Below are 138,428 nucleotides of genomic sequence, written 5' to 3'. Positions count from 1 at the left end.
CAGGCAATCGCTGAGCTGGCTCCAGGGTGACTCGGGGACTCGAGTGTGCATGCAGAGTGTGACATGGTGCCGTGGCCCATCTGTGCCTTGCTTGCCGCTGGAGCCTCCTCATTGTCTCCCATTCTGGTTCCTTCCCAGGCATGGTCCCACTGCCCGATACCGCCATCGACTTCTCTGACCTGCGCAGCAACACACCCCACAAGAGCGAGCGGGTGAGTGTTCATGGAGCTCGGTGCACTAGCGCAGGAGGGGGCAGGTCTAGCCGCTGCCCAGGATAGTGAATCCAGGAGCTTAGGTGCGTGGATCAGCGTAGTAGCATTGGGATGGGATTAAAGTGGCACAGCTGCTGGACCTCATGCAGCTGGCGTAACCTGTCCAGCTGGTGTGAGGGGCTCCGGGAGAGACGTCCTCTTGGACAAGCTGTGCAGTTGGGTTGGCTCAGGGAATTATGGGTGGAGGATTACTCTGGGCTCTGGAGAGAAGTGCGAGGGGAGAGCCTGTTGGCCTGTGCTGCAACGGCAGTTCTGCTCTCAAATGACCCCGTCTCTCCCTGTGGCTGGAGACAGTCTGAGCCTGGGGTAGCAGGAGACTCGCCCTACATGTTCAGCTGCCCCTAAGCACCTTGGCAGCTGGTCACCCCCCCAGGCAAGGAGAAGATGCTGAGCTGGTACGTGGCCAGGTTACAGCCTAGGAATGGCAGAATCCTGGCCTGACTGCCCAGCCCTCCAGCCCCGTGTGCTGGGCTGGCAACCAAGCCCCCCTCCCCATGCAATGGCTGAGCCACAAGGGTTGCTCCCTGCTGGCTTAGTCAGTGCAGGAGTCAGTCCCAAACCTTCCAGGAGACCCAGTGTTCCCTTTGCAGCTGCGCTGGCTCTGGCTGGCTGTGGAGAACCCCCCAGGCTGATGCAGCTGTTCTGGGAAGTGGAGTTTCGTGTCTCGTTGGGGGAGATGGCAGGGGAGCGTGCAGGCTTGCAAATGCCGGAACTGGGCACGCAGTGATCCCAGTAACTCTGCCAACAGCCCTTGCTGCGCGTGAGCCCAAAACTCCCCAGTGGAGAGACTTGCCTGGGGAGGGCTCTGAGATGCTGGTGACGGACAGGCCTGATGGTTAGTTCCCTGCCGAGCTGGGACTTGTCCCTCAGTCCCGGCCCCAGGGCTTTAGCTTGTCCAGCTCTGAGCATCTCAGGGGCTTCTCCCACGTTCCTCTCCAGGCTGCATGGCCCTGGTGCTGTATATCCTCTGTTACCCTGCCCAGAGGCGCCCCCTAGCGGCAAAAACCCTGGGGTATTTCCAGCCTATGTGGACCTGCGTGGGGAGGGAGCCAGACTCCATCTTTTGCTTTTATATGCAAACTCCAAGGGCTTATGGAAGTGCTGGGGCTGTCTAGGCTCCCTCCCCTCCCCAGCTCCGCCTGTCACTGTCTGTCCCATGTAGGGTGACCAGATGTCCTGATTTTATAGGGACAGTCCCGATTTTTGGGTCTTTTTCTTATAGAGGATCCTATTACCCCCCACCCCCGTCCCAATTTTTCACACTTGCTGTCTGGTCACCCTAGTCCCACGGCTCTTGCTCCTCCAGTGCTGGGCTTCCTAGATGCTCTGATGCCGCTCGCTGCTGGCCCGCCTGTCCTCCCAGCCCCCTGCATTACCTCTGCCAGTGCCTGCTCCGGCAGGTCTCCAGGATCCCAGGGAGGGCTGCAGCTAAGAGTTCTCTTCTCTGCTCCCCAGAGCAATGAGGACTGGACGGTGTGTAACCGCTGTGAGACGTACCGCCCGCCGCGGGCGCACCATTGCCGCATCTGCCACCGCTGCATCCGCCGCATGGATCACCATTGCCCCTGGTGAGGCGCCCACAGCTCGGGCTGGGGGCCTGGTAATAGCTCTGGCCCGTGAGAGCTGCAGGGAAGAGAGGGGGGCACATGCGGAGACCCTGGCTCCCCCTGTGGGCCCTGCCATGGCTGTTGGGCTTCCGCTGCAGAGTCAAACTGCGCAACTGTGGTCTGTGCAGTGCAGCCCCCTTCACCCTGTGTGTGCGCAAACACCCCCCAATGCGTGTCCTGTATGGGCCAGGCACTCGCAGTGCCCTGCACTGCTGGAGCTGCAGGACTTCCTTCCTCCCCCTTCCTTGCCTCCAGGTTGAGGTGTCCCCTGTGCTGGGGGCGTGCACAGGCCCTCACAGATGGAAGCAGAGCTCTGGGATCTCTCCAGGGATGCGCTGTTCTAGAGGGGTCTGCGAATCTCAGTTCTGTCCCCAGTGCTGTGGCACCTGCCAGAGTCCTCTGGCCACACCAGCTGAGCTGGGGAGGGCTGGGCGCCACCTCAAGTCACTGGGGATGTGATGGGGGAGGCAATGCCTCCAGGTACACTAAGGGGTGCTGTGTTGCTGCTGGAGGAGCGCTTGGGCTTGTTCCAAATCCCTGAGTGCCCTTTGGGAGAAGAATGTTAACCCCAGGGTCCCGGTTCAGCTCAGCGTGCGTCCCTGAACTTCAGGCAGGTATGGGATTCTCCATTGCCTGCCCTGAGCTGCCGTCTTCCCAGACAGGACTGCCTGTCCCTGGCAGGTGGAACTGACCCTCCAACGGGGCTTCGCTTTGCTGTCCTTGAGTGCAGGTGCTGGGGAGGGTGAGGGACGAGGCACCTGGTATCTGATGCCAGCCATTGCTGGTGGTGTCCAGTCGCTCTGCTGACCCCGACCAGACCTGTGCTCTCTCTGTAGGATCAACAACTGCGTTGGCGAGTTAAACCAGAAATACTTCATCCAGTTCCTCTTCTACACTGGTACGTGGCTGCCGAGTGGGGGGGAGCTGCCCATAGGGAGCTCTGATGCGGGCGTGGTGATGCAGCAGTAGGTGGCGCTGCAGCTCACAGCACCAGCATAGAGCTGTGCCCTCCCCCTGTCTGCGGCGGTCCTGCCAGCCCCCTGCCTTTCTGCTCTCCCTCCCTAGGGGGAGCTCTGGTCCCACAGCCCAGCACGCAGGCAGCTGGCCAGCCGGAGAGGGTGTCTCCCTGGCGCCTCCTAGGGCCCTTCTGCAGCAATGGCCAAGGGGAGCCTGGGCAGGAGGACCCAGGAAGCCCAGCTACACGCACCAGCTACCTGCATAGCCCCTTCTCCACTCCCTGCCCCCCTCTGCTCTGCTCCCTATGGGACCCCCAACCCCTGCCCCCTCTGCTCTGCTCCCTACATGACCCCCAACCCCTGCCCCCCTCTGCTCCACTCCCTGTGTGACCCCCAGCCCCATAGCCACTGCCTGCCTCCTCTCTGCTCTGCTCCCTGCCTGCCAGCCCCTGGCCCCCTCTGCTCCGCTCCCTGGGGGACCCCCAACCGCTGCCCCCTCTGCTCTGCTCCCTACATGACCCCCAACCCCTGCCCCCCTCTGCTCCACTCCCTGTGTGACCCCCAGTCCCATAGCTACCGTGTGCCCCCCTCTGCTCTGCTCCCTGTGGGACCCCCCCAGCCCCATAGCCACTGCCTGCCTCCTCTCTGCTTGCTCCCTGCCTGCCAGCCCGTGGCCCCCTCTGCTTCGCTCCCTGGGGGACCCCCCAGCCCCATAGTCACTGCCTGCCCCCCTCTGCTCTGCTCCCTGTGGGACACCCCCTGCCCCATAGCTACCACCTGCCCCGCTCCCTGCTCCCCCTTGATGTCTCCATGTGCAGAAGCTGAAAGGACCCTGGGAGAGAGGGGGCCAGGACTGGAAAGGGTGGTGGTGGGGAACTTGGCTGTCCCACCCAGGGGTGAGCGTGAGGGTAGGGTGGTCAGTAGTGAAGCACTTAATGGTGGGTGGCTAGGCCCTGGGCAGCCCTCGCAGGGCAGGTCGGGTGACATCAAACAGCATTAACTAGGGCTGTGACTCCAGAACTCGGCTCTGCAGCAGCTGGCACCTGCCTTTTCCCCGGGGCTGCCTCCTGGCCAGGCGCTCTGGCCTTAGCCTGGGTGGGGGATTTTGAGCCTGGCCCAAGCCCGGGTCCAGGGCACTCGTCTCTGGCCTGCGCTGACCTGTGGCTCTGTCTCAGGGCTGGCTAGTCTCTATGCCATGGGGCTGGTGTTAACCACATGGCTGTGGCCGGTGGACAGGAGCTTCCCTGGGAAGATGGAAGGTGTGGCCGGAGGCATCTCTAACAACCACATCCAGATGTAAGTGTGCAGGGGTCACAGCCAGATTCACCCCCTCCCTTCAGATCCCAGCCTGCAGGCAGATCCCAGCAAGGGGAGGAGAGGTCCTAGAGGCAGGACACCTGGGTTCCATTTCAGACCTGCTCCCTGTGGGTGACACTGAGCTTCTGCCCCATAGAGCTGTGGGGGAGGGAGTGGCCCTGAGTCCCTCCACGAGGTGCTAGAGGAGCAGGGTGTTGTACCAAGCCCATAGCCAGCTGGAGGTTCAGGCTGTCACTGCGGCGTGTCAGGGCCCTCTGGGACTCTGCAGCTACAGGGCGTCTCTGTCTCCTGCCCCCAGAGCCTCTTTCCCAGTGTGGAGGTCAACTCTCCAGTGGGTGTCATCAGTACAGGGCCTATGACACACCAGTGGGTGGTTCTAGGCCAGAATCCTCAGTAGCAAGGCCTGAGCCTGCCCCTGGCCACTCCTGAGCAAGCTGAACCTGACCGCTCCCTTCCTCCCAGGGCTCACTGCATCGTCCTGCTGGTGGAGTCCATCCTCTTTGGGGTCTTCGTCACCGTCATCTTCTATGACCAGGTTAGTCTTCAAGGGACACCACACCAGGCGGCTTCACGCCTCGTCCCCCACAGCACCCCCTGCTGGGAGAGGCCAGGACTGGAGTAGCTGGGAGCTCCCTCTACAGCCAGTGTCCCTGCCCCACTCTCTACAGCGCCCCATGCTGGGAGATTCTAGCTCTGGAGTAGCTGAGAGCTCCCCACAGCTAGCACCCACCTCACTCTATACAGCGACCTCCACTGGGAGAGGCCAGGGCTGGAGTAGCCGGGAACTCCCCCCACAGCCAGCGCCCCTGCCCTACCTCCCACAGCGCTCCCTGTTGAATGAGGAGTGTAGCTGTAAATCCATGCGCCTCTCTCCCTGGGAGGGCTGGGCAGTGCGTCAGGCTCCCCTCTTGTTTCTCAGGTGGTCTCTATCATCACGGACGAGACTCCGATCGAGCAGCTGCGGAACCGGCTGCTGAAGGAGGCGCGCCGGGAGGTGGCACACACCCGGAAGCCGAAGATCGCGCTGCTGCGGGAGGTGTTTGGCCGGGGTACGTGACCGGGGCAGGTGGAGAGTGGGCTGGGGCCCCTCTGGGGGGCAGTTACTGGGCTGCCCTGAGGGCTCGTATTTCCTGGGGAATTTAGACTGGTGTGAGCCAAGGTGTGACCATAACCTAGATCCCACGCTGATCCCCCACCAGGACAGTTGTACCTGAATGAGCACCCCCCCGGGGTGACACCAGGGTAACTACACCCGAACAGCCTGTGTGGGCCAGGGAAGGGCCCGAGGCTGAGCCTGTCTGGGCCAGGCCGCGCCTGGTGAGCCAGGGCCCGAGACTGAGCCTGTCTGGGCCAGGCCGCACCTGGTGAGCCAGGGCCCGAGGCTGAGCCCGTCTGGGCCAGGCTGTGCTGTGATGCCCTGTGGGTCCCTGCCCACACTGACCTCCCCTCTTCTACTCTTTCCTCTTGTCTTCTAGGCTTTGTGATCTGCTGGTTTTTCCCATGTAACTGCAGCCCCCCATCAGGCGGGGCCCCTGCCTACAGCTACCTGCCCAACTACGATGTGTGACCTCCATGGCACCTCTGCAGATGCTACCTCTCCAGCCTCGGGGAGGGGACTTGTACTGCCAGTGGCTTTGCAGAACTTGCCACCAAACTGCTCATTTGGGCCTGCTCACCTGCTCCCTGTTGGCAGCCTGGGGCCAGGGTGTGGCTGCAGCGCCCGGCTCTGCTGGGTCTGCCTTGCCCGGCCCTGTGACTCCTCCTGGGACATGGTGCTCCCGCGAAGCTGAGATCCTGAGCTGTGGAGGGGCACTCTCCAGCCCCCTGCACCAGACTCCCTGCAGCGCCTGGCTGCCCAACGAGTCCCGGCGCCCAGGGCATGGGGAGCGGTCATTTAGGCAGGGTGGGCCCTCTGCATGACGTTTCTCCTGGATCAGTGTTAGTGCGAGGGGGGCTGCCCCCCGAGGCTACAGTCTGACATTCCCCTCTTGCCACAACTGCATCTGGATCCTAGCTCCCTCCCTGGAGCTGGGCACCCTGCCCCTGGCTGCCAGCACCTCATTGCCCAGGGATGGAGCCGGTTGTTCTCTGCTCCTGGCCAGGGAGGGATGGCACCACTTGTACATAGCCTGTGTGGCATTACCAGTGTGTTTGGCTCTGGGTGCCTGCTCTGTGTGTGTGTGTGTGTCTGTCTGTCTGCTAAAGCTGAAGTCGCTTGTGCCCAGGCAAATTAGAGCTCCTGTTCTTGGCCCTGGCAGCAGCCTCTGCTGACTTGGAGCCCCTCCACGCCGTCCCCAGGGGGATGGTCCGCTCCATGTTGTGGGAGTGGGGGAGAGGGTGCTGGCACCCCTCACTGGTGGTCCCCTCCAGCCCAGCAGGCAGTGTTACTATTTATTAGGTGTATTACGGTAGCGTCTGGGAGCCCCAGTTGGACCCCTGGTGCCAGGGGCTGTACAAACACAGAACAGATAGATGGCCTCTGCCCCAAGGAGCTCGCAGTCTGAGACAGGAGCTGGTGCGACAGGTGAAGGAGGCAGCAACTAGAGCACTGGATGCGGGGAGCTTGGGTAGGTCAATTCCCCTTTTGGTGCCTCAGTTTCCTCATCTGTAAAATGGGCATAATGATAGCACCTCCCATTGTAAAGCACGTGGCCATCTGCTGATGGGAATTGCTAGACAAAAGCTAGGTAGTGTGATGAGGACTGAGGCAGGGCAGTGGGACCAGCAGTGCTCTCCACACACCATCAACGTAACCCAAGTGTTTTCTGCAGGCATCACCCCAAAGGGGGTTTGAAGGAGGATGAAGAGGGTATGGATGTGTATGGGGAGCTCCTCCTCCTCCCCCCAAGCAGGAGGGGCAGCCTGAGGAATGCACCAAGGAGCTTGCTTGAAAATGGAGCAAGTGGGCGCTGGAGGCTGGCAGCACAGGCTGATGAGAGGCGGGAGTGACTCCACAGCGTATGGGAATCGCCTGGTGGCTGGTAACAGGCTGGGAAGGGAAGATGAAGAAGGGGGTGCCAGGGAACGTGCCCAGCGCAGCCACGTGACTCCTCTCGAGGGAGCTGGCATTGCCGTTCCCCAGAGGATGTTTGTGTTGCATTGGCTCGTTGGCTGGGGCTGGCCTCCTCCCCTGGGGCTGCCTTGGGCAAGCGAGAGCGGGGTTCTTGGCTGCGGGATGCCATGGAGCAAGTGGGGAGCCAGCCATACACCCAGAGGAGCTATGCTGTGTGGCAGTGCCCTGGAGCCGCCTCCCTGCTCCCTGGCCGGCAAAGCGGTTCCTGGCTGGCTGTGCCAGGGGCGCCAGAGTCTCTGCTGACTGCATGCTGCCCTGTGTGTCTGCCCCGGTGTCCTGTGTGCGAGGCCTCCAGCACGGCTACTGCATCCCAAGGGCCTGGCCGCCCCTCTTCCTGGGGGTCTCTTTGACCCTGGTGTGTGGCATACAGGGGTGCCAGGGAGTGGGTGCCCTGCTGCCCTGGCAATTGCTGGCGTTCCTGCTGCTGCCCCTGAGTGACGGCTCTGCCCATGGCCCTGTGGGTGGTGAGGCTTTTCCAGGGGCTGCTCGTCTGCCCTGCTGCCTCGGTTTCCACTCCGGGCTCCCCTGTCCAGTGGCACAGGCTGGGCCAGGGCAGGGGGCTAGGTCCCTGCCGAGGGAAGGAAGGTCCCTGGCAAGATGTAGGCAAGCCAGCCTGGCACTCAGGTGAGGGCAGGGCCTGTGGTGAAGCATTGCCCAACTCCTGGCTGCTCCCCCAGGCTGGCCTGGCTTTCCCCAGAGCCTACCTCTTGGTGGGGTGCTGATGACTCTCCTTGGGCTGGGTGCACTTGGGCACCATTGCTGGGGGCTTAGTATGCGGCAATCTGCACTGGTGTAACTGGCCAGCCCCCTTGTTCCCTCAGCCTGGTGCATGTTAGTGGGACGCTGCCGGGTTCTGACAGCCCTTTGGTTTGACTTCTGCAAGCTGTGAATAAACCTTGCCTGGGAACTGCTCGATATGGCTGTGACTCTGTCTGCTTTGTGTAGTGACTGGGAATGGGCTGCCCGTGTGCTTGGTGCTGTATGTCCCTGGAACTCAGTCCTGCCTCCTGGTACCTTGCCCTGCCTGGGCTGCCCGTGTGCTCAGTGCTCTATGTCCCTGAACTCGGCCCTGTTCCCTGGTGCCTTGCCCTGCCTTTTCTGCCCGTGTGCTCGGTGCTGTTTGTTCCTGAACGTGGCCCTGTCCACTGGTGCCTCTCCCTGCCTCGGCTGCCTGTGTGCTTGATGCTGTACATCCCTGAACCTGGCCCCTTCATTCCCTCTGCTAGGTGTGTTGATCACTCCTATATGCCAGCTACAGCGCTCAGCCCTTGGGAGCCCTCAGACCCCACCCAGGGAAGCCCCTGTCAGGTGCTGGAGGCGGGAGGATGGCAGCGCATCTCCCTGTGTTCCTGAGATTCTGCCCCAGCAACCTGTGCTCCCCAGGCCTGGGCTGGACTTCGAGGACCCTGGCCCTGTGTGTGCCTAGCCTTGGCGGGGAGGGGCTGTAATCAGTGCCTCCGGCACCCCTGCCTCCTGCTTGCACCTGGCAAAGGGTCCAGCTGGGGACCTGGCCTGTGCCTGTATTGGGCCTGGGCTTGGCTGGGAGCTGCCCCCTCCCCTAGTACATCTCCAAGGGGTGCAGGGACCTCCCCAGGGACACCCAGTGTGGGTGGCTGTGTGGGCAGCAGAAGCCTGGGGTCACCTGGGGGCAGGTGAGCTGTGCCCCGGCTGGGATCCCCAGACAGCACTGGTCAGAGCTGTATCCTGCCGCGGGAGAGCAGGCTGTTTGCTGCTGTCCATGGGAGTGTCCCTCAAACGGGCCTGTGCCCCTACCACAGCATTGCACCCCTCTGCTGACCCCCACAGGGGACTGGGATGGGGCTGTGACCCTCCCCCTGCAGCCCTGGTGCATTTGTGGTGATGGTGGGCTCCCTCTAAATCCAGTGGGGCCCAGAGGGGAGACACCCTGCCCCCCACTGCAGCTGAGCTGCCTTTAGTGCTGGCAAAGGGGAGAGCGGCGGGGTGCCATTCCGGGTGTGCTCCCTGCAAGCCCAGCAACTCCCGTGTCAGTCCCAGCTTGGTGCAGCCAGCAGGAACCAGCACCACGTGGCCAGCAATGCAGGAAACTGCCCATGCCTGCTTCCCCCTCCCCGGGGAGGGCACCTGGCCTCAGCAGGAGGAACCACTCCTGCCCGCTGGCCCCGGGCTCCCTCCAGGGCCGAGTGCGGGGTCTCGTCCTGGCCACGAATGTGAGAGCTGCCCTGTGGGCCTGATCCTGCTGGGCCAGCCCCCTGAGCTTCAGTGTGTGCCCTTGGCACTGGGCGGGGGGAGGGGAGGTGCTAGACAAGCCCTCGTCTTCTGCAGCTTTCCCCTGAGCGCCCACAAGCTGGTCATAAGGAGGATGGGGGGTAGGGGCAGAGCAGCTGTGGAGGGGTCCTGGCAGGTCTTAGCCCTCTGGCCCAGGATCAGTCCTGGCAGCCTGGACCCCAGCCCTGGCAGCCTGGACCCCAGCCCTGGGCTAGTAGATCTCGTCCCATCCCCAGGGCTCTTGCTTGGTCTGCAGCCCCAGGGCCAGGCCATACACACACGAGCTGCTCTTTGCCGAGGCCTGGCACATGCTGGGTTTGCATGTCCAGCTATTGCAGGGCCTAGCCCTGTCACGGTGGCTTTGGGCTGGGGCTGCATGGTACCAGTGTGGGAGCCTGTAGGGCACAGCCTGGCTGCACAATGAAACATCAACCGTGCCAAGGCTTGGTGCAGGGGGAGCCTGGTGCTCGGTGGGGCAGGACATGAGTGCCCAAGGGCACTGGGCCTGCATGGAGCCGGCCACCTGGGCAAGGCCAGTTCAGCCTGGGTCGTGCTCCATGCAGCCAGCACAGCTGCACTGTGGAGAAGGGGGGATTCGATTCCCAGCTGCCCTTGGGCCCATGCAGGGAGTAGTAATGGGAGCCGCGTGGGCCTGGCAGCTGGTGCAGAATGAGCCCCTCAGGCGTGGGGGAGGGGCTGGCATTGCTCCTGCTGTCATCGAAGTCTGGCATCAAAGCGGCTCTGGCAGGGAGAGCCATGGCGGGGAAGCTCCCGCAGCTTCCACCTGTACCACCATGCAGCCAGACTGGGCCGGACTCCCGGCAGCAGCCAGAGACTCTGTCCCGTCCGGCGCCCTTCCTTCCCCTGGCTGCAGCGCGGCAGGGCTGGGCCGAAGCAGGGACCCCTCGGCGCCTGCACAGCCGTGGAAGGGAGACACTGGGCAGAGTGAAGGGCTGCAACGGTCCCGGAGTTGGGCAGGAGCAGGACGATTGACGCACTGGGCAGGGCAAGAGGTACCAGCTATAGTGCCAGGGGCAAAGCAGGCACTGCCAGGGCAGCAACATGCAGTCGGCCCTGTGCATTATGGGGCCTGGAGCAGTGATGGGGTGATGGGCTCGATTCCATAGCACAGCTCCCAGGGAGGGTGGCTGGGTGAGGACACAGCTGGAGGGGGTGGTTTGTCAGCCCCAGCAGAGCCCGGACCCCCTGCACAGGGCATTAGCGAGCTGGAGCTGTGAGCCGAGCTCTCCAGGGGCAGTAGCTGTTCAGCTGTGTGCTGAATCCCTGGGGGAAATGGCTCGCGGAGGCCTCCTCTGCCCCCGGGCACTGGAGCCCTCCTGGCTGCAGTGGACGGAGGCTCTGCCAGCTTAAATGGCTGCAGGAAGCTGAGGTGGAGCCAGCAGTCAACACCCATGCCCAGGGTGGGCAGCCTATGGCCACAGCAAACTGGCTGAGCGGGGTCTGGTCTGCTCCGTACCTCACTGGACCTCCAGCACTGGGTGCCTCGCTGGTACAGGAACCCAGGGAGTGGGTTGGTGTGTGTCTGTCCCCCTCCCACCCAAGCTGGTGCTGCCCTGGGCACTTCACTGCCCCACCACAGCCTGTCCTTGGGCGGGAGCGCTGACCTCCCAGGGGGCCAGGAGCAGCCACAGCCTCCTCAGCAGGGCTCAGGACTCCCTGCATCCCGGGGCTTAGCGCTTGCCCCTTAGGTGCTGGGCCGCTGGCAGGAGCCAATGACAGGCCAGGTCAGTGGATATCGCCGCCCAGCTCCTTGCCCCATGCTGGGCCTTCTCCAGCCACATCACCCTCCTGGGCTCTGGGGACAGGTGCCTGCAGCAAAGGGGCTGGCCTGACACTGGACAGCAGTGAGGATGGGGGCACGCCATTCTCTCCTAGCATGGGTGTTGCAGAGGTAGGGCAGAGGCATGGCCTTGGGAGGTCCCAGCTCCGGTCCTGCTCCAGCATGCTGCCAAGCGTGGCGTGACAGGGTGGCGCATGGCTCCCGCGGGCCCAATAACCACGTGCCACTTGAGTGTGGTCTATAAATAATTCAGCAGATTTTTATTACAAAAAATAATGACAATAATTAATAGAAAAATGCAACTGGCGCAAACTGCCAGCAGCCATGCCAGCAGGGACTTGCCTGGGCAGCGACCCTTTGCTTCAAATAGACAAATTATTACCCGCAGTCCTGCCTGGGCTTCGTGGGCAGCTGCTGATCAAACGGGCCGGAGGAGGCTGGCTCTCTGCTCCTGGGCACTGCCAGGCTGCCATGATGCCAGCGCAGCACCAAGACCAGACAGTGTTGGGATCACACACAGCAAGGCCTGGCCCGCAGCCCTGGAGGGCCCTAACTCAGCCCTCATATTCCTCTCTGCAGTGAAGGGGGCTGCATCCTGCCTGCCCCCGGGACCAGGCAGTCCTCTGATGCCCAGCGCGCCAACGAACCCTGTTGAGACCCAGCTCTAGTGGGGATTGCGGGAGGGGGGGACTGAGGTAGAAGCTGATTCAAAATATACTTCGTGGCTCGCGCCTGGCGGCACATGGGTCGAGTTTGCCAAGGCTCAGCCAGGCCAAAGGAAGGTGCTGAGTGATGTACCATGGACAGTGCCCATGGCCCCAGCCACGAATAAATACCCGAATAAATAGAGACCTGGCACACGCAAGTGTCCCCGCCAAACAGGTCCCTTCAGGAACGCCACAGCGGCTCCTATTGCAGATTCCCCTTCAAATGGCCGGACACAGAGCTCTGTTCCACGGAGCCCTGGCCTGGCAGGGGGAGCCCCAGGGGGTAGCCTGAGCCGGGGGCTCCAGCATCTGATTCTGTCTTTGGGACGGGCTCCAGCCCATTGGTCCCTGGTACCAGGGGAAGCTGCATCAGGTGCTGCCACTCCAGCCTTGTGCTAAACAGCTAATGCTGTGGGGGTTCCTTGCGGATGCGCCGATTCTTCAGGATCTCCAGGATCTGGGCCTTCTGCTTCAGCCACTGCTCTGTCGTCTGCTTCTGCTGCGTGGGTTTGAAGAAGGTGTATTTGAGCCGGGGGGCTTTTTGGTCGCTCACCACCAGTGCCTGCAGGGTGAGCGGCTCGTGGAGTGGCCCGCGGCCCGTGATGATCTCTGTGGCCTTGGTGGCACCGCTGTAGTGCAGTGTCACGCTGCCCGCCAGGCTGACGTCCAGCTCCGAGGGCACCAGGACATAGTTCCCGTTCAGGGCGTAGGTGCCGTCCTGCCTCCGCAGCGCCAGGTAGATGCCATCGTTGGCCGTGGCAGAGCTGCTGCTCTGGCGGATCAGGATGTGGGTGGCCCCAGCCGGTATAGTGACCACATCATTGTAACCATAGCTGAAAGGCAGAGAGATACAGGCATCAAGACGCTGGAGGGAAAGCAGAGGGAGGGACCTGGGGGCTGGCCCTGAGCAGAGCCCTGGAGATGTGGGCTCCAGCACCTGCTCCAGCACTAGGAGAGTTTGGCATAGCTCCCCCTCACGCCTGCGTCTCAAACCGCCCAGCCTTGTGCACCCCCACTGCTCCAGGAGGGGAGAGGACTGGGAGGCTGCAGGCTGGGATTGAGTAGCCCAGAGCCAGGGGGCTGAGGAGCCCAGAGCTGGGGGTGGGGAACCTGTCCCTGCTAGGGCTTGGCAGTTCTCGCTATTAGCGCCTCGTTACCATAAGCTGGTAACGACCTGGGCATGGGGGCCCTGAAGCTGCTGCTGTGACGATCACCCCCTGCCTGCTGTGTGCACACAGCCCCATGCCCAGGCCCTGCCCCCGGGTCAGCCTGCGAGGTGGGGTTGGGACTCACCGGGGCTTGGCAAAGGAGCCGTAGGTCTTGGAGCAGCGGGATCCATCTCCCCCGCACACCATGCACTTGTCAAACTTCTTCTTGGAGCCGATGACATGGTCGCAGCCGGCATGGATGCAGCGCCCCTGCACGCAGACCGAGGTGCTGTCGGGGGAGCAGGGCGTCCCATCCGCCACCTGGAGACGGGCACAGAGTCAGTGAGGCCTGGGCCACTCCTCTCCCACCACAGCTCGGCTCTACAGGCCTCTCCCCCCCAGAGGTGGCTGCATTGCAGGGTCTGGGGAGCCCTCACTCACCCTCGGTTCCAGCACGTAGTAGTAGCCCAGGGCCCTCGACTGGCACGTCAGCTTGCACTGGTCCTTCTCGGCCACGCCGCTGTAGCGGGGCACCCAGTCCATGGGCGCGGGGTAGCCCTTGAACAGGTCTGAGTGATGGTTGTAGGCGGCGCATTGCTGCTCCCGGAAGGTGAGGGCTGGAACGAGACACGGGGGGCGGGTGCTGCGTCACTGCGGGCCCCGTGCTGGGCCCTAGCTCCTGGGGAGCGACCCCCACCTGTCACCACAGCCTCCCCCCTCCCTGTGCTGGCTTCTGGGCGACGCTCTCAGGGCCTTCCACAGACTGCCCTGCCTGACCCTTTCCCTGCCCCAGGCCCGCCCCACCCCCCGTGTCCAGCTGGGGCCACGGACCCTTCCCAAGGGGTTCCCCCTTTGTCACCCCTGCAGCAGCTGCAGCTCTGGCTCAGGAAAGGGTATTAGTGCCAGTGCACAGCCAGGGGTGCAAGGGCCTCTCTCTTAGTTCTACTCAGCCTGCCCTCAAGAAGGGTCTGTGCTTGGAGCAGGAGGGACGCTGCTCTAGCTGGCCAGTGGCTCCTGGGTCCTTGGTGGGGGGAGGGGAAATGCTGGCCCCCGGTGACATGCTGCCCCCACTCACCCGTGCCATCTGGGCACTCCTGGGTGCTGCAGGAGCGGTACTGGGTGCGCTTGCCCTCACAGTATTTGCCGCCGTTGCGTGGGACAGGCTTGTTGCACTCGCGGGTGGAGAACTGCACTCCCCCGCCGCAGCTCCTCGAGCACTCGCCCCACGGGCCCCAGGGCCCCCAACCGCCGGGGGTGGGAGTCTGCAGGGAGAGACAAAGCAAGGTTAGAAACGGACAAGGGGGAGTCAGAGCCACATGACCACCAGGAGGCGCCCTGGACCCAGGCACCCAGTGCAGTTCTGCAGCTGGGAAGCATAGAGGGGGGTCTCCATCCCTCCCAGTCCCCAGCCACCCCCTCACCTGCCCCACTTCCTCCACACTCTGCCAGTCTCTGAGCCCCGCCCTCACCCCTCTCCTGGCTCCCCTGTGTCCTGTTCCGCCCCAGCAGAGGAAGGCAAGTGCTTTGCTCCCTGCCCTGCCTTGCAGGTGCCCAGAGCCCACAGGTAGCTGGACACTCACGTTGAAGGCCTTCATCTCCACTCTGCTGATGCAGCGCCCATTCATGCAGGCCTTGCCCTGTCCGCAGGCGGTGCCATCTGCCCAGGGGAAGTGCTTGGTCTGGCACATGAAGTGCCCATTGATCTTGCCTGTGCACCACAGGGAGGAGCAGGGTGGGTGCAGGTTGGGGCAGTGGCGGGAGTCCGGCCCAAAGGTCAGCTGACACTGCCGGTCCACGTCATAGTTGCTGCCCGGGAAGGGGGCTGGCAGGCGCAGGGGCTCACGAGGCTTGTCCAGGAGGCAGTGACCTGTGGAGAGGGAGTGGGTTGGCATGTGAGGGGCCTGGGCATCACAGAAACAGACAGGCTGGGGCAGAGCTGGCTCAGGGTGCGTGGCGTCAGGCCCCCCCCCCACTTGGCAAGGGGGCGGCTGCGACAGGAACACTATGCGGGGTGGGGGGATCATCTGCAGACCAGCATGGGCAGCAGAATCTGCCTGGGCAGAGATGTCCCCTCCTTGGGCCAGGGCAGGGACCCTGGTACCCAAGGGGCTGGCTCAGTTCCAGCCTGACTGGCAGGGGCTGGCCGAGGGCTGCTGGGCCCGGAGTGATTGGGATGGGTGACAGCCCTGTTCCTAATGCACAGCTGTTTGCCCCACAAACCATGATCCCTGCTGACATGGGCTGGCCAAGGGTCTGACAGGCGAGGGGGGCTAAACTGTAGACCCATAGGGGGAGAGCAGGGCTGGGACAGCAGGAGGCTGCAGGTCAGGATTCAGGGGCACTGGCAGAGCTGTTTTGGAGAAACTTGCCCAGTCCTTGCCCACCCTGTGCCTGGCTCTGGCCAGCCGTGTTGTGGCTCTGGGCTCCCAAGAGGGGTCCTTACCATGGCCGTTGTCCAAGAAATCTGTGATGAAGCGGGCGCTGCAGGGTGACCATAGCTGGTCAGGGTCCACATAGGACATCACTGGAGCCATCATGTGCCGGGTGCCGCTGGCGTGGGAGTTCAGATCCTCACAGGCCTTGGCGTTGTCATGGAGCATGTTGAACACGTGGCCTGCAGGGGGGAGATGAGTTGGAGTCAATGTGTGGCATAGGGACCCGGTCTGTGGGGGCCGCCACGGGGAGGGCATGAAAGGGGGGCCCTGGGCTGGTGGGGGGGCATGGGCAGCGGGGGCTCTGTGGGGGGAATCAAGCAGCTGAGCCTGGTGATACTGGGACTCTGATCCCATGTGCTGTGCAGGGGAGGGGGAGATGGAGCGGAGAGGTCGGAGTGCAGTGGAGGGAGATGGGGGGTGGGAGTGGAGATGGAGTAGCTGAGCCTGGCCATGCTGGACTCTGATTCTGGGCCTGGCAGGCCTCTTGGCTCTTGCTGCCTCGTGATGCCCAGCCCTGCCCTGCCCCTGGCCGGCAGCACTTACCGAGTTCGTGGGCAGCTGTGAAGGCCGATTGCAGCCCGTCATCCTCCACGATGGAGCAGCTGCGGGTGGGGTCGCAGACGGTGCCCACGTCTGCCATGCCCAGCGTGTCGCAGGTGGAGATGCCGCACAGGTTCTGCGGGAGAAAGAAGACGTTGGGGCATGTGGGGCGCTGCGACGGGAGGCCTGCTGTGCGGTCCCAGCCCTTGGGCATGAGGCACACTGCTCTCTCATGCCAGTGGGGCCAGCCCCACCTCCCCCAGCTGTGAGCCAATTTGGGGGTATTCAGGGCTATTGCTGGACTGGCCAAGCAGCCCCTCCATGGGCCCCCTTCCCCAGCAGGGGCCTGTCCCCCACATGAGCCTCTCACTGGACATTGCTGATGTGATTTGGGTCCCCCAGAGCCCCCATGGCTGGAAGAGGCACTGCACTGGGGGGGCCGCACTGGGGAGAGGCTGTCCCGGGGTGGGGGGGAAGGGACTGTCCCGGGGGGCACTGTACCTGCCGGGTAAAGAAGATGGCTGTGTCGAAATGCTCCGAATCCGCGTCGTCCGGCTTGTTGAGCCCCTTTTGCCACTGGCAGAAGTTGCGCAGCATCTGGGCTGCGTTGGCCGTGACCTGCAGCCCGTCCTCACCGGGCCCCAGCACCACCAGCCGTGTGACCACCAGCGTCACCGGGTTCTGCAGGCTCGGGTGGCGGAAGAACTTGGCGGCAGCAGCCATGACGGTCAGCAGGTAGCGTCTGAGCCCGGCGCCGTGGAACTGGGCCATGGGCTCGTCCGCCACCACCAGTGTCTCCACGTAGCGCGGCACCGAGGCGAACCGCTGTGGGGAGGGAGATGGTCAGAGATGGGGTGGGGGCACCCAGGCAGCCTGCCTCGTGGCAGGTTTTTCAGTGCCATATGCAGGTCCTTGGCCTTTGCCCAGGGCTGTTCCCAGGATCCAGGCTCTGCCCCAGGGCTGGACCTGGTTCTGTGGCAGGTGCTGTGAGAGGGGCTCGGGGGGCTAGGCCCAGTCACTGCCTCAGCCTGGGGGGCAGAGGGCTCAGACAGAGTGTGCTCAGCCCCATTTTATAAAGGGAGAAACTGAGGCACGGAACAGAAAAGGGTCATAATGTCTGGGAATAGCACCCAATCCCCCCACCTTCCCCCTGCTCTATCCACTACACCCCACTTCTCTCCCAGAGCTGGGAACAGCCCAGGCATCCTGACTCCAGCCCCTACTCCACCCAGGCTCTTCAGTCAGCCCCAACCAGAGACTAAACGTGATCTCTGAGCTCTGGCCCAGGGGGCCTCTGCAGTTTTCAGCTCCTCTAGTGCCAGGTGATGGGCCAGGGGCAGCTGGGAGCCTGTGCCAACCCGCCTGCCCCTGGGGCAGCTCCAGCAGTGGGGGTGGGGGTGGGGAACAGCTGTTTCCATGGCAGCGAGTCACTCTCCCAGCTGGATTGGGAGGCAAATGGCCAAGGTAGAAACAAAGAAAGAGGGTTGGAGGAGAGGTGGCTGGCTCAGGGAGGGGACAGGGCTTCCCACAACAGCCTGGCCCTGCTACAGGGATGGCAAATAGCCAGGATCCCCCTTCCCCCACCACTAGGAACAGGAAACTAGCTGGGAATCTTACAGGTGCCAACCCTCTAGAATTGTCCTGGAGTCTCCAGGAATTAAAGATCATTCATTTGAGATGATGTCATGTGATGAAACCTCCAGGAATATGTCCAACCAAAGCTGGCAACCCTAGCCAGGGTCCCCCTGCCAGCCTGGGATGGGAAACTAGCCAGGATCCCCCACGCCCAGGAAGGGACGGGAAGCTAGCCAGGATCCCCCACCCCCGGGAAGGGACGGGAAGCTAGCCAGGATCCCCCCTCTCCCCCAGGCAGAAACGGGAAGCTAGCTGGAATCCCCCCTCCTCCCGGGCAAGGCCGAGAAGCTAGCCGGGATCTCCCCAGCCACCCGGCAAGGACGGGAAGCTAGCTGGGATCCTCCCCCTGACAAGAAGCTAGCCGGGATCCCCACCCCCACCCCCCAGCCAAGGCTGAGAAACTAGTTGGGACTTCCCCCTGCCGAGAAGCTAGCCGGGATCCCCCCGACTCCCCAGGCAAGGCTGAGAAGCTAGCTGGGATCCCCCCCTGCCGAGAAGCTAGCCGGGATCCCCCCGACCCCCCAGGCAAGGCTGAGAAGTTGCCTGGGATTCCCCCCTGCCGAGAAGCTAGCTGGGATCCCCCCGACCCCCCAGGCAAGGCTGAGAAGTTGGCTGGGATTCTCCCCTGCCAAGAAGCTAGCTGGGATCCTCCCCACCCCCCAGGCAAGCCTGATAAGCTAGCTGGGATTGCCACATTCCAGGATTCCCCCTGCAGCAGGAACAGGACTAGGTCACCAGGCCAAAAGCAGCAGGCACGGGAGGAACTCTCGTCTGGGGCACATGGCCAGGGGAGGCGGGCCAGCCCTGCCTGCCAGTAAGGACCCTGCCCCGCCCCGGTGGATGATGCCAGCAGCCGCCCCTACCTTTGCTCTCCTCGAGGACGCTGCTGCGGCATGGGGCTCCCTTCCGCTGGCTGGAGCCGTGCCCAGAGCCTGGGCGCCCACACTACACATGGTGCTATTGGCTTTCTCGGGTATCTTCTTCCTGAGCACGTGGGCACCGGCTCCATCTGCGGCATTGGGTGCCCCCCCTTGCAGGGGCTGCACGTGGTACTCCGCGCCGTGGTACTGCAGCACCCCCAGCAGCGACACCCCGTCATAGTTCACTGCCGCGACGGAGTCCGGGTCGGAGTTCACCGTGCCGGTGTAGTAGCTCCCCGGCTCGGTTGACCCATCAACCGCGGCTGGCTGCCCGCTCCTGCCCAGATACTGCACGGTCAGCCCCTCCGCCAGGAAGCTGGGGTCCCTTTCCAGGTCCAGGACCAGGTCTTCCCCCAAGGCGCGGATGCGGTAGAGAAGCTGCTGGCTGGGGCTGCCGCCCAGCCCCTCCCCAGACACGCCTGCCTTGGCTTCGCCCACCAGGCGCTCCGGAAACACGATTTCCTCCCTGTAGCCACCAGCACCGGCTCGCTCCCCCGACGCCAGCATGAGGTGGCAGCAGGCAGCGATGAGGAGTGTCAACATCGCACAGAGCGGGCTTCCCATGGGGGCACAAGGGTAGATGAGGAACAAAATACGATCCCAAAAGCTCTGTGATGTTACACTGCCGTGGGGAGGCCCTGGGCCTTTCCCTTAACTAGCAACACCAGCTGTAATTAACGACAAGGACCCGGGACTCAGGCTCTGGAGAGCCGCTCCGTCAACTGCTCTCAGCAGCACCTAGCACAGGGCAGCACCTAACAGCAGCTCCTAGACGAGCCACCCATTGGCAAGCGGGCTGTGCGCTCGGGGAGGTTCACGGCAGATGCTGACCCGGAGCCAGAGGAGGCGCACACGGCCTGGCTGGCTCTTCAAATAGTTTATAAAACGTCTTCTCAGCTCTTTTGTTTCAAGTCCCAGACCTTCCCCGGAATATTCCTTTGGCAAACTGCAGGGCGGGCCAGATGCTGGGTGACTTCGCAGAGTCCCAGCAGGACGGGGCTGGCTCTACTTTTCAAATCTTGTTTGAGAAAAAAAATAGAGAGGGTTTTTCTTCTCCTTTTTGCAAAGAAATAGCAGGAAAAGTGCCCACTGGGAAGAGATCAAGTTATTCCCTCTAGAAACTGGCTCCCAGTTCACAGCCCTCTCTGCCAATCCCTGCAAGTTTGAGATTAGACTTTCTTTCTTTCTTTCTCTCGTTCTCTCTTTCTTTCTCTCTCTCTCTCTCTGTGCCGAGTTTCTCTGGCTGCTCATCTGCGCGCTAGCCCCTTTTAACAGCTGTCTCCCAAGAGCGGCTCAGCCCCCATTGGCTGTCACATCCCGTAAAGCTGAGTACACGTTTTTGCAATCTCTTCTGTTGCTTGACGCAATTGTCCCTGTCAGAGCTTTAGTCTTTTATTTTTGTTGTTGTTGTTTTTTTTAATATTAAAAATAAAGGAAATTGGGAGGGGGGTTGGAGGTGGGAACAGAAACAGCTGGCGGCCGGCCCAGTCTTCCGGCATGAAGTTGGCACTTTGCCCCGTTTTTTCTACAATTTGTAGCTTTGTTTGAGGAGTATTTCTCCTCTTTGTCTCTCTCACCCACTCCATGAGAAGAGAGGCTGGATACTGCGGTGATGGGTGCCCTGCCCAGGACATGCAGCCAGTTGGCTCCAGATTCCGTGGGCTCAGATCCTCCTAGAGACAAATCCATGTGGCCCTGCCAGCCCCAGACATTCAGAAATCATGAGTCAGGCCACAGAAAATCATGACACTGCAAAAAATAATATCCTAACTGTTGGGTCCTTTCCTCTGCCTCCTGCTTCATGCCCGTGGGCCTCTCTGCAGCCAGAAGAGCTGGAAAGTGACTCTTACTTTAATCCCAAACCATGTGACTCCTGGAGCTGAGGCTTTAAGAAAAACACCAAGTATCGCCAAGTCCCGCTGAGACCAGGAGCGTTGTTGACCCCGATTTCCTGTGCTCCCAGCACTCCTGTTGACTCCACTGTGTCAGGACAGGGAGGATCGTCTGGGAAAGCCAAACTCCCTGTCTGACCTGGGCCAATCCCTGCCCCCTTTTGCCACAGCTTTCTCCTCTGTACAGGCCGGCACCTGGTACGGAGCAGGGCTTTTCCTCCAGAGATCTTAAAGCCCTTCCTGAAGGTGAGGCAGTGTCACCACCCTCATTGGAGACGTGGGGAGACCGAGGCATGGAGATGGGCAATGACCTACACAAGGGCACAGAGGAACTCAGTGTCAAGACTTGGAATATAACCCAGGAGTCCTGGTTCCCAGGCCGGGCCTCCATCCCAGCAGCTGGGGACTGAGTACATGAGTGCGTGCAGAGCTCTGAGCTGGAGCTGGGCACAGCAGAGTGGTGTGAGTGGGAGGCTGGCTGTGCTAGGAATACAGGAAGGGGCCATCAGAGCTGGCTTGGGCAGGGGCAGATCGGGCGCCTGCTTTTTGCCATCGCTGCCCCATGGGAAACCAACACATATAGAGGGAATTTGGGGTAAAGCCTCATGGAATCAGGCTGGGTGAGGACAGGCCCTCTGAGGGCAGTGAGAATAGGGAGGGGAGAGGGCTGCCAGCCCCCTGAGGGAGATGGCCTGGCAGCCTGGGCTCCCCCGAGAGCAGGGGCTTCCCCGTTTCATCCCCCCAAGCCTGTCCCAGACACTCCACATGCGCTCGTGTCCTTGGGGCTGAAGCTGGCACGTCTGTGACCTCTTCCGTCCCAGGGTGCTGCAGTGGGGCCGGACACCCCTCTGCCAAAGCCTGGCAGGTCAGAGAGGGGCCTGTCCCCTGCGGGCACTGTGCCCAGGGGGAGTCTGGGCCAGCCGAGCTCAGCCCGGGCTGGGGGCGAATCCCCTCCGTGACAGAGGAGATTTGGGCTGGCGCAGGCCTTGGCAGCTGGACCCTACAATTACAGCCCAGAAGCCTCTCCCTGCTGGCCTCCCTTCCCTGCCCCCGCTCTTTCCCCCTTTACCCCCATCCCGCGCCAAGGCTCTGGGATCATGCGGTTGTGGGCGAAGGGCGGGGAGGGCTGCTGGCGCCGAGCTGCAAACGCAGGCCGAGCCGCGCGGTGTCTTGCTTGGCCTTTTGCAGCCTTTGCTTTTTCATTGGCGCCCCCCCACCCCCACAACTTCTCCCTCCTTTCTCCCTCCTGCTCTTGGCTTTTCATTTTCCCTTTGATCTTCCCCAGCAGCCCCACCATCGAGGGCCTTCCTTCTGCCTTCGTTCCCTTGCGCCCCTTCCCCTTCCCCTCCCCCTCACATCTGCTTTCCCTGCACTGCGGCGCTACACAGTCTGAAGCTCGCCTCCTCCAGCCCTCTCCTCCCCTGGCCTGGCGGCGTACTCAGCCCAGAAGACAAAAGGCAGACACGGCTCCAGCCCTCGTCCCTCCCAGCCACGCTGCACCAGCGCCTCCCAGCTGCTCTGGCCAGCGTGTTAGCCGCATGCCTTACCCTTGCATTTCTAGGAAAGGCCAGTTGCACCCTCTTGGATCCTCTGGCCCATGCCTGCCCCTCCCTGAGGTGCCTCAGTTTCCCACCCTGCAGGTTGAAATTCCAGTGGACAAATGTCCCTTTAACTCACCTCTCTGCTCCACTGCACCCCACAGGTTGTTGTCTGAGCTCAGGGGCACCCCAGCCTTCAGGAGTGCATTCAAATGGGTTGGATACCTCCATTGCCACTTTTCCCCACTGCCTCCCCTGCTGCTGTGTCCCCAGTCTGGGTCCCCCAGTCACACGGCCACCACCACCTCGCCCAGCTATCAGCATCCACAGCTCTCGGGTTGGCTGGGTAGAGGCCGCTCCTCACGCTGCCCTGGGCCAGGCTGCCCTGTCCTGAGGCACCACTGCCAACCCAGTGCTTAGTAATTGCTCTGGGTAGTGCTGGGGAACCTCACTGCTGGCTGGTGTCTTTTCTGTTTCGTCTTTCCTGTCCCCACACAGCATCCCCTTACCCGGCTGTGTCTACACTTAAACCACTGCATCTCTGCAGCCTCACCATCAACCTAGCTACTGCCTCTCAGAACCCCTCCCATGTGTTTTAGGTGTAGACATGCCCTGCGACAGCCCCCCAGACCGGTTTAGCAGAGTGTGTCTACACTTAAAACGCTACAGTGCTGCAGTGTAGACGCTACCTATGCCAACGGGAGCGGTTCTCCCATCGGTGTAGGTAATCCACCTCCCTGAGAGATGGTAGCTAGGTTGAGGACCTATGCTGTCTACACGGGGGCCTTGGTCAGTATAGTTATATCTCTCAGGGGTGTGGATTTTTCACACCCCTAGATATACTGACGTAAATTTCTAGCATAGACCAGACCTCAGTGAATTTGTTTTTAGGGGTCAAAGACTACTCAGTTTCACTTTTAAACACTCAACCCCCCATCCAATCCCTTAGAGACAAGCCACCCCATCTCCCTCTCACTTGGCTCACTAGCCCACACTTAGCAGGAAGACCAGGTCAGGGTGACCTCTCAGTCAGGACATAGTAAGAACCATTCTGCTACCCTTTAGTTGTACGATAGGGATAGCAACATTTAATTTCCCCGTATCCACGGCTTCAGTGAATTTGAACCCAAAACAGCCAGCACTGAGCACCGTGACAAAGGAGGTGGGCCTATGCAAATAACGCTGGCTCAGGAGGACTTTTCCTCCGGTTCATCAATAGATGGCATGAGAGAGCTCATTAAGGCCTTGGCTTACGGGTATTGCTCTGTGAGTATGTCTACAGCGCAGTGGAAAACCCAAGGCTGGCCAGCTTGAGGGGCTTGGGCTAAGGGATTATTTCATTGCAGATATTCATAGCATCCCAGAGCCCATGCTTCACACTGAGCCAGATCATCTACACTGCAATTAAACAGCCCCTTAGCCCAAGCCCCACGAGCCAGAGCGAGCTGGTACGGGCCTGTCGCAGGCGTCTAACTGCAGTGTAGACATACCTCGAGAGCTCCCCTTCCGGGTCAGACCTTCACTTCGCAGGGGTGGGATCCTTGATTCACCCACTCTCAGCCCTGGCCCTGGGCTCCAGCCCCCCATGGTTACCCTGCAGGTCTGATGGGGTCCGGCCCCTGTTGGGAGCTCTGCCCAGAGTGACCCCACCCAGACTTCTGGACCCAAAGCAGTGCAGGATCTGAACCATGGCAACCCATCCTAGCACAAGAGAGGGGACTGAAACAACAGTCCGTCGGCATGTGCCTCACCTAAAGCTCAGGCAGGCCTGACTTACCACCAGCTGAGCTGCTCTCCAATGGCCTGTGCCTCAGTGTCCCCAGTAACTGTCCGACTGCTCAAGAGAATGTCTGTGTCTTCAGACCCATTTGAAGTGTCTGACTCCCGCTCCCTCTGCCCCCGGGGAAACTTGTCTGGCAGGTCCAGGAGGGGCAAGTGGGGAATCAAATGAACGTCTTTCTCTCCAGTTTCCCTACGTATTGGCCAGGAGATGTGTCAGCCCCTGCCCAGGTGCTCATGGAACATGCAGCAAGGACCCCACTGAGCCAGCGATGGCGGAGCATTACAGGCAGCTCCAAAGCCATCACAGCTGCACAGGGAGCGAATTGTGTGTGTTGTCACTGTTTGTACGGGATTGTGTGTGTGTTTGCATGGGGAATGAATATATAGGGAAGGGTTGTGTGTGTGTGGATAAGAGTTATGTGTGTGTGTGTGTGCGCAGGGGTAGGAGTTGTGTGTGGGGAAGGGTTTGTGTGTCTGTGATGGCTGGAATTGTGTGTGGTGGTTGTGTGTGGAGGGAAGTGTGTGTGCATGTGGGTGGGTAGGAGTCATGGGGGGTTGTGTGTATGTGTGCAGGGAAGGGTTTGTGCATGTGAGTGTGTGTGGAAGGGTTTGTGTGTGTGTGTGTGTGATGCCCCTAGTGGTTCCCCAGAGAGAGGATCCTGGCCTTTCCTCTTGTTCTCGCCCTCTGCGAGTGGCTGTGGGTTAGTGCCTGAAGTTCAGGGTTCTAGTCCCAGAGGTTGAGGGTGTTTTGTGACAATAGCTGCCTGGCCCCTGGCCCCATGGCAAGGCTGGCAGCATGGATCGTAGCTCTGCTCTGGTGCCGGGGGGACCCCTTAAGTATGTCTACAGGGCAATCAGACACACATACCACCCTGTGCCAGCTGACTCAGGCTCAGGGTCTGTTTAATTCCGGTGTAGCCGTTTGGGCTGGGTTCTAGGACCCCACGAGGGGGGGTGGGTCCCAAATGTCTGCACTGTAATTAAACAGCCCTGTAGCCTGAGTCCCTTAGCCTGAGTCAGTTGGCCCGGGCTGGTGCAGGGGTCTGACTGCAGGGCACATGGACTCTAGAAGCCGGAGCTGGGTGCTGTGTCAGGAAGGCCCAGTTCCGCTCCCAGCGAGGCCAGCTGATTGCTGGTGGCCGGCCGCCAGGCATTGCTTCCACCACTCCTGCCATTGTTGCCGTTTTCTCCATGAAAGGGAGGACGGGAAAGCATGACTCAGTCATGGGAGCGGACGGGCCCAGCACCTGAGCCCTGACCCACGCCAGTGAGTCCAGCTTTGTGGGAGGAGGTCAGGACCAGCAGTTCGTTTTACTAATGGGAAAAACAGTCTGCCCAGCTGTCATCAAATCCTTGGCTGGATCACCCACGTTCCAGGGAACAGGTCAGTCCTTCCCCAGGGGTAGCAGTGCAGAGCAGAGGGTCCAATCATACACCGAGTGCATCAAATATTCCAGACAATTTTCCTATTTGCCATGCTGCAAGGCCATGGTAATAGAACCCAGGAGTCCTGACACCCAGCCTCCCTGCTCTAACCATTAGACCACACTACCCTCCCAAACCCAAGAATAGGACCCTGGATCCTGACTGCAAGCACTAACAGCTGTCCAGCTTCCCCTCTTGGCAGCAGGAGGTGTGAGGTGGACAGACCCGCTGACCTCGTCCCTCCATGTGTAGAAGGAAGCGTTTTTCCTTCCAGTAGCTCCAGAGCCCTGACCCCATTGCTACTTGCTGCCTTGCAGGAGCTGAGCCTGCTGATGGGCCTGTCTGTCTGTCTGTCTATCTATCCCCATGCACCCCATCTATCTATCTATCTATCTATCTATCTATCTATCTATCTATCTATCTATCTATCTCCATAACCTGCATCTAGCCATGCATCCCTGGCACCACACCCCCTTTACTGTAGAGTCAGGCATGACACTCCTGCTTCCCCAGCACTAATTGCAGTGGATCTGGAGGCTTTGCAGTCTGGGCCTGCCCTGGGATCTGCATTTTGCCGATAGGCCCTGTCTCTCTAGGGCAGGTTGAACAGAGTCCTTGCTCTGCCCTCAGGACAGGCCGGTGCAGTGCCATTGAAAGGCTGAATGGTGGGAGATAACTGTGTGGCCACTTCCAGGCCCTGTCAGCATGCCCGAGTCCCAGCGAGGCAGAGCAGAGCAGGCCACAGTAGCGTAGCTAGGGGAGGTGCAGGGGAAGCAGCTGCTTCCCCTCAGCACATTTTCCAAAAGTGGTGCCTTAGTTAGGGGTTACCATGGTGCCAGTGGGTGGGGCCCATGCTCAGCTCTGAAGCTTGGCCTGTCGGGCCAGCACTGGGCTCCTGCAGGCAAGGAAGGGTGGCACGGCCAGAGGAGCCATGGGGGGGCGCGGGGGCAGCACAGTGTGACCAGAGGAGCCATCGGGGGGGGCGGCACGGCTGGAGGAGCAAGGGGGGTGCAGCATGGCAGCCCGCAGCATGGCCAGAGGAGCCATGTTGGAGGGGAGTGGCGCGGCCAGAGGAGCCATGGTGGGTGCTGCGGGGGTGGTATGGCATGGCCGAAGGAGCCATTGGGGGCGGCCATGGGGGCTGCACGGCATGGCTAGAAGAGCCATGGGGGGGCATGGCATGGCTGGAGGGGGTGTGGCCAGAGGAGGAGCCAAGGGGGGCACCTTTTTAATGTTTGCTCCCCCTGCTCTTAGAACCTGGCTACGCCACTGTGCAGGGGTCCAGGGCAGGCCAGCTCCACGCCCAGCTGCTGGTCATCCAGCCCATGGTGCATTGGGCCTGGCTGGTGCAGAGACCCCTCCACAGACCGTGGGCCATGGGAATGCTGCTGTGATGGCACCCAGCACCTGCTGGGCTGGGGCACTGGTGCCAGGTGCTTTCAATGACCAGGCCCCTGGCTGGGGATCAACCCTAACCCTAGACAAATTAGAGGATTGGGCCAAAATAAATCTGATGAGGTTCAACAAGGACAAGTGCAGATTCCCATGCACTGCTACCCACTAGGGACCGAATGGCTGGGCAGCAGTTCTGCAGAAAAGGACCTAGGGGTTACAGTGGACGAGAAGCTGGATATGAGTCAACAGTGTGCCATTGTTGCCAAGAAGGCTAATGGCATTTTGGGCTGTATAAGTCAGGGCATTGCCAGCAAATCAAGGGACATGATCATTCCCTCTATTCGGCATTAGTGAGGCCTCATCTGGAGTACTGTGTCCAGTTTTGGGCCCCACACTACAAGAAGGATGTGGAAAAATTGGTGAGTCTAGCGGATGGTAACAAAAATGATTAGGGGGCTGGAGCACATGACTTATGAGGAGAGGCTGAGGGAACTGGGATTGTTTTAGTCCGCAGAAGAGAAGAATGAGGGGGGATTTGATAGCTGCTTTCAACTACCTGAAAGGGGGTCCCAAAGAGGATGGATCTAGACTGTTCTCAGTGGTAGCAGATGACAGAACAAGGAGCAATGGTCTCAAGTTGCAGTGGGGCAGGTTTAGGTTGGATATTAGGAAAAACTTTTTCACTAGGAGGGTGGTGAAGCACTGGAATGGGTTACCTAGGGAGGTGGTGGAATCTCCATCCTTAGAGGTTTTTAAGGTCAGGCTTGACCAAGCCCTGGGATGATTTAGTTGGGAATTGGTCCTGCTTTGAGCAGGGGGTTGGACTAGAACCTCCTGAGGTCCCTTCCAACCCTGAGATTCTATGATTCTATGCGCCGGCCGGGCTCCCTCCTCTCCCAGGGCTCACATTGGTCAGGCTCCCGAATGGCCACCAGGGCAGATCGAGGGCAGCACAGGTGAGCAGAAGACGGTCAGGAGAGGAGGGTGAGGCTGATGTCACCCTGGTCAGCGCAGGGGAAGGGAGCACTGATTCGCTCTGCTTCCAGGGTGTGTGATCAGCCACCATAGGGTGACCCCAAACTGGCTCCCTCCCCATCTAGCTGGGACCCGAATTCAGCTCTAGGCATTTCGGCCTCCATCTCAGCTCTCCAGCTGGCTCCTCTGCCTGGCTGCTTCTGGCCTGGCCTGGCCTGCAGGGTGGTGCCTCCCTGTAGGGGCAGCTGGAGGGAAGGGATCCTTGCTGGGGGAGGTGCTGGGTATAGGGTGGCTGCGTGTCCCCAGGCCTCGCTCCATCCAGCTACCGCCTGCTTATTTAATTATTGCCAGCAATGCCTTGTGCTGGCCAAGAACAATAGATCCGGCCTCAGTGGCGCTGCAGCCCATGATATATTAGCCAGGGCAGCCAAGCATGCACTGGGCCACGGAAATCCCATAAATCCTTCTTCCGCCCAGGGGAGGGGACAGTGCAGAATGGAGACTGATGCTGTGGGGGGTCCTGCGTGCTGTTGGCATGGGACGGCGACCAAGGGAAACACAGACCCTGCAGGCTGTGGGGGAGGGAACTTTCCTTTCTACTTCTGGTGAATGCTCCTGGGACAAGCCAGGTGGGCAGCGTTTGCCGGGGCTGGGTGCAGGGGTGGGGTGTGCTACCCAGAGGCTGCAGGGAGGTGAGGACTGGAGGCAGGCCTCTGCCTGCCAGGAGTGAAGCCCTAAGACCCGGTACCTCCCAGTGCCACAGATCCCGTCTGGATGGGACTGGCACCATGCCCATCCCAGCACAGCCTGCTCCCAGCCTAGCTTAGAGGAGCCGGTCCTGTGCCCATTCTTGTTCCAGAGTCCTGGCCGGGATCCGCCTGGGACAAAGGGAAGCTAAAGTTCAGCTCCCAGACCCAAATCTGGGCCCCTGAAGAGCCAGCTGGTTCCCAGGGCTCTGAGCGCCCACAGCTCCCCTTGGGTCCCTGGAAACTGAGGTTCAGTGCCCCTGGAAACCAGCAGTTTACTGAGGTGTTTAAATGCAGGTGGAGGAGCCACCGAGGCCCCCCTGACTCTGTGTGCTCTGCCCAGAATCGTAGGGCCAGGACTAGTGATCAGCGCTGATGGGTTAGAACATGGGCTGGGCCTAACAGCGCGTCCCAGTGTGTCTGTCCTGACTAGAAGGGCCTGGGAACAGCCAACAGGTGCAACATTGTTGGTACTAATGTTCTAGTCTGCAGCTAATTGTTGACTGTATTTCAGTTTGACGCGGGGTCTAGTTTTTCCCCCTCCCCCCCGAGTGACTGACTTAGGCTGTTTAGGGTACTAGCCCCTGGCCCCGGGAGACTCCCTGCTGCATCTTACAACAGCCAGTTGTTGCTAATGGGGTCCAAGGAGATGCTTGTTGCTTCCACAGACCCTGCTCCCCCCAGCTGCGGGGCCCTGGAAGCCCCATCCGCCATCTGGGCTCAGTGGGCTGGGCTCTCTCAGGAAACAGGCTCTGCTCTCAGATGTCTCCTGTGAAGGGCAGGAAGCTGAGAGCTCGGGGGAGGTGGGGACAAGGACTGGCCCTCCCATTTGCCAGCCCCACCTGTCCTTCAGCCAGGCTAGAGCCCTGCGGACAGGTAGAAGGGCTGAGCCCCATGGCTATGCTCCCCGTGGTGATGGTCAGCTCAGCACTTGCCTTGCCAGGAGATCTAGGCTCTATTCCTGGCTCTGCCCTGAGCTGCTGGGTGACCTAGGGTAGGTCCCTTCCCCTCTCTGCCTCCATTTCCCCTCCTGCCCATGGTCCATTAGACCGAGAGCTCTTTGGGGCAGGAAGGTCTCTCATTCTGTGTCTGGGCATCACCCGGCACCCCAGAGCTGGGCCCGCGCCTGCGTAGTGCCCGGCACAATGGGGGTCTGATCTCGGTTGGGGTCTGCACAGCAATGGGGCCCTGAGCTGGATACAGCCCCCGTCTTGTAAATGTGACTCACATTGTTGAGTCCCAGACGTGTGACCTTGCCTTTGGCTGAGTTAATAAGCATGTTGTTCTAATGTTCACCCAGCTTACCAAGTGCTCCAGGTCCCCAGGTCTAGTCCTCGGCATTCTTCACCACTCCACCAGTCTGGGTCATCTGCACAAGTTACCAGCAATGATTTTATTTCCTTCCAAATCAGCGCTCAGGCTATCGAGGAGCATTGGGCTGGAACAGAGCCCCGGGGAACCCAACCGGAAACCGCCCTCTGCGGGGCCAGGATCCCCCATTTACAGTTATCGATTGAGAAGCTCTAGCACTTAGCCAGGTTTTAGTGCATTTAATCAGGGTTATGCTGATTTTGTACAGTGTTAACTTTTTAATGATAATGTCACGTGGAATTGTGTCAAATGCCTGACAACTTTCTTCCAGCACGGTTACCGGTCACCCAAACTTGTCATCCCAGCAAACAAAGCTGTCCCTTTTATTTAAAGAGACCTATCTCCCATAAACCCAAGCTGAAAATTAATTACAGGGCCGCCCAGAGGAGGGGGGGACAAGTGGGGCAATTTGCCCCAGGCCCCGGGCCCTGCAGGGGCCCCGCGAGCCCTGGCCTGGAAGCAGTCCGTGTCTTTGGTGGCATTTCAGCAGCGGAGGCTCTTCAGTGCTACTGAAGATGTGGAGAGACTGAAGGGCCCACCACCGCCAAAATGCCCTGCGAGCCCTGGCCCAGGTCTTCAGCCACTCCAGGTCTTCAGCAGCATTTCGGCAGCGGGAGGCCCTTCAGTGCTGCCAAAGACCTGGACAGCTGCTGGGTGAGTACAAGCACTGCCACTCCCCTGCTTTGCCCCAGGCCCCCTGAATCCTCTGGGTGGCCCTGATTAATTATGCTGCTGTCCTTTACCTATGTGCAAGGAAGGATGGCCCAGTGGTTAGGGTGATAGCCTGCAACTTCGGGGAGCCAGGTTCAGTCCGCTCCCTCTGTTGCTTAACTTCTGAGGGCTCCAGTTTCTCCTCATATAGTGGGGCTCAGAACCCTGCCCTGCCTTACAGGCGCTGTAAGGAGAAATAGCACCAATGACTGTGAAGCACTTTGAGCATTACCCATGAGAAGCGCCGTATCATAGCTAGGGACCCTCTTATCCACATTGCAGGTACATGGCAGCACTGGCCACCGACAGTCTCCCAGCGTTGTACCTAAGTGGGCAAGCACATTATACCATTTGTGAAACGATCTCACAGAGGAACACACTGGAACCAGCCCGGCTCTAACCTTTGGCCCACGGCTAGAACCTGGGAGGCCGAACTCCCACTCTCCTAGACACTAGCTACGCAGCCGGACACTGGACACCAGACCTAGGGAATTGTTGCAAGGCAATTGGATTATTATGATTGCCTTAAAATGTGACCTATAAGCCAGGCTGGGGACCCCATGCAGCACAGCTGATGCCCCTCAATGCCCTCTCGCAGCCCCCCACCCGTCTGGTCCAGACAGGGGCCATGCACAGCTCCTCCGACCCGCCTCGCTCCTAGCACACAGCAGTGGGTCTCTCTGGAGCAGAGCAGCATTGGGCAATGGGCCAGGCTGGGCGCTGGGCTCCAGGTCACCGAGTGGCCAGGTGGGGCTTGGCAGAATCACTCGCACATCATTGCACAGTGAGCAGAGCTGGGCATGAAGGCTGGTCCGCAGGGGACACCAGCCCTGTGCTCCCCGCCTCAGGATGCATGAGCAGGTTCCTTCCCTCCTGCTCCCTTCCCATCACTCGCTGTGTCACAGCCTAAGTGAATCACTGCCAGTCCCAGGCTGTGGGGCATCCTCTCCCAGCCCTGCCCAGGGGCCATGAGCAGTTCCCCTTCCTGGCCCCCGCCCCACCCCGCCGGCCCAGGGACAAACTGAGCACTGGAGGGAGGAAGCCCCGGAGTGGAGCTGGAAGCTGTGAATTTCCTGCTAGTGAGCTGGCTTCCTCATCCTCTCCCATAACCGGGCCTGAGCTGCCTCTGACCCTGGGGAGTTGTCAGCAGGGCAGACGCCCGACGGAAAGGGATAATCCCCCCATTCCCTCCTTACCCCCCACCCTCAGCTCTCCTGCTCCCCCCTCCCTGCTCCCCACCCTTTCTGCCCCCACCCTTCACCCCTCCTACTCCCCACCACTCTGCTCACCACCCCCTCCCTGCCCCCCACTCCCTGCTTCCCATCTCTCCTACTCCCCATCACTTAGCCCTCCTGCTCCTCACTCTCCTCCACCTCTCCCTGCTTCTACTCCTCAGCAACCCTACTTCCCACCCCCCTGTCCTCCACCCCCTCCATTTCTCGCTGGCCCTCACTCCCAGCCCTCCTGCTGTCCACCCCTCCTGGCTGTCCCACCCCTCTTGCTCCTTCGCCCCCTCCATCTCACCCCCCACTGTCAGTGCAGAGCACAGCTGAGGACTCCAGGCCCAGCACCCCAGACTGTGAGTGCCCCACGCCCAAGGTCTCCAGGACAGCCCAGCCCTCCCCTCCAGAGTCCCCAGGGTCAGAGCCATGCTGGGCGTGGGTCCCTCTGGCTGTTCTCCTCCCTCGCACAGCATGGGGGGCTCAGAGGGCACTGGCAGTATTGCTGGGAGTGGGGGGTCCCTACAGACCCAGCAGCGAGGAGAGGCAGCAGGGGGCTTGGCTGGGCCTGGCTGCACTGCAGGGGAGCTCTCACAGGTTGGTAGGAGCCGGCTCTCGGCAGCAGACGGGTGGGAGAGGGAATGAGGCCGTGTCAGGAGGAGACATCTCTGCACCCGGGGCCAGGAAAGGACAAACAAACCCGTGTTACAGAATGAGAACAAAGGAGGGTGACAAGCACCCACAACAAAGGGCCTCAGTGCCCCTGGCACCGCGTGGTCACTGAGCCAATGGTGCCGCCCCCCAGGCAGGGCGAGTGCATACCAGCCCTGCTGCAGCTGGCTCACCAAAGGTGCTGGGACCCCATCAACCACTGTGTCCCCCCGGCTGCAACAGACAGAGCATGGCCCCCCCATATCCTCCCACTACCCCAGACCCTCTCAGGCCCCCACCCCATATCTCCCCGCTGCCCCAGACCACAGCATGATCCCCCATATCCTCCCACTGCCCCAGACCCTCTCAGGCCCCCACCCCATATCTCCCCACTGCCCCAGACCAGAGCATGAACCCCCATATCCTCCCACTGCCCAGGACCCTCTCAGAGCCCCGCCCCGAATCCTTGCTGCCCCAGAACAAGGTCCCCACCCCATATTCCCTGCTGCACCAGACCAGAGCCCCCCGCCCCATATCCCCCGGCTATCCCAGAGCACAGTCCCCACCCCATATCTCCCTGCTGAACCAGACCAGAGCAATACCTCCATCCATATTCCCCCGCTGCCCCAGACCAAAGCAGTGCCCCCCCCGCCCTATATCCCTCCACTGTCCCAGAGCAGTGCTCCCCTACCCCATATCTCCCTGCTGCACCAGACCAGACCCTAGTGGGCTCCCATTGTATCCCAGCTGCCCCTTCCCTCAGAGTCCTCCCTGAGCCTGTGACTCAGGCTTCCCCTCTGTCCGGGGACAGCAGCTGTGTGGCTGTTTGGGCCTCTCTTCATCAGGAGGTGGCAGAACTCTTACCCTGGGACCCCAACCCAGCCCCCTACTCCTGATGCTCAACCCAGGAGGGTTTCCCAGGGACAAGCCTGGCCAGCGGCTGGCGCCTGGTCAAGTTGGTCTCTGGCTGCCAGGGTTGGGAGGAGCTACCAGGGGACAGGCCTTACAAGGCTGCCTGGTGCCACTACCCCTTCACCTCACTGCCTAGTGCCCCATACTGACAGCTCCTGGGATCCAGCCCCACGGAATCCAGACCTCTTGCTGGGGGACCCCTGTGTCCCACCACCCATGGGAGTGGAGTCAGAGGGTCCCTGGTCCCTGTTGCTGCTAGGGGACCTGGTGACCAGGGACTGTGGGGAGCCTCAGCATTGCACAGGGCTCAGCGAAGTCCCACTAGTGCCCCGTGGCACGGCAGGTTCTCCCAGCACGACGCCCCCTGCCCAGTCTCCTGTCAGCAGTTATTGTCCAAATGTCAGCAGACCACCAAACAAAGCCCAGTCCCTCAGCCCCCGCTTTGTCCTAGGAGTTCACGGCCTCCCCGCCAGGGATCTCTGATCATCCTGCTTCGGGCAGCTTCCCAGGCCCAGCCTCTTCCTTCTTGGCCAGTCCTCACTCAGCAGCTGCATCGCTCTTCTGGAACAGCAGCTCCAGGGCAACCTTCCTGGGCACCTGGTCTGTTGCTCCGTTGCCCACCTTACAGCAGCTCCATCTAGGTTGTATTTCCCTAGTTTGTTTATGAGGAGGTCATCCGAGATAGTATCAAAAGCCCTACTAAAGTCAAGATATACCATGTCTACCACTCCCCCCATCCACAAGGCTTGTTAGCCTGTCAAAGAAAGCGATTAGGTTGGTTTGACACGATTTGTCTTGACAAATCCATGCTGTTACTTATCACCTTATTATCTTCTAGGTGTTTGCAGATTGATTGCTTAATTATTTGCTCCAGTATCTTTCTGGGTACAGAAGTTAAGCTGACTGGTCTGTAATTCCTGCGTTGTCTTCATTCCCCTCTTTATAGATTGGCGCTATATTTGCCCTTTGCCAGTCCTCTGGAATCTCTCCCGTCTTCCAAGACTTTTTGAAGATAATTCACTAATGGCTCCGATATCTCCTCAGTCAGCTCCTTGAGTATTCTAGGGTGGATTTCGTAAATGTTCCCATTGCCACTTTTTGGGGGATGAGTGGGGGAACCACATGAGGAACATTAAAGACTCTCTCACTGATGGGGAACACCACGCATGGAGCTCCACAAAACTTTACTTCCCCCCAACAGTCAGTGAATGCCTCCTACCTTTTGTGGCCCTAGTAATGCCTCATATCTTGCTGCTTTCCTGCAGGAAGCCCTCACTCAGGGCTGGGAGATGCAAAGGGAGATGATGGGATCTGAACTCTGCCTTGCTCCTGGTCGGAAGCAGCAGCTGTGCCCAGCGCAGGAAGGAAAACCCTGGGGAAATGAAAAGGAGGTGCCAATGGAAGCTGAGTGACCCGGGCAGCACAGTTCCAAGCAGCTGCCAGGGGAGGCGATGTACAGCCAGGGCAGACGGGGTGTATTGAAGTGGGTTCCCAAAAACAAGGTGCACCCCAGGGCAGCAGGAAGAGGTGGGGGATGGAGGGCTGCGCCAGGGCAGTGGGGTGAGATGACAACGGGCAGAGAAGGTTACCTGACGGGGGAGCCCCTGCTGCCCGGGATGGGCTGACATCTGGAACCTCTCCTGCCATGGCTGATAGCGATTTCTACGTAAAATGAAGCCTGGCTCATGATCTCAGGCTAGAACTCATGAGTGTCAGGATTTGTTTTTTCAGCTGACATTCGAGAGTTCTCTCGCGAGCTCCCGAGCCAGGCTTCATTTTTCTTAGAAATTGTGTCTCTCGCGATGAATTGGCCAGAGTTGGCATGTCTGAGCTAGCGAGCCAGGAAACTGCCGGACGCTGTTGGTTCCTGCTGTGTTCAGGGAAATAGGACTTTGCGCATTCTTTGTAAATAGACAGCACTTTGCACCCAAGCAATACCTGACGTCGCATCAATGTCTCCTCCTACCAGAAAAGGCTCAGCAAGGGCCCGGAGACTGGCTAACGCTCAGCCTAAAGGACACCGCATTTTTCTGCTTCTCCCATACAGCTTCTCATTCAGCGTGAGCACAAAGGGACTCTGTGAGCTGGTCGCGTGGCCACAGGCCAGCGCCAGCCGGGTGCCTGGGGAAAGTCTCCCAAGGCCTGGCAGGGTCAGTCCCCGTCTGTGCTAGCGAGTGCTGGCGGATCCAGTCACAAAGAGCTGTCAGTAGCCACAAGAATTCCCAGCACTGTTCTGATGGCCCAGCTCCGAGCAAATATCCCAGCCCCGTGTCCCACGGTTCTGTCCCAACCACCACAGCGCGAGAGAGGGCAGGACCACATGCTTCACAGCTACACTGGGGTAGTTAGTCCTCCCAGTGCAGTCCCACAATGCACCTGCTTGCTGGCCAGGCAGCACTCTACACCAGTGGTTCTCAGCCAGGGGTCCGGGGCCACGAGCAGGTGTCAGGGAGTCCGCCAAGCAGGACCAGTGTTAGACTCGCTGGGCCCCAGGGTGGAAAGCCTAAGCCTTGCCGTGCAGGGCTAAAGCCCAGGGCCCTGAGCCCTGCCAGCTAGGGCTGAAGCAGAAGCCTGAGCAACTTTGCTTCATGGGGTGGGGGGGCTGTGGTGTGGGACCCCAGGAAATTGCCCTGCTTGCTACCTCTTAATGCTGGTCCTGGCTTTTATCTGCAGAAAACAGTTGTTGTGGCATGAGTGGGCCGTGGAGTTTTTATAGCATGTTGTGGGGGGCCTCATAAAGAGAAAGATTGAGAACCCCTGCTCTAGACCAAGCTCCTTCACACTCCCCCTGCACAAGGCGTCCCGGAGTAATGGGCCCCTCCTCTGTAGACACTGCAGGAGGCGCTGTGTGTTGCTAGTGTCATATCTCTGTATATTGCCTAGTCCCTCAGTCTGTGGCAGATTCTCCCACTAGCTTCTGCTTCAGGGATCTGTGCCGGGAATGGCAGGGCTGGTATGTGGTACATACTGCACTGGCGCAGTGACGGTGCGGAGGGTAGTGTGTGCACCAGGCAGGCTGGCTCATGCGGGAGAGTGCACGCTGGCTCTTGGAGCAGTGCTGGACATGGCTCAAGCTGCAGAGGTGGGGGTGGGGGTGGGGGGGAATAGGGCCTTGCCAACCCCAGCCTGCGTCGAGAGAGCTGCGGTTGGGGGCTCCGCTTTGATGAAAGTGAATTTTCTGGTGGGGCAGTATAGCACCTGCCTAGAGCTTTCGCCAGGCCCTCTGACCTGCTGCCCATTGGAAGGAACAGCACACGCCAGCTCCTGGCCCAGCCGGAAATATTGTCAGCTGTAAAACTACAGCCCAAACTCTAGGGTAGATAGGGCTTGAAGCCCAGAGAAACCCAGGTTTAGCTGCCTAGCCGCCCGACTTTTCGGCCTGCAGGACTGACGTTAAGTTCCTAGTTAGAGTCCTGGATTTCCATTCTGCCCCTGCCGGCTGACTTGCAGCACCACCTAGCCCCAGGGGTTCCAGCATCTCGCCTGGCTCTGATGGCCTGGCTAGTTTGCTTGTGATGGCATTGCACAGCTGCCTCATGGTGGGGGCGTTGGTACATGACATCACGTCACCCCTCTTCGCAAGGGTCCCTCAGTTTGGGGACATCTCTTATTTTCAACCCAAAGCTCCCACAGATCTCACCCTCATCCTCTTTTATGACTAAGCGTTATTTGCATCAGAAAGGCCAAACCCTGGAGTCGAAGCCCGAGCGCCATTTGCTACAGTAGTTGCAGCTTCCTGCATGAGCAGCGCTTGTTCCTCATTTGTGCCCCACGCATGGCTGGGCCATCCAGGATGTGCCTGTGTCCTTGAGTAACACCCCATTGCAGGGCCAAGCGTCTGCACAGCGTCTGCATTGCCGCATGCCACTGTGCTGCTGTGCGACCTCATTGAGCCACCAGGTGAGGTCACTGCACCACAGGGTGATGTCATCATCTAACCCACTACTCAGCATGGGCCATGTGTCCCCTGCAGTGCCCACATCACACAGGAAGTGACTGGCACAATTCACCGGTGGCTCTTTAGCTCAAGCTGAAAAGATGCCTGCTTTTAGCTCTCAAGGTGGCCAAGGGCGTGGCCAGTGCAACAGCATGACTGGGTGATGTTGCTGCAGCTTTGAGTATTGTAATCTGTGCTGCTGAGTGATCTCATTACAAAGCTTGGTGAGTTACTGCAGCACTGAGTGATGTCATTACATGGCTTGGTGAGGGCACTGAATGGAGTCATGCCCTGCTGAGTGAGTCATTGTGTGATGTAGTCGCCACATAAAGACCAATTTTTCTCCAGGAAGTACCTGTGGAAGGTGAGCCCTGCCCTGCCCCCGGGCTGCTGCCCAGCAGGGTGGCACTCTGGGATTTCTCAAAGGGCCCCATCACTGTCTGATAGGTTGATGTCATTGTTCTTTGACTTTCTCTCTACTTCTGAGTGTCTTTACATCAATGTGAGATCATCATAGATCAACCCTCAGCTCATGCTGGGACAGCTCAGTGCGGCCCCTACCAGCCCTGCCAGGGGGCTCACAGCTGGGACCAGCTCAACGTGGCTCCTACCAGCCCTGCCGGGGGGGTCTCAGCTGGGACTGGCTCAGTGTGGCCCCTACCAGTCCTGCTGGGGGGCTCTCAGCTGGGACCGGCTCAGTGTGGTCCCTACCAGTCCTGCCGGGGAGGCTCTCAGCTGGGATCGGCTCAGTGTGGCTCCTACCAGCCCTGCTGGGGGGCTCTCAGCGGGGGCTGCTCCGTGTTGCCCCTACAAGTCCTGCTGAGGGGCTCTCAGCTGGGACTGGCTCAGTGCGGCCCCTACCGGCCCTGCCGGGGGTGCTCACAGCTTGGGACTAGCTCAGTGTGGCCCCTACCAATCCTGCCGGGGTCCTCACAGCTGGGACTGGCTCAGCGTGGCCCCTACCAGCCTGGCCAGGGGGCAGGTCCCATCTCAGACTGGCTCAGCTTGTTTTCTTTTCCTCTGTCCAGTTCTCCGGCTTTCCCAGTGGCTCTGTTTTGAAGCTGGGTGAAACCAAGTTAGGGGTGAGATTAATGCCTCATTAGGCCTTGTGGGCGTGAATGTCCCTTGGCTCATCCTACAGAGCAATTAATCTCAAGTCCCAAGGAGGGTGTGAACCCACCCCGGAGGTTTGGGCTGGATGGGTGGGGAGGGCTTTGGCTGAGGCTTGTTTTGTATGGGTGTGGGGCGGTGAGTGGGGGGAGGCAGACCATAGCTGCTGACTTTGGAAGAGATGTGTGTGTTCGGCCGGGGAAGGGGCACTCTGACTGATTTTGGGAGGGAGGCTATTTTCAGCATAGTTATACACGTCTGTCATATTCTAGTTACTGAATGTGGCTATCTTCGTCACATGTCGTGCGCTGAGCTGGTCTCCATCGGGGCCGTCCCTACCGATTATGCTGCCCTGCGCAGCTCGAGCACCTGCTCCCCCCTCCACCCCGGGGAGGTTCTGGGCTGCGCTCAAGGCCTGCGGGGCCGCGGAGGCAGGAGCTGTCGGGAGCCGCGGAAGCCCAGAGCGGCCCAGGGGATTAGCACGGGGGACCTGGCACTGGGAGGAGGAAGCGGAATGACTCAGCCCCCGCCCGCTCTGCTACCCCCATCCCAGCCGTGTCGCTCAGGGGAAGGGGTCCGCCCCCGCTGCACTCACTGGCAGCAGGAAGTGGAGTGACACAGTGGGGAGCCAGCAGAGTGGAGTGGGCTGGGGCGCTTTGCTTCCGCCACCACTGGTGAGTGCCAGAGTAGGCCAGACCCTGCTGCCAGCGCCAGGCCCCCCTTCTAATCACCTGGGCCACGTCCGTCGCTGGGGGGAAAGGGGGGCTTGGGAGAAGGGGGGGAAAATGGCGGTGCCCTGGGGACAGGTAGAGTTGGGGTGGGGTGGAGGGAGTTGTCCCGGGCCCTGCACCCTCCTAGGAATGCACGAGGGGCCAGCTGGGGGATGGAGCTGGCCACCGGCGCTGCCACATACGAAGCACGCAGCTGCATAGGGCACCATGAAATTTGGGGCAATTTGGTGCCCTAAATTTCTTGGTGCCCTACACAGCTGCGTATTCTGCGTATGCCTAAGGATGGCCCTGGTCTTGATGCACGGTAGGGACAGCTACATGCTTCATTGTGTCTGTCCCACTGATGACTGGAGATAAGTTTTAAGTCTTCTGAAGCTGCAGAATTTCAGGATGATACAGGCACAGGGAGAAGGAGTCTTATATATTTGCAATACTCTGGAAACATAGTGCTTCCAGAGTACTGAAAATACGTCCAAGATCTCTTTGTTGATGGGTAACAGCTAATTTAGGCACCATCATTTTGTATGTGTAATTGGGAATGGGTTATATTTTGCAGTGTGCATTTCTTTGCCTTTAACATTGAATTTCACCTGCCATTTTGTTGCCTAGTCACCCGGTTTTGTGAGATCCCTTTGTAACTTTTCACAGTCTGTTTTGGACTGAACTATTTTGAGTAATTCTGTATTAGCTGCAGACTTTGCCACCTCCCTGTTCACCCCTTTTTGCAGCTCATTTATGAAATATGTTGAACGGCCCTGATCCCAGACCAGCACAGACCCTGGGGAAACACCTCTATTTACTTCTCTCCATTCTGAAAATGGGCCATTTATTCCTACCCTTTGTTTCCTCTCTTGTAACTGGAGTGCCTGGCAATGCTTTCAGGATCATCTAAGGGTCCTTAATTTAATTTAACTGGCAAGTTTTTTATCTTAATCACGCTGCTTCTGTTTATAAACAAACTTTCTGCCCCAAGAGTGGGAGTTGTTAGCAGCCCGGAATTCATCACATTCCACACTCAAGCTCTGCCTCCTTGGTGCCCCTATTTTTTGGTGGGTGCTTAAGCCCCCCCCCAGAGCACCATAGAATCAGACAAGAGTAGAGACAGGCAGGGACAAGGCCGAGCAGTGGCCAGGAAGCAGGGTGTGACGCTGGGAGAAGCGCAGAGGAAGGTTTGGAGCTGGGGAATGGCTGGCTGAGAGAAGCCTGAGTTGTGAGCCAAGAAGCTCTCCCCAGGCTGGGGTCCGCCTGCATCCTTGAGGACTTTGCACGTTCCCTGCTGTGCATCAGCCAGGCAGCACCAAAGCAGACATCAGACTCTGTTGTCGGTTTCTGCTTCCAGCTGGAACATCCCCAGCATGGCCCGGCTCGGGTCGGAAAGGGGCCACAGCGCTCCCCTGCCCTCTGCCCCCTCCCCTGCCTTTCTCTGGCACTGCCTGCTGCTGGGACATCCCGTTCCACTCTGGGGACTTCCTCGTGGAACATCGCTGGGACACAGCAATGAACCCCACCTGTGCCACCATCTTTGTGTTTCCAGAGCAGAATCCCATAAAGGAGCAAGGCAGGCATTTGTTCCTGTCACTGGGGAACTGGCATCGCTCAGGGCTCCGGGCCAGGATCCCAGCTGTTGGTTACATCAGAACTTGCTGCAACTCAGTTTTGCAAATTGAGATGTTCTTCCCCTTTGTAACGGAAACTAAAGGACACGGTGAATCTCCTGCTGGTGGTGGGAGCAGGGGCAGTGGGGGGAAGCCAGCACTGGCGCAGTGAGGTCACTGCAGTGCCCAGCACAGAGTGCTGTCTGTGCTGAGGAATGGATCATGGAGCCCAGCTAGATCTTCCCAGCTCCGGCCTGATGCAGTCCATGCTCCTCCCCAGCCAGGGCAGCAGAACATGTCCTTTAAAATGAAAAGTGAGAGTCTCCCGTACCCCTCGCTTGCTGGAGCTATGGGAAACACCCAAGCCTGCAAGAGCAGTAATAACATTGTGGGAGTTGGTGACACTGCAATGGTGACACACATGTGGTCACCCCAAGGAGATACTCACATCTCCTCTCTCTCTGTCTCTCGCTCTCTTGCTCTCTCTCTGTCACACACACCCACACACACACCCACACCCACACACACACACATATATCAGTGACAGGCACATATTCACATGGAAACGCCAGAAAGAGAGACATACAACTTGCATACACTCCTGGACACATCAGATACACACGCACACTAGAACCTGAAGATTTTGTCCACACACAAACTGGAACTAAAGCAGGTGATTTGTTCCTGATTTAAGCTCAGTTGAAATTGGAGGCTCTTAACCAGCTGTATAAGAATCAACACCCAGACCAGTGTAGCAACATGCCTGGAACATGGAGAGAGCAACACAGGTTCAGAAGGGAAGAGTTTGGTGGAGGCACCAAGGAGTCAGTCTGTGTGCACATGACTGGAATGTCAGTGGCAGCATCTCTGTAAATAGTTATCTTAATAAAAGGTCTGTTTAATTTTACAAGCACTGTTATTATCCAGCACAAGCTACAGGAATTGTGGTGGTAGTGGCCAGGCTAGTGAGACGCACAGCAAGGAATGGTTAACAGGCAAATAAAGCAGCATCTAGAACCACAGCAAACAGGCAGCACAGAGGGACTCAGTGGACTAGGAATGTTGGATTTTGAGACAAAAACCTCTCCCAAGTCTTGGAACAAGAACTGAATCTTTGCACAGAGCTGCTTATGGGGGAGAAAATTAAGGGAAAACTTTTGTACCTTATCATTGGGGAAAAGGAGGAGAAGTGAGTGAGATACATGCCAGGAATAATGCCCCAAGCACTGGTAGAGCTGATAAAGGGGTCTGACCCCAGACAGACTGGAGAGAGCATAGATGGCTGGTGCCTTCCCATACTGGGGGGCACCAGCTAAAGGGGAGAACATGCAACCTCCCCATGTGACTCCTCCCTTCCCTGCCCCAGCCCGGGGCCCCTGCACTCTCTCAGTCTCTTCCTCACCTCATGGTATCTGGGGGGCTCTCCCTAGCAGACAGACCCCGGGGCCACTTCTGATGTTGCCTGGTGCAGCACAGCAGGTGCCTGGGAGAGTGCCTGGCTGTGGTGACAGCGGGCTGCCCCTGTCTAGCCTTGGCTTCCCGGAGAGCGGCTGAGCGAGTCGGAGCTGCCCCTCTCGGCAGGCTCAGAGTCAGCTCCTGTCCCCAGAAGCTGAGCCTGAGAGACTGCTTTTTTACACAAACCCAAGAAACAGATGAGGGAACATATCCTGACGTTACACAGCTGAGAACTCTGGCATGCATGTGTAACTGGAGACATAAGAGATTCCCTAATTAGAGACAGGATTGTCCATGGGGCGCGGGAATCCTGCTTACGGGAAAGATTGTTGAGAGAAGCAGATCTTAGCCAAGAGAAATGCCTCCAAAGAGCAATGGCAGCTGAACTGTCCAAGGAAGGATCAAATGCAGCCAGCCATTAGTGCAGGCTCAAGCACATGGAACCCAGAATACAGGAGCAGGAGCTGGACTAAGAACGCAGGCAGCATAGGCCAGTGCTGTGGAAAACAGCCCAAAAGGCTGACAGACAAATGCCTCCCTCAGGGGAGCAGCACAAGGGATGTGGGAAACAGAACCACTTAATGCCCCCGGGCTGCAGCTGCCCCAGACCGAAAAGGCTGCATGGGAATTTGAGGTTTTGTGGGTTAGAGTTTGTGTCTGCTTCCCGTATGTGTGTTGTGTCCCTCAGCCCCCCAGGCTGACCAGAGCCTTGATCACCAAGGAGCCCCAGTCCCTGAGGGATCCCTTTCCACCCTGGGCAAACGCTGACTCAGCGCTGGCACCCCGCTCCCTGCTCTGATGCACTCGGAGCCTCGCTGAGTGGGAAGCTGAGTTACGTTGCTGTGGCAGCGCGGTCCCCGGAAGGACATGCTGAACGCTGGCCGTGGAGCGGCACGCACAGCACAAACGTCAGTCCCGTTCCGACGTGGCTGCCGTCCAGAGCCTGGGCCTCTGGGAACGTGGAACAAAGTCAAGAGGCAGAGGGAGGGAGAGGAGATGAGGAAGGGATGGGGATGGAGAGCTTGGCTGCAAGTCGCCCTGACTGAGCCCCTCCCTCTGGGGAGAGATTTGCTTCCCCTGGGTCACCGCATGCCAGTGGCTTCCTCTGCACAGGTGAGGCAGCTGACAGGGCTCCTGCTTGGGCATAGGAGTAGCAGCTTCCAGTCTCCTGTGAGCTGTCCCCACGCAGCCCAGTTGGGGTAAGACACGGACGCTCTCCCGGGACCCAGGCGTGCAGGAGGAGGCTCCCTGGAGGGCGGTGCTCGGAGTGCGCGTTGGCCCTGAGACCCTAGTGTGGCACTAACTGCGTGATAGACCAGGGTGAGAACTGCCCGGGCTCCACGGCACAGACGCCGTTCCACTTTTGCCAAAATGCCTTGGGCTGAACCCCAGGAAAGAGGGACAACAGCACGCTGGACTGGACTGGTGCGGGCCTGACTCTCCTCTGCCTACCCTGGTGTAAATCAGGAATGCCTCCCCGGCTCAGTGGGGCTGATTCCCTGTCACATACATAGTTTTAGGCCAGTGTAACTCCACGAATGGGCCAGCTTCTCACCTGATGTCAGTCTGCATTGCTCCTTTGAAACCAGTGCCAATTTACACCAGCTGAGACTCTGGCTCAGTGGAGTTACTTTAGATTTCCTCTGGTTCCAGGTCAGAGTTGGGCCCGTCAGCCTCCGTAGGTGCAGCCCTGGTGCGAATGAGAGGAGAATGTGGCCCAGTGGTCTCTATGCTGTTGGGCACTTGTTTGCATTCAGCAGCTACCCCAGGCCTTGGAGACACAATTCCTGGCTCGGCTGGTGCCGGGCCCGTGGCATGTGAAGTCAGCTCTGCTTGGCTGGAGACATTGAACTGCTTCCCCTTGGCTTGCCAGCCGTTTCCTGAGTTGCTGACTTGTGCAATATGAATGGAAGTGCACTGGCCCACTGTGGCCAGGCCGGCACAGAGCCAGGCCAGGACCACTCAGCTAGACCTCCTCAATCCCTGAGGGCAGCCCCTGGTGGAGCTGGGGCAGAGTTTGGGCTTAGTTTAGAAATTCCCATCTGGTTTTGGGTTAAGCAGAATTCCTGCCATGGCTCTGACATAGTTGCAAGAAACATCTGCTCTGAAACCACAGGGACTGGACTGACAGGGAGCAGCAGCAGTACAATAACTGGGTCAGGGCATGAGCTAGCCCCATGGAAAGCAGAACTGACTCAGACTTTCTGCTGACTTGACCCAAAACCCCAGGTCACACACATGGAGCTTAGAACCAGGTTGGCTCTGTGGTTAGAAGACGCGGCTCTGAACCAAATCTTTGGTGCAGGTCAATCCGACAGACCTCTCTCCACAGAGGGAGAATCCAACTCCACCCTTGGGGAAGTTCAGAGATTAATATGGGCCTGAATGCTTCACATTCAGGAGAGCTCAGATCGATCTCTTTGTCCCCTTACGGAGCTGAGGTTCTGGGCCAGGTTTGGGTCAGGCTCATGACAGAGATGAGGGTCAGCTCCAGAACAGCCATCATTGCAATATTTCTGCCTCCTCCAACCAAGGGTTCCAGAGAAATTTCTCAGTCCAGTTTTGCAAACTCTAGTTGCCGTGCGAGCTTTCTAATGCTGATCCAAAGGAAACCTCGACCCTATTACCCACCGAGAAGGGCAATGAAAAGGACTGGGGGGATGGAACAGCTTTCACCTGAGGAGAGATTAAAAAAACTGGGACTGTATGATAGAGGCCTATAAGATCATGACTGGCGTGGAGAAAGTGAATAGGGAAGTGTTATTTACCCCTTCGCGTAATACATGAAGCAGGGGGTCACCCAATGAAAGGTTTAAAACAAACATAAGGAAGTATTTCTTCACACAATGCACAGTCAACCTGTGGAACTCATTGCTAGGGGATGTTGTGAAGGCCAAGGCTATAACTGGGTTCAAAAACTAATCAGATAAGTTCCTGAAGGAGAGGTACATCAATGGCTATGAGCCAAGACGGTCAGGGATGCAACCCCATGCTCTACGTGTCCCTAGCCTCTGACTGCCAGAAGCTAGGACTGGATGACAGGGGATGGATCACTTGATAATTGCTCTGTTTTGTTCATTCCTTCTGAAGCACTGAAGGGATTGGCCACTGTAGCACTGGCTAGACCCAGTCTGGCCTCCCGATGTACTTGTGTACTGCTCTGAAATCCTGGTCTGGATGCCCATGGCAGGGACATGGCACAGGGTCTGGCTGCACTGCAGGCCGAGGGGTGACTGCAGCTTGGGCAGGTGTACGCATGCTAGTTTTACCCCTGCTATCATTACGAAAAATAGCCGTGAAGCTGCCTGTTTGTGTTTCTGAACACATTGCCACAGTTACACTGTTATTCTCAGCTATGCTAGCGGGGTAAAGTTAGAGTGAGCGCGTCTGCCCGACCTGCACTCACAGTGCCGACTGCAGGGCCAATACTCCCACAGCCCCAGCCCATTAAAGAAAATCCTCTCTGGGCCTATGCCCTTATGAGTATAATATAATATCTCACTGAAAGGTGACAGGGCCAGAAAGAGTTAATTAACTCACCTCACCGACTGGCCTGACCCATGGGGGAACCTTAAGGACTGGTTAGCAAGGTATGTAAATGAATAGAGCTTTGAAATGCAAGTCTGCAGTGTTAGAGGTAGCAGGGGAGGTGTTTGCTCAGGTCTCGTGATGTCAGCAAACAAGTCGTGTCTATTGCTATAGTTTAAATTCAAAGACCAAAAACGCAATATTAACATTTAAGATGATACTTGAGTGAAATAGTGTTACTGTCTATGTGTCTCTTTGCAGGTTGTGGTCACCTGTATCTGAACTGTTTAATGGATAAATGACCCTGTGCTAATTGCCAGGGTGTTTGGGAGAAGGGGTTAAGCCTATTGTTTTCTCAGGCCAAAAGGCTGCTGGAAATGTATAAAAAGCCTGGGACACGATCCTTCTTCATCTCAGATCTGCTTTGGGTTTCAAGAGGGGGAAACCTTAAGCCACAAGGATTGAGATCCCCAGTCATTGACTGGAGCCACCCTGAATATAAACATTCAGCTATAACCTATGGACTAGTTCTAGAAGGACTTTTGGCTACTACAAGCTCACCTCTACTATATATCTGAACCTCAGGAATTGAATTCAAGCCTGTATGTATACGGATCTTTTAACTAACACTCTCTCTATTTTCTTTTCTAATAAATTTTAGCTTAGTTAATAAGAATTGGCTGTAGCGTGTATTGTGGGTAAGATCTAAGTTATAATTGAACCTGGGTATGTGGCTGATCCTTTGGGATTGGAAGAACCTTTTCTTTGATATGATGAAGTAAGATTTTCAGGAATCATCATCATATCTGACAGGTGTGTCTGGATGGAGGCCTGAGGCTGGGCACTTTAAGGGAACTGTGTTGTTTGGACTTCTAAGTGACCAGTGAGGTACTATAGAAGCTCTTTTGTGCTGGTTGGTAAATCTAAGTATTGGAATAACCACCAGCGTTTGGGATTTGTCTGCCCTGTTTTGTTTGCAGTTCACCCTGATTGAGTGACCTCAGCTGGCTCCCACAGGCAGCACCGTCACAAGCGCGTCTGCCCGACCTGCACTCACAGCGCCGATTGCAGGGCCAATAGTCCCACAGCCCCAGCCCATTAAAGAAAATCCTCTCTGGGCCTATGCCCAGTGTTCATGTCCACTCAGTGCAGCCAGGGTCTCATGGTGCATTGATTCCCAGGGGGCCTGGAACCAACATTTCCTCAGCATCCTGCTCCAAGCTGCTCTCCCTCACGCAGGGCTGTGGGGTAGGAACGGAGCCTTCTGTCTGGGAGCCCAAGGGCAGTGCTGCAGCTGGCTGGCTGGTGCCTGCTAGGTGAAATTTTTCATCCAAAACTTTTCCTGTTGAAAAATTCAGCTTTGTTGATACATGTAAATTAATGTAAAACATTCTTTAAAAGTTGAAACATTTCAACAATTTCTAAACAAAACATTCGACCTTTTGGGCCAAAATGTCCTTCAATGTCATTTAACAAATGTTAAAGTATTTTAAAAATCCCACTCAAAATCAGCACAAAATGTTTAGTCTGGGGTCAAATAAAATGAAGGACATTTTCTCCCCAGCTTTTCGATTCACCAAAAATTTCAATACATTTCATTTTCAGTTTGACTGGAAATGTTTCCCCCGCAGTTTTTCAGAATTCCCAGTGAAGCAAAAACCTGTTTCTTGCCCAGCTCTCCTGGTGGCTTGCGCCCAGTGGCAGTTAATTCAGAGTGCTCCTGCCCTGCAGCCTCTGGGTACCTTACCTGTCAGAGTGAGTATCCATCAATAGACACAGCAAGGGCTAGGCAAGGCATGAGCATCCAGAAATGAGCTTCACACCAAGCTCATGAACTCAGGCCCTGAAGGATGGACGGCCAACAGGCCCCTTCCCTCGAGCGCCTGGCCTCCCGAGCACCGTGCTGGATGGATGCTCTCTTGTGATTTCAACGCAAGCCTCTCAATCTTGAGGTTTTACTGCAGGGCTTGCAGCGAGGTGGTTCCTGGAAAATCGTGGCTTTCAGTAAAAAAAGCAGTACGTTTCTAGCCCTTCTGGGGACAGAGACCATCTTGAAAATGTGGCCTCTCTCGGCTGCCAGGCCAGGACACGAATGACAGGCCTCATGTTTAATAGTGGTCAAAGCTCACGATTTTTGAGCCAATCTCTTGGTCTTGGGGGGAGCCTGATCTGCTATTTTTAGACGTATGGGGTTGGCCATGCAGCGAGGGAGTTGGCAATGGTGAGGGGCATGTGGGAGGGGGGCCGCGGTGCTGATCCAGGCCAGCCCTTGGGGAACCCTGGGTACTCCACTCCCTGCACCTTGTGGTGTTGTTACACCAGTGTGAAGTGCTGGGGACTCTCCCCACTCTTCCTTGTACCCCTGTTTCAGGCTGGGGGCCTCTACTTGACACACTGTCTGCGGGGGGAAAGGGAACCCCCAGAGAGGCAGAATGGGGGTGGTTAGGTGGTTCCTTGCTGCATTTGACTCCAAGAAGGGGGAAATGGCTGCAAACATCTTGGAGGACTCAGGTCCTGGCGCCGGCTGCCTGCAGAGCTGTTATCTCCCAGCTGTGGGCTGGGGGTGCTGATGCTACCCAGATGGCGGGTTCCCCGTTAGCAGATGTTTTCTTAATTTACAGCTAATTTCTCTGCTTTTCCCACATCCTCTGGCTGGCTGGAAGGTCCTGGGCTCAGGCCAGCTGGAGGCTGCTGCCAGGAGCAGGCCTGACGTCACATCTCACTTCACCGAGAACACTGCGAATTCTCGGAAGATTTCAAAAGGGGGTTCTCTGCTTGGCCCGGCCGTAGGGAAAGGGGTGAGAAAACCCTGCAGCTTCCCCAGGGCTGTGTGCACACTTGCTCTGACCCACACTCACTCATGGGCTCCCAGATACTGTCACACTCTGACCCAATCACACACATTCATGGCTCCCAGAGACTGTCACTCTGACCCAATCACACACACTCATGGCTCCCAGAGACTATCACATTGGGACACAATCATATGCACTCACAGCTTTCAGAGACAGTCACAATCTGACAAATCACACACATTCATGGCTCCCAGAGATCATCACTCACTGACACAATCACACACGCTCACCGGCTTCCAGAAACTGTCCCACACTGACACAATCACATGGACTCACAGCTCCCAGAGACCATCACACTCTGACACGATCACACACACTCAGTCATGGGCTCCCAGCCACATGCACACATCCTCTGTCTCGCTGGGGGCTGCAGCGCTCCTGAGGCAGAGATGGATCCCACCTGGTCCAGTCAAGTCACCTCCCAGCTAGTGTCCAGCCTCCAGGTCCTGACACAGTGCAGAACTGGGAGGCCAGTGGTCACAGCCCTGCCCCAGCTGCAGGTCCATTGAGGTCTCCTCTGAACATGCACCTCATCTTGCTGTAACTCTCCATGTAGGATTACAGTGGGACATCCCCCGGTGTGGAGGCAGCTGCTTCCCAGCTATGTGTGTGGGTGCAATGTCCTACAGGCAAGGTGCTGTCTGCTCCTCACCGACCAGGCCCCAGCTTCCCCCAGGAGTCAGAAAGTCCAATTTGGAGTGAGCCTCCCTCCCTAAAATCCCACTGCACTTTCCATGGGATATCAGAGTCTCCTTCACTTCCTGTCTCAAATTATTCCGTGTGGTTGTTAAACAGCTGCTATGCCCACCCCAGAGGTGGCTGCAGTTCCTCAATGGGTGACGTGATCCCTCTGCATAGTTCATGAGATGCTGTGGGATTCTTCAGGGTGGGGGGTGGGGGGAAGGTGCTGTGTGACATTTAGGGGTCTGGACCATAGAGACGTATCTCTGTCCCCCTCCCCCGGCTAAATCTGTCTCCTGAGGGCTGTGAATCAGCTGGCTGATGCTTACAGCTGCCAAATGGGTTCCCACATGGTCTCGCTTTGACTAGCTGGATGGGGCTTCCTGCTCAGGGGTGACAGAGCTTCGTGGAGCTGGGTGAGCCGAGGACCAGGTTTTAGACATGCTCTGCTCTCATGCTCTGGGACAGGCAGGGTCCCTGCACCCATGCTCCCCTGGTTGACCTGGTCTCCTGTAAACCCAGGGGCTCCCAGGAGTCCAGCCTCTTGGCTCACGCTCAGGACCCTGGGAGTGTGATCCAGCGTCACCCGGCCCTGTGCCTGCTGGGAGCTGCTGGGTGCGGAAAGAGGTGCTGAGAGCTTGGCTCTGCCCAGGGGGATTTCCGTTGGGCGCACTGATGTAGCAACGGCCTTAGCAGGCTGCTTTTGCCTTTACCCCATCTGCAGCAAGCTGGCGGGTTCATCTCCAAGCCTGATGTCGATGCCCGGCCCTCCCTGTGGGACATGCAGCCAATGGAGCTGGGCGCAGCATGCCAGGGCCAGCATGCAGCAATTAGCCCTGAGCTGCGGCTAACATGTCTCTCAAACATGGCTTTGCCCTCTCCCAGGAAAACCTTCCCCTTGCACAGAGGGCAGATCCCACCCCCCAACCTCCAGGTAGCCTCTCTGCAACCATCTTTGTCTGGGCACCAGCAAGGCAGCATCTCCCCAACCCCATTTGTATAGAACCACGTGGGATTCGCAAACTGCGCCCCACCCCGCAAAGGCCCAGGATACCCAGGCGATTCCCCTCAGGCGGTGCGGGGGGAGGATCAGACTTGTGCTGGTAACAGTCTTGCACCCAAGCCAGGAGAGGGGAGCCGGGCCTGTGGCCTTGTCATCAGCCTGGGGGAGGCACCAAGACAGATCCTCATAGGAGCCCAGGCCTCTTGCCAGGCCAGCAAGCGGGGTCGGGCTTGGGGAGGGGCAGACAGAGACATGTGGAAGAGACAGGGAGAAAGGAACTGACAGACTCCCCCTGTCTGGCAGCCCCCACCCTGCATGCCGGCAGCCCCCCTGTCATCTCCCTTACCCCCAGGTGACAGCCTTATCCCTGCCCTTCCCCACCCTATCCCCTGGCTAGCAGCCCCCTATCCTGCATGCTGGCAGCCCCCCGTCATCTCCCTTACCCCCAGGTGACAGCCTTTTCCTGCCTCCCCCACCCATCCCCTGGCTGGCTGCCCCCCACCCTGGCATGTGGCAGCCCCCCGTCATTCTCCCTTACCCTCCAGGTGACAGCCTTTTCCCTGCCCCCCATCCCCTGGCTGGCAGCCCCCACCCTGCAGGCTGGCAGGCCCGTGCCCTCCCTGGCATCTCCTTCACCCGCAGCTGACAGCCTTATCCGCTCCTTCCCTCACCCTCCCCTGGCTGGCAGCCCCCATCCTGCATGCTGGCAGCCCCCCGTTATCTCCCTTACCCCAGTGACGCTTATCCCTGCCCTCCCCCACCCTATCCCCTGCTGGCAGCCCCCACCTCAGGTTGGCAGGCCCCGTGCCCTCCCTGGCATCTCCCTCACACCCCAGCTGACATCCTTATCCCTGCCCTCCCCCACCCCATCCTCTGGCTGGCAGCCCCCCACCCTGCAGGCTGGCAGGCCCCATGCCCTCCTTGGCATCTCCCTCACCCTGCAGCTGACAGCCTTACCCCAGCCAGCAGCCCCAGCCCGTCCCCTGGCTGGCAGCCCTGCGCCAGATGCTCAGCTGCCCCATCAGTGACACCTTCTTGTGCAAACCCAGGCACGTCTGAGTCTCATTAGCAGCTTTTGCAATCTGGACTCGGGAGTTTCTCCAGCTTTCCTGGCAGGAGTGGACTAGGGCAGGGCAGCTCTTGCCCTCCCCCACCCGTCCCATCCTGCCAGCTGCCCCCGCAGAGTGCTATTTACCCATGTTACAGGTGGGGACACTGAGGCACAGACAGGGCTTGACACCTGTGCTAGTGAGACTGAGACAGGGCTGGGAATGGAACCCAGGAGTCCTGTTTCCTGGGCTCAATGTACTGGGTGGCCCATATGATGCAGGAGCCTCCTGCTCCTGGTGTGGCCTGCCTGGAGCCCGAGGCACACGGCAGCATGCCCTTGCTGGCAGCTGTGCCCTGGGCAACAGAACCAAACTTCCCCTCTGGGGCTGGGGGGCAGAGAGAGGAGACACCACTGGGGAATGAGGGGACGATACCCTTGCCCTGGCATGGGGGTGTGATGGGGGGGAAGGAGGAGTGCTCTAAGGCCTAGGGTCGGCCAGCTGTGATACTAAGGGGTCTCCTGGGAGGGGTCAGGTGATTGCCCTGTGATGATCAGAAGGGAGCTGGGTGTGTGGGAGATTTCTAGGAGAGGGCTTGTAGCAGGGTGGTCACCCCACTCCTGCCCTGAGGGGGTTAAAGCAGCCAGGTTTGGGAGGTACGGCTGAGACATCCCTGCAGTCTGGGGGAGCCTCGGAGGAGGAAGAGGAGGCTGGGGGCGACTTTGTTCTGGGATTTGGGGGGCAGGGTTGGCGTTTCCCATACAGTGACAGACCCAGGGCTGAGCCTGGCTCTGACAGCTCCTTTCCTATCCTCCCCTCAGCCTGGCCTGCTGGGGTCTGGGCCAGTCTGGGACTTTTGTTCTGTCTGGGTCTGTTGGCCAGACATACCCACCCTCCCACAGCATCTCCTCTCACAAAGGCTGCAGGCTCCTTTCCAACAAGCGGATTGTCCTTCCCTGGGGCTCTGAGCTGGGAATTGCTGGGGGGAGGGAACCTTCCCTATGCCCGGGCTGGGGGCAGAGGTGCCAGCAGAACCTTTCACATAAGAACTATCTGATCCTGAGTCAGCTCAGCAATGGGGTCACTGCTTCCAGCTCCCAGCCTGGGGCGGGATTCCCAGAGTGTAAGGCCAGAAGGGACCGATGTGGTCACCCAATCTGGCTCTCTGCTGAGCACAGGCCAATCACTTCCCCAGTTACTCCTGCCTGCAGCCCAAGAACTGCTGTTGGACTAAAGCTTTTTCCAGAAAACCCCCAGGCAGGATCTGAAGCCGTCAGGAACTGGAGAATCCCCCAGTTCTCTTAGCAGCTTGTTCCAGTGGTTAATCACCAGCCCTGCTCGATTACTGCTAGAGCTGAGCCAAGCTGGAATTTCCAGCTGGCTGAGGGGCTGAGGTTTCGACTCATTTTTGCTCTGAAGTAGGACAAGCAGTTGAAATATTGAAATTATTCATGGAACATAAATGTCCACGAAATGTGGCTGTGGGGGTGATGGCCTGGAGCCGTCCGTTCCGGCGTTTTCGCTCCAGCTGAAACTCGCCGAGGGGCCCAACGCAAAACACTTCGTCTGGAGTCTGTTCAGCACCAGGCTGCATTTCCTTGTGGTGCATCCTGGGAGTTGTAGTTCAGGGGCCTGATTCCCCTTTTCCCCACTGGGCCAGGCTCCCTGGCCAGGTATTCCAAGAAAAAACACCCCAGCGTTTTCGCTGAATGGGCCCAGCTCGCCAAGCGGTGCCGCTCAGTCTGTATGCCCACCCTGTCCTCCTCTTCACCCCACCAAGCCTTCTGTCGGCAGTGATTTTTGCAGCTGCTCCCAGCTCGTTAGTGAAAATACGGCCCAGTGCTGGGGCTAGGACCAGTAAGAACCATCTCTGACCAGTACATGTCCTGGGAGTGCTGGGCCTGTTAAACACACACGGACTCAGCCACGCAGTCTTATGGGAGGATCAGCCCTGGCTTGCAGATACTACAGTGAGTGCAATGCACACAGAGAAGCTGTGGCACGGAGTGGGGCAGTGTCTTGCAGTCGGTCATACAAGGAGCTAGTGGCAGGGTCAGGAATAGAACCCAGGAGTCCTGCCCATCCCCCATTTGCACCCAACATGGAAGCCACATCACCAGGACCAGGACAGCCTGCCATGTGAGGGGTGAGAGGGGCAGGGACGGTGCCTGCGGCTGGAGGGATGGCTGCCTGGTGGGGATGTCTGCCCGGGCTGGGCCCTGTATTAAGATGTGGTACAGGCACAGGTGCAGAGTCACAGGAGGATGCCGGCAGGTGGGGATGGCTCTCCTGGCTCTGGCGAATGGCTCTGAAGCGACGCTTGCAGGCAGCTGTTCGGGGGAAGGGGACATCCTCCAGCCTTGTTTCCCATCTAGTACAGGCGGATGTGAGTCATGCAATGGGATCTGGGCGCGGGTGCCCTGTGAATGGCCAGGAAGCAGCTGCTGCGGAGGCCACCGGACCTGGATTCACTGTGGCTGGCACCCCTGCAGCTGGAAGGAGCAGCTGCCTCTGACTGCGGGTGCTGGGAGCGATCCCACAGAGCATCTCCCAGCCACATCACCCTGACGCCCACTGCTTGGGTTTCACAGCCTCGCCTCCTCAAGCAAGCCATTGGCCTGTGACGCCTGCCCAAAGCCTGGCACCAGTGCCCAGCAATGCCCCAGGGGCCTCAAAGGTGCAGGCTGCTCTGGGGTTGCTGAGCCTAGAAGCCAATCAGTCAGGTCTGCCTGAACCAGGGGCTGCTCCATCCCCAAATGCCAGGCTTCCCGCTGTCCAGCAGCAATGCCAGGCATGATGAGACCGGTGCTGCTGGAGCCCCAGAATGCACCACGGCAGCCGTAGCTGGAAGGTGGCTCCAGCAGAGCGTCCGCCTGGCCTGGTCCCTCCCCGCTGCTGGGAGTAGCTTATGGTGCAGGGCAGGGGAGAGCAGCACCAGGGGAGAAGGGCTGTAGGGAGGGCTGTAGGGAGACACCCCAGCCCAGGGGAGTTTCAGGGGGAGGTTGGAGAGGTGGGGCCGTCAATGCCCGTCTCCCCAGGGCCGGGCAGGATCAATCCCGGAGGAGCTGCTCTGCAGCCTGTTTGGGTCTGTGTGTGAGCCGCAGGCTCTGGCTGGTCTGGCAAACAGAGCTGCCCCCTTCCAGGAACCCTGAGACCCTGCTGGATCCTGCCCCAGACAAGGAGAAGGAGGTGGGAACGAGTCCCCAGTGACTCATGCTCTCCAGCCAGGGGGACAAGAAAGACTGCTGGCTGCCAGGAAATTCCTCAGCTGCTCCTCAGACCTCCCAGGCTCCTGCTCTGAGGTGACCTCGCTGACAGATGGGCCCTCATGGGGTGTGGCTGGACTGGGTCAAGATCTGCCTTCTGGTCAGCACGGGCGCCAGTTGCTGACACAGTAGGGCCTGGGGGCAGGCATGAGTCAGGCCTAACGGCTCTGGGTTTCCAGGGCCTGGGAGGGTGCCGTGGATCCACAGGCCTGGAGCTTCACCTCTGCTTTGGAAGAGCCCGGGGAGGAACCCTTCAGTGTGTCTGTGGTGAACCATCGCCCATGCAGACTCCTGTCTGCCAGTCCCAGGGGGTCTCTGCTGTGTCTCGGGGACCTGGCACAGCTGGGTCCATTGTCCTCCTCCCGCAGAGCCCTGCCATGGCCACCCGCCGGAGCTTCCCTGTGTGGGGTGTCAACTGTCCAGTACTTGGGGGTCCTGCCAGCTCCTCCATCGACAGGGGCAGGTCTAGCCAGTCCACAGTGAGTCTCATCTGGCCAGAAGCTGCCCTTTAACCCTTTGGTACCCTCTGGGTACCAATGCCAAACCCAGTAGGTCACGCCATGCATGGGAATGTTACAGGCCTTTCACCAAGGGCGAGTGGCCCCTCTGCACACTTCCGTGGCCCCTCAGCAGCCTTGTGGCGTGGAAGAGGTGAAGTCTGAGTTAACACCCCCTCCACACCCACCAGGATAGACCTGCGGGCACTGGCTACCTTGGATGAGGGAAACTCAAGAGCTGCCAGGAGAGGGGCCAGCTCAGAGCCTGCCAGAGAGCCCCTCGGCCCCACCATCATCACCTGAGTCTCCCCTGTCCTGGCCTTCTCTGCACCCTGCTCATCGGGCCGGGCTTAGAACCCTGCCCTCTCTGCTTGCCAGGCCTCATCCTGCTTCTGGGCAGGGTCCTCGCAGATTGGGGTGGGGCAGGGCGGGATCCTGGCCGAAGGAAAGCTCAGCATCAGCTGTAGACCTGTCCAGCCAGTGGCCTCTCAATTTGCCCGCAAACAAAGGCGGAGCTTACTTTGTGGGTGGAGCTTCAATGAGCCCCTCCCCCGTTTCCTACCGTCAGGGGCTCCAGGAGCTTGGAGGTTCTGACAAGGGTGCCCGAGGCTGGGAACACCTCATGTCTGTCTGCAGTACTGGGGTGGTGCTTTTGGGATGCGCGCCCTGGAGGATCAGTCCATCCCCTTCCCCTGCTCTGCTTTCCTCAGAGCGCAGAAGTGGCTCCCTGGGGGTAGACCCCAGCCCAGATTCCTATGGCAGTCCAGCATCTGTCTGCCTGTGCAGCACACCCATCACTGACGTCTGGGCGCCAGTGAAGCGGGGGGTTCTGGATTCCCATGCATGCAGGGAGCTGTCAGGCTTGGCAGGATTGTCTCTCAGTTCCCGGGGCCCCGGCTGCAGAGTGTGGGGGAGAACGGCAGGAAGGGAAGGAGGAGAGGCAGGAAAGACAGATGAATTTTCTTCACTAATTACCTACAGCACTTGCTTGGGAGACAGAGAGGGAGGGGACCCGGGGCCAGTGTTTTGCCCCCTTGGCACTGCCTGTGCAGGCTTGTCTCCAGCCTAGAAGCTGCAGCCCATCGCCTGAGCCGCCCTGCCCCACTGGGCCCAGCTGAGTGGGGCTGTGGGGTGAATTTATGAGTCTAAACGTTTGCGAGTCCCACTGGGCCTTTCAGCAGCAGATTCCCAGGCTTGGAGCTGCTGACAGCAAGACATGGAGCAGGAGGGAGGGAAATGCTGTGTCAGGAGAATTGCTGGCCCGCGTATGCCCTGCTTGGCTGGAGGGGTTTGGCAGCAGGAGCCGGGAGGTCAGACTGTGGGGTGCCTGGGGCCCAGTGGGCTGATTGCTCTTTCCCAGGGCAAAGAGGCGACCAGCAGCACCCCCTGCTGGCCACTGCAGGAGCCATAGCTCATCAGGGAAAGTTGGTAAAGCACTGAGGAAATGTGCAATAGAATAAGGATTTTTCCTTATGTCTGGGCATTTCATTACTGTCAGTACTGGTGCATTGCAGGGAGGGGCATCACCCCTATCTTATAGGTGGGGAAACTGAGGCATGGAGCAGGGAAATGACTTGCCTGCGTTCACACTCACAGGCACACTCAGGAATAGAACCTCGGAGTCCTGACACCCAGGCCCCTGCTTTGCTTCCCATAGAGTGACAGAGGTAAAGGCCAGAAGAGACAACCGCTAAATCTGGTCTGACCTCCAGTATAGCATATGCCGCCAACTGCACCCAGTTCCTCTCAGTGCTGAGTAGCATTGGCTGGAGAAGCCCCTGCCTGTCTGTGCTGGTGGGGAGCAGGCGGGGTCTGTTGTTGGGGGACAGTATGTGTTGGATTGGGGAGGGCCTGGGAACAGATTCTTCTGGGAGGCGACAGATTCTGGGACTCGGGATCCTGAGCAGGGCCCTGATCCTGGCTCAGCAGGGGGTTCCTCATACCAGTTTTACTGAGCCGCTTGGCTCCATGCCGAGAGGGAGCCATGATGCCATGGTGAGGGGCAGGTGCCTAGTTCTCTCCAAGCGGCTGCACACTACAGAGCCGGTCCCCCCTGGAGGAACAGCATGGTGTGTGGGGGGGAAGCTTGCCCTGCGCTCTCTGTGCCCTCCCGGCCCCTGCCCTGTGTTAATGGGACAAGCCAGACCTGAGTTTGCTATTTAACCCCCCAGCACAGCCTGGGCCTCCTAAACTGGAAGTCGGGCCCCATCGCTGGGATTGGTCAAATCCCCAGCCAGCTCGAGACCCCCATTGTGAAATGGGATGGCCAGAGCCCCAAGCGTGCGGAGACTCTGCAATCCCAGACCAGGCTTCATGACCTCTAGTTTTGATAGGAGAGTGAGGGGCCAGGCCCTGGTGTGGGGATTTCCCTCGTGTTGCCTTCCCAGGCTGGAACCCAGGCAGCAATGCCTGCCAGAGGCTGCAGGGCAGATGCCCAGAGCCGGCAGAGCAATTGCTCCCTGGAGGTGTTCGCTGACATAGCCTGGCTGGGGCACTGCAAAGCCACCTGCCCACAGTCCCCAAGTCCCCGCTCAGGGTCTGGTGCTGGCTGGAGCCTTCACAATCGCTCCCCATTTAGTCCAGTCCATTTACCCAGGGCAGCTGCTGCATTGTGTGACTGGTGCCCACAGCCATGGAGGGCTGAGGATGGAGCCGGAGGTTGCTGGGGGACCCCTGGCCCTGCTGTCACCAGCAGGTGGGATGCTCCTGCACCAACAGGGTCTGTACATCCCATATCTGGGTGCATGGGTGGTTCTGCAGTGCACAGCAAGCGAGCTCCTGGGCCAACGGGGTCTGTACGTCCCGCAGCCGGGTGCACAGGCGGTTCTGCAGTGCACAGCAAGCGAGCTCCTGTGCCAACGGGGCCTGCACATCCTGTAGCTGGGTGCACGGGTAGTTCTGCAGTGCACAGTGAGTGAGCTCGTGCGCTGACGGGTCTGTACGTCCCACAGCCAAGCACACGGGCGATTCTGCAGAGGGAATGTACTGGCAGATAATGCGGCCTGAAATAAAATGAGTGAGAGACTTGGAAGAGATCAGTGTCCAAGAAAGAATATAGAGCGCATAGAATCATAGAATATTAGGGTTGGAAGGGACCTCAGGAGGTATCAAGTCCAACCCGCTGCTCAAAGCAGGACCAATCCCAACTAAATCATCCCAGCCAGGGCTTTATCAAGCCGGGCCTTAAAAACCTCTCAGGATGGAGATTCCACCATCTCCCTACAGAACCCATTCCAGTGCTTGACCTCCCTGCTAGTGAAACAGTGTTTCCTAATATCCAGTTTAGACCTCCCCCACTGCAACTTGAGACCATTGCTCCTTGTTCTGTCGTCTGCCACCACTGAGAACAGCCAAGCTCCATCCTCTTTGGAACTCCCCACCCCCCTCCCTTCAGGTAACTGAAGGCTACTGCAGACTAAATAACCCCTGTTCCCTCGGCCTCCCCTCGTAAGTCATGTGCCCCAGCCCCCTAATCATTCTTGTTGCCCTCTACTGGACTCTCTCCAATTTGTCCACATCCCTTCTGTAGTGGGGGGATGAAAACTGGACACAGTACTCCAGATGAGGCCTCACCAATGTTCAATAATCACTTCCCTTGATCTGCTGGCAATTCTCCTACTAATGCAGCCCAATATGCTGTTGGCCTTCTTGGCAACAAGGGCACACTGCTGACTCATATCCAGCCTCTTGTCCACTGTTATCCCCACGTCCTTTTCTGCAGAACTGGTGCTCAGCCCCGCCCAGCGCAGCGAGTGGCTAGAGAAATCTCTCAACATGGACACCCCTGTGTGCCCAGCAGCAGGCCAGGACCTGCAGGGTGCAGCACCTCTCTGGCTGGTTAAACTCTCTGCCCTCCCTCACCTCCCAGGCTAGGGTGACCAGACAGGGTGGGAGTGTGGGGGGGTAATAGGCACCTATATAAGACAAAACCCCAAATATTGGGACTGTCCCTATAAAATCAGGACATGTGGTCACCCCACCCGAGGCCTGGAGTGCTTGCTGCATGTTCCAGTAATAACTGCAACCTCCAGGCTTGTCTCTAGTACCTCCTGCCTGGGGATCAGTGACTCTGCTTAACAACAACCCTGGGAAGCAGGGCAGGAGTGTCTTGGGCCGAACACAGGAAAAAGCGCCAGGACACCTGGGTTCTATCCCTGTCTTTGCGACTGACTCCCTCTGTGACATTGGTCAAATCCCTATGCTTCCATCTCCCCAGTGGGAGCCACCTCCTTGCAGTGTGAGGCTGCTGAATTCACTGGGGTTTGTAAAGTGCTTTGAGATCTGGATGTGGTCAGAGAAGGGCCATGAAAATATAGAGATGGGGAAACTGAGGCAGGGAGCGAGGCAGGAGCCAGCCACACTACAGAGACAGCCATGTTTGTCTAGCAGCAGAGGTGGATTATGGGTTTCTGGGGCCCTGGGCCAGAGCAAGTGCGGGCCCCTCCCCACCCTTTCCTGCTGGGGAATGGGGTCAGTGTGCGGGGGCTTGCCATGTCCCGCCTCCTCGCCCAGCACTCCTGCTGGGGAGTGGGGTCAGAGTGCGGGGGCCTCCCCCGCTCCCCAGCAGGAACTCCAGGTAGGCAAAGCAGCTCGGGGTGCAGGGGTGCCCATTTTTCCGGGGGCCCTGGACACAGCCCCATTGGCCTGGTGGCTACTTCACCACTGCTAGCAGGCCCTGAGACGCCTGGCTCACCCAGCTCTCCACGAGCCCTGCTTCTAAAGTCCCCCAGTGCGGCTCCAACCAAGCCCCTGGTCCTGCACTTTCCTTTCCTTGCTGTGAGCCTCCATCCCTGCAGCCCAGTGCTGCGCTCCATGTGGGCAGGGGGGCTCCGAGCATCCTCGCTCACTGCCTTTGTGGCTCTCGAGCTGGCGCGTGCTGCCTTCCCCTCCATTGTTATTTCCCTCTCTCTAGCCTGAGTCGCTTGGGCCCTTTTGTTTTGCTGACACAGGTTTGAGTCACATCTGGAAACCATCAGTGTTGTTAATAGATCTAATTCCTGCCTCTCCGCAAATACTAAGGGTGGGGGCGGGGGGATGGGAAGGCGTCTGGCAATTGTGAGTTCTTTGGGGGGGGGGAGGGGTGGATCTGTGGATACTATGAGGAGTAAGAAACATTCCTGAACTCTTCCCTGTGATCGTGTAGAAAAAGGGACAGAGTGGACTCTTCCTGCGTGATCATGACCCAGTTGTGCTTCTGCAGTGATACAGCTGCACTGCGTCACCGGCGGGGGGTGGGGAGGGGGGTATAGCGAGGGGAGGCATCAGCTTTGTCTCTGTGCCGTCTGTGATTCCAGGCAGACCCATTCCCATTCAATTGCCAGCCTTCGAGATGTGGACACTGAGCCCTGACGCAGGCTGCCTGGGCGGGGCGCAGAGAGGGTAGGGAGCGGTGGGGAGAGAGAGAGAGAAAAAGAGAGAGAAAGAGAAAGGAATAAACAAGAAATCAGAAGCGGGTATGTTCGTTCCTATTGTGAGGGTCAGACACCCCCATGATGCTGGGCTGTGTATGACAGATAGATGGATGTGTCTGGAGAGAGACAGGGGCAGCTGGGGATAGATAGATGCATAGATAGGATGTATAGGGATAGACAGATTGATGGATCGATAGATTGATAGGGGGTGTCTGGGGACAGATAGATAGATCGATAGATGGGGTGTATGGGGATAGATAGATTGATGGATTGATAGATAGAGGGGGTGTCTGAGGATAGATAGGTGAAGTGTATAGGGATAGATTGATAGATGGGATGTATAGGGATAGACAGATTGATGGATCAATAGATAGATTGATAGACGGGGGTATCTAAGGATAGATCAATAGATGGGGTGTACAGGGATAGATAGATAGAGGGGGTGTCTGGGAATAGATAGAAGGGGTGTACAGGGATGGATAGATAGATAGAGGGGGGGTCTGGGGATAGATCAATAGATGGGGTGTACAAGGATAGATAGATAGAGGGGGTGTCTGGTGATAGATCAATAGATGGAGTGTACAGGGATAGATAGATCGAGGGGGGTATCTGAGGATAGATAGAGAGGGGTGTCTGGGGATAGAATGATAGAGGGGGGTGTCTGAGGATAGAGAGGGGTGTCTGGGGATAGATCGATAGATGAGATGTACAGGGATAGATAGAGGGTGTGTCTGGGGATAGATCGATAGATGGAGTGTACAGCGATAGATAGAGGGGAGTGTCTGAGGATAGATAGAGATGGGTGTCTGGGGATAGATCGATAGATGGGATGTGCAGGGATAGATAGATAGAGGGGGTGCCTGAGGATAGCTAGAGAGGGGTGTTTGCGGATAGATCGATAGATGGGATGTACAGGGATAGATAAATAGAGGGGGTTGTCTGAGGATAGATAGAGGGGGGTTGTCTGAAGATAGATGGGAGGAGTGTCTGGGATGGCCTGACAGCTAGGAGAAGAAGGCAGCGAGTTAGCCAGGAGCAGTCAGTGCTGGCCGAGGCGGTCGCACTTCCCTCAGCTCTGTGGGTCAGTGGCTGCTCCTCCCTGGGCTGTCTGGCAGCACTGCCTGGGAAGAGCTGCTTTCCCCTCCGGGTGATGTTCCCTTTGATTGCAGCGCCATGAAGCGCGTCATTGCTTGGCGCTGGCTGGCTGCGGGGAGGTGTCACAGGCAGGGCAGTGTGTCAGTAGGAGCAGGCCGGCGTGCTCTGGGGATGAGAGATGCCAAGTCTATGGCCAGAAAGGACCATGCTGATTACCCCATCCGAGCTCCTGTGGGGCCTGCACTGAGCCCAATGGCTGGTGGCAGAGCCAGCGCAGGGCTCCTAGGAAAATGGCCATTCTTGATTTAATGGCTCCAAGCACAGGAAAAGGTGCTGGCCAGATGGCTGCAGTGCTGGTAGCCTCCTTGCGTGGCTGACCCTTCAACCCCAGCTGACCCATGGGCTGTGCGATCATGTGACAGCACAATCCCCCTAGAACCTTTAAAGTGTCCCCTCCCCAAGCCAACACAGTCTTGCTTCGCTGCCGGCCGCCCTGCATTACGGGGCTTCCAAGACAGTCTCCAAGGGCCCCCCGGGCACTGTGCTGGGGGGCGGGGGTGGTTCTCAATGCACAGCGATAAGGTCGCACAGACGGACTGCACCGGAGAGAGACTTTCCACACACTGAGATCTACGGGCACAGGTCCCACAGTGCGGAGATCACTGCGTCCTCTCCTTCCCCATCCCCCGGCTGGCAGACTGCTGGCCTACCCCACCCTCACGCTCATGGCAGAAGCCATGGGGCTTCATCCTGATCACCTGTAAGGCAAGCGAGAAAACCTAATCGAGGATGGGTGTTAATTAACTGGTTGCCCCCTGGCCGGAGAAGCCAGGGCTAGGGGGGACAAGGAGCTGAGAGAGAGCTTGGTGCAGGAGGAGAGGCGCTAGGGGAGATCTCTCTCACTGGGAAAAGGCCTGGAGGACGGGCTGGCAGTTTAGGACTGGCTGTGGCTGGGACAGAGCTCCGGGTAGGGTTCATTCCTTGGGGCGGAGTGCCAAGTGGGCGGGGGAGCCCCAAGGGAGGGTTTGTGGACGTCCATAAGGGGTGGAAAGTCAGGTTCAAGGGTAGGCTCCCTGCAGGGGCTAGCCTGCCTGGCCAGCCCCCTGACAAAGGAAGAAGGATCTCAGGCAAGCCCAGGAGGGGCAAGGGACCTTTTGGTTTAGGACTAACCCCCGAAAGGGACTGCACTGGGTGTGACGTGGCCAGAGGCCTGAGCCCAGCCAGGGAGTCCAGCGAAGGGATCGGCTGGGATGATAAGTAGCCACCATAGGGAGCGTGAGAAGCCAAGTCCCCCACAATGCTGCATCTGGGCAGGAGGGGGCGCCCCAGAGGTAAGGGCAGGTGTTTGCAGTCACATTATCGACACCTTGGGAGCACAGGGCCTTCCGGTTGGGGGCTGGTGCATATCACAGCAGGGGGAGCTGACGTAGCAGGGATATGTATGTGTCCCTTGCTCTTGTGGATGGGACCAGTAATTGAGGGACAACCAGAGGGGATGGCACTGGACGTCTCTCTCCTGGCCGTGTCCCACCCTCACCTGACCACCCAGTGTCCAGTACAGACTGGCCTGCAGGACAGACTGGTTTATCCCACCTGCCCTGGCTGTCCCAGGCCAACACAGAGGTTACAACACGAAGGGGAAGGCTGCAATGGGGGTCACACCCACACAGGGTGCAGCTACACTACATGCAAGCCCAGGCTCAGATTCAGGCTGCAGCCCAACCCACTCTTCTGTCTACAGACAATTCTGGGCCAGGGCCCCAGGATCCCGCAGGCAGGGTGGGTTCAAGCCCAAGCTCCTGCACCACAGAAAGCTCCTGCACCAACTTTCCAATGTGCTCTGACCCAGGCCCCACCTGCACTCCACCCCCTTCCCTGTTCCACTCCTCCCCCTGGCCCTCCCAGCCTCCTGATGCCATGAAACAGCTGATTGCTGTGGGTGGGAGGCACAGGGAGGGAGGGGGAGGTGTTGATGGGGAGGGCTGCCAGTAGGTGCTCAGCACCCACCATTTTTTCCCCATGGGCGCTCCAGCCCCAGAGCACCCACAGAGTCGGCACCTATGCCCTGCAGGTCTCAGGGCCCAAACGCAGTGTGGTCTCAGCTTGGCCTTGGGTCTGCCCCCCCACCCCACCAGACTTGGGTCCTAATGGCCTGCCAATGATATCCCACAATCCCATGGGACAGCATCCTTTGTTCTTTCTATCCCAAGACTGGTGAGTTGACTCCCAGAAAATGGAAGAAGGCCCCTGGTTTAACCCTCAGCCTTTAACCCTTCCATTTTATTGTGGCTGCTGAGCGGCAAGCCAAGAGAGCCTCCTCCTGTGTTTGCGACGGCTCACGACTGACAAGAAGCCCTTTGCCAGGCGTGCTGCTCCCTGGTTGTGGGAGCACAGCCAGATTTTGGTGAATCTCTGGCACCAGGCCAGCAAAATGTTTGACTTCAGCATGAGTTCCTGGAATGATCTCATGCACCAGGAACTAGCCAAGAGGCTGGAGATTCCCTGGACCAGTGAGCAGGACAGGAAGCGGATTAACAACTGCTAGAAAGCCAGGGAGGAGAACCACACCTCTGGGAGCTCCCAGTCATCCTGCCTGTTACATGAGGCATTGGCATTTCCACATCCCATGGTGACTGCAAGAGAGAGCCACTCCTCGGGGATTGCTGTGTGCAGTCAAAGGCAGGTGGGCCTCAGTGTCTGATCCCATCTGGAGGGTTCTAGGTTTTAGCAGCTGGTCTCCTTCTCCACTCCTTTGGCAAGGGGGCTAGGTCAGCAATACCCGTGTTTGGTGGACAGCAATGCAATTGGCCTGGGCAGGAAGCCAACAGCCCTTAGGAACTCAAATGACTACAGAAAACTGCAGCACAGCCCCTCAGCAGCACAGGCTGCCATGAGCACAGTAGACCATCCTCCACGCCCTGCACTGGCTTCCCTTAGAACAGAATCAAGTTCAAGGTCTCGGTTCCTGTGTTCAAGGTTGTCTAGGACCGGGGCCCAGGAATTTCAAAGAGCCTGAAGCTCCAGCATGGGGACTACAATGGACAGCTCTGCACCATCCTTCAGGCTTCCGTGTCCCAGGTTTATCATGGATACAGCTGGCTTTTCCTGTGTGCAACATCTTCCTCTGCAGAGGCACTGCACAACCCTCACCGCCTCCCTGCTGTGCCAGTGGCTGTCAGGCTCTGTAGGTCTTGAACCTGGGTCCATGGGGGTCCTGGGAGTCATCACGTCTCCAGTCCTCCACGCAGCACTCACAAACAGCAGCTGGGACTGGTGTCCATCAAGCACAGCTGGGGCACAAGCCCCACCCCTACAGTCTGATTAGAAGAGATCCAAGGGTCCTGATTGGTCCATAGTCCCTATTTAAGCCAGATGAGGCAACAGGAAGCTGTGTTTGTACAACTGGGCTTCACCCTGCCATAGACCACTAGTCTGGTGTCCTGCCTTCTGATCATGACCTCCCAGTACCCTGACTCTTGATCCCTGCCCTCCGTTTGTCTCTCGATTCTGATCTCCTGGCATTCCAACCTAGGCTGATTCCTGGTAAATGGCTCCTGGCTCCTCAGCTGGCACCTGATGTAACTGCTAGGAAAAGCTGCCCATGCCCTGGCCCTGATAGCTTGTATGGACCACTGTAACTGCAGGAGTGGGTCTGCCATGAGAGGAATGGACCCAGCAGCCCAGCCCACTGCCTCTGGAATCAGTAGACTCACCTGAACAGGCCATCCACCATGAGGTGGCAAGACTGGGGTGCCCAGCTGACCATGGTGAACCAGCTACTCCAGGAACAAGTCAACCAGCTGCGTGCAGATAGCATCGCACTCCAGGAATGCTTTGAAGCTGCCTGCCTTGAACAGGGTCCTATGTTCCCCTGCCAGAACATTTTGGTGGGTCTGCCAGTGGTTCTGCGCTTTATGTTCCTTTTCCTGATGTGCCCCCAGACCTGTGCCTCTGATCTGTCCTGAGTCAGCCTGCTGATGGGAGAAGCACTAGATGGGCCCTCCCCACTGCTGGACAGCCTGGTGCTGTTGAACTGGAATGTTTTCTTGTCTGTAACATCCAATGATCCGCACTGGGCTAAAACAGCCGAGGCTTCTCTGTGGAAACTCCGGTAGGGCAGGCTACCTACGCAGTGCATTTCCACAGTCTCCCAGCAGACATCGCATGGAATGGGGCAGTGCAGCTGTCTCATTTGCTGTGGGGTTGGCCAGCAGAAATAAAAGGTGGCCCGTGTAGAGATGCCTGGAAGTTGAAATGCCTGCGTGGATCTCGCTTTTCGTATAAGTAACCAGCTGTGTGAAAGAAGGGGAGGGGAAGGGGCTCCCTGTACCCCACCCCTCCACGTGTTGTTCCCTTGATGCCCATAGTTCCTGCCTAACCAATGCAGTGGATGTGGCCCAGAGGAAAGGGAATGCTGCTGCCAGCACCACCTGTGCTTTTACTGTGGGGAGTCAGGCTGCTCTATTTCTGTCTGTCCCATGTAAGCCCCAAAGGGTCTGGGAAATGAGATGGCCCAGGCCCGCTAAGGGGGAAGGGCCTAGGCTCTGAAGGAAAGAAGGTCCCCCACACTTCAGTCCTGACTGGGACACGTCCTGTGCTCCATCAGGACATCCTTCCCTTGCAGGTACCTGATCAGCTGCACATTCCCCAGACAGACCAATGGATTCTGCTCCAATGGGCTCTTGTCAGCAGTTCCTGAATCGACAACTTCATAGACATGGCAACAGCCCTGGCGCTGCAAATCCTTTGGCAACGCGAGGTCGTTCCAGAGCTGATGGAGACTACTGCTGGGTCCCCTCTGCCTTCAGGCCCAGGGACTGAGGGACCTGCCCTTCTGGAAGCAGTGATTCAAAGGCACCGCAAGACAATACAGTTCAGTGCACTTCAGTCCCTGCACTTCCCCCGATTCTTGGAATTCCCTGGCTGACCCATCATCATCCCCACATCCACTGGCAGAAACAAGAAATCAGCTTTCCGGCTGCATTCTGTGTACACGGGCTGGAAAATGCTGTCCCAGCACTTGGATCTTGGGAGGTGCAGGCAGGGCTGATGGCCCATGCAGGGGAGGCCCCAAAGCTACGTCAGACCTTCCCCCGAAATACCAGGATTATGTAAGGTCCAGGCCATTTGTGACCGGACTACCGCCCACATGACCTTTGACTTACACGCTTCTTAGGGTTCATCCATTTTTATCAGCTGTTTATCTCACGCTTCTCAAACAAGGTGGGCCCTTCACTGCTCTGCTCCAGAAGAATGCCCAGTTCTCATGGTCCCCCAAAACCCAGTGTGCATTCTATCAGCTGAAACTTGCTTTTACCACTGCACTCCTACTGGCCCACCTAGGTACCAAGTGAGCCTTTCTGGTAAAAGCCAATGCCTCTAGTAGGGCAATTGGGACCCAGCGACATGGACCTGAACAAAAACCACACCCGTGTGCCTATTATTTGCAGAAGCTTACCTCGGCGAACGTAACTGCGGGATCCTGGATAAGGAGTGCCTAGCCATTAAGGCAGGATTGGAGGAGTGGCAATGTTATTTGGAAGGGGCTCACCATCCAGTCCAAATATACACTGACCACTGACCCTGGAGTATCTGCGCAGGGCGAAGGCCTTAAACCAAGGGCAGCTTTGATGGCTCTATTCTTTTTGGGGTTCAACTTCATCATTATGTACCACCTGCAACGGCAAGGCTGAAACCCTGTCCGAGAACTTTGATACTGAATCACATGGACCAAGCCAGGAACCAGTCCACACCCTCAGCCCCACAAATTCCTGAATGTTGCTCTTCCCCAGGACCAAGTCACACTGATTCGTTCTGCCTCGGCAATTCTGCCTGACGAACTAGCTGCCATCGACAGGGAACCACACAACACCTGAGAAGGGGTCTGTGACATACCAGGGTACAATCCAGACCAATGAATAGCTGTGTCACACCTGCCCTGTAACCTGGGGTACCCTGTACACTGCTTTGCTGCTGTAGCCTCCAGCTTGGGTGACTTACAAACAGCCTCCAGTGTGCAAGTCACTCCCAGCTATGTCTGTGCGTGTGCTGCAGCCAGCCAGTCATACCTTGTCTCTTACCAGCCTGAGTTATACTTCAGGGTAACCCCAACACACCCCTAGTCCTAGATTCCCCCCAGAAATGTATGTCCTGTGCAGCCCAGCCCTCTCCTGGACAGTACACATATCTTAAGTCCGTTATTCCTTTAAGGGACTAGTATGCAAACAACTTGTTGCCCCAAATGGAGTTACCCAGAGACTTCATCTTGAACACACTGGATTAGATAAAACAGTAAAACAAGTTTATGAACTACAGAAAGAGAGATTTTAAGTGAATACAAGTAATGAGGCATAAAAGTCAGAAATGGTTACAAGAAAAATAAACATAAAAAACACACTGGTGCTTAACTTAAACTAGATTGGATTCAAAGCAAAGTTTTCTCACCACATGCTTTCATCCATCCTTAGGTCAGGTCCCCTCCCCGAGTCCAAAGGCTGCTTCCTTTGTCTCTTCGGGTGCATGCAATGGACAGGGAGAAAGAGAGAAGAGTGCCTTGGGGTGTTTGTCTCTTCTTTTTATAATGTCAGTCCCCCTCTTGAAAAACATTTCCAGCTCAGACCCAGGAGACAAAGAGTCAATGTGGAAGGAGGTTCCCTGCTGTCTTTTCCACCACGTTGAACTTCCTTTGTTTTTTCTCCCTGCTTGATGACTCTGTTTACTGCTTAAATTCAAATTAAGACAAGCAAACATTCCTTCTTTTGTTTAGGACAAACCTGACTTCTGCCTGGGCAGGGCTGTGGGGTTTGGAACATGTGTTAACAACCCCAAACAGGTGAATCCTATAACTCTGTGTATAATGTTGGCACCCATATTTTACCAGGATGATACTGACCAGCAAATTATGTGTTTTCAAATGATATCTCACAAGGCGTACCTTGTACAAAGATTATCACAATGGTGTGTAAGGTGTGAATACAGGTGTGTATTCTGTCACAGGGCACACTTGTGAATAACCACATTTATGGCTGCCTTGCAGTTATGCCATGACTCCCCATGGCGGGACCCCTGGGTTGCCTTAAAACTCAGCAACTGACATCCCATCTTTTCTGGTGGCCTGGAATGTGCCCCATAACACAGGCCTTCACAGCATCCTGCAATATGTGTGCTCAAGCCAAGAAACCGTGCCACAGACCTTGCGGTCTACTCCAAACCATCTAGACACTCCACCCCAGCCCGGGCTCCTATTGGATTTTATCACGGAGCTCCCAGAGTCCAGTGGGTTCCTGACAGTCTTGACAGTGGTAGACCATCTCACCAAAATGGCCCACAATGTGCCCTGTACCGGGCTACCTTCTGCTAAAGAGACAGCCAAGCTGTGGATTATCCATGTGGCTCTGCTCCATGGTCTACTGGATCGCACTACCTCTGACAGTTTTGGGACCAATCTTATTTAACCTTTTTATTATTAACCCTGGCACAAAGAGCGGGAATGTGCTAATAAAGTTTGCGGATGACACGAAGCTGGGGGGTATTGCTAACACGGAGAAGGACCGGGATACTATTCAGGAAGATCTGGACCACCTTGTAAACTGGAGTAATAGTAATAGGATGAAATATAATAGTGAAAAGTGCAAGGTCATGCACTTAGGGATTAATAATAAGAATTTTAGATATACGTTGGGGACGCATCAGTTGGAAGCGACGGAGGAGGAGAAGGACCTTGGGGTATTGGTTGATAGCAGGATGACTATGAGCCGCCAATGTGATATGGCTGTTAAAAAAGCAAATGCGGTTTTAGGATGCATCAGGCGAGGTATTTCCAGCAAGGATAAGGAGGTGTTAGTGCCGTTATATAAGGCGCTGGTGAGACCCCACCTGGAATATTGTGTGCAGTTCTGGTGTCCCATGTTTAAGAAGGATGAATTCAAACTGGAACAGGTTCAGAGACGGGCTACTAGGATGATCCGAGGAATGGAAAATCTGCCTTATGAAAGGAGACTCAAAGAGCTTGGCTTGTTTAGCCTGGCCAAAAGAAGGCTCCGGGGGGATATGCTTGCTCTATATAAATATATCAGGGGGATTAACGTTAGGGAGGGAGAGGAATTATTTAAGTTTAGTACTAATGTAGGCACGAGGACGAATGGGTACAAACTGGATATTAGGAAGTTTAGACTTGAAATTAGACGAAGGTTTCTAACCATTAGGGGAGTGAAGTTCTGGAACAGCCTTCCGAGGGAAGTAGTGGGGGCAAAAGACTTATCTGGCTTTAAGACTAAGCTTGATAAGTATATGGAGGGGATGATATGATGGGATAGTTTAATTTGGGCAATTGATCTTGGATTATCAGCAGATAAGTCTGCTCAATGGTCTGTGAGGGGATGTTGGATGGGATGGGATCTGAGTTACTGCAGAGAATTCTTTCCTGGGTGCTGGCTGGTGAGTCTTGCCCACATGCTCAGGGTTTAGCTGATCGCCATATTTGGGGTCGGGAAGGAATTTTCCTCCAGGGCGGATTGGCAGAGGCCCTGGAGGTTTTTCGCCTTCCTCTGCAGCGTGGGGCATGGGTCACTTGCTGGTGGACTCCCTGCAGCTTGAGGTCTTCAAACCACAATTTGAAGACTTCAATAACTCGGACATAGGTTAGGGGTTGTTATAGAAGTGGATGGGTAGGGTTCTGTGGCCTGCTTTGTGCAGGAGGTCAGACTAGATGATCAAATTGGTCCCTTCTGACGTATGAGTCTATGAGACTGAAGGTTACAATCTACATCCCAATTCTGGCATGAGGCCCTATGCCTCCTGGGAGTCCAGCTGCCCCTCTCCGCCACTTACCGCCCTCAGTCCAACAGCCAGATGGAAAGAGATAATCAGATTTTAGAGCAATACCTGCCACGTTACTTTAACCACATCTGCATGATTAGTCCTTGCTGTTACCTTATGTGGAGTATGCATACAACAACACAGATCACGATTCTTTGCCAACTACGGGTACCACCTCCCTTTCCACCCACAATTACTATGACCTCTCCTAACCCAGCCATCTTGGACTTGGTGCAGGAGATTCATCAAATCCAGAAGAAGCAAGGGCCATAACAAGCGACACACAGACCAACATCGTCAACCAGGCCCCATCTATTCAGTGGACAAAAACTGTGGCTCTCGGCAGAGCAGGTCCATATTAACATAACCTTGTGTAAGTTGGCCCTAAGCCCTTATCAAATCCTTTGCCAAGTTAACTTGGTCGCTTCGATCTTGCAAGATCCACCTGGAATTCACATATCCCTCCTGAAACCCCATACCGAGTATTCACCTCTCCCATCAATGCATGAACAAGGCCATGAGGAATATGTCGTGCGTGAGATCTTGGATTCTAAACACCAACAGGATAAACGTTTATACCTGATTGGCCCTCAGGAGCATATATAGGAGCCAATGGAAAACATTCATGCACACACTCTAATGCAAGCCATCCATGAGAACCACCTCAAGAAGCCTGGACACTCAGTGCCCAGAGGACACCTTTGGAGAGGGGGTGATGTCAGGCCTATAGGTCTCAAACCTGCATCTATGGAGGTCCTGGGAATAACCACACTCCAATTCTCCATCCGGTAGCTCACAGACAGGAGCTGAGGCCAGGGTCCATGAAGGTCAACTAGTCACAAGCCCCAGCCCTATACTCTGATGGGGAGAGAACCAAGGATCCTGATAGGGATTGCAGCCTCTATTTAAGCCAGAGGAGGAACCAGGAAGTTTTCTGTACCACTGGGCTTCACCCTGCCACGGACCCCCTGGTCTGGTTACTTGTTTCTGGTGCCTGGTTCCTGACCTCCTGGTATCCTGACTCTGATAAGTATCAGAAGGGTAGCTGTGTTAGTCTGGATCTGTAAAAGCTGCAAAGAATCCTGTGGCACCTTATAGACTAACAGATGTTTTGGAGCATGAGTTTTCGTGGGTGAATACCCACTTCATCAGATGCATGTCTGATAACTGACTCTTGCTCCCTGACCTCTGGTTTCCCTCTCGATTCTGATCTCCTGGCAGTCCAGCTTGGTCTGATCTCTGGTAATTGGCTCTTGACCTCTGGACCTTTGACTCATGCCCAATGTGAACTGCTAGTCCAGGCTGCCCATGCCCTGCCCTGCCAGTAGGTGAAACAGAGCACTCTTCTCCAGGGCTATCCCTAGCGGGGGTGAGGAACAGGACATAGCTACTGAGTTTCTATCTGCCGGGGGGGTGCTCCCCCAGGCTCTGCCCAGGCCCCGCCCCCATTACACCCCTTCCCAAAGGCCCCACCTCTTCTCCACCCCCTCCCCTGAGTACGCTGTGCCCTTGCTCCTCCCCGCAACGCCTCCAGATGCTGGGAAACAGCTGATTGGCAGTAAGCACTGGGAAGGAGGGGAAGGCACTGATTGGCGGGGTCCGCAGGTGGGCAGGAGGTGCTAGGGGGAGGGGGAGGTTGGTAGGGAGGCTCCTCCTCGACTCTCCCCACTCGCCCGCCTGTCTCCTGCCTCACTTCCCTGCCTGCCTCCTCGTGAAGTGCAGGGCCTGGGGCGGTCGCCCCAATTTGCCGTACCCTAGAGACGGCTCTGCCCTTCTCCCAGGTTGGGCCCCAGCCCCAATCTCCATCCTGACACACACCAGCCCTGGGACTCACCCTACCCAGCACAGTGGGTTCAGATAAGGAAGACCCAGCACTGTCTGCGCTAGTAACGTTAGTCTGGAGCTGGGACCGCTGCCTAGAGGATTCTGAGCCAAACATGAGGAATATCTTTGCTGGGGAAAAAACCAAACCCACATTGAAGAGCTCAGCTTCTTTGGCCTGAGCTTTCCAGCTGCCTCCCCCTCGTGAAACCTGAGAGATTCTGTCTTCGGCTCAATCAAGGGGTTAGCCACCCTCCAGCTCTGCAACAGGCAGAAATGTGACAGCAAGAGATAAGCCCCGGAACACCTTCAGTACAAGCCCAGGCACAAATCGGCCTTCAGCTGTGCTGGAGACAGAATGTTAAGACTCTGTTATTTATGGCCTCCTGAGGTCCCTTCCAATCCTGATATTCTATGATTCTGTGATCCAATGTACACAACGCTCCCATCACACAGCTCCAGGCACGTGAGAAAGCAGGAATGAGATGGAAATCTGAGCTGGGAGCTCCAGCTTCAGCTGGGTGTGACAGAAAACAGGAGCTTTGTTGAGCAGGGAGATTGGCACCACGCTGGCTAAAGCCTTAACTTGGGATGGACTCGGGACAGAGCAAACCCTGGGCGGATACTAGCGCTGTCTACACTGGGGGTTAGGTCGGCTTAACTACACTGGTCGGGCGACGGGGGGGATTTTTCACACCCGAGTGTTGAAGCTGGGTTGATCTAACTTCTTAGTGTAGACCAGGCCGCAGTGACTGTCGGTAACAGCTGATCTCTCCTGCCTTGGAATGACGCAAAGAGAGGGGCGTGGCTCGGATGACACCTGGTTATAGCTAGGCTGAGGCCTGCTCCCCCTCCTGCTTAGCAAGCATGATAAGAGCCCTGCCTCTGGTTTCGCCACTGCTGAGGGGGCCTGCAATTCCTTTGCAAACACCTGGTGAGCTCCCAGCCCCCAGGGCAGGATGGGGGGGGTGTCACTGAACTGAAATCCCAGGCCACGTGGAATGCCATGAATTCTAGGGTCAGAGTAACGGGGATTTTCCAGGTGGGAATTTGTAGGTCTCAATTGGATGGAGATGCCTGTGCACCCCCGGGAGGAGGTGTGTGCTAGGAAGGAGCTGGGAGAAGCACACGGCTTAACCAAACTCCCAGTCTCATTGTGACTGAATCCTCACTACACTGCCCTTCACTGAACCCCAACCTACAGCCAAGCCCAAGCTGAGGCAAACTGACCAAACCCACATGACTGCGGGCTGGCAAGCGGGGTGGTTTGGACTACTGCCCTGATTTCACAGGTGGGCAAACTGAGGCACAGAACGTGGAAGTGGCTGGGCCAAGACCATACAGCAAGTCAATGACAGAGCTGGTATAGCGCCCAGGAGGCCTGAATCTCAGTCCTCCGCTCAATACACTGGAGAACACTTGTTCCCAGCCCCAGGAACAAAGCCGAGGAATTCTGACTGCCAGCCCCCTGCTTTAGCCAGTAGTGAACACAGCTTCCAGCCAGAGAATAGGGCTGGAGCCAATGGGTGCTTACCCCTGGAGCTTTCCAGATTATTTCCAAAACACTGTTACCAGGAGTCCTGACCTCCCCTTCCAGCATCAGCCTCTTCTGAGGGCATCAATCCTCTGGGGCCAGCAATCGCGGAGTGAGCTCAGATGGAGCCCAGTGACGTGGTTAAAGGGTGAGCAGGTCCCTCAGGTGTTCTGCAGAACACTCCCTCTAAGGCGCAGCAATCAGACAGGGACCTGATGGCACCTTTCTGTGCCGGGGCTGCAGCCCCAATGCCGCCCAGCGCAGCGGTGACAGGGCCGCACTATTGTCAGATGCTGCGAAACGCAGGGGCCAGCCTCGGTCCTGGCCGAGCAGCAGTCCCCTTGTCTGTGGTCTCAGCAATGGTCCATGGCAACTCACGTCCCCTTCTGCCCCTGTTGCAGGGCGCTTGCCATCAGGACCAGAGCACACTGGGCTTGACTTGGGTGCAAGGCTCTCGGCATGAGTGGGGAATCCCCAGGTGGCGTCATTTGCCTCTCACTTTGTACAGGTGTAAAGGCTGCCCCAGCGCATGGGCATCGGGCCCAGTGGCAACCGGTCACCCTCCCGTACCTGTGGGTAAACAGAGGCTCCCTGTAGGGCCCTGTCACTGGTGCTAAATTGAGCAGCAGCCCCAGAAAATGTGCAAGGAAGGAAGAGGCAGAGGCAGCAGCTTCCCCTCCTGGCTGGGTCACTTGAGGCTGCCTGTGGGATTGACTGACCAGGGCCCCACTGCGCCAGCCCTTCCTGCATCCTACAGGAAAGCCAGGCAGCAAAGACCAGCTTGTCCCCTGTTCATCTCTGCTCCTCCTGGATGGGGAGCCAGCCCCTATCAGCAAGACCCCGGCTGGAGGACTATCTGTGGCCAGGGGGGCAGCGGGTGGCCGAAGGTGCTGGCCAGTGGTGTCTGTCCCAGCTGCACATGGGATGTCAGCACTTGGAGAGTGAACAGAGCCCCACAAACCACAGCCCCGGCCCCATCTCCTCCCCCAATCCCTATTAGGAATGTCTGCGAGGGATGAAACCACAGCCCAGAGGGGGAAGGCAGAAGGCCTGTCTGGCACTGGTGGCTAAGGATGGGAGTAAAGATTTCCAATGACTCACCGCAGCCTCTCCAGCAACACAAGCAGCACCCCCAGCACCCCCTCCCCCTCCAAGCAATACAGCCCAATGGCCCCACTACACGCTACTGCAGAGTCAGACATACGTGCCACAACCTCCCAGCACCCAAAGCCCCTACCACAAACAGACACACACTGATACAATGTACACAAACAGCCCCGTGCCTGCAGATGTGGATGCCGTGCACAACCCCCATCGCGCACACTGACACAATCTACACACACAGCCCCGTGCCTGCAGATGTGCATGCTGCGCACAACCCCCATTGTGCACACTGATACAATCTACACACACAGCCCTGTGCCTGCAGAAGTGCATGCTGCGCATAACTCCCCATCACGTACACTGACACAATCTACACAGCCCTGTGCCTGCAGATGTGCACGCCGCGCACAACCCCCAACGCACACACTGACACAATCTACATGCACGGCCCGTGCCTGCAGATGTGCACACCGTGCACAACCCCCATCGCGCACACTAACACAATCTACACACACAGCCCTGTGCTTGCAGATGTGCATGCTGCGCACAACCCCCAACGCATACACTGACACAATCTACATGCACAGCCCCGTGCCTGCAGATGTGCACACCGTGCACAACCCCCATTGTGCACACTGACACAATCTACACACACAGCCCCATGCCTGCAGATGTGCACGCTGCGCACAACCCATCACGCACACTGACACAATCTACACACACAGCCCCGTGCCTGCAGATGCGCATGCCGCGCACAACCCCCATCACGCACACTGACACAATCTACACATCCCCGTGCTTGCAGATGTGCACGCTGCGCACAACCCCCATTGTGCACACTGACACAATCTACATACACACACACCCCGTGCCTGCAGATGTACATGCTGCGCACAACCCCCATCACCCACACTGACACAATCTACACACACAGCCCCGTGCCTGCAGATGTGCACGCTGCACACAACCCCCCATCACGCACACTGACACAATCTACATACACACACAGCCCCGTGCCTGCAGATGTACACGCTGCGCACAATCCCCATCACCCACACTGACACAATCTACACACACAGCCCTGTGCCTGCAGATGTGCACGCTGCGCACAACCCCCCATCACGCACACTGACACAATCTACACGCACGGCCCTGTGCCTGCAGATGTGCATGCTATGCACAACCCCCATCGCGCACACTGACACAATCTACACACACAGCCCCACGCACCACTCCCCATCACACACAGCCCTTCATAAAGCAGCTCCCCAAGCATCTCCTCCCAGCCGTGTGCCCCGGGTGCAGGTTGCAGGGCAGGCACCATGCGTTTGGGGTAAAAGGTTGCAGGGCAGGTGCTGGGCACCCACAGTAAAAGGTTGCAGGGCAGGTGCCTGGCACCCAGGGTACGAGGCTGCAGGGCAGGTGCCAGGTGCCTGGGCCACAAGGCTGCAGGGCAGGGACCTGGGGTATGAGGCTGCTGGGCAGGCGCCCGGGGTACGAGATTGCTGGGCAAGCACCTTGTGCCTGGGGTACGCAGCTGGTTAAAGACAAAGGCTAGGTGCTGGAGTCATGTCAGACTCAGCCTGATGACCTGCTCCAGGAGCCCCCTTGTGGCTATCGGTTCCTGCAGCAGTGAGTTCCCAGCGGCTGACTGAAGAACCCAACGGAAGGGACTTTTTCCACACTCAGCTCCTCTCTCCATGCTCAGCCCATCTCCTCACCTTGTGGTGGCCTCCATACCTGCCAAAACAGCTGGAATGGTTGCCGCTCTGAGTGCCCTCTCCAGGGCTGATCAGCACTTTCCCTGCAGGACAATCCCCCAACAGCTTTGGCTCCTGGGCATCGTCGCTGACCCTCAGAAGAGCACAAGCTTGGGGTCCTGGCTGTTGCCTAGTGTGGTGTCTCAGAGGCTGCCTGCGCTGCTCCCTCTGTTGAAAGCAGGGGTGGAGCAGAGCCCTTCTCCAACAAGGCAGAAGGTCTGAGCAGGGCTGGGGCCTTGTCTTGCTGCCAGTCTCCCAGACCTCTGCAGTTGGTGTTGCAGCCGCTTCCAGCCCTTTGACCTTCTGTTCAGGGCTCTCCAGGTAGCTGATTAAGTCTCCTCCTCCCAGACGATTTCACCCCAAGGCCAGCATCTTGACTTGGCACCCAGCAGGGGTCCCAGCTGTGTCCCTCTGCACTCCCAGCTCTCCACAGCCCCATCCCAATGCCCAAGCGCAGCATCAGCGCAGTTGCTGTAATCACTGTAGATAATCTTGGCTCTACAAAGACAGACAAAGGAGGTTGAGCCATGAGCTGAATGAGCACTTCCCAGCTTAGCGGAAAGCCCAGTAGAGTCTGGGATCCTTTGCCTGGTCTCTGTTGGAGCAACAGCCCCAGGAAGCAGCAGCAGCCAGTGGAACAAGACCCATTGCTCTGTTCCTAAACCTCGCTGCCAGCTGGAGCCAGCAGGAACCGGCTGACAAGGATCCCTGGGAATCCCACCAGGCAGGAGCTCCCAGTCCTGCTACTCCTGCTCCGTGGGCTCAGCTCTCCGCTGAGCAGTCCTGGCTCTGCTGTGGCTACTCGTCACAGTGCCCAGTAGCTCCCAGCCCAGCCCCTTGGCGCTCTGCTTCTGCTCAGCCATGTGCATGGACGTGTCCCGGAATCCCTGGCACCAGCTGCCCCATGACTCAGGGCTGCAGGCAGCTCAGGGGGCATGGCTGAGAGGACGGATGTGGGTCTGCGGGGCTAGGGGCAGGGAGCTATGGGGGGCAATGGGAGAGGACCCCAAAACCACCTCCCCTTGAGCACTCAATTCTGGGGAAGCTGCGCTCGGGAGCCGGGCCCAGCCTGTGGCTGCCCAGGCCCTGCCCAGGAGAGGCCCCCCAGCTGCACTGATCATAGAGCCAGGCCAGGTCTCCCCGTCACTCCCAGGATGCCCTCATCCAGCATGGCTCCCTGCTGTTCTTCAGGCCATTCCACTGGAAGGGAGACAGAGCACGAGGCAGCCTGTGCCCAAAGTAAAGATGGTGCCCCACGCCGGGGTTGTATGGGCGGTGAAGCCAGGCCAGGCTCCCGGATATTACCCATAGGAAAGATGGAGGCACCCGCAACCCCGGCCACGGAAAAGGAATCGCGCTGATGTCCCGGATGTTGCCCGTACTAAACATGGCGGCCAGCTGTGTTGGTGGTGACGGCAGCGCCGGCCTCGTTTTCCGGATGTGGCCAAGACACCTCCTTTGCCCTCACTAAATATGGCGGCTCACCGCCAGCCTTTCTTACCGGGTTGAAGCTGCAGAGGGCGACTGCGTACTTCCGTCCCGCCTCGCCTCGCCTCGCCTCGCCGCGGCGCGGCGCCGCTGGGAAGATGGCGGCGCTCAGGGCTCTGCGGAGGCTGCGGGCACCTTCAGGGTCATGGCTCCCGGGGCTGCGGCTGGGGGCAGCGCCGAGCAGGTGAGACCCAGCCCGGAGCCTGCCCGCACTCGCGCCCCCAGCCCCCTCGCGACCCGGTGACTCCCCCCGCCCCTGTCTCCTGCCCCCGGCACTTCTCTCCTGGGACCCCCCGTGCCCCTCCCCCCCCGGGATCCTTTCCCCCGGGAACCCCTCCCCTGCCTTCTCCCCCACCCTCTGGGCATCCCCCCCCCACGGGAGTCCCTCTTCCCTGGGTTCTCCCTCTGCCTTCCCTCGGGACCCCTGCCCTGCCTCCTGCGCCCCCCTCCCCTGGGATCTCCCCTTGCCTGCCCCCGTGACCTATTCCTCGGGGACTCCTCCCCTGTTTCTTCCCCACTGGGACCCCTCCCCTGCCGCCTCCTCCTCCTTTGGGACCCCCCTCTCATGTCCTGCACCCCCAGGACCCTCTGGGCATTGTCTTCTCCCCTGGTGGGGATCCCACCTTCCCTGGGATTTCCCGCTGCCTTCCCCTATCTCCTTGGCACCTCTCCCCCATCTCCTGTTCTCTTGGGGTCTTCCTCAGGGACCTTTCCCCTGCCTCCTGCACACCCAGGACCCTCCTGGGCATTGCCCTCCTCTCCCTGTCTCATAGACGCATAGACTTTAAGGTCAGAAGGGACCATTATGATCATCTAGTCTGACCTCCTGGGGTTGGGAAGGAATTTTCCTTCAGGGCAGATTGGCAGAGACCCTGGAGGTTTTTCACCTTCCTCTGCAGCATGGGGCACGGGTCACTTGCTGGAGGATTCTCCTCGGCTTGAAGTCTTCAAACCACAATTTGAGGACTTCAGTACTCAGACACAGGTTAGGGGTTTGTTATAGAAGTGGATGGGTGAGAGCATTGCTAGCTCCCCCCATGGGGACCCATTCTCCAGCCCCCTAGTAAGGACACTGTACTTAGCTCTTACCATAGATCTCTGCGCATGTTGTGGGGCTGTTCACTTTGTTACTCCAGCTGCTGCAAACAGGACCCAGAAACTTGCCTCCTGCAGAAACCAAACTGCCATGCTCCTGGCTGGTTTCTGTCATGGTGTGGCTACTGGATGGCTGTCATACAAGCCCCCTAGCTTGTGGGGCAGGTATATGCTGTGCCCTTGTGACAGAGTGGGCACATTGAGGCACGTTTGAGGTTTTCCTCTGACTTGCTGATGATGCTTGATCTAGGCTCAGGCACGAGCCATGAAGCCTTTCTCTGCACGGTTACTGGTTCGAATCCTGCCAGCGCAAGTTTGGATTTTGATGGTTTATGAAATTAGGGGAGAGGCTGTCTTGCTCCAACTGCATGACTATCCATGGCACAAAAGTCACCTTCCACCCTCCCGCTCCCCCCCACCCCCCCGGTGGATGCTAACTGATCACTTGGCAGAGAAGCAAGGCAAAGGTTTGAGTGGGGCGTGGAGACTGAACTCCCCTCATCCTTAGACAAGCCCCACGCGGTCAGGCTTGAGGGTGGTTGGTGGGGAGCAATTTGTGTACAGCTTGTACTGCTGCTCCCCAAACTATGGAGAAATAGGTTCCTGGGCTACCAAACCGCTGCCTTCCCCAGGATGAAGCTCACCTATCCAAGACAGAGTCTCACTTTCGATCCCCTTCTTCTCCCTTTCTCCCCCACCTGCCTGGCAACAACCCCTTTAAAAGCCCACTGAGTCTGGAGACTAGAGACGGGCAGGTTGAATGAACTTGCTGGGTTTGATACTCTTTCCTTATCTCTGTGTCCAGAGGCTCAAAGCAGTGGCAGCCAGATGTCGAGTGGGCCCAGCAGTTTGCAGGTGCGGTCATGTACCCCACCAAGGAGACTGAGAAGTGGGTGCCTCCTCCCTGGAACGGTGAGTTGTGTCGAAGGTGCCTGCCCCATTAAATGCATCGTCACCATGCGGATGCTTTTGTGTTGGGGATTGTCATGTTTTAAGTTTGGAGCCAAACCTGCCGCTGGAGTGTGCAGTCCTACCTCTGTGAACGTCGCTAGACTAGCAGCTGAGAAGCCCTCCTGGGCCCGATCCTGTAGTGAGCTCTGTGTAGATGGACCCCTGTATCTTCATGGAGCTTATTGTTGAATCGGGGCCTTACGTTGTCCACGCTGAGATTGTGGGAAAACAGATGTGGGGTAGCATGGAGGGAGCTTCCTTAGTTTCAGGTGATCTGGGTAAGGAAAGAAATCTGGGTTTGGTTTTTTTAAAGACTTTTTTTTTTTTAAACTGGCGTCTCCCTTTTGATAGAAATGATCCCATGGCTTTTATTTTAATATAAATGGAAACAGGATTTTGGATTTGAGACGTCTTTGCTGCATCTGAAACCCAAACACACATGCTCTGTGCATGAAGTGATGATGGGGGACAGGTCAGTTGTACAGAGTGCTAGAGATCGCTTTGTAAGATGGGCTGATTTGAACCTATGTTTTAACACAGCCAAACACAAGCAAAGACTGCAGGTCGCGCTGACAGGATGGGGAACAGTATCCTGGAGTGCAGTGACTCTGAATAGGATGTAGGAATAACTGATGTTTGGGTTTGCTGGCCATGCTGCGGGGGGGATTGGTTTGAGTCACAAATTCACAAAATGTTTCAGTTGATCTGAAGCTGCATCCCCCACCCCCCAAAAACAACAACAACAAAGTGGTTAAAAATTTGTGCTCTGCTCTAGTTGGGCTGGGCATTGCGTGCATGCATGTCCTGGTAGCTAACCAATTGGATAGGAGTTGTGTGATACGGTAGCTAAGAGGGCTTATGCGATCCTCTGTCTGTACAAATAGGGGAATAGCCATTACTGGATACTGTGTGTAATTCTGGTGCTCGTGCTTCAAACAGACTGTTGACAAATTGTAAAGGTTTCAGAAAAGAGCCACAGGAATCACAGAATCAGAGAATATCAGGGTTGGAAGAGACCTCAGGAGGTCAACTAGTCCAACCCCCTGCTCGAAGCAGGACCAATCCCCAACTAAATCATCCCAGTGAATGATTCACTGTCTGGAAAACCTGCCTGAGAGACTAAAAAAAGTTCAGTCTAATTAGTTTATCCAGTGAAGGTTAAGAGGTGACTTGTTCAGTTACAGGCACCTACCCGGGGAAGAGATTTCTGACTGAAGATGGCTCTTTAATCTGCCAGAAAAAGGCATAACTTAATCCAGTGGCTGGAAGCTGAAGCTAGACTAATTCAGACTACAAATAAGGCACAAATCTTTATGGGTGAGGGCAAGCAGCCACTGGAACAATGTACTGAGAGGTTTGGTGGATTTGCTGTCAGGAGACGTCTAACACGTTGTTTTTAAAAGATTTGTAGCTCCACCCCGAGATATGGGCTGGACACAGGACTCATGGAATGAAATTCTCTGGTTTGTGCTCTGCGGGTCGGGCTAGATGTTCAGAATAGTCGTTTCTGGTCTTAAAGTCCATGAAACGTCCTTCAGCTGGGCTGAAAGTCTAGACCCTAGTGAATTGCTTGCGAGATTAGAAAATGAGACTCCGAACACAGGAAGTGAGGGGGAAGAGAGCCTCAGTGGGAAGAAGTCAGGATAGACACTTTCCCATTGCTGTAATTTCATGCTGCTGCTAGTTACAAGGAAAAGGTAATTTGCGTGAAGTGCTGACTGGGGTTTTTAGCTGGCCTGTCCCTTTAAGCCAAGTGTCTCAGTAGCCGGCAGACCTGTGAACGCATTCGCTGTCTTTCTGGTCACTGAGACATGTGCTGCCGATAGATTGAAAAACAATCGGTCATAGGCAGGCTAATGTATGACCTATAATATTTGATCTAAGGATGGCTGACTGGTGTGTCATGGTGTGAGCTGACTACTGCAGTGGTCAGGAAGGGACTTCTCCCCTCATGCAGAATGCATTATGGGGCATGGTTCCCTCCTGTGAAGGCTCTGATCTTGGCAGCTAAAGGAAGAAAGAAACTAATGCACGTTCTGTGTGTGACACTGTTGGGGGGAATGCTTGTTGTGGGGGGGGGAGATGGGTGGGCTGCATGCTCTGGTGGTGGATGGGGTGCGTGGCTGTAGAGTTGTCCCTAGCAGTCTGCTGCTCTTCACGCGTGTTTGGGGGGCGGGGGGAAGTTACCGTGGTTTAGTGTTGTGTGTCCAGGTGAGCAGCGCCAGGCCTGCCGTTGTGGGAACCCTGTACATGAGCTCCCCTGTGCTGGGTCACTGTGGGGCTGCAGGCTCTGCCGGCGAGCTGCTGAAATTGACACGATGTGTGAATGCTACAGCGACTCCAACTGCACCTCGCTGAGCTCCGTTATTTTGACTGTTGTGATTGTCCCCGGAGTTTATCATCCCCAAGGGGCCGTGCCTGGGAGTCGCGAGTGTCCAAGAGAAACTTGAGCTAAAGAGACTTTTCTCGAACTATCTGCAAAGGAGCAATGCCTCAGGCTGGAAGGGGAAAGCCCCCAAGGGCAGGTTTACTCGGAGCCCAGCAGGAGCTAGGGGGCAGCCTGCAGGCTGGGGGGCGGCCCACGGGCTGTGCATGTATTTGGAAGTGCAACCTTTCTCAGTGTGATGCTTTCAGGCATTTCTCACATGGCAGAGCAGTGCTCTGCCCAGGCCACGGCTGCTCACATTAGGAATTCTCCCACTTCAGCAGCCTCAGGAGATGTGCAGAGAGGGAACTGTGGTCAGATTTTTCATGAGACGCCTTCAAGATTTTTCCTCCTGCTCTCCTGCTGGGCAGAGACCAAGTTTGGGACAGTTTGGCCCAGACAAGGCTTCCTCCTGGGTGGCCCCTCCAAGGCAAGCGCTGAGCTTCTGTGCTGGGAGCCGGGGTTTATGCTGGAAGCCAGCTTGCACCCTTCACTGTCACTCTCCCTCCTCACCATAACCGGACGCTCCCGGCCTCTGGACTCGTGGGGCGCTTGCTGTTCTTTACTTTGCACTGGGCACAGCGAACATTGGGGCGCACTCACTCTGGTCGCCCAGAGAGCAAATGACCCCCCTGCATAATGTGAGAAGAGCAGGGAGGCCTTAGAGCGACAGGTGTGCAGAGGCTGCTCCTATAGACAAGACCAGTGCTCTGCAAGGCTGAACTGCTGGACAGGGCTGCTCCTCAGTTTTGCCGGGGAAGTGGTGGGAATCGCATTGGCCGGTCGGGGTGGAATAGGGCTGCCAGCTGTGGGGCATGCACCGTGGGGCCTGAGTTCCCTTCCATCCCCGAGCTCTAATCCTGCTCAGCCTTTTTAGTGCAGTGGGGTAGGAGGGCTGGTGGGTCTCCCTGGAGTGCTCTCCCCTGTCCAGAGGTGCACCCTGCCATCTCATGGCCTCTCTTGCTCTCCTCGTGCCTGAGCAGACAAGGACCCTCCGGCTGAGAAGAAAGTCTCCAACCTCACGCTGAACTTCGGGCCCCAGCACCCAGCCGCCCATGGGGTTCTGCGGCTGGTCATGGAGCTGAGCGGAGAGACTGTGAAGAAATGCGACCCCCACATTGGCCTCCTGCACCGCGGCACAGAGAAACTCATTGAGTACAAGACCTACCTCCAGGTAACCTCAGGGGGGCTGTGATCCCTGGATCCCTGCCTGGACACCCCAATCCCAGAGCAGCAGTTCGGTGGGCTCCATCAGCCTGCAGCTCCATTGTGCGTTCCCGCAGTGCTCCAAGGGCTTTTGCACTTAGGCCAGCTGCCCCCTGAGAGCCCGATCCTGCAAGCCCAGCTCCTGCTGCAATCCCTGGGGATTCCCCAAAGTGGCTACAGGATGGGGCCCCAGGGATTCAGCTTCTTCCCGTGCTTGTTCCCTGCCTGCCCTATCCTCTGTGCCAGCCCGGATGGTGATTCTGGAAACCACTGGTGTCCCAAAGGGAGAGTCGTCTCAGGCCTTTAACCTCCTGCACGTGAGTGTCGAGTTCTCTCTGCCCTAGGGCAAGGCAGGGGCCAAATCAGGGCTTTGGGGCTCCCTGCTCTTCTGCCCCACAGCCTTGCCTTGCAGTCAGCAATGCTATCCCGGCTGCTCAGTGCATTCCAACCTAGCCCCACCTGGCAGGCGTGGGGGTGCCCTGGAGGCAGTCCGCCTTGCCCATACTGCAGACTGACCTCGGGCAGCCTGTCCCTTTCAGCGGCAGGGGTGGCCGCCTAGTCTGTATTTGGGGAGCATCTAGTAAGGACAGGGGGAAGCAGCAGGGAGCAGAGTGTCAGCAGTGTTGTTCAGTGGCTTGAGTAGGCGAGTGGAAGCCAGGACTCCTGGGTTCCACTCGCCTAATTTCACTCACTGTGGGGCAAGTCTGTTTCCCTCTCTGTGAGGGGGAGTACTGTCCTGTCTGACCTGGGGTCATGGGCTCTGATTCCCATTTGTAAAACATTTTGGGATCCGCAGGCCCCATGGGCGGGGTGGCGGTAGGGAATGCCGAGGTCCTGCCCCTTGGAGTAAAGAGCAAGGGCTGACACAGGCAGGACAAAAAACACGCACATGTGTGTCTCTTGTTTAGCAAGAGACGTCAGCAGCCTCCGAGGAAGCTGGGAAGATGGAGTGTCCTGCCAGATTTTGCATTAGGGCCTTGTAAACGGCGCTCCCTTGATTTACTGTCCGGATCAGATGTAACCTTTCCAGCCACCGGGGAAGCAGCACTTGAAGTAATCCAGCCCAGTAAACATGGGGTGGGAGCCAGGCAGAGCTGCGGGTGCCAGAGCACTCGGGGCGTGCAGCCAAGGCAGAAGCAGCTTAGTGACGTGCTCCCTTGGCGGCCCAAGCTGGCTCTAGCGGTGCAGAGTGTAAGCGCCTGGCTGGCATTTGGAGGCAGGCGATTCCCAGTGAGTGAGTCCCTACTCGTGCCCTGTAAGTCGGGGGGAGGCAGGCGGGCACATGCTGCCAGTTTGCCCACAGAGCGGGGGCAGGACCAGGGCGAGTGTTGAGCACTGCTTCCCAGTTGCTCCCCTCTGTCGGAGCAGGGAGGCAGCCAGCTCGGGGTGGACAGCAAGAGGTGTGAATGGTGAAGGCCTGTTGGGCCGGTGACTCGCTTTAGGGGCACTGTTCAGCTCATCAGAGTTAGCCAGTGTTTGTGCTGGGCTCCGGGCAGGGGCGGGGCTCCTACCTCCATGGGGAGACATGCCAAGTTTCACTTCCCTGCTCAGCTTGCTGGGGGCTGGCGCTTACCTCATGCCAGCTGGTTCTGTTTCGCGTTTAGGTCCTCATGCGCTGACTCAGTGCTGTTCAGAGGGTGTGTTTGAGGGCTAGAGGAAGGACGTGAGGGTCAGGATCCTGCTTCTGTTACGGACTCCTCGGGCAGGTCACTACACACCTCCATGCCTCAGTTTTCCTGCCTGTACACAAGGGATAATCACTGTTCCGCCCTGTGGTAAAGGAGCTCCCCTAAGGCAGGCTCTGGTCTGTTCTGTGCGGAGACCAGGAGGGTGACGTGCGCCAAGGACAAGCTGCTTCTGCTCTGGAAGAGCAGGTGGAGGGGCACGAGCACAGCTGGCATCCCGGGGAGTGCCCAGAGGCTGAGCTGGGTGCAGATGATCTGACGGTTCCCTTCCTCTGTGCGCTGCTGTTCTAGAGGCACAGGGAGCGTGTGCAGTACAGCTCTGTCCAGGGACCAGGCCAGCAGCTGGGGGCTGGAGGGATGGATTCAGATCTCACTGATGCATTGACTTCAGCGGAGCTCCTCTTGCTTTACACCACAGAGCCCTGGTCAGGCGCCCTCACTGTCATCGCAGCACTGAATCTGTGTGGCGTCCACAGCACTGCTTCCCCTGCTTTATCTGCCTGGTTCAGAGGAGAGGGTCAGCCGCCAGCTGTGTAGTGCCAGGGACACCGACTGACTGCCTGAGTGACAGCAATCCAAGTGTACTGTGCGTGCTCTGCAGCGACACAGCATTGTGATCTGACCCCTAGGCACCAGCCTTGGAAGGCTGTTCACATGGGCCTTGCAGGCAGTTCAGGGTTCGGTGGCAGGCAGGAACTTTCCTCTGCCTGCTCCAAACTCAGCAGACCATAGCTGTAGCTGTTGACTTGTAAGTGAACAGGAGGAAGCTGTAGAATGGGGAGAGCAAAGCCTTCTGGGAGTTGTAGTCTTTGGTCTGTGAAATGTTTGGCTTCTGCGAGGAGCAGGCGTTTCTCACTGCGGTGTTGCTTTGTCCTTGGAGATCAAGGCTGAGGGAGACCTTCACCGGGACTCTCCAGCCCCTCACACTGATCTCGGTACAAAACCATGTACTCTGGTTCCGATCTCAGCAAAGGAATTAGACGGGGTACTTGTGCCCTAAGAAACTTCCAACTGTCTAGGCCAGCGGTTCTCAAACTGTGGGGTGCACCCCAGGGGTGTTTGTGCAGTGGGGCCCTAGCCAGCCTCCACAAGGGGGCAGGGAGGGGGTGCCACCCAGCCCCACTCTTCCCCTAGCTCTGCCCCAGCCATGGCTGGGCTGTGGCCCTGGCTCTGCGGCCCGGCTCCTGGGCCCCGCTGTCGCTGCCAGCTCTGCCCCTAGTGCGGGGGAATGGGGGTGTGTGAATGCATTCTGTTACTCCTAAGGGGAGGTGAAAGGAAATGTTTTGGGGACCACTGATGTAGGCTCTAGGCTGGGCTCCTCCCTGTATGCAGTGGGGCTGCTCTCAGGCTCCCAGAGTGGCAGGCCTGCACGTATGTTACTTTGATTGTACCAGGTCTTGTGGCTAAGCAGAGCTGGGTGAGCGACGCCCTGCGAGCCCTGGCAATGGCGAGTCCACAGGGGGCGCTTTCTCCTCTCAGCGCTGAAGCACCGGGCTGCCTTTCGGCGAGATGTGAAATTGAGCTCTGTCTGCTGGTGGTGCTCGACTGGAATGACCCCAGCGCCCCTGCAATTCTAGCTGGCCGCTGGGCTCCTCCCCTCCTCTGGGACAGTGGCAGTGGGCACGGTTCCTCTGCTCAGGGATGGGTGAAGGGATCTCCTCTTTGTAACTGACCCCGTGCGGGTTGGCATGCTCTCAGCGCCAGGCAGTCTGCAGGCAGTGGTTCTGCCGAGTGCCGGGCGGGTGTTTGCAGGCTGTTCTCTGTCGCAGGCTTTGCCGTATTTCGATCGGCTCGACTACGTGTCCATGATGTGCAATGAACAGGGCTACTCCCTGGCGGTGGAGAAGCTGCTAAACATCACTCCGCCTCCAAGGGCTCAGTGGATCCGAGGTGAGTGTTCCCCTCACATTGGTTGCCTTGGCTCAGTGGAGGCGAGTCCCAAAGACAGCCCCTCCCCAGTCTTCCTCCATATGCCCCTCCCTACTGGACCTGTCCTGTGCTTTCTAACTGGCACCTTGGCAGGGGATCTCCAAGGCCAATGCCCGTTTGTCCAGGTAGCCAGCTGGGTCCTCGCTAGGAGCATAGGAGTTGCCAGTCAGTAGTTGGCTTATGCCCTGGTGCTTCTGGCCAGAGCCCATCACCCATAATGCACTGAGGGAGCAAGATGCTTGAGGCTATTTTAGTAACTGGGGATCCCGCGTCCAACACTGCGCTGGGTTCCCCGGCATTCTCTCTCCCTCTGGTGGGCGTCGGGGGCGGAGGCTGGGGGAGGAGAAGCCTCTGGGCACCTCGCTGAGCTTGGGCTAGTATCCTCCCTTCATACCCTGTCGCTGCTCCCACATCACCCAGTGCCCAGCCCCTCAGAGCCCATTGGTGGTGTTCTGAATTAGGCCAGAAGAGGGCACTGGAGAGAGAGAAGGGCTGAGCCCACATCTGGCAGTTCCCCTTCCCCGTGTGCCCGGGTGTGACAGCTGCGCGCTGCCCGTCTGCCCCTTCCCCGTGTGCGACGGCTGTGCGCTGCTCTGCCCATCTGCCCCTCCCCTGTGTGGTGTTGGACACATGCTGCCCACCTGCCCCTTCCTCATGTGCACGGGTGTGTCAGGTGGACGCTGCCGCCTGCCCCTTCCCCTGTGTGTCAGGCACATGCTGCTCTGCCCATCTGCCCCACCCCTGTGTGCTGTTGGACACATGATCCTCTGCCTGCCCGCCTGCCCCTTCCTCATGTGTGTCTCAGGCATACGCTACTCTGCCTGCCCGTCTCTCTCTGACTGGGGCTTTCTCTCTCTCTCTTTCTCCCTCTCACCTCCCACTAGTTCTCTTTGGGGAGATCACGCGGCTTCTGAATCACATCATGGCTCTCACCACCCACGCTCTGGACATCGGGGCCATGACCCCCTTGTTCTGGATGTTCGAGGAGAGAGAGAAGGTAAACCCCACAGCTGGCTCTAACTGTAGCCAGCATCATCATCGCAGGAGAGGGGCAGGGCAGCCAGAAGTCGATGGCCCCTCTGCTCCAGCATCCTGTCTCTTTGAATGAGCCACAGCACGTGCCTCCTCAGCCAGTGCCTAGCCCCAAAATGCAGCCAACAGGCCAGTGCTGTCTAAGGTGGGTGGAGATTTTCCTGGCCCAGCTGGGGAAGGTAACGCCTGGTGTCACCAGGGACCCCTGGAGCTCAGTCCCAGGCAGAGCCAGAGGCCCCAGATCTGGAGTGGGGTGATTGGCCAAGGGAGGAATTCCCCCTTGGCCCAAGGGGTTTGCTGATAGCAACCTGAGTCAGATGGCGCTGCCCATGAATCAGTTGCTAGCTCAGCCATTGCTGAGGATTCTGCAGCCCAGGCCAGGGCTAAGCAGCTCTGTGCCAAAGCCCAGCGGTAGATTACGCAGGCTCCATGTATCCTGCTTTGTCTTCCTCCGCTATGGTGCTTTCCCGGGCTGCTCTTCTGCCTGGCTCCCTGGCCCTGCTTGGTGCTGGCTGGGGCTCAGCTGGCAGCCTTGGATAGACTGACTCATTTCCCCCTTCTGTGGAACACGCTGGTGCTTCCTAGTTCACCAAACAGGTCCTGGAACGGGGTCCTGCCGGGGTGTGACCAGCCCATGCTAGGGCGTTGGCAGCGAGAGCTGTTGGCTGCTCCCCATACCCCTGGGACCAGTATCTCTGGGGTGCTCCGTGGGGTGGATCCTGCAGAGCTGGGATCACGCTAGGGCTGGGGGGGCACTTTAAGGCTGGCCAGCCAACCTGGTTTGCTTGTGCTCTGTGCCCCGCGGGTGCTGGGCATGTGGGTGAGCAGTGCTCTTTCTGTCCCTTGCAGATGTTTGAGTTCTACGAGCGGGTCTCCGGGGCCCGGATGCATGCGGCCTACATCCGGCCTGGCGGGGTGCACCAGGTACAGCCAGCAGCGTGCAGCTCTCTAGTGCTGTGCTGCCCCGGTCCATACAGAGCTGTGCCCGCCTCCCTTGTGTGGGTAGCCTGATTGGCTGCTACAGCGTGAAGTGTGGGGAAGTCCCCAGACCCTTGTCGGTGGACCATGGCGCCTTCTGCAGCTCATGAAGGGACCCAGCTCCCAGCCTCCTGCCGGCAGCTGCTCGGGGGAGCTGGGGTGGCGGAGCTGCAGAAGGAGCTTGTGCTGGATTGGGCACGGGCACCCAAGCCCCTCCTCCTTTCTTCAGTAGTGGCACTTCCTGCTGAGCCCCTTGTCCCGGTCCAGTCTACTGAGAGCAATGCTGGCCTCTCGGGAGGGCTTCTTGCAGCCCTGCCACTGCCAGGAGCCCCATTCGGGGAGGGGCTGCATCCCCCTTCTGTCCCCCTAGACAAAGGGAGGATCCCCTTTCCCCACCATGGAGGGCCTGTAAGGTGGCCGGCTGGAGATGGTCAGCGCTCAGACAAGATGTTAAAATGTGACTCTGGCAACTGAGTGTTTCACGCCCATGGCCCTGAGCTGGGGGCCAACCTTCCCCACAAACTGGTGTTGTAGGGTCTGCGACTGGTCAGGCCAAGCAGGATTGCACCTTGGGCTCCTCTGTCCCTCCTCTAGGTTGGCTTGATACTCAGAGCCAGGCAGCGGGGAAGGTGGGGAGTGGCTGGGGCCTCGTCAGCATTTCTCAGACTTGGCAGCAACCACCGGCCCCCCTGCTCCTTGGGTGCTGAATAACCCCCCCGAGTTCTCCAACCGGGTGCGTGTTGTCTTCCCCCCAGCCCTGTCCCACATGCACACACGTGCTGCAGGAAGAGCTCAGATTCTGCCTGTGCTAACCCTGTCCCCGCTACCCCCAACAGGACCTGCCCCTGGGGCTGATGGACGATATTTACGAGTTCACCAAGAACTTCTCCATCCGGATCGATGAGCTGGAAGAGGTGCGGCTCCCAGGATGAGTCGCCGTGTGAACTGGGGGTGGAATTGTTCTCTGCAGTCAGCCCCTGCTGTTCCCCAGGGAGGGGACCCCTGCTTGGGACCCGGGAGTGTAGGAATCCTGTGTCCCTTCCAGCCCCATGAGTCTGCATGTCTCAGGGTTTGTGAAGGGTTTTGTGCATTCCATTCCCTCTCTCACCCTGGGTCAGGCCAATGTGGGATTGGCCCCTGCAGCCTCTGCCAGGTCTGGGTCGGCTGATCCAGCCCCCAGTGGCTGCTCAGACGATCAGATCCGCATAAGTTTTCCTTCTAGCAAGCAGCTAATACAGCCACGAAGGGAGCATGGGGTGGGGTGCTCTTTTACAAGGGCGAGCAAATCTGTGTGTGTCTGGGGGCAGGGAGGCTGACTGCAGAGCTAAATTCTTCGCAGGCCCCGCTGTGTGTGGAGGCGCTATGCCTGGCGGCTGGGTTGCTCTGCATTGCTGACAGCACTCTTCCTTAGTCGAGGTGTTGATTACATAACCATCAAGAGCAGGAAAAGCAGAATTCCATCTTCATCTGCAGGGGAAATTGAGAGAGGTGCAGAGTGTGACGTGATCATGGTCTGTTAACGTCTGCTGTGTTCCACTCCAGAGCTAGCTGCATTCCAGCGATGGGGAGGGTATATACGTGGGGTGAAATGCCTCCGGGTGCTTGGAGTGCCCGGGTGCTGTATCATACGTGTACCTGTGAGCAGCCAGGGCCAAGTGTTTGGAATGAGTACCGGGTGACGTTTTGTTGTGTTCACTCCCTGTCTCCTGGCAGATGCTCACTAACAATCGGATCTGGAAGAATCGCACGGTTGACATTGGAGTCGTAACTGCAGAGGAGGCTCTCAATTACGGTTTTAGGTATGATCCTTGCCCAGGGTAACATGTTGTAAGGCAGGCTGGAATGGGGGTGGGAGCATCCCGGGAAGATGAGGTCTATATGCTGTCTGTCCCCTCCCCTACTGGCCGGCCTCGCTGGGGTGTCAGTGGATGGTTGATGGTGTCGAAAACAGTGCGAGACCCTGGCGCGGGTGTGTGAGAAGATGCCCCTGGTCTGGGAGGGGAGCCTCACTGCAGCTGCAGTATGCCTTGCTGGTGGGTTTCCCTTTTGCAGCGCCATCTAGTGGCTAGAGCCAGGAGAGCAGAGTCCCGAGATCTGTACCTGACTCTGCCCCTGCCCCCTCGCTGTTCCTCGGTTTCCCCAGAAGTGATGGGGTAATAGCGGCCGGGGGTGGGGTAGGGCTTAATCAGCGTTGGAAGCTCTTGCTAGGCAGGCTGATGGCAAGTGCCCAGGCTAAGGTAGAAACTTCCCCTGGGCGGCGGATTTGGGAATGGCCCCCTGGAAGGCTTATGCTTTTCTCAGCCGTGTCTGGGGCTGGCCACTGCCAGGCCAGGGCCCCGCTGCTCAGCTAACCCTTCCCTCTTTGCCCTTCCCAGTGGGGTGATGCTCCGTGGCTCTGGAATCCAGTGGGATCTCCGCAAAACCCAGCCTTACGACATGTACGACCAGGTGGAGTTTGACGTTCCAATTGGATCGCACGGTGACTGCTATGACAGGTGCTTTCCATGTGGGGGGAGAGGGGGAAGTGGGGAGGTGGTGCTCCGGGGAGGGCTGTGTCCCACGCTGAGCTTTTCGGAGAGGGGAGATTGACCCCAGGGAGGGCTGTGTGCTGTGGTGAGTTCTCTGGGGATGAGGGGGGAAGCTGACCACAAATAGGGCCATGTCCCATTATGAGTTCTCCGGGGCAGGGGGGAAGCTGACCCCAGGGAGGGCTGTGTTGCATACTGAGTTCTCCCAGGGGAGGGGCTAACCCCAGGGAGGGCCGTGTCCCGTGGGAGGTGCTCACTGCTCAGGGACACGCCTGAAAGCTGCCCTTGCAGCACAGGGACCATTCTCAGGCTCACTCCTTTCCCCCTGAGGCACCTGTCTGTTCTGCAGCCTCTCCGTGGCCTGAGCCATGTGACAGCAGCTCCCTTCGCGGCCAGGGGCCCTGAGTATCTTTTCCACAGAGAGTCCAGCAGGGCTGGGTGTCGCCTGCCAGGCTGTGCGTGGCTCAAGCTAAGCAGCTGCCTCTGTGCGGTGCTCAGGCTTCCAGTCAGTCCTGCTGCCTGGCCCCTGGTGGGCTGGAATTGCCTGGGCTAAGCCTGCTCCGCCCCCCTCCTGCGGCAGGTACCTGTGCCGGGTGGAGGAGATGCGCCAGTCGCTCCGCATCATCCTGCAGAGTCTCAACAAGATGCCTGAGGGGGAGATCAAAGTGGATGATGCCAAAGTCTCCCCTCCCAAGAGATCCGAGATGAAGGTAACGGAATGCGGCGCCTCCCGCCCTTGGGGCCTCGATTCTCGGGGAGGGAACAAGCATCTCTAACGTGCGCTGCAGCCTGTCCCAGCCTCGGGGGAGGCTGGGCTCGTGTCAGACCAGAGGACTGCGGGGCAGGGCTCCTGCCTTCGGGGGAGAGTGGATGCCCTGGGGAGTCCAGATGCCTGACTTTTAGGCTCAGCTGTGACTGTGGGCATGGTGCTGGCTTCCCGGGAGGGGGCCCAAGGCCGCAGCCCAGCTGGAGAACACTGGTGCTGCTCTCGTGCCTTTCTCTGAGGGGGGTTCCTTTGGAAAGGGAGTGGGCCAGCAGTTCCTGGGTCTCTGGCATCCCTGCCAAGCTGGGTGGGTGAAGACAACCGCAAGCCACAGGCAGCTGCTGGCCATGGGGGATTCCTGTTTTCCCTTGTTCCTGTAGTGTGACCCCGTTTCGCTAAGGAGCGCTGAGCCCTGTGGGGGCTCGGAGAGCAGGCAAATGAAAGTGCTGTTTGGCTAGCACCTGGCACATTGGGGGCTGCGCTGGGCTCGGCTCTCAGGTGCTGCCACAATATGAGTCACTGAGGAAGATGAGATGGAAGATGGGCTTGTGACAAGCACTCAACCCGGGTGACCCTGGGGTGTCGCTAGCCCTCTGAGTGCCTCAGTTTCCCTATCTGCAACAGGGGGAGAACAACCCTGCGTCTGGTGTGTGAGTTCAGCCTGGGGCCTCTCGCTCTGTGCAGCCGTGGGGCTGCTTTCGTCCTACTGCAATATGCACGATCCAGATTGAAACTGCCTTCGATTGTGGGCCCTCAGTAAAAGCCGGGGACGGGGGCAGGTCAGGGGAGCTGTTGCCCACAGGGGAAGAAACGTCTTTGCCCGGATGGGACCCAAGACAGGGGCCCTGACTTCTTGTCGCTAAAGACCGGCACCTGGGGATGGAGGAGGAGGGGTGCTGCATTCCTGGTCACTTCCTGCCCAGAGCTGCTGGGTAGTGAGTAGCGATACGCACGGCGGTAGGGCTGGGGAATCTCGGCAGCAGTGTTTCTGGAGGAGGGGAAGGAAGTCGCAGAGAAGCCAAGTGACTGGGCCAGTGTTGCGCTGTGAGTCAATGGCGGAGCCCTGGCTCCAGTCCTGGACCTGGCCGGTGCTGCTTGCCTGCTGTGATGCCCCAGGGCGACTGTTCTTCCTGCTGGGGGCCGTGTGTCTGCGCTGGGGCGAGGACCCGTGGAAATGTTCGCTCTGTATATTGCTGTGTCTGTAGCCATGGGCTGAGATGGTCCAGGCCACCTGTCTGATGCTCTGAATTCCCTTCTGCGCAGACCTCCATGGAGTCGCTGATCCATCACTTCAAGCTGTACACAGAGGGCTACCAGGTGCCGCCCGGAGCCACGTACACAGCCATCGAAGCCCCAAAGGTACCCGGTTTTCGGGGCGTACAACCCTTTGCCTATGCCCTGGGTGCCCTCCTCCCTCACAGGTCCCCCCGGCTGTGCCCTGTGGAAGCAGGTGCCATTACAAACCATGGGAAATGGCTGAGCCCCTGGGGGTGTGTTAGAGCTGCTGCCCCTGCCACTCAGCCGGAGCCTGGCTGCTCGCTGCTGGCACTGCCCGTGGGAACGGGCTGGCACTAGAGGACAGTTGCCACTGGCTGGTGATTGCGCTTGTGATGTTCCATCGGCCCCAGCTGCCCCGGGGGGCACCGCTGGGCCAGATTCCCAGGGATGTGTCTGGGGCAGCTCTGGGTGTAGACTGCAGATGGGGTCCTGGGGGCTGTGCAGGTCGCTCACTGACAGGCCCAACCCAAGTGGCTCCCCTTTGCCTCGCCTGGGTCCCTGGTTCTGCTCAGTCATGTGATGAGCTGCTGGGTTCTGTTGCGTCCCAGAGTCCTTTGTGCCAGCTGCCTTGTGCCAGTGTAGGCCACCCTTTCATGCTGCAGCTGGGACAGGCTTGCCTTGCCTGAGCATCAGGTGCAGGGGGAGGCCCTGTGGGAGAAGAGAAGGGGCAGGCCTGTCTGCAGGGACGGGGGGCACCAAATGCCACCCCACCTTGGGCACCTGTGCCCAGCGCTGCCATCTGGCTGTGGGAGGGCTGCAGAATCTCTGCTTGCATCGCCAACTCCCTACTCCATCCCGTAGGGCGAGTTCGGCGTGTACCTGGTCTCCGACGGCAGCAGCCGCCCCTACCGCTGCAAGATCAAGGCACCCGGCTTCGCTCACCTGGTAGGAGATTCTCTGAGGCTGGGGGCTGCCGGGGAAGGCTAGAAAGGGGGAGGTTCTTGCTTTAAGGGTGCCACAGGGACGGAATGGGGTGTCTCGCTTTAGGGATGTTGCTGGGGAAGTCTAGGGGGAGGGGATGGGGTGTCTCGCCTTAGGGGTGCCATTGGGACGGTGGGGGGGGAGGGGATGGGGTGTCTCGCCTTAGGGGTGCCATTGGGACGGTCTGGGGGGAGGGGATGGGGTGTCTCGCCTTAGGGGTGCCATTGGGACGGTCTGGGGGGAGGGGATGGGGTGTCTCGCCTTAGGGGTGCCTGTAGGGACGGTCTGGGGGGAGGGGATGGGGTGTCTCGCCTTAGGGGTGCCTGTAGGGACGGTCTGGGGGAGGGGATGGGGTGTCTCACTTAGGGGGGCCGCAGGGACCGTCCTGGGGGTGTGTCACTTTAGGGATCTGCCGGGACTCTGGCTCCCCGCGTTGCACAGGGAGTGGCTGTGAGCAGTGTCTCGGCGCTAGATGCCCAGCATGATCTGAGCTCTGCCCATCCTTGTGGATCGCTTCCCCTGCGCTGAGCTGCGGGCCCCAAGCTGCTCCCAAGCCACATGGCACAGAAAAGGGAAGTGTGGGCAGCCGCAGCTCAGCCTGCAAAGGGGCTGCATCGGGCACGGGGGCCAGCTCTGGGCTTCTGGCTTTGCCTGTTGCTAGTGGAGCTGCTGGCCAGGTGCAGCCTGCACAGCTGGGTCTGTTGCTGAGCAGCTCCTGCCTGGCTCTGGGGGACAATGCTCCCTGGGCCCCATTGCTGTGGAGGGTGGCTGGGCCCTCATGAGGAAGAGGTTGGTACAGACTTTTGACCTGGGGCCCTGGGCTGAGGGGCGTTGATTGCTGGGGTCCTGCCCAGCCCCGGGGCTGGAAGGATCTCCTCTTGGCTGAGGAGCAGGAAACGCTGGGTCCCAGCCTGGGGATGAGTTTCAGGCCCTACCTGTGCAGCCCCAGTCCCACCTGCCATGAGAGGCGGTGGCTGTAGGCGGGGTGGGGGAGGTCGTAGGGACATGCCCCGGGTGCCAGCTGGAGGCTGTTGAGGCTCAAGACACATGTGCCTGGTGAACTTTCATACCATGGGCTTGGCCCAGAACCTCTGCTCTGGGGAAGGTGCTTCCATTCAGGGCCTTGGCCTGGCAGCCTGGCATTCCTGCTGTGCCAGGCGGCGCTGCCCTGTGGCATTCTAAAGCAGAATGCTTGAGAAAGGGGCAAATAGTAACTGCTGTTTTTGTAGGACCCACAGAAAAATAGTGCGCTTGTTCCCTTCACTAGTGCTTGGCCCACTGTGTGTAGCTCCACAGGCTGAGTGGGCTGGGAATGGGAGACTTCCCAGGAGCACCCGCTTCCACAAGCAACCGGGGTGGCTCATGGCGGGGTCTCTGGTCGCTAGGCCAGCACAGGCCCCAGGACTGTGCTGGGGAGCTCGTTAGGGGGCGCTGTTCCATGGGAGTCGGTGCTGGAGAAAGGAAGAGGAGCACCCCCCCACCCCCACCCCCAGCTCAGCTTGTGAGATGAGACCGGTTGGCCCGGGTGTCCTGGCCCCATGGCAGCCTGGCCAGTAAGTGTCCTGAGCACCATAGCTCAGGCTGCATAGCTCTGCCCCTGCTGTGCCAGCCGTAGCTCTGCACTTCCAGGGTGTTGCCTGGTTCCCCCCAAGGCGGTTGCAGGACTGCCAGTGGGTGGCGGTGCCCCCCCTCCCCTCCCCCGCCCAGGATTGTTCCCTGCAGGGTAATTCCAGGGCTAGCCAGGCTGCTGCATCCCATGTGCTGGCACCCGTGTGTCTGTTCACAGGGGGAGGGGCTGCAGCCCCCGGGGAGACAAGGCTCCTGCTCTCACCGGCCCTGGGGAGCCGGGCTGGCCTGTCCCTAGAGCCCTTGACCCGGTTGCTTTGAGGGAAACCAGAACAGAAAGCAGCCAATTTCAGCAGGGAGGCAGCAGCTCATGGGGCCAGCGAGCTCCGGGCTCCTGCTCTGCTCTGCAGGCAGACAGCTGTGGGAGGCTGTTGCATGGGCGGGGGTCCAACTAGCATCATATGTGCAGCTCTGTGCTGGCTGGGGGGCTCTGGGGTGATGCAGCCAGCTGGCCTGGGCCTGGCTGCTCCTCACTTGCTGTCTCTTCCCCTCCCCCTCCACCCCCATCCCCAGGCCGGGCTGGACAGGATGTCACGGGGCCACATGCTGGCAGACGTGGTGGCCATCATCGGTATGTTGGGCACCGGGGGAGGGGAGGAGGTGGTGCAGGCAGTGAACAGCAGGGAGGAGAGGGGGGCTGCTGATCCAGAGTGGCTGGCATTGCTGGCAGGTGTGTGGGTGCCAGCTGGTTTGGGGGAGCTTTCTCGAGATGCCGGTGACAAGCAGGGAGCCAGATCTCGAGAGCCTTGGGCCTGGCACAGCCCCGCTGACTCCAAGCACCGTGCCCCCTGGGACCACTGGCTCCTCTTAAGCCTGTGGGGCAGGGCCTGCTTGTGCACTGGGTGCCCCAGTTCCCCTGCAGGGGGCTTGAGGGAGTTTGGCGGCTGCTGGCCTGGGGGCCCGCAAGAGCTCCTCTGGCCAAAGCAAGCCTGGTGGTACCGTGTGATGGGCCCTAACCCCCTAGCGATTCCCATGCCCATCCTATCTGACCCCTGATGTGGGGGGAGGGGGAAGAGGCCTTGTGCCTGGGGCCAGGAGGGCTGGCTTTGCCTCGCTGGGTGCTGGGAGGAGTCTCTGCCTTGTCCTGTCTAACAGCCCCTCTCCTCGGCAGGCACGCAGGACATCGTCTTTGGGGAGGTGGACAGATGAGCTGCTGGGCCTGCGGGCAGCTGTCTGCGAGCCCTGGTGCATTGACCTCTGCGCCCTGTTCCTGTGCACGGCGCCTGTCCAAGTGGGATGTCGTGTCGTGTGTGTGTGTGTGTGTGTGTGTGTATGCGCATCTGTGTGCGCTCGCTGCTCCCCATGCATGGGGCTGTGTGAATAAAGCTCCCTCTGCAGCCTTCTGCGGTTTGGTTCTTAAACTGAAACTGTGAATGAGGAATCGCCTCCTTCCCCCACGGCTGGAGCTGCAGGCGGCTGGCTGGCGGTGTGGAGTGGGGAGGTTGACTGTCTTGGCATGGGGCGGCAGCCTCCTTTCACCCGGGTCATAGCTCCAGTGAGGCTGTTCCCTGGTGTCCCTCCTCACCCCCTCCACCTTGCCCCCTGCTCTACCCCTCAAGTTTCCTCTTAAATCTCTCACCTCCTGCACTTCCCACCCCCACGGTCTGAGTGTCGGGAAGGGGGGGATGTGCTGATTGTGTGCTGGGGGAGATCCCTGTCATAAAGCACTTTGCTCTGGGCTGGGTGAAGCAGGCTCTTCCCCCAGAAGCTTCCTGTTACTGCGGAGGGGGAGCAGCCGTTCCCCCTGCAGGCTGAGACTGCAGTGTGGGTCCTGGCTCTTCTGGGCATGTTTCTCCTCCCCCCCAATTCTGAAGTCCCCAGTGCAGCCTCTGGCCCCTGCGTCCCCTTGCCCAGTGACCTCCCCTCCTGACTGAAGCAAGCTGCCCTGCAGCCCCAGCTGGAGCAAGGGGTGTTGGTGAGGTCTGAAGAAATGCTCATTACCCCCCGCCCCTCCCATGCTTCTCCCACCCATCCCGGCAAGTAACATCTGGCACATTAGTGGTGGCCCAAGCAGCTCTTGCCTCCAGCTGGTGCAGAGTCCAGCTCCTTGCCAGCAGTCTCGCCCCAGCACTACTGCGCTCTGACAGCAAAGCCCTTGTCTGAGAGGAGGAGGTTGGTGAAGGTCTTAGCTGTCGTAACGGACTTTGACTTAGTCCCCCCTGGCATCCTGGTTCAAACGTGAACGCTGCAGGGTCACTGGAGCCAGTGGCTGGTCACAGAGATCTCATGTGCCGGTGAGGGTGCATCATGCCAGGGCTTCGCTCTAGCAGCGTCCTGCAGGGCTCTGTTCTCAGCCCGATGGTATTCGGTGTATCGAGCACTGGGCTGTAGGAAAACAAAACATAAAGTCAGCGCGGATACGACGGGCAGCTGCCTCCCAGTGGTGGAGCAGTGACCCGTGCCAGGTGCTGTACGTGACATCAGCTGGATCCCTTGGTCAGGGGTTGGAACGATACATGTCCAAGGCCATGCAGCTAGGAACACAGCATGGGTCACACAGGCAAAGGGAAGCTGGGTTGGAATGGGGGACGCTGGAAGGGATGTGGGGAACCAGCTGAAGATGAGCTCCCCGAGTGCTGCTCCAGCTGCGAGAGCTCCTGCCCTCCTCGTGGGTAGAGACGGGAGGAGTGAGGTGGTATCTCCTCTGGATATGGCAGTAGTCACTACTCGCTGTGTCCAGGGCCACACCCCGTGCTGCCAATGGGCTGGTACCAGCTTAGAAAGGGGCTCAGAAAAGAGCTGCAGGAATGATTTAGGGGCTGGGAAACCTGCCTGAGGGAGAGAGGAAGGACACTTGACTTTCCTGGGGTACGATCAGCACCTATGAGGTGACGTGATCGTAAGGGCCTGACTGTCAGGTATTTCTTCTTGCCCAAGGTGCCTTGTGGGGGTTTCAGAAGCATCTAGCTGCCCCCCCCCCATTACAATAATGGGACCATCCCAGTGGGTGTCTGCAGCGTTAGGTGCCCATGGTGGGGGGAGATTTCGCTGCCAGTAACAGGGCTGGAAGCTGAAGCCCGGCAAATGCAGGTTAGAAATAAGGTGCAGCTTTTCATCAATGAAGGTAACTAACAAGTGCCCTCAGTTAGGGAGGCAGGGCGCATCCTCCCTCAGCTGGTCTTTAAATCCAGACTGGGGGTCTCTGCGAGATCTGCTCTAGGCGAAGCACCAATCGCTGGGGGCCGTTCCCAGGCCTCTGTTAACAGGAGCTCAGAGCAGAGGACCAGGCTGGTCTCTGCTGGCTTTGAATTCTATGAAAATAACCCCAGTAGCTGCACCTGGGGGGCCAGCCAGCGGCACAGAGCGCCCACGTTTGATGTGATCCCACGGCAGGCTGGGCGTGCACTCGCTCATGTCTGAGGCCTCTTCGTGTGCCAGCCGTCTGTTCCACGGACCTGCTCAGCAGGGATGAAGGCCTGGAACTGGGGAGCTGGTAGCTGCAGCATGGCCTGGGATCCGCGTGGGGGCTCAGATGGGGCTCTCTGAAGCCCAGGTGGCCAGCTGCATGTGGGCAGAGGGACGGACCATGTTGTGGCTCATTGCCAGCCGTCAGGTGCGGTCCCGGCTGGAGAACTGGTGCCAGGCAGCTGACGAGTGCAAGGGGCAGGATTGTAGTGGGACGATAGCGAAGACACCTGCACTCGGTGCACTGCAGCAAGATACTGGCGGGAAAGACGAGCCCTTTGTTATAGGTTCAACACTTTACCCTGGGCCTAGTGAGAGAGTCCCCCAACAGCCCCCCGCCTGGTATCTAGAAGGTAAAATCCTTGTCCCAGAGGCAGGGTCAGAACGCTCCTGGCTGGCATGCCACTGCCCAGTGCTGGGGGCAGCAGCAGGACCCGAGCCTGCAGCTCCCTGTCCTCGTACCAGTGGGGACTGGCTGTGCTGATGGTGATTCATGGTCAGGGCCCTTCCTTCCTCTTCCCAGGCTGGGATCTCAGTATTATGCCGTGTGTCAGAGGAGGCAAAGCAGGCATGTGAGGGGGGAGGCATTTTGGGGGGGGCAACATTTCAGCTCCCCCTTGGGGGCTGCAATCCTCCTCTTGGGCTGAAGGGCGAGGCATGTCCCACTGTCTGGCTGAAGGCTGGGCACAAACCAAAAAGTGTATGTGGGCGGATAAATACAGCTGCCTGGAACCCTGCTTTATGTCCCCTCCCCTAGCGTCTTTGATCTGCTCCTGAACCCCTCAGCGCGGCCATGCACCATGGAGATGCATTCGTGGCACGGCTGGGAGTAGCGGAGCCGTGGAGAGGGGGCTTACAGCTGGGCCCTGGGCAGGAGCCTCGGGGCCACTCCAGCACTGAGCTAGACTCAGGCTGATTAAATACCCTGGGACACCAATGTGGAGTGCCCCGGGCGGGGGCTTCCAACCAGCAAATGCCGGCTGCAGGTCTCTGCTGACTCGCTGCGCTGGTTGGAGCTGGCTCCTGTGAAACTCCTGGGGCTGCTCTCAGTCCCAATGTGGGTACCCAGCCCTTGGGGGCAGGGGGTGGGAGCCACGAGTTTCGGTTACTGTCCTGACTCGGTTCATAAACCGGGGGGGAGGGTGGCTGGGGGTGGATTCTGTGGCCATTCCAGGGCCGTGCGGGTGAGTACCCGGTGCACCTAGAGGATCCGGAGCATTGCAAACTCGTGCAAACGCCTCTGGCTGCAGCTGGGCATTTCCTCCGAGTCCTGGAAACTGATGCCGAGATAAAGCTCTAGGATGTCACATGCAGAGATAATAATGTGTTTATCAGGGCTGTGTCAGGCCTGTTGTAACCAGCTGCTTCCCCAGCTCAGTGGGTGTGTCACCCAGGCTCTGTGCTGGGGGTCAGCAAGGCGTGCTCATACCTTTCTTTCTCCAACCCCCAGTTCTCACCAGCCCCTGCATTTCTGCCCCCACTAGGCTCCCCAGGGGGCGCTGGCCGTTCAGGTGGGGCACGATTTTAACAGATTCGTTTTTAAAAAGATTTGTTTTTTTCCTTGAAAGTTGGATTTGCTGCACAGCCCCCACCCAGGGCCTGACCCTGCTTGTCCTGCAGCCTGCATGAGCCAGGCACGCTGGGCGGGAAGGCCTGTAGCCTCCTCCTGGGGTCCCAGGGGGAGGGGCTGTGTCTAGTCAGAACCTAACAGAGTTCAGGAGAGTCCAGCTAGACTGGAGCTAGGACCCCATGCCCAGCCCAGAGTAGCCAGACCCAGCTGCAGAGGATAGGAGAGGGCACAGGCTGGCCATGGGGCTTGGCAAAGGGTGCGCGAGGCAGACAGTTCTGGCCCTAGCCTGGTCCTGATTAGCAGGGAACGGGCCCCTGCCAGCCAGGGCACCAGGGAAGGGGCAGGTCACTGTGGTCCTGAGGCCTAGAGGTTAGGAAGGACTTGGCCTGTACGCCGAGTCTGGAGCCAGGGGGTGGCTGGTGAGGAGCTGGGGGCTGGGCCAGGCTCTGTCGGAAGGGCAGAGCCCCCCAGCAAGGTGCCGGACTGGATCTGTTGCGATTCCATGGTGTGAGGTGTGAATGACCCCACCTGGGCTACGTCAAACCCAGCCGTGGTGCTGCCTCGCCTGGAATCTGGTGCGAAACCCAGCAGAGCGAAGAAGCAGCAGCCCCCAGGGCAGAGCGCAGAGCTTGGAGAGCGTTATGTAGGGGGACCACACGGGCGCTAGGATGGAGCCGGGATGGATTCAAATCAGCCTGAGTCACTAGTCCCCCATCTGAGCCCTAGCCAGCCCCAAAGGGCCCTTCAGTGGCCTGGGTCAATGGCATCACCCAGCCCTTCGATACACAGCTCTGCCAGTGCTTGAGCAATTACCAGTGGGCTCCCACCCTGCCCCTTCCGGGAAGGAGCCTGGGCCCATATGAACCCTGTCTAGTTTCCTAATGCAACCAGAGCCTGGAGAAAAGGGAACTGCACTGGGCCTGGCCGTGTGAAGAGTTAAGGAGCGAGTGGTGAGCGCAGGAAGGCGTTGCTCTGTGGTTGTGGGGCGTCTTGCTGAGTCAATTGCAGAACCCAGCCCCAGCTCACACCGGACAGTGCGTCTCCGCCGAACAGCCAGATCGGAGCGATCGCCGCTGCCTTTGCAATCCCAGCCCCAGCGAGGCAGCAATTGGACTCGTGCGGGGGCTTCTTGGCTTGACCCCGCTGGCCAGGATGAAGATGTGGCTCATGGCCAGCCTGCTGCTGCTCCTCAGGGCTGAAGGCGCAGGTAGGGGCGGGGGCATCGTGGGCAGCCCCAAGGCTCTGGCCCTTCTCGCAGGGGCAGGCCTTGTGTGCAGGGCAAGCTGAGCGCACCCTCGAGGAAGGGCTCGGCAGGGAGCAGGCCTGAGCCCATGATTTGACCTTGCTGGGTCCTGCCCGACCCTGCGCCTGGGGAGCCTTTCGAGGGCTGGTTCTGAACGTGGGACCCGGAGGGTGCGGGCTCTGTGGTGGGGATGGGGGGGATCTAGGACTCTAGATCTGAAAGAGTCACTTCCTAGCTCCCTGCCATCCTTGCTCAGCCCCACACAGCTCGCCTTGACCCCCCTCTGCCCCACACGGCCCCTCTGCCAACCGCATTTCTGGAGGAGCCAGCGCTGGGCCAGGTGCCTCTAATGGGGCGGTGCTCGTTCTTCAAACCTGAAGGAGTTGGTGACTAAGACCCTTGGAGGCTTTTAGGGGCCTGGAAAGAGAGCAGAGTGCGGGTTTGACTGGCAGGACTGGCGTCTCAGGGGTCATGCAGTGCTGGGGGCGGCCCTGAAGCAAAGGGGCCTGTGCCAAACTGGCACCTCTAGGGCAGCAACGTGCTTTGGCCTGAGCTTTAACTAGGGGCAGTTCTGGGGGCAGCTTCTTGCTTTGTTCTGCACTCGCCTCCTGCTGCAAGGCTGGGCACCCTGTGACGAAAGTGAAACCCCTCCGAACAGCGCCCAGGGCGGGCTGGAGCCAGTGGCAAGTGGAAGCCGGTCACACCCAAACGAGTGACCCCCCTGCCCGGCAGCCCCTATGACACCCAGATGGCTTCACTTGGCTTGTTAATGGGAGTTCCACGCGCAGCTGTGGCCCTGAAGTGGGGTAAAGGCCCAGTGTTGTGCCCCCCTGGCTGGGCATGGACCCCTGCCCAGGCCCTGCCAGCAGCTGCTGTCCTGAGTTACGTTCCAGGGGAAGCCGGGCTGGGTTGGGGCCAGTTTCCTTGGCCCTCGTTTGCACATCTGCTTTTGCAGGCCCCAGGCTCTCCACATTCAGCCTCACTAACAATCCCGCAGGCTGGCTGCTCCCTGAGGCAGGGTGACCAGACAGCAAGTGTGAAAAATCAGGATGGGGGGGAGGGAGGGAGACTATATAAGAAAAAGCCCCAAATATTGGGACTGTCCCTATAAAATTAGGACATCTGATCACCCTACCCTGAGGGCACCCATCACTCGGGCACAGACGCGCCCAGAGCCAGGGTGGCTCCAGCTCTAGGACTGGGGGAATCACTTTGCAGCTCCCTGCCATCCTTGCTCAGCTCCACGCAGCTCGCCTTGATCCCCCTCTGCCCCACACGGCCTCTCTGCCAACCCCATCTCAGCATACGTGCATGTCATAGACCCTCTCTCAATGGAGAAGCCTCTCCTTTTCGCTAGCGTCTTCCCTTTGGGCTGGGATCCTCTCCCCAGCCCTGTCCCCTCAGCCTGGACCCTACAGAATCTGGGGCACTCTCCAGAAAGTCAGGATTTGCCCAGAAATCCTCTGTCCCTCATTTCCCCTCCTCCCTATCGCTGCCTGCAATGGGCCCACCGCCGTAGGGCTGCTGGGACCCAGTGTGGGAAGTACTTTGGGATCTCTGAGGTCAAAGGCAGGTCAGAAACTCCATATCTTCCTCTTCTTTTCCTGCCCATCCCAGATTCCCCCTCCTGAGCTCCCCCCCACCAAGCCCAATGTGTCTGGAATATGGAAGCATTCTAGGGGTGCCATCTGAAGGCATCATACCGGGTCCTGGAACACCCCCCTTTGCTGCCGGCTGATTAACTGAATTGCTCCACTGTCTCCCCCTGATATCTGGGGAATGGGTGGATGGGCCCTGGCTGGGGAACGGGAGCAGGGTGCATCGGGGGAGGGAGTGGTTAAATCAGAATGGGAAGCCAGCCCTGGATGTGTGTGTTCTGCCTCTGGCTTTTGAGGCTGGCAGGGTTGATAAGGGATCCTCACTCAGGATCCAAACAAACCCAGGGACGGGATTCCAGCCTCAGATTTGGGAGCTCCGCTGGTTAGAAAGTAGATCCTGCCAAAGGAATGGGATATCTGTGTTTGGTGAGATTACACGTTTGGTTGATAAAAGTGACAGTGTTGATGTAATGGTCGTAACTCTTCTGTGAGGCGTTTGGCATGATACCGCATGACAGTTTGATTAAAAATCGGATAGGTCTCCCATTGTCATTGTAAATGTGGAATCGTCATCGAGCGACTGCGCTTCTAGTGAGGTCCCGCAGGGATCAGTTCTTGGCCCTACCTGATTTAACGTTTGTATCAATGACCTGGAAGAAAACAGAAAATCATCCCTGGTAAAGTTTGCAGATGACACAAAAATTGGGGCCATGGTAAATGAAGAGGGCAGGTCATTGACACAGAGTGCTCTGGATCGCCTGGTACTTGGGCGCAAGTGAACAATATGTTTTAATATGGCTACATGTAAATGTACACAGCTAGGAACAAAGAGTGCAGCCGTACTTACGGGATGGGGGACTCGAGCCTGGGAAGCAGGGAGGGTGAGAAAGATTTGGGAGTCGTGGTGGATAATCAGCTGAACATGCGCTCCCAGTGCAACGTGGTGGCCAGAAGCAATCCTGGGATGTATAAACAGGGGAATCTCAGTTTGGAGCAGAGAGGTTATTTTACCCCTTTGGCACTGGTGTGACCACTGCTGGGATCCTCTGTCCAGTTCTGATGCCCACAGTTCAAGGAGGATGTTGATCAGGTGGAGTGGGGTCAGAGAAGAGCCACAGGAATGATTAAAGGATTAGAAAACCTGCCTTGTAGCGAGAGACACAAGGAGCTCAGTCTATTTAGCGTGACAAAGAGAAGACTAAGGGTAGATATCTATAAATATCTACCTGGGGAACAAATACCTAATAACAGGCTCTTCAATCTAGCAGGGAAATGTCGAACGCAATCCAATGCTGGAAGTTGAAGCTAGACACATTCAGACTGGAAATAAGGTGCATGTTTTTAACAATGAGAGTAATTAACCATTGGCCTAGCTTACCAAGGGTGCTGACGGATGCTCCATCCCAGAGAATCTTGATCTAAGAATTGTCCAACAGCTCTGCTCTAGGAATGATCTGGGGGCGGCTTGGCCCTCGGAGCTCGGCTGGGGACTCTCAGGTCTCTGGTCCGGGTTACTCAAGAGGTCAGACTAGATGAGCACAATGGTCTCTCCTGGCCTTGGAATCTATGACTCCTTTCCCGTCAATTTCTCATCGATTTAGTCCCAGCAGAGAAAGGTGCCCTGGGATAAATCCAACTCCACTGAAGCTCCAGGCAAAGCTGCCACTGGGATTTCAAGTATCAGAGGGGTAGCTGTGTTAGTCTGGATCTGTAAAAGCAGCAAAGAGTCCTGTGGCACCTTATAGACTAACAGACATTTTGGAGCATGAGCTTTCGTGGGTGAATACCCACTTCGTCAGATGCATGTAGTGGAAATTTCCAGGGGCAGGTATAAGAGCAGGACAAGAGAGATAAGTGAAGTTTAGTTCAATCAGGGAATGATGAAGGCCCTGTCTAGCAGCTGAGGTGTGAAAAACCAAGGGAGGAGAACTGTTTGTGTAGTTGGCAAGTCCATTTTCACAGTCTCGTTTAATCCTGAGCTATGTATCAATTTGCAGATGAACGAAGCTCAAGCAGTTTCTCATTTGAAGTCTGGTCCTGAGGGTTGTTTGCTGGCAGGAATGGCCAACTTAAGATCTGCTATTGTGTGGCCAGGAGGCGGAAGTGTTCTCCTACAGGTTTTTTGTATATTGCCATTCATGGATGATCTGATTTGGTGTCTTTTCATCCTTTTCCGTAGCGACGGGCGCAGTTGGTGGCCAGATGTACAGTAGCAAGGGGCCATTGCTGGCGAAGTGAATGGCATATTCATTGGGGACATGCAGTGAGATGAACGACAGGATGGTATTGGCTGATCTGGTGAGGTCCTTGAGGTGTCCGCTGGTGTGAATGTGGCAGAGTTGGCATCACGAGGTTTGTTGCATGATTGGTTCCTGCGCTAGAGTTACTATGTGAAAGTGGCAGTTACTGGTGAGAATAATGTTTCAAGGTTGCAGGTTGCCTGTGGGCGAGGATTGGCCTGCCACCCAAGGCCTGTGAAAGTGTGGGATCATTGTCCAGGATGGGTTGTAGATCCCTGATGATGCGTTGGAGGGGTTTTAGCTGGGGGCTGTATGTGATGGCCAGTGGAGTCCTGTTGTTTTCTTTCTTGGGTTTGTCTTGCAGTAGGAAGCTTCTGGGTACACATCTGGCTCCGTTGATCTGTTTCTGGGATTTCAGCCCACGTGTTCACACAGGGCTTATGCCCTGGGCTGGCCCTTCAGGCCGTTTCAGGTGCTAACTGTAGAGAGGGGGGTTGGGAGTGGAGGGAGACATTGTTAATTACTGCTAATTACAATGGGAGCCTCTGAGCCTGAACATGGGGCACAGGAGAGGGATAATAATAGCATCCCCGAAGAGCAGTACAAGTCATTTCTCTTCTAACCCAGTTCCCCTACTGGTGCCCAGTGCGTTTCCCTGTCAGGATCTCTCTTCCCTGCCCCCTGCACTGGCTACATGACCCAGCCGCCGACTCTGCCCCCCAGCTTGGGGCTGGCCCTCAGTGGGAACTGCAGTCCTCGCATTCACTCTCACCCCAATGGCCTGTGCTGAACAGGGACCGCCAGCTGGCGCTGGCTAGTCTTCCCTACAGCAAATACCTCTCTCCCTGCCTGCGCCCAGTGGGGCTGCTAGTGTGGTGAGTGAGATGGCGGCTTGGCCCTCAGAGCTCGGCTGGGGACTCTCAGGTCTCTCCCGCAGCCACCTGTGTGTTGCGGAGGAGCTGGTGAAACCAGAGTCAGCCCCAGGAGTCCAGAAAAGTCTCTGGGCCAGGAGCTTTCAGAAGCAGGAAACGAAGTGAGTCCAGGCTCTAGATCTGAAGCTGTTTGCTGCTGCCAGAGTCCAAGGCTCATCTAACCAGCTCCCTGTCCCACACCTGTAGAGTGGGTCCGGGACGGAGCCCCAGGCCCAGATCCCTCAGGCTACAGGGAGGGTCGTGTACCAAGCTGAGCATGTTGGCTCAGGCCCCTGCTCCAGCCCACGCAGCGTAGCTCCATTTTCTCTCTCTTTGCTTTTGGGTTCCCAGCTAGAGTCCTTCAAACCAGCATCCCCAGTGTGTGACCTGGGGGTCTGATCCTGTGGGGCACACAGAGCCCTGCAGGGTCGGGCCCTCTGTTCAGGCGTCTTTGAGATCTAGCGTTTCCAAAGTCCGGGGTCGTGGCCAAGTCTGGTTCTTGTCACACATCAGCCCTGCAGTCGCTATGCCAGAGGGAGGCCAACAGCCCTGGGTGCTCAGCTGCGGACCTCAGCAGGAGCTGGCAGCCACAGTTCCCGGGAGGAAGACTGGAGTAAGACTTGGGAGCCCTGGGTTTAATCCCCAGTTTGGCCACAGACTCCCTGCACTGCGTGGTCTCTCTGGGCCTCAGTTTCCCATCAGTAAAATGGGGATGGTTCCTTCCTTCCTAGGTGTGTTGTGAGGGAGGCAGAAAGACAGACTGAGTCCCTGGGGTGAGATTGAGGACAGGGTGTTTACGGGATTCGTAATCTCTAGGGTATCTGGGGAAGCTGTTTGCAGCAGCACTGAGGGGTCAGCCCGTGTGAGGCCTGGGGCCTCGCTGCCTATGGATACACCGCCATGGAAAGGCACTGTGTGCTCCAGTGGGCTTCTCTGCAGTGCAGCTGCCCTCATGTGCCCCCCGGTAGCTGCTTTAGCAGTTTGGCCAGGATAACAGGAGAAACAGACTATCCCAGGGACGAGCTCAGGCTTAACCGCAGGGACCAGGTGAGCTGTGGGGCCCATCTCCCCACAACTCTGCCCAAGAGACTGTGACGTGCACCAGAGAGCCTTGACTGGGTGGCCACACAGCCCGGCCAGCCTGGCTGGTGTCTGATTTCAACGGGCCCCAACATCCCAAACCAGGGGAAACTTGCGGACTGAGTTGGTTCAACCCCCAAATTCCGGGGCTGCCCCCATGGCATAAGCTGCTGGGGCCTGCACTGCTGTAGCCACAAGCAGCACAGTGAGTTCCCCCTATGGCACACCTACTGCTGCGTCCTGTCCAGCAAGACAAGCCCCAGCAGTGACGCAGTGGCGGGGATACATGCTGGCTAAGGCCTGGTAAGGGGGGCGAATGAAAACAGCTTGAGGTTTAGAGGAGAGGGCTTGATAGCATCCACCCCAAGCCGGGGTGGTCTCAGCCCTGTCCTCAATGAGGAATTGGGGAGAAAAGGCCCTCAATGGAAAGGTGCTGGGCTGTAGTGGGTGGATCGTGGCCTGCAGAGCCAGGATGCCTGTGTTCCTAGCTCTGCTGCTATCTTGAGTCTCCTCCCTTCCTGCCAGTCAGTCCCCTGCCCGTGCCAGGCAGCCCAGCGGCAGGCGGGAGGTGGCTCAGTCAGCCAGCGATGGCCAGGAAAAGCCTCTGCTAAAGGGTGGAGTCTCACAGTTATGACTAGAGCCGTTACAGCCCCTGCGTGAGGGCCTGCACATCGTATCTGGCACCGAGCAGCACTGGGCTGACACATTCCTCTGAGTGCTCCAGCAAAGCCCTTCATGACACAAAGTGCCCTTTCCTTGCCAGGGTTCTGCACTTACATGTGGGGAGCGGAGAGCCAGGGTGCCCTGATCACACCACCGTGCCTGCTGCTGACACAGCCCTCAGGCCGAGGGCAGGGGGAGTGCCGCTTCCAACCCCTTCTGGGCCGACTGGCAGGGATTACAGAGCTCCTAGCAAAGATGGTCTTTAATACCCAAAGGAAGGCACTGCGTAGCTTCCCCACCCTGTGCCCTTCTGCAGTACCTCCCGCCTGCAGGACCCTGAGCAGCTTTGACGCAATAACAAACTGAACCCCCGGGGAAGGGGCTCAGTGTTAGTAGCACTAATTTACAGATGGGGAAACTGAGGCACAAAGCAGGGCCAGAGCCAGAAATAGAATCTACATCCGCTGATGGTTCCTCCCACGTTCCAACCACTAGACCAGTGGTTCTCAACTAAGGGTCTGGGCTGCGAGCAGGTTTTGGGTGTGGGGGGCGCCAATCAGGGCCTGCATTAGACTCAGGGTAGAAAGCTGAAGCCCCACCACATGGGGCTGAAGCCCAGGGTTCTGAGCCCCACCACTCTGGGCTGAAGCTGAAGCCTGAGCAATATAGCTTCGTGGGGGCCCCTGTGGCATGGGACCCCAGGCAATTGCCCTGCTTGCTACCCCTTAATGCCGGCCCTGGTTTTTAAATGCGGAAGACCAGTTACTGTGGCACAGGAAGGTGGACTGTGGAGTTTTTATGGCATGGGGGGCGGGGGAGCTCAGAAAGAAAAAGGTTGAGAACCCCTGCAATAGACACCCTGACACCCCCTTTCCTTACAGCTTTGGCAATGAGGTATTGTAGTAGGCACTTCTGTGCAGGGAGGGGTGGGGGAACCCCCCTTGTACGTGGGATGAGGAGGAGGATGATGCAGCCTGTCTCTGCCCCTGCTATACGAGCAGAGTGCCGGAGCTGAGCTGCTAGGCTTTCCCTTGCATGCGATTTCTGCCAAACACCCGTGCTGTGTTTGGCTGATGTTCAGGCCGACTCCCTTTGTCGTACCCGGCCTGCTGCTGAGCTCCTGTGTTTCCTGGAGTCTGGATTATATCAATGACAAACCTGACCTGACTGACAGTCCAAAACCAGAGCACGAGAGCCAGAGCGCATGTGCGAGAGAGCGGAAGTGAGCAAGAGAGTGAGACTGAGTGTGAGTCTGTGTGCGAGAGAGAGAGGGTGTGTGTGAGAGAGCGAGTGAGCAAGAGAGTGAGACTGAGTGTGAGTCCGTGTGCGAGAGAGTGAGAGTGTGAGAGAGCGAAAGTGAGCATGAGTCCATGTGTGAGAGAGTGAGAGTGCATGTGCGAGAGAGCCAGAGTGAGTGAGACTGCACATGTGAGACAGTGAGAGTGAGCAAGAGAGCGAGACTGAGTGAGAGTCCGTGTGCGAGAGAGTGTGTGTGCATGTGTGAGAGAGCCAGAGTGAGCGAGTGTGCATGTGCAAGAGAGCGAGAGGTCTGACAGCAAAGACAGAAATGCATAAGGCTCGTTTGGGTGGACTGGAGGGGTCACTGTCTGGGCAGTGCATAGGGGTTATGAAGTAATGATTTCATACACAAGCGCACACACGTGTGTGCACACAGATATACACACATACCTGTGTGATGACATGCGCGCACACACACACACCTGTGCACACTCCCATCCATATATGCACATGTACCTCCATGTACACACCCACCCACACAAACATACCTGCATGCACACACCCAAATACCTTAGTGCATGCACACCTACCTGTATGTACACATGTGCACACACCCATACACACACACACACCTGCAATGCACATACACCCCCTCCACATACACATGTACCTGTGTTCACACAGACCTGCGTGCATGCAGACACACACCTGTGCACGCATACAGACACATACCTGTGTGCATGCATATACACCCACACCTGCATACAAACACACACTGTTGATAATTTGTAGTCAGTTGCTTGCCCACCCTTTGGCTTGTTACTAAATATGTTCAAGAGACCTGATAATAATGTGACTCAGGTTTATTACTATGAGCCAATAGTAATATATCACTGGCAAAAAGTTCACTCCGATCGCAGCCTCTGGGAAGCCGTCTCGGGCAGTGTCGTTACATTCCGTGTACCCAGAAGGTGGCGCCCCAAGTTACACGCTAATGCCATCGTGTTATGTCCTATCTCTTTACCAGTAGCAGACAGCAGTGGATTAAGATTTACTGGGGCCCTGGGCCCAAAGAACATTTGCCCCCCGGTGCCCCATTAAAAACGCGAATGTATCAGAATGTATTAACACAAAGATGCCATGCAATGTTTACACACTGCGTTAATAATGAAGCAAATCAGACTCTAGTTCATTATGTCTAAATTAACTGCTCAATTTTTCCACATAGAAAATGAATCTGGCTAGATATTATCCAGACCAGAACACAATGGGGTTCCCTGCTAATCTGGACAGCACTAATGTTACAAGAATCAGTTGTTCACCCCACAAGTGTTTCTTTCATCTCCAGGGCTGCCCAGAGAAGGGGGGCAAGTGGGGCAATTTGTCCCAGGCCCTGGGCGCTGCAGGGGCCTCCACGAGAGTTTTTCGAGGTCGCTGGAGCGGGGTTCTTCTCTTGCTCCAGGGGCTCTGGAAAACTCTTGAGGGGCCGGGGCCCCCGGAGCTTCTTCCGCTCCGAGTCTTCAGTGGCACTTCTGCAGCAGGTCCTGGAGTGGAAGGACCCCCCGCTGCTGAATTACCGCTGAAGGGGGGGCCCCCTGCCACTGAAGACCACAGGCCCCCTGAATCCTCTGGGAGGCCCTGTTCATCTCTCACATTTTCTTAAACTTGACCATTACACGGGGGGAGCCTCTCGCCAGTGGGGGCAACTCTTGCTGGCTGCTCTGATGCTTTTTCCTAAAAGACTTAATTAACTTTAGGGAAAATAAATAAATATGGACATATACGTGTCTAAATCATGGGTATTTATTTATGTAGGGTTTTGCAGTAATCAAAACAATATACAGTTGTCTCTATTCTTTACTGGACCCAACCAGAATAGTAACACAAATTAGTTGCTTTGCACATTCTTGTCTTTTTTGATGTTGTTTCTCTTGCGTTTTTGGTTGTTTTTCTTCTACAGACTTGCCAAGTCTGCTGCTGTGAGAGGTGCTACTTGTATGTTAATACCTATTTTCATGACCTCCCAGGTAGCTAGTAAGTCTGCTGTGAAAAAGTGACAATAACAAACGCACAAATATCACTTTTCACAGCAGACTTATTCAGCCCCCGCAAGTCTGGGTACAAAGGAATCTCTGGATGGGGAGGTTGGTAGGGAGGCAGTGGGAGCCAGAGGCAATGGTGGGATGGATAGGGGGCCAGGGGATGCAGCGGGGGCTGGTGGGGATGGAGAGGGGGTGTGTGGAGGTGGCAGCAGGGGCTAGGGGAGATTGGAAGGGGAGCCTGAGGCTGGCCCCCACTGCCACATGGCCAGGGGTGGGAGCTTGAAAGCCTGAAGCCCCATGGCCAGATCCCAGGCCCCAGCCCAAGCCCTGTGGCTGGGGCAAGTGGCTGAAGTCTGGGGTCGGAGGAGGCAACGGGGACCAGGAGTGATGTGGGGGCTTGGTGAACTCAGGGCCAGAGCCTGGGGCCCTAGGGCTGGGGGACAAAGCCTTCCACCACCTGGCCAAAGCCTGGGACCGGAGTAGGCAACAGAGGCTGGGGCACTGGCGGGGGAGAGGGGGAAGATGAGCCCAGGGCCAGATCCCGCGGCCAGATCCCGAAGCCCCACAGCCGGATCCCGGGGTCCGAGCCCAAAGCCCTGCGGCTGGAGTCTGGGGCCCCTAAATTGGCAGGGGACCCTGGGGATGGGCCCCCTGAGGCCGTGTGTTAATCAGCCACTGGTAATACGGCCTATGTGCGTTTGAAACTCGATTTAACCAGTTGGCTTCCTACCTTGTTTTTATGGCACCGTGGAGTCCTCTGATCTTTGCCCTGAGCTCCTGCACTCCAGGTTCCCAAGGGACCCCTAGATCTGTCATGTCTTGGCCTCTTCTTTTGGGACCTTGCAGTGCATGCCTGTTGCTGTGGTAACTCGTCCATCCTGAGCTTGACAGCTTCCCTGTGGACTTACGCCAGCACTTACTTCAGTGATTGCAAGAGGTTAAGGGACACGTAGCACAAGTGAGCAGGGGTATATAAAACGCAGAGGCCAATTTAAGCGATACAACTTGTATTATATCACAGTTACGTGCTTAATACACACTGATAGCCCGTATGGATTATACACTATTGCTAATGTGGGATATACGGATAGATATCTGCCAGCCCAGTGTATATTAGTCAACAACACGTACCGGTGTGTGCACACTCACTCACGCCCACACATGCACCCCCACTCACATGTGCACACACACACGCAGTGTGTCAGGATCCTGCCTGGGGAAGATGCAAGGACACCCAGTAACATTTTCAAAGGTGCTTGCGTCCCTTAGCTGGTCTATTGACTTTCCCTGGGACTGTCAATGAGACTCAGGCCCTTCTGCAAGGGTGACCACGCTGGGCGAAGGTGCTTTGCAGACCCACCTCTGCAGAGGTTCCTTTGTGCAAGGTCCCAAAGCTAGTTGTGGCCCAGGGTCTAAAGGAAGATCCAGCAGATTTCTTTACCATTTCCCAGCAATGTGCTGTAATGTGGCCTCTGAGTCTGACGACACCCTGACAGCTCCCTGCAGCAGCAGGTGACACACACTCTGTGCTGAATGCGCCACTGAGGGCCCCCCACCCCTGTCACTGACGGGAAGCAGCTGTTCCTGGCTTATTGCTGCAAAGCAGACGGGTTCCCTCCTGGTGACTTGAGGTAACCAGCCCAAGAGGGCTGGCTGCATGGGAGGAGCAGAGGAGCGCCTCCCTCCTACAGAACAGCAATCGCAGGCCAGCCCAGTGCCTGTGTCTCCTGCATGGCCTTGGGAGCTGCCTGTCCCCACTTGCTCATGTGGCTGATCCTGCTCCAGCGTAGGGCCTGCCTCCCCTCTCACAGAGCTGCTCCCCTGCCCAGTGCTGCCCAGCCAGGCTCCCGCCCGCTTGCTGGCTCTGGCCCCGCTTCTTCATGGGCTGCTGCTGCCACCTCATGTAGGTTGACAAGTGACCAGAGGTGCCCAGGTGCTCGTGGTGGTGGCACCATCCCAGGTGGCTCCCTGGGGGCTGGCACTAAGTGTTTGTTCCCTGCTGCATTACCTGGGAATTCAGGGACACTTCCAGGCAGCACCATGTAACTGAAGTGCAGCCTGTGGTGTAACCTGCTGGCACTGCTGCCCGTTCACTCTCTGCTGCTCCTCTTTGCAATGATACCTCCCTCCCCCACCACAATCCCTCCCTAGCATCCCCAGGGTCCCAAGGCGGCTGGCCAAGCAGCATCACAGGGTCCCTGCCCTGGCACATGGGTGGGAACAAAAGTTCACCTGCCTGAATGTTGGCAGACACCAAACAGAAAGGGCCCCTGGCCCTGGGGAGCCAGTTCTGGTTACATTTCAGAGCCATCAGATAAAGCTCTGAGCATCCTCAAACAGTGACAGGAAGTGCTGAAATCCTTCGTACGCAGCATTGTCCCTAATACAGACCCTGCTCCGGGGCTAACCTTCCATTGGCTTTAGTAGGGCCAGGACGCCCCCCTGGCCTGTTCTGGCCAGTGCCCCACCAGGAAAGGCTGCAGAAGTGGGGTGAGCGATGCAGCTAGGGCTGGGACCTGAAACCAGAAGTGTGACTTTCCTCAGAGTACAATCTGGATAACTGAACAGCAATGTCCTCTCAATTCTCCAACGGCGAGTGCCTTTTATACTGCTCCGCTGTGAGAGCAGTCACTCCTGGCCTTGCTCACACACAGCCTCTAGCATGTACGTTACCCCCAGCAGAGTTACATGAGTGCCTCTAGCCAGCCACTCCTGATTTCTATTGCAGAGTGACACTAGCAATTTCCCAGTCCCAAACGTATCCCCAGAAATGTGCATCTTACGCTGTTCAGCTCTTTCCTTCTGGATGATACAAGTTCCTAGAAAGTCCATCATTTCATCAATAGAAAATGATATGCACGTGCTCTGTTATCTCAAATGAAGTTTCCCGAACACTTCGATCCAAGCACACACTGGTTTAGATAAATCAATAAAACAAGTTTAGTAACTGCAGAAAGATGGATTTTATGTGATTACAAGTAATGAGCCATAAAAGTCAGAATTGGTTACAAAGAAATAAAAGGTAAACCACAAACTAATACCTGACGTAACAAGCTAAGGGAATTCAAAGCAAAGATTTCTTTCACCATGTGCTCTCAGCAGTCTGGCTGGATTCCTCCCCAGCCAGGACCCCTCCCCCATTTCAACAATGCTCTCTTTGTCTTTCAAATTTTGTTGATGCCATGAGTAGAGGTGACGGGAGAGATCACTTGGGGTGTCTGTTCCTCATTTTTATATCTTTTCTTCCTCTTTTCTGGGACTCCTTTCAGCTGCTAATCTGCTCTTCAGATGGGGTTCAAATGAAAGCCAGTCTATCTACCCAGTATCCCCACGCCCCGCCAGCTGTTTGATTGCCAAGATGTAAATTTCTTACTTGCATCCTTCTTCCTGCCAAAGAATGGCTGCTTATTCAGGTGATGGTCCATCTGATTTTGTTGACAACTGGCTGAGGAATCTGATTGCCTTTTATCTCTGAGGCTATGTCTACACTACAGACCTTACAGTGGCACAGTGTAATCCTACGGCTGTGCCACTGTCAGGTCTTCCGTGTAACCGCTCTAGCGCCTCCTCCCCACAGAACACTCATTGGGATGAAACAGCAACCGCAGGCCAGCCCAGCATTGACCGGCATTAGTTATGTTGGCAGGAGAGCCGTCATAGTGCTGTCCACACTGACACTTTTGTCAGTGAAACTTATGTTGGTCAGGGGGATGTTTTTCCCAAACCCCTGGCTGACAAAAGCTTTGTTGACAAAAGTGCTAGTGTAGACAAAGCCTCAGTAAGTAGTTTGGGCTGCTTCCCCAGATTTGAAATATGCCTTAGCAACATCATACAGGAGAATCTTATAACTTTACATACAATGTTGCCACACATATGTTACCAGGACAATAATGATCAGTGAAATATGAGTTTTCTAAGGACATGTCACAAGGCATAGTTTGTAAACAATTTATCATAGTTTTGTAAAAAGGATTACAGACTGTCATAAGGAGCAACTGTACTTCCAGGCCTCAGCCTCATCCTGCTGAAAGTTGTGGTGTGTGGAGGCCATGAGCCAACGGCGGGAGTGGGACAGCCATGCCATTTGATACATTGAAAACAAGCATCTCCTCTGCCGGCGGGTCACGGGATGACCTGGGGCTGCTGGGGATACCAGCGCACTCCTAATGGGGCAGGCAGAGAAACCCGTCCACATGTGTCTAGTGTACAGAGCTGTGATGAGCAAGGACAGGCTTGGATTAAAATGAGTACTTGGGGCACCTGTGCAGGGCCCCCAGCTCAGGGCCTGCAACCACTGAACCCTACCCCCCTAAACCAACTGAATGGTGCTGTGACTTCATGTGCCAAGTTGCAACGCCACTTGCTCAAATGTGGCCCGGCCGCCCCCTGGCCTGGCAGAGGGGCAGCTGAGCCAAACCCGAGCGGTGTGAGTGTGGAGCGGGTGATGGGAGTGAGCAGAGCTGGGCAGGGGTCAGGATTTGGGGGAGCCAGCTTAGCCCTGATGGTAGCAGAGCGCTGAGCCTAGGGGGCACCAATGAGTGGTCAGAATGGTCCCAGGGTTGGTGCAGGAGGGATTGGGGTGGGCTATGGGAGAGTGGCGAGTGGTGGGAGGTGGTGGAGGGCGGGGTTGAGGGTGATTGGAGAATGTTGGGGGTTGTGGGATTCATTGTGGGGGTTGTGGGTGTAATGGGGATATTGAAGCAGTGGGGTGAGTTGGGGGCAGTGGGGTGAATCGGAGGGGGTTGAGATATGGGGGATGTGGGGGTGGTGTCCAGTGGGGCTGAGGTGCTGAGGGCTGTGGGGAGTGGGCTGTATGTCAGGGCTGTTGATGTGTGTGGAAACTGTCAGGATAAGTGGGGGCTGGTGCAGTGTTGTTGAGGGTGTACATGGGATGGGAGGGACATTTGGGGGCCCATTTATGGTAGGAGGGGCACTTAAGCGGCAGTTTGGGGCTGGGATTGGGAGGGACATTGGGATCTGTGTGAGGAGGGGTTCATGGGGGTGGGATGGAAGGGGCATTTGTGGGGCTGTTTGGGTTGGAGTACATATGGGGGGTGCTTTAAGGAAAGTAGAGGTCCAATTTCCATAGTCCACAAGGCCCTCAAATTCCTTCATCTGGGCCTGAGCAGTGGGAGATTCAAGAGCAGGTGGCTGGGACTGAGTGAGGCGCTGGGGAGCAGGGGGCTAGTGGCCACGGGCAGCGCTGGACATGATCACACCATGGCCCTGTGGGGGGAGGAAACCAATCAGGCCTTTGTGTAAAGCAGGGAGCATCCTAGGCCCCGGCCCTGCAGGGAGCACCCCAGGGTGCACAGAGCTTTCTGTGGGGTCAGGGCTGAGGCACGCAGCTGTGCTGTCCCTCGGTTCCCCTGCAGCTCCATTCTGGTGACACAGTGCTTCAGGTAGCCCCTCACCCCCCACCAGGCACACCGGGAGGTGGGACTGCCCGCCTCAGGAAACAGAGACGCATGAGTCAAATCCCTAGCCCCAATCTTCCTCTCCATTCTGACTCTCCCCCTTCCTAGCCCCACATTATTCCCCTCTGCAGAGTGTCCCACGTGCCCAGGCGCCGAAGCAAACTTCTCCATCACGGCCCCTGGTTTCCCCATCATCTGGAAGCTCATTGCTTCACCTCCTCTACCTTTCCGTGTTGGTTGTGCAGAGTTAGACTGAGAACGCTGCAGCAGGGCCAAGTACGCTGCTGGATGGGTGTGCACAGTGCCCAGTACAACTGGGTCCGATCCTGTCTGGGGCTTCCAGGCACCGCCGAAATGCAGCTAATAAATAACCTTTTTGGTGTCTCGGGCAGCGCAGCTCCCAAAGCATGTGAGAGCTGGGGCAGCGCGTGCTTGGTTGAGGAGATCCAACCGTGGAGCAAAGAGGAGATCGGGCTAATCTAGAGTTTGAGCATCTCTAGGGAACGTTGTAAAACCTTCCTCTTAGAGAAAGCCTTTCCACCACAGCCGGAAAATCACTTGCACCCTGACACCTCAGCTACCTGTCACCCTAAAACCCAGCCCCTGCATCGAAGCGCACAGCCCCCCAGAGTAACTAACCAAAGCCTCCCTTAAGCAGCACATGCATCCTTCCAGCAGAGCCAGAGACTTCGCTACAACTAGTGATGGGATATGGATGGTGCCCGGATACCATGGTGATGGGCAGCAGGACAAACCCTAGGAGAGAGAGCTAGATAAGATACAGGGGCGTGTGCTGATGGGGATAGATTAGACAGGGGGATGCAGGGGGTAGGTGGCTAGGGAATAGATTAGATGAGGGGGAGGGAGTAGCTGGCTAGGGGATAGATTAGATAGGGGTGTGGAAGGGGTAACTGGCTCAGGGATAGATTAGATAGGGGGATTGTGGGGGTAGCTGGCTAGGGGATAGATTAGATGGGGATGGAGAGGGTATCTGGCTAGGGAACAGATTAGATAGGGGGTGGAGGGGATATCTGGTTAGGGGATAGATTAGATAGGAGGATGGAGGGGATAGCTGGTTACGGGATAGATTAGATAGGGAGTGGAAGGGGTAGCTGGCTAGGGGATAGATTAGATGGTGATGTTGGGGGTAGCTGGCTAGGGGATAGATTAGATAGGGGGCTGGAAGGGGTATCTGGCTAGGGGATAGATTAGATGGGGATGGAGAGGGTATCTGGCTAGGGAACAGATTAGATAGGGGGTGGAGGGGATAGCTGGCTAGGGAATAGATTACATAGGGGGGTGGAAGAGGTAGCTGGCTAGGGGATAGATTAGATAGGGGGATGGAGGGGATAGCTGGCTCGGGGATAGATTAGATGCGGGTGGAAGGGGTAGCTGGCTCGGGGATAGATTAGATGCGGGTGGAAGGGGTAGCTGGCTCGGGGATAGATTAGATAGGGGAATGGAGGAGATAGCTGGTTAGGGATCAGATTAGACAGGGGGATGGAGGGGCGTAGCTGGCTGGGATAGATTAGATAGAGGGATGGCGTGGGCTAGCTGCTAGGAAACAGATTAGATAGGGGTATGGAAGGGGTAGCTGTCTGGGGATAGATTAGATAGGGGGATGTTGGGGGTAGCTGGGCTTGAACAGATTAGATAGAGGCGTGGAGGGGTAAGCTGGGGGGGTTTAAAAAGGGAAAAAGAAAATAGATTTACAGAATGGGGAAAAATTTTTGTTTTTTTTTGGGGGGGGTTTAAGGCTTTTGGCTTAGGGGGGGACAAAATAGATTTAAGAAAAATGGGGGGTGGAGGGGTATCTGGCTAGGGAACAGATTAGATAGGGGGAATTGGGGGTAGCTGCCTAGGGAACAGATTAAGATAGGGGGGTGGAGGAGTAAGCTGCTAGGGATAGATTAATGGGATGGAAGGGGGTAGCTGGTTACGGGATAGATTAGATAGGGAGTGGAAGGGGTAGCTGGCTAGGGGATAGATTAGATGGTGATGTTGGGGGTAGCTGGCTAGGGGATAGATTAGATAGGGGGCTGGAAGGGGTATCTGGCTAGGGGATAGATTAGATGGGGATGGAGAGGGTATCTGGCTAGGGAACAGATTAGATAGGGGGTGGAGGGGATAGCTGGCTAGGGAATAGATTACATAGGGGGGTGGAAGAGGTAGCTGGCTAGGGGATAGATTAGATAGGGGGATGGAGGGGATAGCTGGCTCGGGGATAGATTAGATGCGGGTGGAAGGGGTAGCTGGCTCGGGGATAGATTAGATGCGGGTGGAAGGGGTAGCTGGCTCGGGGATAGATTAGATAGGGGGATGGAGGGGGTAGCTGGATAGGGAACAGATTAGACAGGGGGATGGAGGGGGTAGCTGGCTCGGGGATAGATTAGATAGGGGGATGGAAGGGGTAGCTCGCTAGGGAACAGATTAGATGGGGATGGAAGGGGTATCTGGCTAGGGAACAGATTAGATGGGGATGGAAGGGGTAGCTGGCTCGGGGATAGATTAGACAGGGGGATGGAAGGGGTAGACAGAATGTTTGTACCGTGCTTTGAGCCCCGCCAGAGACAGGCAAAGGGAGACCTGTGTGAGTTAAACGCTGCTTTATGAGTAGTGCCGAGCAGACACTGGTGAACCGGTGCAGGAGCTAATTAACCATCAGTACTAGCTGCCTTCATCGCAGTGTAACGTCTCCGCACCTGGGGCCCCAGCCCCCATTGATTTGTGCATGTTCCTCGCTAGGGCCCTGCTCTTGCTGTGGGGAAGAGATGGGGGGACCCTGGATTTCCTGCAGGGCTCGTGCTGGGGAAAGCCACTGCAGTCCTGTACCAGCTGCTGGGACGCACAGCCCTGGCAGTGGCGCTGCGTGCTCGCCTCCCCGGGGAAGGGCAGAGGATTGGAGGGTTTAGACACTGTTTGTCAGCGAGGCCTGTTACCGCTCAGTGCCTCAAGTGTGATTGCACAGACAACACCCCAGCCGCCACTGCTGCTTGTGGTTTCATGACTCTCTAGCCGATTGGCCAAAGCGCTTGAGACAAATTTCTGCCACGGACGTGGTTTCCATTTCTGGCTTTGAGCTGCGAGAGGACTCTCCTGGGTGGTTTCGGGGGACTGGAGGGGAGTAGGGGGGCCAAGGGTGAGGAGCTACTCATCTCAGTATCAAAGCCCTTCGCGAGACCAAGGCGGCAGGACCCTTCCTTTCCGTGCAGTTGGTTTCACAGTGGCAGGGCCAGGGTGCCTGTATCTGTGTCGGGCATCTCACACAACACTTGTCTGAACAGCCGGGTGCTGCTGTGCCCTGGGCCGGGCATATTAGGCCCTTCCCCCACAACGCCCCCTCCCCAGAGCTGGGCTCCGGCTGGAAGGACAAGCATGCTGGAGAGTGGACGGGCCCGGAGTGACCAGACTCCAGCCCCATTAGGGCTTCCAAGACTTGAAACGAACCTGTGATCCAAGGGGCAGGCAGTGCAGGAAGGTACAGCGTGGCCCCCCTTCCCTGACGCTGCCAGAGCCATTGGGATTTGGGGGGTTGTGTCCAGATACGAGGTGCTCCTGGAACACAGTGATGGAGGCTAGGGAGTCTCTCTGCCCTGGCCATAGGGTGCCTCCCGTACCCCAGTAAGCTCTGACCTCCCCCACTCCCTCTCTTTTCTGACTCTATTTCTCTGGGAAGGCCAGGCTGATTTCACCAGGGAGCCCCACATGGCCAACATTGTGTGCTGAGTCCCTGCCCACCCCAACATGCAAAAATAGCAGCCAACTGCCCCCAGGATCTCATCAGTGCACTGGGAGTCAGGATGCCTGGGTTCTGGTCTGCTCTCTGCTGGCTGGCGAATGACCCTGGGGATGTCACTTCCCCCTCTGAGCCTCAGCACAAGCATAATGAGTGTGACTTGCCTAGTGGGAGGTTTCGCTGATATGTTTGCTAGGCACATGCAAAGGGCTGATAGTGAATTCAGCTCTTAGATCTCTGAGCAACTGCTATAGGTGAGGGAATCCGTTTCCTGATTCCCAGTCACTCTTTAACCACTAGGCCATGCTGCATCCTGTAGTGCATAAAGTAGTGCTCTGAAGTGCGTGTGCATCTGAACATACCGATGCGTCTCACATCCACCACGGACACGTTTCAAGCTGTTCGCATCGTGTTTTGAATTCTATTTTAGTTCTGCAGCAAACCCTCTGAATTCCACTAATCAAAGAGTTAATCTACAGAATGCTTTTCCCCCTTGCCCTTCCATCCGCCAAAATAAACCCCGATATTTACCCAGAAATATTAGTAATAGCTTTTTGCACTGATTTTCAGCTGTTTTTGTTGTGGTGGTAATAAACACTGAGAAATTCCTGTGAAAAATTAAACAAAATAAAAACTGAAAAAGAAAGGGCCCTAACTAGGTCTCATGAGCCCTTCCTCTGCGGTTTATTTGTAGAGTATCTTCTCCGAAGGCTCCCAGAGGTCTTAAGGCCTGAAGGGCCAATGCATTCAAAGTGGTTGTTATTGCCCTGAGCTCGGCCAGCTTCCAGCACGCTGTGTTCTCCACTGTGCCCTGGCCTCATGTCCCTTCTATGAAAGGAAACGGGACAAAATTCCAAGCTCCTTGTGTCATTAATGGGAAGATCTGAAGTTCCCAGACCTTCCAGCTTCCTTGTGTCAGGTGCAAATCACATCCAGAGCACAGGAGATCCAGTGTCCTGGGCAGAGGGTGAGACAACTGGAGATTTCATATCACTAGAGGGTTTGTCGCTAGGCGGGCAGAGGGTAATAATATCATTGCTGTTAGGAACAGAGGGATGGAAACAGTGCATCAAAGCACCTGTCCATTCAACCCATGATTCTGCCTCCAGCAGAGGACAGAACCTGATCTTTGAGGAAAGAAAAAGCCCGCTTCCTTCCTGACCAGTGAGGCACAGTGCCCTGAAGCATGAGATCTGATTGTCCTTATTTTAGCTAATATAACTAGAATGTCCCTGCTGGCTAAAACTTCATCCCATCTCTATTCAAACCCAGTGAAACTCTTTGACTCTGCTAGGAGGATACTGTGCAAGTAAATATGTATTTTTAGAGGACGTGTGGGGCCAGATTTGGAGACTGTTGCCCTTCCCAGGGTCACTTTAAAACAACTCCAAACTTGTTAGTCTGGAGTCAAGCTCTTTAGCCATGTCTAGTAACAAAGCCAGAGCCGCCAGGTTTCTCCCAACAACACAACAGACCCACAAAGAGCTTTGAGTCACTCTATGGTTGGTTAAACCATGAACATCTGAGGTGCAATCCTGGCTCCACTGAAGTTTAATGGCCAAACTCTCACTGACTTCAATGGGGCCAGGACTTCAGCCCTGGTATTGGTAGGGCCTAATGTGATCCGGAAGGGGTGCCAGGTCTGTCACTGGCCAATGGGGAATTTCATTAGTTAGCAACAAACTTGAGCCTCTCCTTTGGCCGCAGGGATATGATTTAGTCTGCGCCAGATGTTTAGTCTAATGGGTGTGAATCCACAGAGGCCCATTAGATCGTCCAGTCCTTCCCCAAGGGGCCAATGTGGGATGGTTCCCCATGGGCCACGTTGTCCAGCCTGGTTTAAGTGAGGGGCTCAGGGCACTCTGGTAATGAGAACCAGGAGTGACGGGTGTGGGGTTGCAAAGATGTGCACAGGGGTATACTGTGCTGCATCAGCAAAGGCACTGCATCATAACCAGAGCTATCTGTCTGTGTCTATCAATCTATCCCCATCCACCTCTTTCTCTCTCTCTCTCTCTCTCCTGACTGAGGTGGGAGCATGAGGAAATTCGACCCTGAGTGAAGGGTGTATCAGCCCGGGGAGAAGAGCATCTCCAGGGAAGTGGTGGAAGTCCCATCACTTGGGACATTCAAAACTGGGCTAGTCAAATGAGGAGCGGGCTCCAGTGGCCAGAATGGGAGGCAGAAGCAGCTAGCTGCTGGGAGAGGCCTTTCCCACCTCGAGGGTCTGCATTTCTGGTGGGGCTGGGGTAGAGAAAAATCCTGCTTGGATGTGACGCCTCAGTCCCTGACCCACCAGGAAGCCTCAGCAGAGGTCCCAGGTTTCCTGCCTTGAAAGCATGCTGCCTTCTCATCTTGATGTGGGCGGTGCGAGAGCCTAGTCCTACACCGATGCTCCAGCCTGCAAATCCTGGAGTTAGGCGGCTGCTCTACTCTCCAGCAAAGGCCAGGATTGCGGTGACTCGTTCTATGCCCTGGAATGCCCGTTCCTGCTGGGCTTGGTGGGACGATGGCGGTGCAACACCTCGCACAGCAGCAGGAAGCTGCATTCCCTCTCCCCCTCACCAGAACGCTAATGACACCTCTCCTTCCTGCAGAGGCGCTGGCTGAACCTGAGTTGTGCTACGTTCTGGACGCCGTCTTGTTCACCTATGGCATCATCCTCACAGTGCTCTACTGCCGCCTGAAGGTGAGTCTCCAGGGGCCTGACCATTCTCGCCACTCTTTAGGTGACCCCCGATGGGGAGCAGAGGGTTACTGTGCCTGCCCTTCCACTCCAGAAACACCATGAGATTGGGAGGCTCCATCTCGTCAGTGGTTTGTAATTGTTCAGGGGACAAGTGCCTCTGCTGGGCGAAGCTTGGGGAGCCTCAGCAGAGTGGTGCTGCAGGGGGAGCGGCAGATCCAGACCGAGGTGCACTGGCAGAGCTGTGGGGAAAGCTGCCCCAGCCCATCTCGCACCAGCCAGCACTGTTGGGCTCTTGTTTTTTTGAGCAGCAAATTTACCTTTTGGAAAAAATGAAATCGTAGTAAAAAGAGATGAGAAAGGCCAGCTCTCAGCACCGCTCTGCTCCCCTTGGCCTCTCTGCTGTGGTTATTGCAGAGGAGCTCCCAGCTGGCACAGCTGACTCCTATGCCTCTCTCCCGTCAGCTACTGCCACAGGGGGCGGAGAAGAGGTGGGAGGGGCAGACATGGGGGGTGAGTGGTGTATGAGACACTCCAGCAATACTCAGCTGGCACAGGGGAGAATCACCCCTCCCTTCCAGAAAGAAGGGTGGCCCAATAGTTCAGGCTCTTGGTGGGAGACCAGGAGACAATTCCAGGCTCTGCCATAAGTGTATCTACGCCGGGGCCAGGAGTGCAGGTCGACAGATGCGGAAATGGCCATGTAGCCAGGGGTAGCACGGCACCAGCTCGGGCCTGTGCCTGCCTAAGTACAAACCCACCGGGAGCCGCCGGGTACGTACTAGGGTGGCGAGCCCTAGCTTCTGGGGCTACACTAGCTGGGGTGGAGCTAGTGTGTGTCTGGCGGTCTGAGCTGGGACACACGCTCCCTGCTGCAGTGTGGACATACCCAGTGTGCCCTGAGGCAAGTCTCAGAACCCCTGTACGCTCGGGGGGATAACTCTGCTCTGCCTTCCAGAGCTGTGTGAGGGAAAATACCGCCAGGCTTGGGAGACACTCTGCTACAGCAGTGACAGGGACCGTACTGGTCCCAGTGCAGAAGGATATAATAGCATGTGGTCCAGACTTAGCTGCTACAGTTTAGTGCGGACCCAGGGCTGCTCTATAATGCTGGATATTAGAAGTCCCTCCCACCCCCTCCCCTCAGCTGAGAATCTGCCCCCCAAAATGTTTCAGGGGCTATTTGTTCTTTAATTCATGCTTTTCATTTCCTTTTTCAGCTCCGGGTTCGAAAAGCATCAAAAGCCGTCCCCAGCGCAGCCTATAGCGTACGTCCTTTCTGTTTCCTGTCGGTTACTCCTTTGCCAGGGCCTTGTGGGCATAGCTGTTACTTTCATCGGTGTCTCATTGACCCTCGGTCCAACAGAGCCCAGATCTGTGGTGCCACTTTGGTTGTGCTGCACAGCACAGCTCTCCTCTGCGGGTCCACTGGGAGGAGTGAGGCCAAGGGCTTTGCTGGGGGTGTGTGTATTTTGTATGGGCACATCGAGGATGAGTTTGTTCTGTGCTGATGTTTGGGGCCTTACGCTGCAGTGCAGAGAGGCTGTGTGGGGCAGCGGGAAGCACTCCAGGGACCCAGATCTTAGTCCCAGCTCTGCCACTAATTCACAGTTTGCAGGGGGCAGGGATAGCTCAGTGGTTTGAGCATTAGCCTGCTAAACCCAAGGTTATGAGCTCAATTCTTGAGGGGGCCATTTAGGGATCTGGGGCAAAAGTTTGTCTGGGGATTGGTCCTGCTTTGAGCAGGGGGTTAGACTGGATGACCTTCTGAGGTCCCCTCCAACCCTGATATTCTGTGTAGGCAAGTCAGTTTCCCTGTCTCTCTGAGTGTGAATAATGGCACTGACCCACCTTTGCAAAGTCCTCTGAGGTCTGTGCCTGACCTACCAGTGCCATGCCCCAGGGGAGAGTCCTGGCTCTGTTCAAGTCTGCTGAGGTTTAGCTTGTTCCCTTCATGCCCATTCTTGTTTTTTCACTTGTTGTCCCATTTGGCTTCTGCACTCTGTAGCCCCTCCCTCATTTGAGTGGGGTGGGGCTATTTGTCCTCAGTGGGTTTATGCCTTCCCCCTCCGGGGCACCTTTCGCCAGCATTAAAAGCACACACACATATAAAAAGACAAGAGCAAAGCTGGAGGGGGCAAAGCCCTGGAGGAGTTGCTGTAGAGTGTCCCATGCTGGCTGGTGCATGGGCCAGGTAGGATATTTCTCTCCTCCTCTCACCTGAGCAAGGTGAAACAGAGCCTGGAGTGGAAACCCTTGAGCATTTTGCAAACCCTCGTTTCCATCCCCTTGGGCTGGTGAACGTGGCTCATGGTGCCCGGTGCCCACCTGCCTAGGCATTCCCCATTCTCAGACTGGAAGTGGTTTGTAAACCTTCAGCTAATGTGGTCGTGTCCCTGGTTTGAACCAGCCACCCTGATGTGTCTGAAGGCAGGTTGTGCTCAGGGTGTCTCCCTCTCTTTGGAAGCCGGGAAGTTTCCTGAGAAATCCGGCCAGAGATTTGGGACTCCTATCCCCCCGGAGAAGAATCTAAGCTTTTGGAGAAGCCACCAAGTGGTTCCAAACATCCTGAGGCTTGGGTGCCCCTGGCTGCAAAATGAGCCCCAGCCTGATTGGGGAAGCTGCTGATGCTGGCTGTTTGAGCTAAGAAGATAGCGCAGGCACTGGAATAGAGCACGCACAGCAGTAGCCACCCTATTAGCTGTGTGAGAATAAACCACCTAGTACCATGCGCACCCCATACCAAAGGAAATGGAGAGGCCTCCTGGAATGGGCAGTGTGGAGGGTTTATAGCAAACATTTCATGCAAGACAAAGCTGATTTCCTTTTGCATGCAAGTATGAATTTCCTGGGTCAAGAGAATGCAGCAGAGGATGGATTTCAGTGCAGTGTTTGACACATCCTCTGTCAAAATCTTCCTTGAAAAGGCCAGGTAAACTGGCATGGAGGTGGCACTGTCACGTGGACTGAAAACTGGCTAAAGGGGTTAAAACAGGCACATGATTAAAAGCAATGGGCTGGGGGAGGAGGCAGGGATCAGTGCTATTTAATACCGTAATGGTCCAGAGGAAGAGGGCAAAGGGCACAGGACTGCGATGCATATTGATACTAAGTGGGGAGCAACTGTGAGGCCACAGGAGGCAGAAGAAAAATAGTGCAGACCTCCTGGGCTGGGAGAGAATCACCCAACGCTCAGATAGCGTGAGTGAGAGAACGCAGGGGAGCTGCCCTGCTGTGGGGTGCCCGCCAGGGGGGTGCAGACGGGAGCTTGCAATGCTGGCATGATTTTGAGCTGTGAGGCAGGAGGCACAGCTGGGAGGCGATATGTTCTTTCATGACCAGTGGCGAGAGCAACCCCTCAATATACGATATGGCATTGTACGCACCTCGGTGTCATGGAGATCCTGGCAAAGAGGCTCGTTCGAAGAGGAGTGGGGCCTGGAAGCATTAATGGCTGAGTGCGGCTGAGCGAACTCCATCTGTCCAGTGTGGCTAGTGAGGGGCAGGGGAACAAACGACAGGTGAAAAAAACCAAGACAGGAGGAGAATTCTGTGGGGGGTGGGGGTGGAAAGGAGTAGAAGGGGAAGGAATGGGATGAAAGAAAAAAACTGCAGGCCCAGGATAGTTCAGAATTTCCACTTCTGCATCTGGCCCAAACCACAAAGTGCAGAGGCAGCTGCAGAGAAAGAAAGAAAATGAACTTATTTTTTTCAAGCTTCCAAGAGTTCCAGTTTTGGGCTGAGTGTCGGAGCTGGGTGATGGTGCGGACAGTCCCCATCTCCCCCCTCCCAGTCTGTGTCACAACACAGTGTGGGGGGAGGACGAGGCTGTTTCTGTTATTTTGCTTCTTGTTCCTTCTCACTTAGCTCTCTTTCTCTTTCTCTTTTTGCAACAGAAAGAAGAAGGGATCTATACCGTAAGTACCCAAACGTCCCCACCCTGGTTTGCTGCCACGTGCAATCTTTTGCATGGGACTTGGTCCCTTTCACCAGCTCCCAAGTTGCCAAGAAGATGCAAGTGATACGGGGGCTACATGGCAGAGCTGTATTTTGAATTAATTAATAGATGTTATTAAATAATAACACTGGTGTCTGCCTGAAAGTCATCTCCATCTGATGACTGTTTTCAGTCTCTTTCCTATTAGGCAGGTATCCACATCACCAAACCACCGTCGGCACTAATTGGACCCCTCGCTGGAGGTCAGCACAAAGACTGAGCTTCCCAATAGTGCCCCTGTAGGGCAGGGCCATTGCCAGGCGGAGATACTGCTGCTGCTGCCTTGTGGGTGACCAGAGGGCACGAGTCTCGGGGGTGCCAATTTGGTCCCTCTCACCAGCATGAAAACTCTGTGTTTTGGGTATTTTGGGATGGGTCCCACAATGCAAACATCGGTTCAAACTCTGCTGCTTTGCTTATAGCCGGGATCCCTTTTCTAGGTTCTTCTAGGCTATTGAATAAGGAGCAGGAGGTTTTTCTAGGCAGTGTCACAAACTGGCCCCTGCTCTGTGCACCCGGTCCAGACGTGTATTAACATCTCGTGAGAGCTGCAGGGAATGGCCGAGACAGATGTTCTACCTAGAGTGAAGGGCTGTCAGATGAGGCTGAGCTCTGGGCACATAAAGCAGGGAACACTCCTGCACGGCAGGGAGGGGATGGATGACATGGAGCCTGGACAGGCTTTTCCAGCTGTAGTCTGACATGGAGAAAAAACCCACCCTGCTTCTGGAGTCAGATTTGGAGCTCAGCCACCAGCTCCATCTCTCCCAAAGATTTCACTCTCCTAGCCCCAGGCTTAGTTCATTTGAGTCGTTTCATGAGTCCGATTCGGAACCAAAATCCTAATCCCCACCACCACTTCTGTCTCCTCTTCTTCCTTACAGGGGCTCAGCACTCAGAACCAGGAGACCTATGAAACCCTCGGGACCAAGCCCAATTAGGAGCCCAGTGGTATCCCCAGGTGCAGCCTCTGCAGAGGGAGGTTGAAGGGGGAGCAGGTGTCCCAAGAGTGATTTATATGAGTTCCTCCCTAGTCCCAGCAAAGAAACAACTTTGTTGAAACCAGTGGTTCCCAGTTGCCCCCACATGCTGAAGTGTTGAGGGTGGAGGTGTTGCGCCCCTGTTCGTTAACATGGTAGACATCCCCCCCACCAGCTGTACATTGCTCCGAGACTCTGCAGGATCCACTTTTCCTATCTCACCTCTTCTGTGTTTCTGGTGCTGAAGACCTGTAGATGTTCTTTCCCTTGTTCCTGCCACCAGTGTCACACAGTGAGTCTCTGGTGAGACGAAGGTGGGGTTCCATGCATGGTTCCCTCCAGCAGCAAAGCACCTTGTCTACCCTCTACATCCAAGAACTATAATGCAAACATCTAAACCCTCCTGAACATCTCTTGGAAACCCCTGGACCAATGGAGAATCATAGAATTGAAGGACTAGAAGGGACCTCGAGAGGTCATCTAGTCCAGTACCCTGCACTTATGGCAGGACTAAGTATTATCTAGATCATCCCTGACAGGTGTTTGTCTAACCTGCTCTTAAAAATCTCCAATGATGGAGATTCCACAACCTCCCTAGGCAATTTTTTCCAGTGCTTAACCACCCTGACAGGAAATCTTTCCTAATGTCCAACCTAAACCGCCTTTACTGCAATTTAAGCCCATTGCATCCTTGTCCTGTCCTCAAAGGTTAAAGGAGAACAATTCAACCTCCCTCCTTCTTGTAAAAACCTTTTATATATTTGAAAACTGTTATCATGTCCCCTCTCAGTCTTCTCTTCTCCAGACTAAACAAGCCCAATTATTTCAATCTTCCCTCATAGCTTATGTTTCTACACATTTAATCATTTTTGTTGCTCTTCTTTGGACTTTCTCCAATTTGTCCACATCCTTTCTGAAATGTGGTGCCCAGAACTGGACACAATACTCCAGCCGAGGCCTAATCAACACGGAGTAGAGCAGAAGAATTACTTCTCGCTTGCTCCCTTATAATGATAGCGTCTGTCCTGGGGAGCAGGGAATAGTCCCTTCTCTGTGCTTGTAAGTCACTGGCTTTGGTCATGTGTTTTGGTTGCCTTGATGGCTTTGCCTTGGCGCACAGAGGTGGCCCACACCACAGCGTCTGGGCTGCTGCAGACAGAGACTTGATACTACACCAGCTCCCTGCTCCATGTCTGCCACATGGCCAGTATTTCCCTGACCTACCTAGTGCTGCCACCTCCTTAGTGGCTGCTGGTTTACCAGTGATGGAGAAGTGGGTATAACATTTCCCTTAGATGACTTCATTGTGTGGGATAAAGGGAGGCTCAGTTTGGACTCAGAGGAAAGGCATTTGCTAGGTTCTGCTGTCACCCTTTGGCTGGTCTTCCTTTGCACATGGGTAGGCGTAGTAACACAGATTGATAAAGGGAGTGATGAGGCCAAGGATAGCACCTCCCCCTTTCACTGGAGATGTAAAAGCTGAAAAGCCCTTGAAGCCAAGTGTTTGAGATCAGAAACAGAACTGGGCCAGACTGAGACGCTACAATTAGCTTTCACCTTTAGGTTCCCAGTTCAAATCCCATCCAGGCTGGAGGTGCACAGCTCGTTGCCCTCTGATGGTGAATAAATACGCCCTGGGAAATGGGTTGGTAGGTTTCAGTCCAGTTCCCAGTGGACCAGGATGTACATACTTCTCCTGCTCGTATCTGCGCTGCCTCAGGCCCATCACTAGACAGAGGGCCCCCACCTCCAGGGTGGTCATTCAGCAATCCACAGCAGTGATGTACAGCACAATTTTTATAAATTATTGACAAATGTAGCCCCAGATTTTCAGAACTGCCGCCCTGGGTATATTCAGGTGCCTGATTTGCACCTGCATTTACTGTAGTGCCCACACACACATTCCCTGCTCCCTGTGTGATGGGCCATTTTTGTCCATGGAATTCTGAACTTCAGGGCTTTACATTTTAAAACTTCACCTTCCCCTGCCGAGTCCCAAGTTCAAGGTCTGGTATTTTCCCTGAAAGAACTGGTGTCATTACTGATGGATAGGGCCTGGCGGTAGGCACAGGAAAAAGCTGTGGTAGATATAAGTCATCCCATAAACTCCTGCAAAAGAAATACAGGCCCCTGACCTCAGAGCTTCGCAGGTAAGTTGAAGAGGCCCCCTTTTCAAATATTAGGTTTTCAAGTGCTGTCTCATTTTGGGACCCATCTAGCCCTGGCAGATGGGCACACAGCAACCCTGCCAAAAGGTGCAATTGCAGCTGGGCATCAGTTGGAATCTTTTCATAAAAGCAACATACCTGGGTATCGCAACTAGAGTAAACGCAGGGAATTTTTGACTATGCTGTTAGGGCTTAACAGAGCACATGATGGCAGGAGCAAATCATCCATCTCCATTCCTGAGCCATCAGATCAAGGCTTTCATGTTTATAGTTGAATGCTGCTCCCTTCCCATTGCTCATTATCATACGCGGCTCCCTCTGGAGCACCTTTCTCCCCTGGTCCAGCAACAGGCTCCAGAAACACCAGGAGAAGGTGCACATCAGTTTCTACCAATGCTAAAACAAAATGTAGAAGTGTGCAAAACAGTTTATCCTTTTAGGAGCACCTGGGTCTCTTTCTGCCAATGTAACCCTTCAAGACTAGACATGGTTTTTTGTTTTTTTTATTGAGCTGAAGATTTCAAAATTTTATTTTTTAAAAAAGGTTTAAGCAGCGGTGTTATACCACATACCATTGCAATGCCAATTGGATGCTTGCATTTGGAGAAGATGGGATAAAAACCATCCTTGGGATGTTTATGGTAAATACCACTATTGCATTGGGACCAAGTACGACATCTATAGGAATGAATATAGCAGAATGGGTCATTGCCAGAGTTGGTGGGAGAATGGCAATTTCCTCTCAAGACAACTTTTGAGGGTTTGAGATTTGGTTTTTGTCCTGCGTTGGAATGAAAACAAAACCTTGCAAACATTTTTGAAAAACAGAATTGTGTCAAAGTGGCTTTCTTCTGCTCAGAAAGGTCAGGTTTTCAATTCCGCTCACTCGCTCTCTGACCGGATAGTCCACCTGGACCTCAGAAACCTTCCACTCAAACATTTCTTCTGACTCAGGACAACTATGTGAAATGTTTCGGCTTTGACTAAACAGCATATTTGAATGAAAAAAGTTTATTCTAAAATGTTCCAGCCAGCTCTAATCATCTCTGAACAGAGTGCTACAGAAATTAAGATTTTTCCTTAATGTCTTGACTGTATTGTACTATACTGCCTCGTGTATTTTTTTGCTCATTAAAATGCGTATACAGGATACGGTGAGCGTGCGCACCTTTATTTAACTTACTTGCTATGAATGGCCTGTGATTTCTGTCTGTCTGTCTGTCTCAGTAGTCAGCTGACCTCTTAGGCTTTGGGTGGGTTTGTATGTGAGTGATAGGGATTGCGGGGGCACACTTCAGCTTGTTGTTATGTAGGACAGTGCAGTGTGCGTGGGGGTGGGGGTGTTGATTTGAGATAACCATCTCACCTCTGCGTCAATATCCCAGCATGTTAAGGTGCAGCCTTTTGGTGGAGACGTACAGCAAATGTCCTGACCAGTTGTGGTTGGCAGTGTGACTGGCATTTTTTTGCAAGGGTGCCACTGTTAACAAAACTAATTTCCCCCGACTGATACTCACACCTTCTTGTCATCTGTCTGAAATGGGACACCTCGATTTCATTGGCCTCATTGCCACTACAAAAGTGATTTTTCCTCCCTTGGTATTCAACTCTTCTTGTTAACTGTTGAGAATAGCCCACTTCCACCTTAATTGAATTGGCTCATTAGCACTGACCCCCGACTTGGTAAGGCAACTCCCATCTTTTCATGTACTGTGTATTTATACCTGCCTTTGTATTTTCCACTCCATGCATCGGATGAAGTGGGTTCTAGCCCACGAAAGCTTATGCCCAAATACATTTGTTAGTCTCTAAGGTGCCACAAGGACTCCTCGTTTTTGCTGATACAGACTAACACAGCTACCACTCTGAAACATTAACACTGGTATCCAGTGCTGGCATTTGGTAAATCCTCACTTTTTGGTGCCCTTTCAGGGTCAAGGCCCATCTCAGCTATAATATTTCAAGTAAGTCCATTTCCAGCCCTTCTCAGTTGGGAGAAAACTTTCCTGAAGCTGACTATGAGGGAAATTTTTTCTGCAGATCATGAGATATGCATTGTCTCAGCCACAATCAGATTAAGGGCAGCATTTGGGGGCTGCAAAATCTGTGGGTCACTCCATAATTTAATGCCTCAGCTTCCAAGCCGTAGCTGAATCATAGAATCATAGAAGATCAGGGTTGGAAGAGACCTCAGGAGGTCGTCTTGTCCAACCCCCTGCTCAAATCACACTATACTACATGGCTCAAGTTCATTACGTTTGCCTCTCCCTCAGTGTGAGTGGACACGCACTCACCTTTGTAAACTGAGCTGAGATTTTCCAAGCACTTCAACCAAAACCCACTGTTTTAGGTCAAATATAAAACAGGTTTATTAACTACAGAAATTGATTTTAAGTGATTATAAGTCGCAAGTGTAGGGATCAAAGTTGATTACTCAAGAAATAAAAATAAAGTTGCAATCTGAGGTCTACAAACTAAGCAGGATTTCAATCAAGCAGTGTCTCACCCTGACAGATGGTACAAACAGGTCACGCATCCTCAGTATGCTGGCTGGGACTTTTTCCTGACTCAGAACCAATTTACCCCAGTTCAAAGTTTGTCCTCCAGATGTGTTTCCAGCTGTTGAATTGTGGGGGTTGTGATGATGTCACTTCCCCTCTTTTATAGTTTCTTCACGGTGAGATGGGTTAGTCCACCCCCAGGGCCTACACAACTCCTCCAAGACGTCTCAAGGATAGTGGATTATTTTCTTGATGGGTGTTGGTGAGCCATTAATCGACTCCATTGTTGTACCTAAAAGTCTGGTTGTGGGTTTTCCCAATCTCACAACTTATTTCAGTAACATATATATTTCATCACCTAACACACGATAGTAGCCCCTACAATCCAACAGGATATTCATGGTCAGCAGATCGAGACTTTTAAAATGATCCCTTATGGGGCATACTTTGTACAGACCATCTCATGATTATATCACAGTGTTGAATATGGGGAGTTCCAGGGTGTTACTCTGAGGTACAGAGTGTCACAATGTCATATTCAGGTTGCTATGAGAACCAGAACGTTGAATTTCCTGGCTTCTGTGCATTACCATCTCGAGCCTACCAGTGCTGAATTAGCATCTGTTTCCTTGGGCGTATCTGACAGATCACACCTATGCAGCTTGTTGCTTTTACCAGCACTGTATTGTTTTGTCCTATTTTACCCATTGACCCAACTGACAGCTCTCACGATTTTATCACCAGTCTCGTGATACATTTAGCTTAGAGCCCCAGCTCCCAGATTCATGTGATTACATGAGACGCTCAGGTTTCGTTTAATAAAGAAAGTTTCTAGCCCTTGTGACTGTGGAGAAAGCCTGAAGTTGGGAACTGAGATAGGCTAAAAAAACCAGAAGGCAAATAAAATGGACCCAACGTTCATTATTTTTTAAAATCTCAGGAATTTTTTTTTGAAACCTGACTGATGATTTTTGAAGGCTGGGGTTGGCATTACTGGAGGTGAACTCCATGGGGGTGGGGAGGGCTGATGTGCAGCACAGCTTGAGTTCATCCAACCAAGGGCTGGTCGGGTCTGATGTAGAACTGCCAAATCATCAGTGTTTACTTCTGCATAGGCAGGTTCTAGTTCTTTTCGTCAGCATGATAAGGGCCTTAATCAGAGTGACAGGAAGAGAGGAAGGGGTGTAAGGAAGATAGAGGGATGATGGGAACTGAGTCACTTTCCATGACTGGGTTTCCTCTGAGGAGTTTGTCTTTTCATGAAATTATACATGTAACCTGGGAAAATTACTCACTTCCCCGGGTGCCCCTGCGAGGCAATACTTTCCCGCTCACAAGCACAGAGTCTGCGAGTGGGAAAGAAGTTTTTAATAAAGAAAAAAAGTTATTCAGTATAAATTAGGGAAAATGCTGCAAGCAGGATTCATAATAATAAAACTGAGCAGGACACTCACTCCAGAGTGCGTGGAGCAGAACCTTCCACCTCATGTTCTTGAGTTCTACAACCAAAAGTTCCTTTACTGTGCCCTCCTCTGCTCCCTCACCAGACCCAGTCACAGGGGTTGTCCTTGGTCAGTAAGGACACAGGGTTCAGAGGTGCATCTGTGTGAGTTCACCTCCCACCTGGGGAAGGCACCTTGCTGCTCTGCTGGCCATCCCACCAGCTACTGTTCCACTCCGCCAGCCGCCCTCACTGGCCAGTTTGCAGACAGTCACCTTCTGCTGCCACCTACTTCTCTATCTCCAGCCTGCTTCTTGCTTGCATATATATACCTGCCCCTGGAAATTTCCACTACATGCATCTGACGAAGTGGGTATTCACCCACGAAAGCTCAGCTCGTGCTCCAAAACTTCTGTTAGTCTACAAGGTGCCACAGGACTCTTTGCTCCTTTTAGAGATCCAGACTAACACAGCTACCCCTCTGATACTTCTCTACTGTGACTGTGGCACAGTTTCCCCCCAGCTGTCAGTGATTGTCAGCTCATAGTGAGGGAACTTCATTACTAAACCAGCAGGAAGGAAATGCTGTCCTACCACAAGTGATTGCAGGCTTAGGCCACGTCTACACTACGCGCGAAAATCAATTTTAGATACGCAATTTCAGCTACGAGAATAGCGTAGCTGAAATCGAATATCTAAAATCGATTTACTTACCCGTCTTCACTGCACGGGATCAATGTGCACAGCTCGCCATATCAATTCCGGAACTCCGTTTGTTTTGGTGGAGTTCCGGAATCGATCTAAGCACGCTCTAGGATCGATATATCCCATCCAGATCAGACACAATATATTGATCCCCAAGCAATTGATTTTAACACGCCGATACGGCACGTAGTCTAGACGGGGTGTTAGTAAACACTTAGCAAAGCAAAAGACTCCTCATGGAGCTTATTTAGTTCTATCTTTGAACAGTGGGGAAGAGCAAGTTAAACCAGTCTAGGGACCTTTACATACAACCCACATCTCCTGGTAGAAACATTTATCCCCAATCCCTCTTACTTTCATAGGGGGGCTGGCATTCAAGCCCCTGGTTTAGTGAGTTCTTTTCAGCTGAGGGTGACCCCTCCATCGGGACAAGCTCAGCACACTTCTGCTCCCCTTTAGTCATACAATGAAGATAACAACATTGATAATGACATGTCACTACCCCTGCATTCAGGACTAGAGTGATTTGTAACCCAACACCAGCCAGAGTTGATCACTTTGGACAACACCACTCTGTCTGCTGGATACCTATGCACAGTAGGTGTGTTCATGGAAATACAGTTTGCTCCTGAAGTCTTTCCCCCTCCCCAGCTAGCTGTCAGGGGAGAGCTCATTCAGAACCTGCTTACATACAATACAGGTCAACTTCGGGGCTGGATCTTAATAACCCTTACTGATGTGAACACTCCTCACCTAGGGGTGTGTTGCACCAGAGTCAGTGAGGCCACTCGGCTGTGTGAGAACTGCAGGCCCAGCACAAAACTCATCACTAATAGCAGAGAGAGCGAGCAAGAGAGAGGAATTCAGAGGCTCGGGCTGGGCGGGGGGAGCAGAGAGGTTTTCCTCTGAGGTTGGAAATCTGGTGCAGAGTTAAGTGAGCCAGAGAGCGACAGCTGTGCAGAAGGGTCTTGTGCTACTAGTGGTGCCATACTGATGAGAGCTAGAGGGATGCCAGGCAAACCGAGAGAACGGGCTGGGGAGCAGAGGAAGGCCTGGAGAAGGATTTCAGCAGAGGCCGATTCAGGACCCAGGCAATGCTGCAGAAGTGATGGCAAATGGATTCCCCTCCAGGTTGCAGCAAGGTTCTGGAGAATGGGAGGCATGAACCAGAGAAAGGAATAGAGAAGAGAGGTATTATTTACTGCATAAGCAAGAGTGCCCCAGTCCAGGCACCGTGCAAGCATACAGGTAGATACACTCCCTGCCCAAAGAACTCACACTCTGAGGATATGGCTAGACAGTGGTCACAGCAACGGATTGCAGCTCCAGCTGACACAGCTGAGTTAGTTTTAATCTTGCTAGCTCGAGTCCAGGACAGGCACAAGGACAAGCACTTTCTACAGCACGGTCGCAAGGCCTGGTCTACCCTAGGACCTTACATTGGTATAGCTACATCTTTGAGGGGTGTGAAAAATCCACACCCCTGAGAGACGGACCTAACCCCCGGAGAGGACAGTGCTAGATCGACAGAAGAATTACTCCATCAACCTAGCTCCTGCCTCTGGGGAGCTGGATTACTGCCTCTGGGGAGCTGGATTACCTGCGTCGACAGAAGAACCCCTCCCATCAGCATAGGTAGAGTCTACACTGAAGCACTGCAGTGGCACTATAGCATTGTAAGTGTAGACATACCCCAAGAAAGGCAGGGTGGTGATAGGAGGCTGCTAACCTGCCTCTGGGGTGCTGGGGGCGTGGGTTCATTAGTGTCAGGGAGTTGAGCTGGGAAGCTCTGTATAGTGTAGCTTTGATCACTCACTGACAGAGTCAGCGTCCACGGAGAGGTGCAGAAAAAGGACCATGGCAGCATGTTTTAGAGAATGGCGAATGCTTGCAAAGGGTTTACACGGCAGCCCCAGCCCTCTCCACCCAGTTCACCCAAACTCCATCCTGGTCCTATCCACCATGGCCGTGCTGAGTATGACTCGGTGGCTGAGCCCCGCAGGTCTTTGGGATACAGGACTGTGGAGCTCCTCAGCCCCCTGCAGGCTGGCGTGGGAAGGTTCCTCACCCGCCTGGCCTTGGTGGGGGATTGGTGGTTAACGCTGGCTGCCACGGTTTGATGCATTGGCCCCCCTACGTGAGACACAGCCGCTGCCAGGCTGCGAGCCAATGGCAGAGCCAGGCACAGACCCCAGGAGTCCTGGCTCCCCACTGCCTGTTCTTACCAATACCTATCACCCAGCCCAGACCCTGCCACCACCTCTGATCCTCTGCGTCCACCGCTCCCATCTCCTGTTCTTTCCAACAACATGGCGCCTGACTCTTCCCCATCCTCCACCACCTGGCTGTCACCATCCTTCCTCCTCTCTAACATTG

The 138,428-nt window shown here is 56.7% G+C and overlaps 4 protein-coding genes across 5 annotated transcripts in view; 3 read left to right on the top strand and 1 right to left on the bottom strand.

The window, feature by feature from the left end:
* Positions 1–8,137, top strand: part of LOC116816122 (palmitoyltransferase ZDHHC3-like) — a 12,666-nt gene extending 4,529 nt beyond the window's left edge. For both annotated transcript variants that reach the window (XM_032765131.2, XM_075071135.1), the window contains 7 exons: positions 139–212; positions 1,728–1,840; positions 2,716–2,777; positions 4,011–4,131; positions 4,615–4,687; positions 5,072–5,201; positions 5,628–8,137. In XM_032765131.2, coding sequence (XP_032621022.1) covers positions 139–212; positions 1,728–1,840; positions 2,716–2,777; positions 4,011–4,131; positions 4,615–4,687; positions 5,072–5,201; positions 5,628–5,719 — 665 coding nt within the window. In that variant the 3' untranslated portion in view covers positions 5,720–8,137. The remainder of the gene's footprint in view (positions 1–138; positions 213–1,727; positions 1,841–2,715; positions 2,778–4,010; positions 4,132–4,614; positions 4,688–5,071; positions 5,202–5,627) is intronic.
* A 3,375-nt stretch (positions 8,138–11,512) lies between these two features.
* Positions 11,513–19,879, bottom strand: ADAMTS4 (ADAM metallopeptidase with thrombospondin type 1 motif 4). The gene is made up of 9 exons (XM_032765130.2): positions 18,602–19,879; positions 16,605–16,928; positions 16,107–16,239; positions 15,572–15,742; positions 14,709–14,995; positions 14,204–14,390; positions 13,570–13,745; positions 13,274–13,449; positions 11,513–12,813 (listed from the first exon to the last, which is right to left on the bottom strand). Exons 1-9 carry the CDS (start codon positions 19,220–19,222, stop codon positions 12,384–12,386), a joined length of 2,505 nt encoding a protein of 834 aa, XP_032621021.1. The 5' UTR covers positions 19,223–19,879; the 3' UTR covers positions 11,513–12,383.
* A 58,212-nt stretch (positions 19,880–78,091) lies between these two features.
* Positions 78,092–97,771, top strand: NDUFS2 (NADH:ubiquinone oxidoreductase core subunit S2). Its single transcript, XM_032765163.2, has 14 exons — positions 78,092–78,197; positions 79,914–80,020; positions 83,468–83,658; positions 87,145–87,265; positions 88,189–88,301; positions 89,186–89,260; positions 90,151–90,228; positions 91,028–91,113; positions 91,690–91,809; positions 92,423–92,552; positions 93,869–93,964; positions 94,685–94,768; positions 96,944–97,001; positions 97,542–97,771. The coding sequence occupies exons 1-14, from the start codon at positions 78,112–78,114 to the stop codon at positions 97,577–97,579; spliced, it is 1,383 nt and encodes a 460-aa protein (XP_032621054.1). The 5' UTR covers positions 78,092–78,111; the 3' UTR covers positions 97,580–97,771.
* Positions 97,772–102,373: 4,602 nt separating this feature from the next.
* On the top strand, positions 102,374–132,555 carry FCER1G (Fc epsilon receptor Ig). Its single transcript, XM_032765164.2, has 5 exons — positions 102,374–102,612; positions 124,172–124,263; positions 125,481–125,528; positions 128,157–128,177; positions 129,142–132,555. The coding sequence occupies exons 1-5, from the start codon at positions 102,558–102,560 to the stop codon at positions 129,196–129,198; spliced, it is 273 nt and encodes a 90-aa protein (XP_032621055.1). The 5' UTR covers positions 102,374–102,557; the 3' UTR covers positions 129,199–132,555.
* The last annotated feature ends 5,873 nt before the right edge of the window (positions 132,556–138,428 follow it).

This window comes from Chelonoidis abingdonii, chromosome 11 (assembly GCF_003597395.2).
Source record: "Chelonoidis abingdonii isolate Lonesome George chromosome 11, CheloAbing_2.0, whole genome shotgun sequence".
NCBI classification, from domain to species: domain Eukaryota; kingdom Metazoa; phylum Chordata; order Testudines; family Testudinidae; genus Chelonoidis; species Chelonoidis abingdonii.
The sequence above is the reverse complement of the archived record's forward strand: the minus strand, read 5'-3'. Positions and strand labels throughout refer to the sequence as shown.

What these genes read in the sequence shown, in the direction of transcription:
- NDUFS2 (XM_032765163.2), top strand. Translation starts at nt 78,112, where the DNA reads ATGGCGGCGCTCAGGGCTCTGCGGAGGCTGCGGGCACCTTCAGGGTCA. An exon ending in TGTTCGAGGAGAGAGAGAAG is followed by an intron (nt 88,302 to 89,185) that starts GTAAACCCCACA and finishes TGTCCCTTGCAG; the next exon opens with ATGTTTGAGTTCTACGAGCG. An exon ending in AGACGTGGTGGCCATCATCG is followed by an intron (nt 97,002 to 97,541) that starts GTATGTTGGGCA and finishes TCTCCTCGGCAG; the next exon opens with GCACGCAGGACATCGTCTTT.
- FCER1G (XM_032765164.2), top strand. Translation starts at nt 102,558, where the DNA reads ATGAAGATGTGGCTCATGGCCAGCCTGCTGCTGCTCCTCAGGGCTGAA. An exon ending in CCTCAGGGCTGAAGGCGCAG is followed by an intron (nt 102,613 to 124,171) that starts GTAGGGGCGGGG and finishes TCCTTCCTGCAG; the next exon opens with AGGCGCTGGCTGAACCTGAG. An exon ending in TCCCCAGCGCAGCCTATAGC is followed by an intron (nt 125,529 to 128,156) that starts GTACGTCCTTTC and finishes TTTTTGCAACAG; the next exon opens with AAAGAAGAAGGGATCTATAC.
- ADAMTS4 (XM_032765130.2), bottom strand. Translation starts at nt 19,222, where the DNA reads ATGGGAAGCCCGCTCTGTGCGATGTTGACACTCCTCATCGCTGCCTGC. An exon ending in TGGAGATGAAGGCCTTCAAC is followed by an intron (nt 14,391 to 14,708) that starts GTGAGTGTCCAG and finishes CTCTCCCTGCAG; the next exon opens with ACTCCCACCCCCGGCGGTTG. An exon ending in GGCTCCTTTGCCAAGCCCCG is followed by an intron (nt 12,814 to 13,273) that starts GTGAGTCCCAAC and finishes TCTGCCTTTCAG; the next exon opens with CTATGGTTACAATGATGTGG.